This window comes from Physcomitrium patens, chromosome 26 (assembly GCF_059467195.1).
Source record: "Physcomitrium patens ecotype Gransden chromosome 26, ASM5946719v1, whole genome shotgun sequence".
Lineage (NCBI taxonomy): Eukaryota > Viridiplantae > Streptophyta > Bryopsida > Funariales > Funariaceae > Physcomitrium > Physcomitrium patens.
In genome coordinates this window covers 3,425,923-3,557,705 of record NC_143435.1, presented here as the reverse complement: position 1 = coordinate 3,557,705, position 131,783 = coordinate 3,425,923, and the positions used below count along the sequence as shown (strand labels likewise).

The window sequence follows — 131,783 nt, the reverse complement described above, 5'->3', positions numbered from 1 at the left end:
TTTTGCAACGGCGATGGAATGAGTTTGGAGGTTCAAGTTTTCAACCTTTGGATCGATGCATGCCATGCGGGTTTTGGAGTATTGCGAGTGTCGGTCGTGGGTTGGAGTGGTTGTGTCAGGTTTTGTTCGTTGCATTTGTGTCGTGTAATATTACTTCGATAAGTCGTTGTAATTCGTCGTGCGGCTCAAATGGAGATTCTCGCGAAAATGTTGCTGTTGTCAATGCAGTGGAGGTGAGAGAGATTAGGAGTTTGGGTTTCACGGGGGATTTGTGCAGTGGGTGATGTAATGAAGAAGGCGATGGCGTTCGTTGGGCAATCGTTCTGCAGTTCACATCCCTTCCCATTTGCATTCGGAGGATTCATCACGGTTTGTTACCTTCAGGAGGAGTTTTCTATTGGTTTGCTGAAATTGAGATTACGGGTCCATGACCAGGATGAAGTCGTTCCGAGGGCACAGTTGAAGTCTGTTGGTGCGAGGTTGAGGGGGCAGGGGTAGGAACGAGTGTGTGAAGTTGCGGAGTGGAGAGGGCACAGTGTACTCGCAATCTGCAGTGGATGCGATTCCAAATTGGGAACCATGAAGAGGAAGGGTTTCAAAAAATCATTGATCTCGGCAGCTGGCGAGACTCAGTTATTGGGAATTACACCCACTTCGTAATACTATACATTGGTGTAATTCAAGATGCGCAAATTAGCCACAATGCTGTCATCGGCTGGGGTGCGCACGATTCCCCACAAGGAGGTCTTATGTTGTGATTGGGAACATGACGGGCATTTCTTATCATGTTAGCGCAGCCAAGAGTGGGATTGTATCGAACATTGACACAGCTCGCGACTACGCTTGCTTTCGTGCAGTTCCAGCTCGTGAGTGGTGGAAGGAATTGAGAGTTCTATGGAAGTTGGTAAGGCTAGTTTTGAAGGCATTGCCTACAGACGCTGCCGAATCTGAGGGACCCGCTGCTGAAGTTCATTGAGATAATGCTACTCTTTACAAATTTGAGTGTTCTACGCAAGTGTGTAGCCTTGACTCCGTTCCAGGTTCGACGCGGTTTTCATTTTCGAGGTTTTAGGTTTAGTTTCTGACCGCAAGACTAATGTAAACTGGTCAGTTTGTCGCTTGTAGAATGTCGGACGATTGATCTTTCAAAACCCGATCACATTACTATCTTCATCACATAATTTTGAGTTATTTACTGTGTTTTTGATTACACTCAGGAACAGGATGCGAAAATCTGAAACAAGAATTGCTTGCATTCACAATTAGAAGCCATAAATGTGTGGACAGAAGGTAGCACAATGCATTGTATTACATTCTCAATGGTAACTTCGGGAGTTCGTGTGTTGTGTGGTTGAGAATTTCTCCCACATGTACATAATACCAGGAACAGCTCACGATGGTTGAAACCATGCTAAAGTGGTTATGACTAAGGAGTTTGCAATAGGTGGACACATATACAGTGATGAATTTCACATTATAACCAGTGGCTAAAATAGTCACCGCAGCTACGCCAAATTTATCTGGTTACACTCTGACAGAATGAAGAGTTTTTTCTAGCTGTGTCTAATGTAGTATTAGACATCATGAATTCCAGAAGAAAGGAAGTGCGAGGATTTGTAAACTAGACAATAACGTTGAACATTCTCATGTACAACCCAGAGCTTGAGAGTATAATCCCTTGTTGCATTTCCTTTACGTCTGGTAGCCGTTGTATCTTCTTATGCAAAAAGCTAGGCAGCAATGGCTTCAGCTACCGAGGCAAGAGTGGAGGGCGTGATAGTGTTCTCGCCCAAGTACAGGTCCAACAATGCTTCCGCTACATGCGCATCGTCGATGGTGTATGCCACATCTTCAGGCATTTTACCTTCCTCAGATAGGGAAACCTGCATAATGTAAGTAGTCAGCCTCAACCCATGTATTTCATAATAGAGTTTTCTGTATAGATGCGTTCAAGTTCTTTAAGAATGTCCACTTAAATTATTATTATTATTATTATTATTTAAAAAAAAAACAAACAAAACAAAAACAAAAACGTCTGTTCACTAGATTTGAGTTGGTGGGTTAGGTTTACACGAACTAAAGTCGACATGGTATGATGTTCTGAAGGCATTCATGCAGAAACTGCCAGTACCTTGACACTGGAGGGGGTGGCCCAGTGATAGATGATGTTGGTGCCCTTGGGCAAGTTGTGGGGCTGGAAGAATTCAGCAAGCTTCTCCAGTGCCTCTTCCTCCTCCTCCTCGAATAAGTCGTTGTTTACCAGCCGGTCCCTCAAGGAAGATTGCAGGGCGCTACCATAGGGAAGGCCCTTGATCCCCTTGATAATGGAGATTCGCACAGCCTTTTCCACAGGAGCTTGGATAAGTTCTTTGTGGAAGCCACTGTCGTCCTCGACAAGATTGCTGGATGGCGTGCCCTTCCACTTCTGCAGATGCTCGCTGATACTTGGCTCAGCGTAGAAGCCTATGGCGGTGAACCTGATTTCTACGGTCTCAATCTCCATTCCCGTGTTGCCTGCATTGAAGTGGACCTCTCGATCATCAGTATGCATTCAATAAGACCTAAGAAGTAATATTCTAGCACTTAATACGCTATATTCTGCAACGCTTGACATGGCTCATGCTTCTATGAGAAGGATGTCGTCGGAAAGGCAGGATGCAAGTGCTCACCATAACCAATCAAATCAAGCTCGGTGGAACCTGTCGGTGGTGTGAACTTTGTGGCAAAGTCGATGTCTTCAACTTTCACAACTTGGGGACCCATTTCAGCACTGACAATTATACGGTAACAACTGTGCGGATGATCTTCAAGCAATTACTCCTTTCGTTGTTTAAAATGTGCGAACAGAGATGGCTTCTTGGAGATTCACTGGAAACAAACAGAGGAAAATGAGGAACAACCCACGGATTCGTATCAAAGTGTCACAAATGTCTACTTCTCGTCCCCTGGACATGAACCACTCACATCCAATTTCACAACCTCCAACCCTTGCTGCAAAATTAATAGAAATCGAAATTAAGACGGGTCAAGCTCATTATCCTATGAACACCGAACCACAATTACCCCTTTCACCGAAGTTCTAACCCTCTCTCTCTCTCTCTTGCATTCAATCTACAGATCGGAAGTGGCCGCACATCCACACAAGTCCTTCAGAACGGCTACACCAACAAGAGCTATGTCTCACCTGAGAATTAGGAAGCAATCGCGGGCTACAAGGGTTCGGCTTCCACTGGACGTGCCTTTGAGGATGCGCGCACACAGGTCTTATGCGAAAGTGCACCTTGTGCGTCCCGACTCTGACGAACCCTTCAAACCCGAACCCCATCGTCGATGCAACAAAAAATTGACTATTCCAACACAGGTGTGACGATGCAACACTGTTTCGCAGTTCCAAGGTCAAAAAAGCATCTTTGAAAGTCGTCAAAACGGCTGGACTCCTTTCTCCCTCATTCCTGCCCCTACTCGGAGCCCCAGAGAGAAGAGCCCATAAGAAAATCTGGCCAAAGGAGTGATCTCTGCAACGAAGCTCAATTGCAGACCTGGTGGGTCATTCCGTGGTTTCAACGCAACCAGTCAACGAATGTGACCGCCATTGAAACCCTTCTCAACGCTACTACCTCTCCCAAGGTTTTGGCCATGTGGGTCCGGGCTTCTGTGTCCATTTTTCATGAAAATGTATTCTCTCCGGCTGCTGCGAAGTCAATTCAGTGTGCAGGTTCCACCCACGCATGTGAAGTCAATGCGCATCAGTCAACAAAGGGAGCCTTCATTGGGGGGCTCAACACGTGTCATGGATGCATGCCCAGCTCGGTCTGTTCTCTCTCCCTTGGCTTTCAAATCTGCTTTGATCCAGTGTTGCGTGCTTTCAACGCGTCGGAGGCCTAAGCCCTGCACAGCCATTTTCCTTTTATGGTGTTCGAGGCTCTTGCACCGATTCCATCGGGTTGTTTGTTTCTGAAGAAATTCTCTCATAAAAGTGGGATTTGACCGATGATAAGATTTAGTCTAGTGTTTTTGAACTGGTCTGTAGGGATTTGTCAAGTATTTGAATTATGTATGAAGCTTGTTTTATTTTTATGTTTTTATTTATTTTTTACTTTCAGGAATTACTTTTTGGAAGAGTGAGTTTTTAAGTGTTTGTTTTGAAGACAAAAGGTAAGATTTGTAGGATGTAAAAAAGATTCTTCGTTATTCTAATTGATTTAAATATAAGTGTTGGTAGATATTGTGTAATCTTGATGAATTTGATTGACATAAAAGTCAATTGTGGTTAATCTGAATGTAATCTACAGTCTTTAAAGCTCATATTTCATCTAAACATTGTTGCTTTAGATATAGATTTATGATTTGGTTGAAAAAATCGAGACAATAACATAATAAACGATATGTTAACTCAATGGACCATCTCTTTGTATATGAATGTGAAATTTAATTGTTAAAATTATTATTTGTATTAACACTATTTGGATGCAATTATAATCTAAAAACTTGTGAGCCATGGTCTTTTAGAACATTCTCTTTTAAAACATATTATGTCAAAATCTAAGTTATGTTTGACATATACTTAAAGATGAAATTGCTATGGAATAAATATGAATTTAGGAATCTTATCAATTATGTTTAGTGGAATCAATTTTTGTAATTCTGAGCACCTTCTAAACTTATTCCAAACTTTCTAAAAACTGATATTACTATAATAAATCTTGAACAAACTTTAAGGCATTCTCAAATACAAAATCAATTTTTTTTAAAAAATAAAAAATATGTCGTCATTATGAAAAAAACTTCTACAACCTTTTATAGCCACATGCGACCTTCCAAAAATTTATGAACATTTAAAAAAAAAAAAATCATAGTTTTAAAATGTTTTATAATTCCCCAAACTTGCTTTAGAATTTTTGTAATACCCAATGATAGTAATGAAAATAAGGGAACAAAAAAGGGGGCAGAATAAGGAAAACTCCGTGCTTATCAGAACAATTCAAGTGTTGCATTTTGCAACTACAACTACACTAACCAAGACATGGAAGAACTACGTTCTCCAAAAACATACACAAATTTAACATCCACGTATTTACAAACCAAAAACACTACCACTTACTAAAATGATGAACTTTTAGCCTCCAAGATACACCCTAAAATAGACACAAACAACAATCTTTAGATCCCAGAAAGGATATTCACACATCGCAAAAAGCCAAATCTGCACAAAACTTATCCGTGCTTTTTCAGACTAACATGGCTTGAACTACTCACTACCTGGACCAATTCAAAATTTCTGACAAAGGAAGAAAGCAATCCAAATGCTTCTTCAATAAACCTCCCCCTAACATTCTGCAATTTCAAATGTACCGATGAAATATGTTACATACACCACACTGTTCACACTACCAGGTTAAGACCCTGGTACACTCAGTATACAGAACCAGTTAGAAATACCTGTGGCCCAAGCACGCAGAACATGGCAGCTGAACTGTGTTCTGAAAGTTTCCTCTCTCCACCCATTTCAATCTCTACTCCAGTGCTGCACCACCCACAGACGATAAACAAATTAGCAAGTCAGCATTATTTGCAGCATTTCAGACAGATACCACGACTAACGTCGCATCCAGATGGACACCTATTACTGCTATCCGATAAGAGATCGAACTAATCACTCCAAACAACATTCGTTTGCTCATTGCAGATAGAAGCTGGTCGTTGGAAGGATTGGCAAGGAACATTACAAGCTTTTCAACATTCAGCATGTGACAACACCATCATGAAATGGTACCAACCTTCCAAGTTTGCCAGTGACTCGACCTTGGGACTTGGATGAGAATTGCCGTATGTATTGCCCAGATACTCCAAAGGTGGTAGGCCCTATCTTCACAACCGGCAATTCACACAATACCTCTGTCACATCGCTTCATCCCAGTCATTTATTCATGTAACATTACAGATTCATCACCACGATCACGTACTTTTTGTGCTGTTTCAACCTTTCGTCGACTGATCCAACTCAACAACATCCTTTCTATTAGCCACTAGTCAGTACTATTGACCAACGCAAGTGCAATCGATTCGGAACGTAATACGATGACGACTCATGGCACGCTGCACTTACACCTCTAATCGTACTAGAAAGAAGGTCTCCGATATCCATACCTTCACGTCAGCTGAACCACTGTTCTTCTTACCGTGCTTTTGCCAACCAACTGAAACTCCAGCGTCTCCCCCAATAGCTAGTCGTATCTGTACAATTCACCACTTCAATCTTGACTATTCCAACTAAAAGCCATCATGACGCACACATGCATGAAATAAGATGATTATATCAACACACTAAATAGCATCTCAAATTGGAAGGGATAATCAACCAGACTAATGCAAGTAAAATCAGATTGTTCGATAAGACTTGTTTCTGAACAGTATAAATTGTGTGTAAATACTCATGAATTGAAAACGAAAAGAAAGAAGAATAGCACACATACATTGCCAGTGGTATCCTGTGACAATTGACGGGACCAAGCGTTTGATAATGTGAGTGAACCGTCCGAACAAGAGCAAGTCAATCCCAGAGTTCCCGTATATAGAGCCGAAAGTTGTCTGCACGTACCAACCTCGTCAGTACAAACCCGTAGAACACTACCATTAGAATCAAATAGACAGGTATACAAAACGCCGAAGATACATGAACTCACTTAACCACGCGGCTAAGACAGACTTTATCATAAAGAACTAACACCTTGAAGTTTGAACTCGTAAAACTGAGTACTGCCCGATCATAGCAAAAACTTCTGCAGATGAGATCGGTGAAAGCTGACGTCTCAAAACCATCGTCACAGTGCCTCCGCCCGAACCATCACCTAAACCCACATTACCACCTAGCACAAGAGTATCCCTCTTCCATATCTGTGCTTGCACTGGCGTGATCTCCGCCATTCTGCAACAAACGAGTACCAAAAACTCGTCACCGAAATCATGTCTCAAAGCTAAAAATAAACATATAAACAATCACCGTAAGAGCTGAGCGACTTAAAAGGACCTGCAGATATCTTCGTCTTCTTCGAAGTGTGAGAGATCGTGAGTGAATACAAGTGTGCAATTAGAAATAAAAACACAGAACTCCACACAGAGGCAAGCGAAACTTTTGTCACATGCGGTGCCAGCTTCTTCTGTCCGTATGGTATCTCTCGCCTTGTGATGCTGTTGTTGGAAGTGTTCCAGCTCAGCCCTGACTTCTTCATGTTGTCATCTTGGGACCCTACTAGTATTACTTATGTGTACCAGAATCACTTTGTTGTGTTGATGATTGTGTGTACCAGAATCACTTTGTTGTGTTGATGATTGTGTGTACTAGAATCACTTTATGTATTGGTTAGTGTTTTCTAGGACTATTGTTAGCTATCTCGAACATTCTAACATTCTTTTATTCTTGTATGTGGTATAGTTATTTTTAATGATTTTCGAGAATCTTTTACTGTCTTTTGGGAACTTTTACTATTGATTTTAGTTGTGTGGGACCTTCTACAATCTCATAGAAATTTTTACTAAAAAATCTTGTTATTTTAAGATATTTAATATTTATTGTTTTTATTGTTGATTTGTTTAAAACCTAGTTCTTATATTGTAAATAAGAGAGAAAAATTAGAAATATTTTAGGCTCAATAATACAAGTTTTAAAACAAATGAATTGTTGAATTAATTATATATTTGCACCTATTCTTATTTTAGATATAGTATTTTGTTCCTTTCATGCTTGATAATTTTTTGCATCTCAGATGTAACATATGAGACTTCATAATAATCAATATATATATATATATATATATATATATAATAGTTATAAGTTAACTTTGTAAAAAATATTTGTTTACGTTTAATTTTTATTCTTTATATCTAAAAATTGGTTAAAAATGATAATTTAAAGATCTTTTTGTGAATAATTTTGTAATCTTATTTTGTAATCATATTTTGTACTTAATTTGGATGGCTCTTAATAGTTCAAATAAAAAAAATCAACTTTTAGAATTCTCTATCAAACTCAAAATAAGAAGCTAAGCAACAATAATAAAGATTTTATTGTGGTATTTGTCAAGGTAAAAGTTGGATCTATTTTTAATTTTTTTTGTTATGTACATGATCAAAGAATGAAATACTTTAGGAAATTTACAGATAATTTAATAATCTAATTATAGATTTTATCTTTTTTTAGTTTACTAATTAAGATTTAAGGCTTACTTAAGGCTCAACAAGATTTTAGATTTAAGATTTGATAGGGTATTAAATTAAGAATTATTGAGAAGCTTGAAGTTGTTGAAGAAAGGTGTTTATAAACACCTTATTATTATAGATTAAAAAATAAGCTTGGACTATAGAAATTTTTCTTTCACAACTAAATGCTTCATAAATTTTCAAATCAAATTTTATTTAATATATTAAAATTATTTAAACAAATAAGTAAAGATGATTTATATCTTTTTATATTATATTGATTGTAATCCAATATTAACCTATTCAAAATAATGTATTAGTTAGTTTTAAATTAAATACTATTATACTAAAAGTTTAAATATATTTTTTAAAATTTTAATAAATTTTTAATAATTAATACTTTTAAATTTATATAAAATAATATAAAAAAAAATAATTTATTTATGATACTTAAAATATATGATCTTAATTATAAAATATAAAAGTTTTAATAAATTTTATTCTTATGATTTTTAAATGTTAAATTATAATTTAATAAAATTATAAAGATATAATCTATTTATAAATTTTTTTAATGAAATTATTAATTTTTTTTATCTTTATTACAAATTATGAATAATTTAAAATACTTAATTTGTCTTATTAATAATCTTATGAATGAAAAATAAAAGATTTAAATAGATATTTTAAAAATATTATAAATTTGATTTAGATAATTAATTAAGAAAATTTCTTGATAGATGTTTCTATTTTATTGTGTAGCTATTTCATTTTTTATTTCTTAAACATTCTCCTCTTCCCTTACTATATCAATAATATACCATTGCTACAAGTTTATTAAGAAACTAGATACTAATTGTTAATGACATAAATTTCAAAAAAAGAATACTCAATATACTCTTATGTCACTTCAAAAGATTTCAAAGTCACTCAAAGGTGGTAATATATTGAACTAAAATAGCTATTATCAAAGACAAGAAGACTAGAAAGTCTTGAAATAATATTTAAGACTAGATAGATGTTGATAAGAGTGAAAAAGGCTTCACTCTTACCTCCATATATACTTTCTTAATAAGAGCTATGTGGCGATGTTATACAAGACCTCAAATGTGTGTTGAATTTGCTAGACACATGTCTTGTCTTGCAAGGTGAGTTATTTTATTTTATTTTATTTTATTTTATTTTATTTTTATATATATGTATGACACATAATTAGCTTGTTTTATAAGCAACCAACATGTGTGACATGTGGCTAACTTATTGACCAAGTTTCTAGCCTACCAATAAATTACAAATACATATAAATTCAAAGTAGTGTCTATAAAGCTTCTAAGAAGCTTCTTTAGAAGATATTATGAAATTAATCTACTTTTACTTACTTTTACTTAATCATATATGCAATTATTGGAAGAAATATGTATATCTATGATAATAGCTCTTCTTTTAGGAAGAAGTTTGACAAGGAGCAATCATCATATTTTGAAGAAATCTAAGATGCAACAAATTGTATTTGCTACATATTTTGATCTTTGTTATTTTTGAAAATAGTTGATAAGTCCTCTAAGCCATTGATAGTATCTTATATGAGAGTAGAAAGACCACTCTATTATTTCATAGTTGTCAGATTATGTGAAATCTTGCATAAGAATGGATGGAGCACTTGACTATGGAAGGTAAAAGAAATTTGCAACAACAAATCTTAACTAGTTTTGTAGAATTAATATAAATTGTAATTAAAGCTTAATAAATATAATCAAACATTAATCAAGTCCAATTAAATTTTCAAATAAATTATAAAAGAAACACAAAGAAATCCTAAAGAATTTCTAAAGAAATCATAAAAAAATAATAAATAAATTCTAAAGAAAGCTAAATATATATATATATATATAAAATAAAAATAAAATATTTAAAAAAATACAAAAGAAATCTAAAAAAATTGTAAATAAATCTAATAAAAATCCATATGAAATCCTAAAAAAGTCTTTAAAAAATTAAACAGAAATTTTTAAGAAATTCTAAATAAATCTTTAAGAAATCATCAAGAAAATCTTAAAGAAATCCTAAAGAAACCTTAAATCTTAAATCCTAAATCAAGACTAATTAGATCCTAAATTCTAAATCAATTCTAATTAAATTCTAAATCAATTCTAATTAAATTCTAAGTCCTAAATCAATCCTAATAAAATCTTTAATCCTAAATTTATCCTAATTAGATCCTAAATCTTATATCAAATTTTAATCATCTCTTAAATAAATCCTAATTAAAACCTAATCAATTCAAATGAATCCTATGATAGTTTTAAAATCCTAATATCTATTATCTATATTCTTGATCTTGCTTAAAATTTTATATTCATCTCAATTTCTTAATTAATAATAAGCATAGAAAATTTGAAGAGAATTAAATTTACAAAATAGAAAATAAACATTATAATCTACTTGAGTATTAGCCACCCTCCATCTTTGATCCTTATATTAATCTTCTAGCAGCAAAAATTCCTAATTGAACTATTAACTTGTTCTCAAATTTTGTTTAAGTGTTGGAAGTCAAGTCAACTATTAGCTAAAATAAAAAATCACTTCAATTCAATTTGAAAATTATTACAAATCTAAGTTAAGCTTACTAAATCTAAAAATCCAATGTTTAGAGCCTTAATCCACTTGAACTTTTGTAACCTCCAATACAATTTTTTGATTAAGATCAAATTTATAACATACATTTAGTAAAATTATACTCATAATCCTACAAAATTTCACTTATAGATTTTCTAAAAAATTAAAAAAATTATCCAAATTATAAACCCTATTTTATTTTACAAAATCAAAGTCATCTAAAAGTACCTTGACTTTGCAAAGCTCTAAAAAAGTCATTACAAACTCAAATCACTCAAAGCTAATGCTTTAAGAAACCGTATGAAGTCTTCTTTTATATTTCATTTTTTAAGTTATAAAAGATCTTTAGAATTACCTTAGGGGCCCAATTTTATACATTAGAATTTGATTTTGATCCAAGTTAATAACTAATTCTCTTTGGGTATGAATTTTTGATAATTTGAAATAAATTTTACTTTAAAATTTTATTAATTCTCTTTTAAATATATTTATATTAAATTTTTATCTTATTTACTTTGATTTTATTCATTTAAAATTCTATAAATTAATTAAAAATTCTTTCTATAAAAAATAGTATTAAATCTAAATATTTTTTTTACCTCTCTATAATTTATCATTATTTTTCTATTACATCTTTTTAATACGTTATTTTATAATAACATCTTTTTTTATAATATTTTTCATCATATAGTCATATTACTATATGATATTATTGTTATAACCTTTATAATTGTCTTTAAATAAAACATTTAAAACTTTGTCAAGAGTCGTTTCTACCTCTAATAAAATCACCAAATATTGGAAATTTCTTTTGAGGTCATGATATCAAATATATTATATCTTACCAAGTATTCAAAAAAAAATACATGTTATTTGAGGATCTTTATATTTATTATATCATCTAAATTTTTTTGACAATAGTAATGTCTCATCTAATAAGTCTTAAGTTGAATTTGCTCATTGTTGGTTCTCCATCTTCTTAGCACTACAAATATATAAAAGCTATAAACAAGGATAGAAGGTAGAATGCCATCTTTTTTAAATCTTGTTTCTTTTATATCAAAGATTTGTAATTTTCATCCTAATTTTAATGGATGTTATTGATGAAAAGCTTCAACCTTCTTTGTTACATTTCTAAGATTCTTTATTGGCTCCCATATGCATTGACTAATAACATATCTATTTTAATGAATAAGATATTTTAATCTATTTCAGCACTGCCTAAAATGTAAGACTTCTTTTATTTCAAATTCTTGATTATTATTCACTTCTATAGGAGGAGATATCAAGATCATGAACCTCAAAGAACTAAAATATCAATACATTCTTGTGACACTCAAAAATACTAAAAAATCACTCAAAGATGATATAATATTAAATTAAAATGGCTATTGTCAAAGACAAGAAGATTAGAAAGTCTTGAAACAAGACTAAGGACTAGAAAGGCATTGACAAGAATGAAGAAGGTTTTACTCTTACTTCTATATATATTCTTAATTAGAAATTATGTGGTAATATCCTATATGACCTCTAAACTATGTTGACTTTGCAAGACATATATCATAACTTGCAAAACAATATTTTTAAATGTATGCCACAAAATTATCTTATTTCATTAGCTATGAAAACGTGGTTAATTTATTGGCCAAGTTTCTATCCTACCAATTAACTACAAATACATATAAAGTCAGAGTAGCAACTATGAAGCTTTTCTACAAAATATTATGAAATCAATCTACTTTTGCTTACTTTTACTTAATCATATAGATAAATATTATAATAAATATATATATGTCTGTGATATAATCTCTTCTTTTAGAGATGAGTTCAAGAAAGAACAATCATCATATGTTGAAAAAATCCAAGATAGAGCAAATTATATTTGCCACATACTTTGATCTTTTTTTTCTTTGAAGATGGTTGATAGATCTTCTTAGCCATTGATAATGTCTCATACTAAGGAAAAAAGACCATCCTATTATTTTATTGTTGTTGAGGCCTTTATAACTTCTTTCAAATAAAATATTTAAAATATTGTCAAGAGTCATTCCAATCTCTAATAAAATCTCTAAACATTGAGAGCCTGTTCCAAGATTGTGATACCAAACACATTATGTCTTACTATTTATTCAAGGAATGACATGTTGTTCTTGAGGATCTTCATCTCAATTATGTTTTCATGAAGGTTGTGACAATTGTAATGTTTTATTTGATAAGTTAGCAAGTGATAAATCTTGAGTTGAATATGTTGATTTTTGGTTCTCTAATTTTTTAGCATCACAAATGCATAAAAGTATTAAACAAGAATAGAAAGTAGAATGATATCTTTTTTAGATCTTATTTTTTTTATAATAAAGATTTACTATTTTTCATCTTGATTTTGATAGATGTCATTTATAAAAAATCTCAACCTTCTTTGTTGTATTTAAAAGATTCTTTGCTAGCTCCTATATTCATTCATTAATATTATACCTATACTAATAAACAAGATATTTTAATCTATTTTGGCACCACCTTAAATCTAAGACTTCTTCTATCTTGAATTCTTAATCATTGTCTACTTCTATAAGATGAAGTGGCATTTATCTTCTTTTTAAGATATTCAATGTCTTATATGGCTCAAGAAAAAATAGATAAAATACGAGACGGATCTTCATAGATCTCAATAGATATAATTGATAAGCAATAAGATTGACTTATTTATTAATAAAAAAGATCTAAGCTTATAATAGTATAACTTGTCATAAGAATGAATAGTCTTGATATTATGACAAAGTAATCATTTCTTGTCATGTATGTTGAATTGTAGAAGTTTCTTGCAATAAGCATTTGAATTGATCTTTTGTCATTCTTCAGCTCCTTTTAATTGTGCTTTAATTGTCGCATGTAATTTTGACAAATAATTTGCTAAATCTTTTGTTATAGGATTATCAACTTCTAAAAGATCAAAAGTATCAAATTGTGGATGATAACCATAATTGACAAATAAAGGTATTTGTTGAATAAAAGAATATATCAAATTATTATACACAAACTCTATTAATGGTAATAGTATTGTTCAATCATCTTTATAATAATTAATGATATATCTAAAATATTATTTTAAAACTTGATTCACCCATTCCATTTGCACATTAATTTGAGAATGAAAAGCCAGAGAGAGCTTTATATCCATCTTTAAAATATTGAAAAGAGTTTTCTAAAATATTGATATAAATTTAATCTTCCTATCCAACATAATATCTTAGGGCAATCTATGATAACAATAGATATTGTCAAAAAAAAGCTTAGCGGTTTTTTCACTTATGAAAGATTTTGTATATAATACAAAATATGCCATCTTTGTAAAATGATCTACTATCAAAAATATAAAATCATACAAATATAAGATTGGAAGATCTATAATAAAATCTATAGAAAAAAAAGACCATAGTTGTTCTAGAAATGGTAATAGTTGAATAAGCCTATAACATTGAAGAAGAAGAATTTTGGATCTTAAAAAAATTTCGCATGATTGTATAAAGTCTTTGACTACCTTCAACATTTGAGGGCACCAAAAATCTCAACATGTTAGCTTCAAAGTCTTATTGTATCCAAAATTTCCAGTTGTTGAAAAGTCACAACAAGCTTGAAAAATATATAATTGTGCTTTGCCTTTTAGAATGTATGTTTGTCCTTCAAAATATAGTAGATTATTTTTAAACTCTAGAAAGGAAATTTGATAAACCTTATTATTTTTCAAGTCTATACGTGCTCTTAAAATCAAATATCAATAAAAAAATATTCTAATGGACTTGAAGACGATTTAAAATACATGCCAAGATGAAATACTTGAGCTTCTTGTGATCTTTATACAAAATAACTAGACTAAAAATAGTTTCTAGATAATGATGCCATTCTTGAAATGAATCTATAATTACAAGAAGCTCTTTGTTGTGGATCTTGTAGTTAATTTCAACTACTAAAAATTTCTTAGAATAAAAAACAACTCAATAGAGATCATCATCTGCTTCCATTTATGATAAAACAACATCAATAATAAAGTCTAATATATCTATTTCTATGAAGAATGCCTTAAAAAAATTGATACTATATAAAAATGGTGAAAAAATAAATATTATTATTAAGGCTTCAAAAGATGTTTTTGCTTCTTTGCTCTACTCAAGTTTGTCATTACATATCAGATATGTAAAAAAAGTTGCAACTTTAGAAAAGTTCTTGATGAAGATTCAATAATAATTGAAAAATCTCAAAAAATATTACATATCTTTGACTATTTTTAGAACCTTCCAAACTATGATAGTTTGGACCTTCTTAGGATCAATTATTAGTCTTTTGTTGGAAATGATGAACTTTAAAAAATCAACTTGAATAATGTAGAATACATACTTTTTCATCTTTGCATATAATTTGCCATCTCTAAGTATTTGTAACACATGACAAACATAAAATTTATAATTTTCTATGTTTTTAGAATAGATTAAAATGTTATCAAAATAACAAACAATAAAATCATCAAAAAATTCACAAAAGACATCATTCATGATTTATTAAAAAGCAGCTAGTATATTTGAAAGTCCAAAAGATATGACATTATATTTCAAATATCTATACCTAGTTTAAAAAATAATCTTCTACTCATTTCCTTCTTTAATGCTGACTAGATTATATTCTCTTCATAGATCTATTTTTTTTATAGATCTTTGTTTGATTGAGTTAATTAAAAAGTCCTAAAATCAAAGATAGAAGATACCTATTCTTAATAGTAATCTTATTATATCGTTGATAATCTATGCACATCTCATCACAGACATATACATTAACTTCAATAATTACTTATATGATTAGGTAGAAGTAGGTGAATATAGATTAATTTCATAAAGTCTTTTAGTGAAGCTTCCTAAAAGCTTCAGAGATGCAATTTTGACTTTAGATGTGTTTGTATGTCAGAAACTTGGCCAACAAGTTAATTACATGTTGGTAGCTTGTGGGACAAGTTAACTGTGCATAATAGCTTGTAGAACAACCTAATCATGTGGCACATATATAAATAACTTGCCTTGCAAGTTAAAATATGTGGCTAGCAAAGTCAACATATTTTAGAAGTCCTATAGGATATTACCACATAGCTTCTAGTTAAGAGTATACATGGAGGCAAGAGTGAAGCCTTCTTTATTCTTGTCAATTTCATTCTATTTCTTAGTCTTATTTCAAGACTTTCTAATCTTCTTATTTTTGATAATAGCCATTCTAGTTAATATTATATTACCTTTTCAGTGACTTTTTAGTTTTTTTTAGTAACACAAGAGTGTATCGAGGATTCTCTTTCTTTAAGATTTATATCCCTAATAGTTTGACTAGAGTGATAATATATTATTTTTATCTTTTTTTAGAAGTAAATGAATTATCCCACTTCTATTGTTGTGTTTTGAAGGTTGTGGACTATCCACCTTTTAAACATAAAAAATCTTATTTTTTAACATTGATCTTTCTTTAAAGAAAGTGGATTATTCCTCTTTGTGGAAATTTTCATTAGAGGTTGCCGATTACCTTCCTCTAATTTAACTTTTTGAACTTATTTGAGTTAACAAGTCAAGCTCTATTTAAGATTGCATCTTTTTCAATATCTTCATGTATTTACTCAAGTTAGATTCATAGGCCCACTTTTATTACAAAACACTCTTTCTTGATTTTTACATTTAATAGAAAAAGATTCAAAATTCCTTTATGATTTGAATTCATTCCTAGAAGTGTTTATGATGATATTTGGAGAAAGTGATCAAGAATGAGTAGCAGAGACCAAACTCTTATCTTAACGACAAAGATTACAATGAGCCACTATATATGCTATTGAATTCCAAAACCTTGCTTGCAATGTGGATTGGAATGACTAAGCACTCATCAATCAATTTTAATATGGATTAAAAGTTAGTGTCAAAGATTTATTATTAATAATGCCAAAAATAAAATCTTTAGAATAATTTATTGCTCAAGCCATTGAATGTAACAATCGATTATTTGAAAGGTATCAAAAACAAAGATTTGGTTGTAGAAGAATAAGTCAAGTAATGACAACAGCTTCTAAGTTTTTTGAAATATATTCATCAAAGCCAAAACCAATGCAAATTGATATGATACGTTTTAAAACTCTCAGAGAGCAGAAAAAGACTCGACATTATCAAGAGGGTGTGTGTTTATGCTATAGAGAAGTTAAGCATACTGTTCAACATTGTCCAAAGAAACAATGAAATTATAAAATGAAAAACATAATTACCAAAGAAGATAATATCTCAAAAAATGAGTTTTTCCAGCTACAATAGGAAGTGTGTTGCTGGAATCATGTACAATATCTAGTAAAGGTCCTATTCTTTCCTCAAACCCTTCACCTTGTTTTATAATAGATGTGCATTTTGGACCTAAAAATCACAAAATTCTTGTCTTATTAGATTCAAAAGCCTCATCTTATTTTATAGACAAAGATTTTGTCAAAAATAAAAAAATACCTTTAGTCAAAAAAATTAAATCAGTACATGTAAAAGTCATAGATGGTCATTCATTGTCTTTTAGAAATGTTATCCATGAGACTATTCTTTTAGATGTAACAATTAAAGATGAAAAAAAATATAGTATTATTTAATATAATAAGATCTTATTTTAATTTGATTATTTTAGGATTATTGTGGCTAAAAAAATATAATCTTCAAATAGATTGGATTTTTTATAATCTTAACTTTTTTAGTAGTATAATGCAAGATCGAATTAGCAAAGTAGAAGTATAAAGGTCTACTACTTCTAAACCTTTACTGGTAAGTGTAAAAACTTTCATGTATGCAGCAAAAGAAAGATCATCTTTTGCTATATATGTTATGCCCATTTCTAATGGTGAAAAAACTTCAAGTGGTATTCTTAGCCAATATGAAGAATTCCAAGATATTTTTGAAAAAAAAAATGTAGATATTATTCTAGAGCATTGTCTTTATGATTGTTCAATTGATTTATAAGAAAGAGCTCAACCACCATTCAGACCAATGTATAGCTTATCATAGAATGAATTGGCTGCATTAGAGGACTACATTGATGAGAAGTTGGCAAAGAACTTCATATGCCATTTTAAATTTCCAATCGGAGCTCCTATCTTATTTGTGAAGAAGAAAGATAAACCTTTGCAGATGTATATGGATTATTGAAGATTTAATAACATCACCATCAAGAGTAGGTATCTTTTGCCTTTGATTTCAGGACTTCTTGACCAACTCAATCAAACAAAGATCTATACCAAAATAGAACTATGAGGAGCATATAACTTGGTTTGTATAAAAGAAGGAGATGAATGGAAGATTACTATTTGAACTAGGTATAGACATTTTGAATATAATGTCATGCCTTTTGGACTCACAAATGCACTGGCTACTTTTCAACATCTTATGAATGATGTTTTTGTGAATTTCTAGATGATTTTGTTATTCATTATTTAGACAACATTCTAATCTATTCTAAAAATATAAAAAAATATGAACTTCATAGTCATCATGTGTTATAGAAACTTAGAGATGGAAGATTATATGCTAAGTTGAAAAAGTGTGTATTCCACATTATTCAAGTTGACTTTTTAGCATACATCATTTCCAACAAAGGCCTTGTGAGGAATCCCAAAAAGGTCCAAATTATTATAGATTGACAGATTCCAAGAACAATACAAGATGTGCAATGTTTTTTAGGCTTTGCTAATTACTACCAAATCTTCATTAAGAACTTTTCTTAAGTTACAACTCTACTTAAACGTTTGACTTGTAAAAACAAACTTGAGTGGATTGAAGAAACAAAAGCATTAATTGATGCTTTTAAAGAACAAATTCACTTTTGCACCAATCTTATATTGTATCAACTTTTTCAAGGCATTTTTTTATAGAAATAGACACATTAGACTTTGCTATAAGTGTCGTGTTGTTACAAATGGAAACAGATGATAAACTCCACCTAGTAGCTTTTTATTCCAAGAAATTTTCAGCAATTAAAATTAATTATGAGATCTATGACAAAGAGCTCTTTGTAATTGTGGATTCATTTTTAAAATGGCATCATTATCTAAAAAGCACTTCAAGTCTAGTTATCATGTATACGAATTATAAGAATCTCGAGTACTTTATGTCAGTACGTATTTTGAATTGTCGTCAAGCCCGTTGGAACATGTCTTTATTCAGATTCAATTTCAAGATCACTTATAGATCCAAAAAATAATAAGGTCTGTCAGAAACCTTTTCTAGACGTTCTTATCTTATACCAAAAGAAAGAGATGTAACTTTTGATCAACAAAGAATAATATACTTGAAGCCCGAGCCTTTTCATCTTCGAGCAATAAAATCAACATTGACTATTGATTTAATTTTTATCAAGCAAATCCAATTAAGTATGTCCTCTGATCTTCTTGTTTATGATATCAAGAATCTTTCTTCAAATTCTCATGATATTTCAAAGTTCGAGTTCAAGAACAACCTTCTCTATTTTGAAAGATGCCTATATGTTCTAGAAAGAGAAGCACATTACATATTCTTTAAGTTTGTCATGACTTTCCAATAGTAAGATATTTTGGATACAATAAGACTTTAAAGCTTATATCTAGAGATTTTTGGTGGCTACAAATGTAGAAGGCAATAAAAGACTTTGTACAATCATATGATACTTGTTCAAGATCAAAAACTCCTTACCATAGACCTTATAGACTGCTTCAACCGTTATCTATTCTAGAACAACCATAGTCTTCTGTTTCTATGGATTTTATCATGGATCTTTCAGTTTCAGGTTCATATGATTCTATATTCATAATTGTAGATTGTTTCACCAAAATGGCATATTTTGTATAATATACAAAATCTATTTCATGTAAAGAAATAGCTAAGATATGAAACTAATGGTCAAATAAAATGAGTGAATCAAATTTTGGAACAATATTTGAGGTGTTCTATCAACTATCATCAAAATGATTGGACAAATCTTTTGCTATTGGCAGAGTTTGCATATAATACTTTAGTACATTCTTCTACTCAACAAACACCTTTCTTTGTTGATTATGGTTATCATCTACGGCTTGATACTTTTAATTTTTTAAAAGTTGATAATCTTACAACAAAAGATTGAACAAATTATTTGTCAAAGTTACATGCAATAATGAAGATATAATTAAAAGAAGCTCAAGGATGGCAAAAGTTTAATGCGGATGCTTAACGCAAGAAATAACCACAATTCAATATAAGTGACAAGGTATGGTTATGTCATTGCAATATTAAGACTACTCGCCTTTGTGATAAGTTGGACTATCATAGGCTAGGACTTTTTTTTTATTTGTGAACAAATCAATCTTGTTGCTTATCAATTATATCTATTGGAGTCTATGAAGATCCACCCTATATTTCATGTATCCTTTCTTGAGCCGTATAAGACAATGAATATTTTGGAAAGAAGACAAATACCACCTCCTTTTATAGAAGTAAATAATAATCAAGAGTTCAAGGTGGAAGAAGTCTTAGACTTAAGGTGGCACTGAAATAGGTTGAAATATCTTGGTCATTGGCATGGATATGATATTAGTGTACTCACATGGGAGCCATCAAAGCATCTTGTAAATGCAACAAAGAAAATTGAAGCTTTTCATCAACAAAATCTATCAAAATCAAGATGAAGAATAGTAAATCTTTGCTATAAAAGAAATAAGATCAAAGGAAGATAACATACTACCTTCTATCTTTTTTTGTAGCTTGTATGTATTTGTGAAGCTAAAGAGATGGAGAACTAACAACCAGCAGATTCAACTCAAGAGCTTTCATTTGCAAATTTACTAGATGAGACATTGCAATTGTTACAACTTTTAAGACAACAGAATCAAGATGAAGATCTTCAAGGATGACATGTCTTTCTTCAAATAGATGGCAAGATATAATGTGTTTGGTATCACGACCTTAGAAGAGACTTCTATTGTTTGGTGATTTTATTAGAGGTAAGAACAACTCTTGACAATATTCAAAATATTTTATTTGAAAGAAGTTATGAAGGTCTCAACAATGACTAATTAATAGGGTGGTCTTTTTGCCTTGATATGGGACATTATGAATGGTTGAGAGGGCCTATCAACCATCTTCAAAGAGAGCAAAGATCGGAGTATGTGGCAAATACAATTTACTGCATCTTCAACTTCTTCAACATATGAAGACTGCTCCTTGTGGAACTCGTCTCTAAAAGGTAAAAAAATATCACAAACATATATATTTATTTCAATAATTATTTATATGATTAAGTAGAAATAGGTGAATATAGATTAATTTCATAAAATCTTTTAGTGTAGCTTCTTAGAAGCTTCATAGATGTGGTTTTGGCTTTAGATGTGCTTATAGGTCAAAAACTTGGCCAACAAGTTAATCACATGTTGATATCTTATAAAACAAGTTAATTCCACATAATAGCTTGTAGAACAAGCTAACCATGTGGCGCATATATAGATAACTTGCCTTGCAAATTAAGACATGTAGTTAGTAAAATCAACATGTTTTGGAGATCCTACAGGATATTACCATGTAGTTCTTAGTTAAGAGTATATATAGAGGCAAGAGTGAGGCCTTCTTTATTCTTGTTAATGACGTTCTAGTCCTCAGTCTTGTTTCAAGACTTTCTAAACTTCTTGTTTTTGGCAATAGTCATTCTAGTTAATATTACATTATCTTTTGAGTGACTTTTTAATTTTTTTTAGTAACACAAGAATGTATTGAGGATTCTCTTTTTTTGAAATTCATGTCCTTGATACATCCACAGAGATCTAATTTTTTTTTTGAGAAATAAGATAGAAGCTCTTACTAAAGATTTTGAGTGGCATATGAAGTTTTTAGCTAAGTTCTCATTTTTATACTTCTTTAAAGTAGCCAAGTCATTTTTTAATAAGCTCTTTCTTATAGTTCAATTATACAATTATAGGATCAATATTTTAGAAAAATATCTGCATCTTTTTTTTTTCAAAAATATCCTAGAAATCTTAATATTGGCTAAGAATATCACTTGATATCTTTCTACCATCAAAAATGGATGTGGCATATATAACAAAAGATGGCATTTCTTTTGCAACATGCATGAAAGCTCTTGCACGTACTAATAAGAATTTGAATATATTAGCAAATTTTGAATTTACACTACAAAAAAATTTATGATTACAAGAAATTCAATCTATTTGAGAGTTTTATTTTTTTAACCATGATAATTCTAAAATAACTAAATTAGAAGAAGATCTTATTTTATTAAATATTACTATATTATTATGATTTTTAATTGCTACATCTAAAAGAATAATTTTATGAGTAATATCTCCAAAAGATAACAAACGACTATCTATGACTTTTATATGTACGGATTTAGTTTTCTTGAAGAAAGATATTTCTTGTTTTTTGACAAAATCTTCATCTATAAAATAGGTTGAGGCTATTGAATCTAATGATGTAAAGACTTTGTGATTTTTAGGTCTTAAATAGATATCTATTATAAAATAAGGTGACAAATCTAAAGAGAGAATATGACATTTATTAAGTGTTGTATATGATTTGAGCTGCATGATCTTATTTTAGTTGAAAAAACTCATTTTTTGATACATTGTTTTCTTTAGCAATTTTGCTTTTTATTTTGTGATTATATTGCTTCTTTGGAAAATATGGAATAGTGTACTTAGCTTCTCTACAATATAAGTACAAACCCTCATAATGAAGTCAAATCTTTTCTTGCTCTGTGATGGATTTAAAATATACTATATCAATTTGTATTGTTTCAGCTTTGATGAATAAGTTTTTGAAAATTTAAGAACTACCATCATTACTTGTTTTGTTCTTCTCTAGTCAAGTTCTTTTTGCTTGATGCCTTTCAAATAATCAATTTTATATGCAATGGTTTGAGCAATAAATCGTTTCAAAGATTTTACCTTCAATATTATTAATAATAAATCTTTCACATTATCCTTCAACCTATATCAAAATTGATAGATAAGAGCTTTGTCATTCCAATCTACATTGCAAGTAATATTTTAAAATTTAGCAATACATATAGTAGGTATCCATGATCCTTGCAATAAAGATAAGAACTTAGTCTTTGCTTCTTTATTTTAATGACTTACTTCAAATGTAGTTGTAAAAACTTTTAGGAATAAATTCAAATTATAAAGGAGTTGCAAATCCTTTTCTATTAAAGATGCAAATCAAAAGAAAGCACTTCTAGATAGAAGTGTGCCTATGAATCTAACTTGAGTAAATCCATGAAGATATTGGAAGAATGCAACCTTAGATAGAACTTGACTTGTTGTAAAAATCCTTAAAATTTTGATTTCATTCTATCAAAATTATTTGACATACTAATTCGTGTCTCCATCTTACTTGTAGAAGCAAAAATTCATAGATTTGGTTGTAAGTTTGATTTACTTGCTTCTTTCAAGTATACAATTTCTTGTCCTAGGTTTTGAAGTTCTTCTATAGGCATAGGATTAGTATTTCCGTGGTTGGTAATAATAATGCATAAAATTTCTACTCTAATAGTATTAACAAGTTTGTAAAGTTCTAAAACAGTTACAAATCTATACTCACTTCCACTAAGTATAATATCTATGATTTTTACCTTCATTTCAAATAACTTAATAAATCCACAAGTCAAATTAGAAGAAGGTAATCTGCAACCTCTAATATCAAATAAAAATTTCTATAAAGAAAGGTAATTTGTTCTTTCTAAAGAAAAAAAACTCTATATTAAAAACTTAAATAATTTGTTTAAAGGTAGATAATCTGCAACCTTCAAAATACAATAATAAAAGTGGAATAATCTACTCACTTCTAATACAAGACAAAAACAAAAAGTTAGCACTTTTGTCATATTATAAATGACATGAATGAAAAAGAACTAAAATATCAATACACTCTTGTAATACTCAAAAATACTAAATTATCATTCAAAAATGATATAATATTAAACTAAAATGGCTATTGTCAAAGATAAGAAGATTAGAAAGTCTTGACATAAGAATAAGGATTAAAAAGGCATTGACAAGAATAAAGAAGGCTTCACTTTTTCCTCTATACATACTCTTAACTAAGAGCTACATAGGACATCTAAAATATGTTGACTTTACAAGATATGTATTTTAACTCACAAGACAAGTTTTTTATAAGTATACCACATAGTTAGCTTGTTTTGTAAGCTATCAATATGTGGTTAATTTATTGACTAAGTTTCTTTCCTTCCAATCAATTACAAATACATGTAAAATCAAAGCAGCATCTAAAAAGCTTCTATGAAGCTCTTCTATAAAATATAATGAAATAAATCTACTTTTACTTATTTCTACTTAATCATATAAGTAAATATCATAGTAAATATCATAGTAAATATATATGTCCATGACAGAAAGTAACATTTGTCTTTTTTTTAAGATATTTATTATTTCACATGGCTTAAGAAGAGACACGTGGAATACATGATGGATCTTCATTAACTACAATAGGTATAATTAATAAGCAACATGATTGACATGTTCATAAATAAAAAATAGTCTAAGCCTACAATAATCCAATTTGTCAAAAAAAAAAAAAGTAATCTTGATATTATGACAAAGTAATCATACCTTATCATCTACATAAAATTATAGTTTTTCCTTATAATAGGCATCTACATTGATCTTTTTTCATTCGTAAACTTCCTTTAACTATGCCTTTATTATTATATGTAGCTCTAATAAACCATGTTGAATTATATGAAGTCTTGCTCAAGAATGCACGAGGCATATGGCTATGGAGGGTAGAGTAGAAATTAAAATAATAAAATCTTAATTCTAATAGAATACTAAATAAACTCTAATTAAATCTTAACAATACTAAACAAGATTTAATCAAATTCAAAAGAAACCTTAAAGAAATTTTAAAAAAAAAAAAAAAAAAAAAAAAAAAAAAAAAAATCTTAAAGAAAATGAAAGAAAAACTACAATAACCCATAAAAGAATCCTTAATAAGCCTAAAAAAAATATTAAAATAATCACAAATATATCTTAAATAAATCTCAATCAAGTTATAATTTAATCTTGATTGAAACCCCAATAGATTTCAATCTAATTCTAGACAAATTCTAAATCCTAAACCAAATAATAAATCAAATCTTAGACAAAATCTAAATCCTAAATCAAATCCTACATTAAACTTTAAACTCTAAATCAAATCCTAGATCAAATTCTAAACTCTAAATCAAATCCTAAATTAAACCTTAGATAAATTTTCAATCAAATCTTATACAAATCCTAAATCTTAAACCAAATCTTAGATCAAATCCTAGATCCTTAAGTGAATTTTAAATCAAATCTTAAATCCTAAACCAAATTTTAGACAAATTCGAAATCCTAAATCAAACCCTAAACCAAATCCTAATCCTACTAAATTTAATCCTAGTATAATTTTTAACCTCAATATCTTTCAATTGAATTATTAATCTTATTTAAAAATTTAAATAACTTTCAACAACAAAGTTGGTAATAAGCACAAAAAATTTTAAGATAATGGCACTTACCAAATTTAAGAAAAATCCTAAAATCTGCTTGAGTTTGGCCAACCTCCTACTCCAATCGAAATATTAAACTTCCAGTGCCAATATCTCTTTATTAAACCATTCAATTAATCTTAAATTTCACATGAGTATAAAAAATTAAGCCTATTCTTCTTAAACACAAAGTTTACGTCAATCCAACTAGTGGATTGTTGAAGATCTTAGAAACTCTAATTATCTCTAAAAGTCTAATTTCTAAGATTTCAACCTAATTGAAATTCAATAGCCTTCAATTCAATTTTTTGATCTAGCTCAAAATTATAGTATATACTTCAGACAAATATTCTCATAATTTATCAAAATTTGAATTATAGGTCTACTACCAAACTCATAAAATTCTCTAAAATGTAATATCTTTCTTATTTCACAAATTTCATCCAAAACAACTATGACTTTGCAAAGCTCTTGCAAAGTTATTATATACTCAATTCTTTCAAAATCAATATTCAAATAAATGCTATCAAGCCTACTCTCATATACCACTCTCTGATTTGCCAAAAAACCTCCGAGTTGTTGCTTATGCTTAGTTTTGTACATTGGAATCTAATTTTGACCGAGGTTGATAACTGATCTTTTTTGGATATCAAATTTTGCTCTTTTGAATAATTTTTTATTTAAATCAACTCTTAACTTCTTCCTATATATGCTTATATTCTTAATTTTTCTAATCTACCTTATTTTACCTTATTTATGGCCTTATAAAGTAAATAGAAGCTTATTTTGTAAAAAAGTAGCATTTAAAGCTTTAATTTTACTTTCTTTTGGACTATTGTCTATTTTCTAAGTTAATTTGCTATAATATTTGAAGTAAGATATTCTATAATATAATAGATTCTTCATTCTTTTCATCTATTACTTGTATTACATCACAACATCCACCCCTCTTGAATCTGTGCATCTTTTGACATGTGCCAATGATTTTTCAATATGTTGATATAGAGTATATTTCGTCTTGGTGAGATTCTTGATCTTCAATTTTTTCTTCTTCTCCCATCTCAATGTCTTATAATGGATTTTTTTCTTCATCTAAATTAATGTTTTTACTTCTTTGTTTTTCTTTCTTGCTATAGGTATCTTTAATTTTTTATTTTCTTCCCTACTATAGGTATCTTTAATTTTATACTATTAAGTTTTTGTAATAAGTATTTTCCATTTTCATATACTTTTTTGACAATATAAGGCCCAAACCATTTTCTTACAAATTTCTTTACTATGCTATGTTGATTATCTAGACTACTATCATAAATCAACAATCAATCATCATTTTGAATTAATTTTGGATGTAATCAATGCTTTTTGTCAAACCTTTCTTTGTTTTTCTCCCTTGCTTCTTTTAACTTCTTATAGCTACCTCAATATCCTTGGATCTTCTTTCAAGTTGTGAAATTTGTAATGCTAATAATTCTTATCTTCTTAAACCATCTTTCTAAGGTAATACATTCCATGTTGGTACAACCTTCTATATTGGCATCACCAATTTTTTTCCATACATCAATTTTGCTAGCATATATCATATAACCATACTATAAGTTGTGCAATTTTCCTATAATGCAAATGGTAATAATTTAGGCCAATCACCTATCTTTCCTTTGCATGCTTTAATTAATGTTTTAACAATGTATTAAATTATTGTACATAAACTCTACCAATGGTAAAAAAATTGTCTAATGATATTAATGATAGTGGATGGTATATTTCAAATACTACTCTAGAATTTGATTCACTCATTGTATTTGTTCATCAATTTGAGAATGAAAGATCAAAAATTGTATATCCACCTTCAATGTTTTAAAAAAGATTCTTCAAAATCTTGTTACAAATTGTGTCTATCTATCTTTTATAATATCTTTTGACAATCTATGATAGCAATAGATGTTATCAAAGAAAAGCTTAGCTATTTTTTTACCTAAAATAGATTTTATACATGGTATAAAATTTTCTATTTTGGTGAAGTGATCTATGATTACAAATATAGAGTGATGTAAACTTGAACTTAAAAGATCCATAATAAAATCTATAGAAACAAAAGACTATAGTTATTTTAATATAGGCAATGGTTGAAGAAGTCCATCAGATTGATGACCAAGAATTTTTTATCTTGAAAAAAATGTCACATAACTACACAAAGACTTTTGCAGCCTTCTACATTTACTGCCAACAAAAAACTTCAAATATAAGCTCCAAAGACTTATTGTGTACAAAATTTTCTATAACTAAAAAGTTGTGATATGCTTGAAGAACACATAAACATATTTCACCTTCTAAAATATGTAGGCAACCTTCAAAATATAGTTGGTTGTTTTAGAACTCAAACATGGAAGTATCATGAAACTTAGAAGAAGTATTTTTGATATCATAAACAAAAGGATCAAAGGACATACTTGATTGAATTTACTTGATAAAGGTTAAGTTAACATTCAATGTTGATTTTATTGCTTAAAGATGAAATTACACAGGCTTCAAGTTAGCCACTCTTTATTGATCAAAAGTTACATTTCTTTCTTTTGATGCAAGATAAAAATATCTAAAAAGTACATTTGATAAGCCTAAATATTTTTTATATCAATAGGTGATTTTAAAATCAAATCTTGATAATGACATGCTTTGTGAGCCTAAAATCTACCACTCTATGGAATTACTACTACACAATAAGTTCGAGAGGTAGAATGGAAGAACTCCCAATGGTAAGATTGTTAAGTTAATTTAAATGCGGGTGTTTGTAGTTCAATTAAAATTAATGCATTCCAAGCAATGATTATCAATATTAAATTAGATTATTTTTATTTTTTTGTAAAGTTAACTTGAAGGTACTCTTATTTCAACAAATCTCATTGCAATCTAGTGATTCAATCGTGAGAATTGTTCCTTTGAAGTTGAGTGATCCAAACTGCCATGGCGACCACTCCCCTTCACTTTGAAATTTGCTAAAAATCCAAATCGTCTTTAAATCTAGCAACACTTATGCCTTTCAAAGCTCAGCTTATAAATCTCAATTTTCCCAAAATTTCAATTGAATCCAATTATAAGGCACTAAGAAATGCCTTTCCAAACTCAATTAATCCAAACTGCAAAGGCAATCAACTCCCTTGTAGTCAAAATTTCACCAAAAATTCAATTCAACTCCAAACTAAGCAAGCCTTATTTTTTTGGAGAGCCAACAACAAAAGCTATAACTACAAGTAATTATACATTGAAACAAAAAAAATTGATTGACTGATTAGGGAAAATCTAAGGTGCTTGAAACCTTTGGAGTACTTGGGAGGCCAATGGAGTTATCTACCACAATGAAGCATACTTTAAAACCCAATGATTTTCATTCACAACTAAAAATCCATGCACACTTGTCTACAAGTTCACAACGAGATTTAAAAATCTAAATAAAATTAAGATTAGGATTTTTGGCCAAATTTTGACATGGCTTTGTCCTTCACCAAAAGAGGAGAGAAAGGAGGCTTGGAAAACCAAGCCTCTCTTATATAATTTAGTGGAGGCTCGTAGAAGGGTGGCTATATCTCCACTCTTGATTTTTAAGATCTCTTATCTAGATCTACAGCCTTCATTCATCTAAGAGTCAATCTCATTATCAAGGCTGATGGCTCTTGTAAGTGGTCAAGAAAATATTTTTTGATAAATCTAACTTCACCATTGTATTTAAAACACCTTTTTAAGCTAAGATCAACTACTCACATGCCTCAATCCATGCTCAATTATAATTTTTAAGGAAGTTTTTACTTACAAGGATTTTGGCAATTTTTTTGTAAAATTCTTCAAAATGAGAATTTCATTGCTTTACTTGTATTTTGAAGGAGAGGGTGCTGATCTTGTTTTCTTCTTTCCATGAGGTGAATCCAATGCCGCCATCACATTTTAAAGCCTCTATTAATTGAAAAAAACTACTTTACGACTTAGATTTGTTGAAGTTGAAGAAGAAGCTTTAAAACCGTCATTACTAAACTTCACTAAATCTTTTAGGAAGTTCTAATTCTAATTCACTCTAAATCATATGAGATGATTGTAGGTGAACTCATAGACTCACAATCAACCTTTATAGCAATGACTAAAAACCTCTAAATTATTAAAATTAATCAAATTACTATTCTAATTTTCTAATCCTTATCATTTTGGTCTTAATTAACCTAACTCAAGGAATCAGGCTAGGATTTATACCATCAAAGGTTATAATCCGAAAAATTTAATAAAACTAGATTCTACTTATAAAAATCCTAATCTAACATACTCAATTATCATAAAATAAGAAAAAATTTAAAAATGAAATTTTGGATCATAAATCAGAGCTCACATGCTTTAATAAGCCTAACAATAATTTAACACCTACTTTGACTTAAAATACTTAATTTTCTTGTGATATCTATATATGGTAACTAGACTAGAAGTACCTTCTAAATAATGATGCCATTCTTGAAAAAAATCCATAATTGCAAAAAATTCTTTATTGTGGATTTTATAGTTAATCTTTGTTGCTAAAATATTATTACAATAAAAAGCTTTTGGATGGAATTTGTCATGTGCTCCCATTTGTGACAATATCAAATTCAAGACAAAGTCTGATGCATTTGTTTTCATGTAAAATGCCTTGAAAAAATTAATGCAATAAAAGATTAATGTAGAAGTAAATTTCTTCTTCAAAACATTAAACAATGCTTTGACTTCTTAATGTCACTCAAATTTTTCTATAGAACTTAAATGTATAAATATAATTACAACTTGAAATAAATTCTTAATAAAGATCTGGTAGTAATTAATAGAGCTTAAAAAACATTGCACACCTCTTATTATATTTGAAATATTTTAATTCATGATGGTCTAGACCTTCTTTGGATCCATCATTAGTTCTTTGTTGAAAATAATGTATCCTAAGAAGTCAAATTGAGTAATATGGATTACTTACTTTTTTTATCTTAGCATATAATTATGCATTCCTAAGTTTTTATATCACACAACAAGATAATATAGGTACAAATCACCTTAACAATATCAAGTCTTTTTTTTCTCAATAAGAAGTTTAAAATATATTATATTAATTTGCATTGATTTTGACCTTGATAAATAAGTTTTTAAAAGCTTAGAAGTTGTTGTCATTAATTGACTTATTCTTCTTCAGCCAAATCTTAGTTTTTAGTCTCTTTCAAATAGCCAATCATTACATGGAATAGCTTAAGTAATAAATTATTTTAAAAATAATAATTTTGATATTTTTAATAACAAATCTTTGACGTTATCTTTTAATCCATATCAAAATTGATTAATAAGGATTTTATCATTTCAATCCATATTACAAGTAAGGTTTTAGAATTTAATAGTATATATAGTAATTAACCATAATCCTTATTGTAAAGATAAGAGCTTAGTTTCTATTGCTCTTTCTTGATCACTTTTTCAAATGTCACTATAAATACTTTTAAGAATGAATTAAAATCATTAAAGAGTCATTATTATTTTCCATCAAAGATGCAAATTAAGAGAGAGCAATTCCAAAAAAAAGTGCACCTATGAATCCAACTTGAGTAAATCTATTGAAATATTAAAAAAGATGCAAATCTAAATAGAACTTAATTTGTTACAAAAATGCTAATTTTTTTGATCTTGTTCTATCAAACTTCTTAGGCATACTAATCCTTGTCTCTCTTGTGCTTGTAAGAGCAAGATCTCTAAACTTGGTTGTAAGATTGATCTACTTGCTTCCCTCAACTCCACAACTTCTTAGTATAGACTCTAAACTTCTTTGAGAGGTATAAGAATAGTACTTCCATAGTTGGCATTGGTAATGTGTGTAATTTTCATCCTAAAAGCATTAACAAGTTCATAAAGATCTACAATAGTTGAAAATTTATTCTCACTTCTACCAAGTATAGCATCCATGATTTTTTCTTTTATTTCAAATAACTTAATAAATCTACAAGTCAAATTAAAAAAAGATAATGCACAGCATCTAATGTCAAATGGAAATTTCCACAAAAAAGAGTGATTTTTTCTTTTTAAAGAAAAATCAATGCTTAGAAAACTTAATTATTTGTATAAAGGTAAATACTCTACAACCTTCAAAATACAACAATAGAAGTAGGATAATTTACTCACTTCTAAAATAAGATAAAAACAATGAGTTTACACTCTTGTCAAACTGTCAAAGATATGAATCTCAAAAAAAGAATATTCAATATATTCTTATGTCATTTAAAAAGATTTGAAAGCCACTCAAAGATGGTAATATATTAAATTAAATTAGCTATTACCGAAGATAAAAAGATTAGAAAGACTTGAAATAATATTAAAGACTAGAAAGATATTGATAAGAGTGAAAAATACTTCATTCTTGCCTCCATATATACTTTCTAAGTAAGATCTATGTGGTGATGTTCTATAGGATCTCCAATATGTGTTGACTTTGCTAGACACATATCTTGTCTTATAAAATAAGTTTTTTTATATGTACGCCACATAATTAGCTTGTTCTACAAGCTACCAACATGTGTGATATGTGACTAACTTATTGACCAAGTTTCCAACCTACCAATAAACTACAAACATGTATAAAGTCAAAGTAGTGTCTATAAAGCTTTTAAGAAGCTTCTTTAGAAGATATTATGAAATTAATCTATTTTTATTTATTTCTACTCAATCATATAGGTAATTATTGGAAAAAATGTATTTATGTTTGTAACACTAATAGAATTTAAAGTCAAAGTTAAAAACAACGACCCACAACCTCCAACACATGAAATTTAGCAATAAAAAATCTAAATAATGTAAAAAAAAAAAAAAACAAAACAAAACAAAACAAAACAAAAAAAAACATAAAAACTAAAATAAAAACAAAAAAAAAAAAAAAAACAAAACAAAACAAAACAAAACAAAACAAAAAAAAACAAATAAAAAAATAAACAAACAAATAATAAAGGAGTAAGAAGTGTCTACCTAATGGAACTTCTATAAGGATATCTTTATATAATTAATTAATCATTTTATTTAGCTTCCATATTATTGATGTTCTTGTATTGTAGGTTATTTTTTTTTTATTGTTATTTTTTTTATCTCTTAGCCTCATTAATATCCAACTTGTTGAAAAACTTATATTAATGGTATATTTTTGATATAGCATAAGGGAGTAATTACATAATAAAAGAGAGATATATGCCTAATAGCTCTTTTGATTAAAAATACATGTTTTTTAAATAATTTTTTATAAAATAATCTTTCTAATATTTTAAATTATAAATTATAAATTAAAATATTAATTAAAATAATAATAAAATCATAGTAAGTTTTAAAGATGATTTAAAGTTTTTTAGAAGTACCTTCTATATTATTAAAGAAAATCCTAAAAGATAATTTTTATTTGATATAGTATTTTAATTAATAAAATAAAATTTCACAATATCTTTAAAAATGATGATTTTATTATACATCCTTGTGTTACTTAAGTAAATAAAAATAAATAGTCATAATTTAAAACATGTTAGATGAATTATATCTTTTAATAAAAATTTAATAAATCAAGTTTCTTAGATATTTTTTTGGAAATCCTATATAGCTATTCAAAATATTCCATTAAGTTTCTTATTTTTTAAAAGTTGCTATGGAAGCAACCTACAACCTAGAGACTTAAGCTACAAGCCTTACGATCCTTAAGAAGCGTCTACAAGGTCATTTTGATAATTGGTATATATAGAGAGAAGAATAAGATTATTATCTATCTTCTCAATACTTTCATTTTATTTTAGTCTTAATTCAAGACTTTTTAGTTTTTTAAAATTTGGCAAATATTACATTGGTTTCTTTTTCTATCTTCTATCCATATCTTTTTTTTGCTTCTTTTCTCTTATTTAAGTTATGTATAGGTATGTAGTTATTTTAAAATTTTGTTTAGATTCATGTCTTTAAAACATTCTAACAAAAAATTATGATTGTAATGAGAGTATGGTAGGAATATTAAAAAGAAGAGATAGATCAAAAATAAGTTAGAACCATTGTTTGATTCAAAATAATTATAAAAGAACATTCTTGGCCTTGGCCAAATCAACCAAAATTTTAAATAAAAATATAGTTTAACAAATAAAAATTAACATTTACTACTAATTGTACATGAACATTTTATATATAAATTGATTCAAAACAATCAATATTCAATTGTAGAAATTTCAAATAAAGATTACGATTTTTTTTATTACACAATAGATAAAAAAAAAAAGTAAATAAAAAATGAAGTTCATATAAAAATAATTACATTAGATGATTAAAAAATCCTTTTTCTTAAATTTATTTAAAATAAATATATTAATTATTATTTAATAAGAGTTATTGAATAAATAAAGGTTATTTTTTCTTTCATTTTTTTCTTATTTTTTAATAAAAAAAATATAGCAATTATGGTAATCCAATAGATATTTTATTTTTTTATTATTATTTCTTTTTTGAAGTGATGTTGTATATGAAATTACTACCACTTAAGGTTTAAAAGAATTTAAAAAATTAAAACCTTTGCAAAGGTTTTAAGTTGAAAATATTGCTTATAAGCTTTGAAAACTTTATATTCTTTTATTATTTTTAGATAGAAGATGAATTAAATATTTACTTCATATTGTTTTGAATTTTAAGCTCCTATAAACCGAGAAGAATTGATAACAAGTTTGACAAGGTAGAATTTTGAAGGTAATCTAAATTGCTCTAGGAACACCTATGAAGTATCTTAAGAATGTTCTAAAAAATAATTTGAAAATACCAAAACAAGCAGTGAGTTGCGCTGGTAATATAAACTGTTGGTGGACAGGATTTTCGAGTACTGTGGCAGGGTACAATCTTAACCCCTAGGTGCAACTCGTATGTGAACTTGACAAGCAATATAATCACCGCAACATGAAAATATACGTGTTGAATCACGTTACCTTGTGCAGGAAGGAGAGTCACGGGGTTATGGTGCTCTTCGATAAAAACTATGTTTAATGGAGATTTAATGGTGATAAGAACTTGAGGCTGCATGCACTGACATGGTGAATGAACTCAACTTGGCAAATTAGGCAAGAGATGGGAAGAACTAACAATAGTCCTCTACACCCAGCTTATAAATTGGTACCCGAGGTTGGAACTTAATGCACACAATCATAAATGTACTGCAGTAGTTAAGTTACATGGTGTTCCAATCCAGACTTGAAAGAAGAGGTTCATCAGCACAATATGATCTTTACTCAATAAGGAAGCAGGAAATCGACAGTTATTGAATCGAGACACTGCATAGATTTTCATCTCTCTTTCTACCTAGCCAAATCACTCAAATGGCGTCCACATCCACCTTTGTCTCAGTTTGTCGTGTGTCGAGCAATGACATCCTTTCCAGCAAAACTATATACCAAAATTAGTGTTGGGGATAACCTAAGACTACCACTCTTATGTCCCACTGTCTCTTGCAACATTATCTGCACTTGGGCCAGTATCACTTGAATAAACCTCACTGTTCTAAAATGGCGATCCATTCATACCAGGAAATAACTCGGAAATCTTGTTAAAAACGTCCATAACCTGCATATTTTCAGGGAAAGCAATGAACATTATGTTGAAGAGTTCATCGAGACCCCTAACGCCTTCCGGGTTGCAGAGGGCAAGTCACTTTACATGAGTGTAAACTCCGATCAAAGATGTTCCGATGCTATACTAAATGAATTTTCTGATTAGACATAACCATGAAACGACATGAGTCTGTAAAGAAGTATTACCAAGTCTATTGCAAAAGATTGACGCAAATGCACTTTGTTAACCATAGAAAATTTCTACAAACACAAAGATCAGACATGCATACCTCCTTGTCATTCTGATACTTAGTAATATTCAATGGATTTGTTGAGCACTGAAGCCATCAAAAAAAAGAAAAAAAGAGATCGATATTAGAACAAATGAATCGTCGCAAAACACCAAAAATATAAAAATAAAATAAAATACTGAAAATTTGATAGTCTGTTACTACCTCTAATTACTAATCAACAAGGTCATTGATCTATACATTTATGACAGTTCCTCTGACCAGGCTAGAGACACTAATTATATATGGAGCAACACCCAGGACGACTACTATAGTGCAAAAGTTTATATGAGAGTGAAACCACAACTTACATCCATAATAGCAGCCTGGACTTTTGGGTTCTGGAAAGCTACCGCAACTTCTGGGTTTGCCATGATCTTGGCTACAACTTCTTCAGGAGTTAGCCCAATTTGTTCTGTAACACATGGATGAACATGGTTTAACATTGGGAAATGAATTGCATGTACAAAGCAGAATGGTCACAGCATCCCAAAACTCGATGTCGAAGAAAAGACCAAGCCACAACTTGGCTCTGGATCTCAATATATCACGGAGGTGTAATTGAATGTAAATCGAGCCTTCAAAACATACCAAATTGTTGCTTGACCTCGGTGCTGTTCAGGTCGAAGTTGTTCAGCATGTCTGACATGCGATTGTCCCACGCACCATCTCCGCCCATACTATTACTGTACCAGATACGTCCAAGACAATATTGATTCAATTACAATTTGAACTACATCCGTCTTGCCACCGAATGCATCAATAAATACTTACGTAGAACCTTGTTCATTTAACAATCTCTAGCTGCTTAAGAAACTTACAGCATATCTTGCAATTGCTGCCGGTACTGGGGGTTTTGCATCATCCCTGCATATTGTATCCCAGATCAGACTCCAGATAAACCTCTTAATACCACGAAACCATACAATGTTTGAGTCATAAATGTTTCGAACTGTGACCACAAGCTCCACAAGTTTCTTACTTGTACGTTTTGTTCTTATTTATTCGCGTCATCAGGGGAAAGCAGTTACGTTAAACAAACTATGCTATCCAAATAACCTTGACAAACGATAAACTTACATTTGAAAGTAGTCGGGTTCCTCATTTCCTCTGGCAAATACCTGGCAAATAAGAAACGAAGATATATCAGCAACCACAAGCAGCATGTAAAAACTACAATCACCCTAAAGTTTTGCATCATACGTTAAAAACACTGCATGACTTGAGGTGCGAATTAGGAGCAGGATTGCCCTAAACACCAAGATGTCTTGTCAAAATAAATAAGATGAAACTTCCAATCTCAAGAGCACAAGATTGGTTGAGGTCTAAAAAGGTCATACGGGTAAACCATCTTTTGAACTGTTGGATCCTCCATCATCTTCTCCAATTGGTCAACAGTGAAGACCGTCTGTTTTCCTTTTCCAGCAGAATTCCATGCTAGAGACAACAACAAACAACCCAATCATTACGAAATTCTCCCAATAGAAAATGAACTACTCTAAGTAAATAATTTAAACCCTCTTTCCCAATTTAAGGTAAGAAGACGACCTGAAGGGGCAATGAATGAGTATTTTAAGAACCAAAATTCTTTCCCACATTAATTCCACCTAATATAGAAGGAACAATGACTAAGCTACATATACTTTGAGCAAGAGTGGACCCGCGAGGTCCTGGTAATGGAGGACCATGGGACCCTTTGATTCAAGCAGGGCCTAACCCCAAATTAGGTAATGGGAACTCAATACTTCATGAAATGACATGCACGAACATGTGTCCATGAGAGCACGGGCCAAGTTGTGCATTCAAAACAACTTGGCACAAGGTCAGGGAGGGGACGAGGACTATAACCGAAGTCCTCCCTTATACCCACTTTCTATGGTGGTATCCAGAGATTAAAAAATTTATGATTACTGATGCTATGTCTAATTTCAGAATAATGGGAAGAAAGCACATCAGTGCTTGCGCATTCAAATCTAAAATATAAAGTTAAAGAAATCATACGATCGTTAGATGATGGGCCAGCTCCAGCTCCACTGTTGCTTCCACTCTTAGAATCTACCAACTTTCATCCCACCAACGCCTCACATTTCAGAATATTGAGTGTACTCAAAGTCACCATGTATTGATAATTCAAACCATAGGCAAATTAATTAAACTGCTAGATTATGGCATGAATACACTTGTTAAAGAGAATAATTCCGGTTATAAAAGGCTGAAATTCACAATATTCGATCAAATTATTAACAAGGTCATGCTCCAGAATCCTGTTGCTAGGATAATATAAAGAATCCAAAGAAAACAGACAGATTCAACATAAACTCTAGACTCACCTCAGGATCTGCAAAGTAGGGCCTCGTAGGCTCTGATGCTGATGGAGCTTGATCACTGAACCTGGCTGCTGCTGCTTGCTGCTCTCTTTCTAAGATTTCATTTGCATTGACATCTGTAAAAGCTGTAGCAAAAAAAAGAGAGAGACATTGCGTACACGATTCAGAAGAAAGAAACGTGAGGCTCACTCCAAGAACTGGTGAATGAGAATGACATATGAACCATACCCTTCACAAGTAAACTTGATTTCGCAAGATGTACATTTCAGAAGTTTGAGTCATCCTGATTCGGAAGAATGGGTATAGCTGCTAAAATTACCAGTTTTCTTAGCATCAGTAGAAGTTTTTGGTGTCTCGCTTACGACAGAGGGCTGGGAGGATGTCACATTAGTAGGAGACACATCGACCGGAGGTGCCGCAGCTGCAGCACTGACAGGAGAAGGAGAAGGAGAAGCTGCAGTAGGAGGCATAGGGAACGGGAACCCAGCACCTGGTGGAGGCATTGGCATACCAGCAAATGGGTTACCACCTGGTGCTCCAAAAGGATTAGCACCAGGAGAACCGAACGGACTAGCACCAGGGCCCCCAGCGCTCCCGGTCATGGATTTCAACATTTGTTGCATGGCGTATCTCTGCACCACAATCCTATTTATTCTCGATACTCTAATTGATCGTTTCTAACTATGAATACGATTCAAAGAGCAGTAAAATGAGGCCGTTAAGAGCCCTAAACAATACAGGTAAATACATCAAAAGAAATTAGGCTAAAACCAAAGCAATAGAGGCAAAATAAATGTAGTGGAAGCAAATAAGCTATAAGATGAATGATAACAGTAAACTGAGATGATAACTGAGGGGCGTACTACACCTTGACTGCGTTAGCACCCTGCCATACAACACCACCCAATGCATGTCAGTCTAATAACTAGAGACATAACTAGACCAAGTAGTATACATCACTTTCTATTACCTCCCAACTGATGGATTGTTAACCAAGCCATGTGAGGAGGTTCCTGAATGCAAAATCAGAAATTTTAGCAGCAATACTTTTTTTCTAAATGCAAATACATAACTCAATGTGACTTACAAAAGAAAAAAGAGCTGAAAGACCCACTCCCACACCGATCCATAATAGAGGTGATCCACTGCAAGAATCGATTCAGCATTAAGAATCAAACACATATGCCTTGTGAATTTCTAGTGCTGACGTGTTATCCAGTCTACCATGACGCTACCCGCGTAGATGCAAGTACATACTTAGCTCGCGAAAATTTGGAGATACTGTGGAGGAATCATTTGTCCCCCGTACCCTAACCTTCACAACTAATTGCCACATATCACATTCAAAACCAATAAAGTCTCTGCATCTAAAATACTAGTATTTTAAGGATAAACCCATCTGCTTGGGACACGTAAGCAATGAAAAAGAAATTAATGAGCAAGGAAGCAAGAACGCACATGTAAGAATATCCAGACCCTTGCGCTTCAGCGGAGCTTTCAATGTACTCATTCGAGTCGTCCTTGCTTACAACAGTCTCCCGTTGCTCTGTCATTCAACACCACCTTCACTATATTGAAATTCTCGCCATAATTAGGGCAAGAAAACGACGTTGACGAGGAACTGTCACGGCTGCAATTTTCGCACTCATGCTCCAACAGAAGTTCGTTAACCCTAAAGGTACCCGCATTGCAGTAGCTGATTTCATGCCTAAGCTCAACGGAAACGCCTCCACTATCACATTCAATGTTCATTTCCTCAATTGCATGTACACAACAGCAAGTGCAATCCATTCCTATAGCATTGAAGAAAACCAAATGTTCAAATGATAATCTGCACTTATTACTAAAGAAATTTCCAAAATTAGTCACGGAATACTCACGGGCCCATTTGGAAGCTTCAGGAAAATATTTCATTGACTCCAAAACACCTGGAATATACACTGAGAGCCCTCCCGAACCTTGGCTTCCAAACTAACCCCCGGAACACTACCTACAACCAGAAAATGCGCAATCCACATAGGAATTCTCACAGACCTTGAGTAGACTTCCGAGCAGCTACCACAACACTCTTCGACTTCGAAACCTTCTTCTCCAGCCTCCCACACACATTCCCACCTTGTCGCACCTGGACGCCCCTCATAAACCTCTGCGCGGACACTCGGAATCCATGCTGACCTTGCCTATGCCCCGCGCCATCCCTCGCACTGGATACAATAAAACACCCTCGCGGTGAGGATACATCCCCTGCTTGCAAGAGTCGCGACTCCATGGCCATCTCTCAACGGGAGGCTCAAGCTGAAGTTCAGAAACCTCCTATTTCTCCCAATTCTCGCCCGTTCCCAATGCGGCTTGCGGGCGCCGACAGCCCCTTCCTCCCTGCTCTCCTCCTCTCCCGAACTATACAATTCACCGCCTCTACACCAAAATCCAGTAGCGATGGCGATGGCGATGGCGCAGGGAGCATGCGCAACTTCGCTACGTCCAAATAGAACCCTGGCTGGACACAAGACACTAGAAGACGATCTGCGACCGAAGGACGGTGGTTCCTGAGAGGTCACCTGCGTTACCGAACAGCGAATTTTAGTCTCTCCAGCTCATGCGGGTGTTTCAACCGGAGGTCGGAGAGTCATTTCTTTCGTGCCAGACATTATCCGTAAGGTTTAAGGGAAGGAGGTCGGGGAGCGTCGTGAAGAAAAAGGTACTTTCGATTTTCGGATAAAGTAAAAGGAAGAAGGTGATAATGGAATTGAGAGCTGTTTCAGCGGAACTGCGGGATGAAGTGGAATTGGCATCTGTGCAGACTCAGCTGGCATGTTCCGAATGGAATTTGGAATGGAATGTGTTTGCGAGGACACGACGGTCCTGAACTTATTCCGTTACTGCCTAACTGGTCTCTGAATTGAACAATTCGTTTTTCCACAAATTAAATTAATTGTCGAAAAATTAGTTTAAAAAAAAATCCTTTAATTAATTTGAGATTTGATATATGTTTGTATATATATATACATCAAACTTAAATTTCAGTATGATTTCAAATAATTGATTCAAGAGCATCTGAATACATGTTTTGGATTATGAATAATGTATACATTCATATCTAGCATTTATATTGATGGACTTTAAGTTTTTAAGTTTTATGCAAAAAAATTCGTTGTGATTGCTAAGAATATCTTGTTGTACTTTTTAATATACATTTAAAAAAAAATATTTTGTAGCCATAAAGTAAAACTTGGTAAAAGAATAAAAACAAATTTGTAGAATCCTTCGAATTTGCACAGTAAACATGAAAAAAAAAAAAAAAAAAAAAAAAAAAAAAACTGTGAACAACCAATATCAAAATTGAATTTTGAAAATCCCAAAATTAATACAAACAGTTCAATCTCTGCCTATTATTTTCTTCTTCTTCTTCTTCTTCTTCTTCATATTTTTTTTTTTTTTTTTTTTTTTTAATATATTAACAAGTAAGAATTTGAACTGAATAACTAATATGATCCTCATTTATTTGACCATAAAAAGTATGGCTATTTAGTACGATCTTGAGTCAACCAACGAACTTATCATCCATTATTTCATTGGAAGCATTTAAAACTTCGGTTAGAATGCACAAATATGACATTCAAGAGCATTGCACACACACACAAACAAGAAGGTAAAATTTCTCAACTGGAATAGAAGTTGTGACAATATATAACCAAACGCAAACAAATGTTCTCGAGTAGGACTCTAGCTGGAGCTAACAAAAATCTACCTGATAGAAATCATATCACAACAAAATCACAAAACTCTAAAAAAGGAAACGAAGACCAAAACATATTTGTGGAATTTCCATGCTCAATTACACATATTTCCCCTAGAGCTGTACATTAGCTGAATGCGGGAATAGGGGTTCAGCTGTAGAAAGGGTGAAGCGGAAATTGGTTTCAACTGGAATAGAAGTTCTGCGGGGATGAGGTTTTAGCTGGAATGGGGGTACATCGGGAACAGGGGGGCTTCACGGGAATGGGAACTTGGCGGAATTGGGGTCGAAGCGGAAATGGGCGTGCGAACCCACTAACCGATCTCCGCGCCAGGGAGGCATTCTAGGCAGCTACCGACTCCCGAGAGGCTCTTAAGTCCGCCATCGTCATCGACGATCACTTCCGCCTCCTCGATCACACGTCTCGTCACCCTATGGATCAATCAGTGCATGATTTTGATATCGCTTGCAGTGCAAGCCAGCGCATACACTGGCCATGGTACAAAATGCTCCACGCGTGTAGTAATGTCCTTCTTCGACTGCAGATTTTGAACCGTATTCGAGGAAATCGTCGTGGGCGTGACCTTAACCTCTCGGTTTCTGTGTTTGATTAGCTCACGCCTCCGTCACCTTGCAGTCTTTTGCGGTGGATGCGTCAGGAGCAGATGTCGACTTGCTGAGTTCATGAAACGCTGTAAATTGATACCACGCTTTGAGGGATTTGAGTCCGTGCGTCTGTGTCTGAGAAGGTTGTGGAGAAGTGCTGGAACTTGAGGTCTTTTGATTTGCGTTTAGTGCTGGACGACCTCGGGATTGGCCATGGACGGGGAGGACAGTAATGTTGGTGCTGTGAACGTGAAGAAGGATGTGAGTCTGTTGTTTGAGCCGTTGGTGCAGCGACAAGGCCCGGGAGAGGAGACGGAGTTTGAGTGGAGTGCGGTGCTTTTGCCCTTCCTCTTCCCTGCAGTTGGAGGTTTGCTCTTCGGTTACGACATTGGCGCCACCTCGGGAGCAGCCGTGTCCATCGTTTCGCCGGAGTTGAGCGGCACGGATTGGTATAACCTGTCCTCAATTCAGATAGGGTTGGTTGTCAGTGGGTCGCTCTATGGCGCCCTCTTGGGGTCCGTTGTCGCGTTCAACATTGCTGATTTCCTTGGGCGTCGAAAGGAGCTCATGGTTGCGTCGCTACTTTACATCTTCGGGAGCTTGATCACGGGGTTCGCACCGAGCTTTGCGATTTTGGTGATAGGGAGGATAATTTTTGGCCTCGGGATAGGATTGACCATGCATGCGGCGCCCATGTACATCGCCGAAACTTCACCCAGCCAGATTCGGGGAACTCTAATCTCTCTCAAGGAAGCTTTCATAGTATGTGGAATTTTACTAGGGTATTTGGTTGGCAACAACCAAGTTGATGCCGTAGGCGGGTGGAGAGTTATGTACGGTTTTGCTTCTCCAATTGGACTGCTGATGGGCATCGGCATGTGGTGGTTGCCGCCATCTCCGAGATGGCTTCTCCTTCAAGCAGTTCAAGGTAAGGGTAACGAAAGAACACTAAAACAAGACGCAGCCTGCGCGCTTCAAAGGCTCCGAGGGCAATCATGCAGCCTGGAATCGGCGGAAGAGGAATCAGAGAAGCAATGGTCTGCCCTCACAACTGCATGTGAAGGAGAAGATGTGAATGTTTCCTTCAAAGATTTGTTCCAAGGAGTTAACCTAAAAGCTCTGTCAGTTGGAGGAGGGCTCGTCTTCTTTCAGCAATTCACTGGCCAGCCCAGCGTTCTCTACTACGCGGCCACCATTTTGCAGACTGCAGGCTTCTCCGTTGCATCCGATGCCACCAAGCTGGCTGTCTTGTTAGGGATTTTCAAGCTTATCATGACCGCTCTTGCGGTGCTCAACGTCGACAAGCTGGGACGACGTCCTTTACTCCTTGGTGGAGTAACTGGCATCACTTTGAGCCTAGTCACTCTTGCTGCATACTTCTCTTTTCTAAAAGATTATCCATATCTTGCCGTAGGCTCCCTGCTTCTTTACGTTGGCTGCTACCAGATCTCTTTCGGCCCTATCTCCTGGCTCGTGGTGTCTGAGGTCTTCCCGCTTCGCACACGAGGCCGAGCTCTCAGCATGACCACGCTCATAAACTTTGGATCAAATGCTGTGGTCGCATTAGCGTTTGCTCCTCTCCAAGACCTCGTCGGTGAATCCTACACATTTGTGATCTTCGGCATCGTTAGCTTGTTCGCCCTCGTTTTCATTTTTACGAGTGTTCCGGAGACAAAAGGCTTAACTCTAGAGCAGATCACAGCCAAGCTGGAGAGCAAGTAGAAACCGAAAGGATACAACTATGAAAGAGACTTATGATTTTGCTAAAGAGAGGGACCTGTGATTGAAATCTTTGGGGTAAATGTTTTTCATAAGAAGGGATCTCGGTATTATCCTGTACAGTTCAAGAACGACTTCCCAGAATTCTTAACCTGCATATAAATATTAAATTTGAGGCACCTCCAATACACGTTCAACTTGCAAAACAAATATCTAACTTGCAAGACAAGTTTCCTACATGTACGCTGTCTTGTTGTAGTACGAGTATACCATGAAAATATAAAGAAAGGGGACTTTTATTAATATTCACTTACCTCGAATATTGGAAGCAACGACCAATTCCAGTGCCAATATTCAGGGGCCAGTTCAAAGACCCCATCACAGTCGGTCAGGGCATACTTACCAGTAACGAAATGCTCCGTTCGAGTCCAATAGTCGGAGTCAACAGAATCGAAAGGACTAAATCTATGACTAAGCGAGCCTGACACGAAGGACCAATTTGACCCAATTACGGGAACATCCAAGTCTTACTACGGGCCTCTTAGCCAATATGAGACCTAAATTGGTCGGGCGACTCAATGTGGTCCTGATTATGGGGGTTTCGATTCTATTTTAGGCTCTCTTGTTCTGTGTGCTGTTTCAGGGAATGTTGTTTCCAGAAAAAAAACCTTTTAAAAGGCAAAAAATGGAGGAGAAAGCTTTGATGGCGGAGCCAATTTCGGATCTAAGACGGAAGATTGAAGAAATTCAGAGGCTAGGGTTTGAAAGAGGAGAGAATTAAGGTTAAAGGGGAGGATAGGTAAAGAAATGAAAGGGAGAGAATAAGAGTTTTTAAGGGTCCGAGAGCTAGCTTCATGCTTCGGGGAGGATAGAGGGGGGGGGGGGAGAGGGAGAGAAAACTGAGAATTGGGGTTTTTTTTTTTCTTCATAGGGTTTTGGGAAGACTGAGGCAATCGTTGCTAAAAGTCAGTGTTGTACTAGTGAATCGAGGTTTTAATGAAGTGGGTGTGATTACTCTTGACTGTTTTGTGAAATTGAAGTTACGTCTGTGATTGAAGAATTAAAAGGGTGTCTATAGGATTGAGTATGCAGAGTGAATGAAAATTTTTCGGTTAATCTAACAAGACAGTCAGTGGATACAAAGTCGTGAGTAGAAAGCGATATCGGAGATTAGCAGATTGGGTTGTTCAGGGTTCTGTGTAGCATCTAGAGACCTATCGGCTGGGGCGAAAAGGATTTTGGCGAGCAGTCAAAGGACATCCGTATAGATTTATGGTATATTCTTGTAATTGTTTATATTCCAACAATCAAAAACCGATAGACTGCTTGAATATTAGCGAATCTCCATACTACCTTCTATAGCCAAACGCCCGGCGCGTTCTCAAGCAGGAAAGCATGTAATACGACAATGCCACATGGCTAACTTGTACTACAAATTGCCAACATGTGTGATGCATAGCCAACATATTGGCTCAATTCTTAACCTATCAATCAACTACAAACACGTAAAATATTTAATCCATGTCTATGAAGCTTTTAAGAAGCTTCTCTATAAGATATTATCAAATTTATCTCCATTTTTCTTCTACATAATACTTCTTATCTAAGTAATTATATGTGCCTATGATAGCTAAATATTTAATAGCCTATTAATACTAAATATTTTTATAAGTTTTTATTGTAAATTATACAAATCTTAAAAATTAGAGCATCATATGACATTTTTATGTTTTTGTGTCATGCAAATGTAATTAATTTCCAAACTCTTTGAAGGTCAAAAAATCCTCCACTCATTACATCTAAATAATAAATATGTCAAACTTGTAAGAAATTCACTAAATATGAGATAAACAATACTTTGTGAATTTGTGGTTATTAGACGGCTCCAAAGTTTTAAATCACATCATTCACATATTGCATGATAGCAAGCATGTGTGTCTTGTCATTCCAACATTTAAAAATATTTCTAATTCTACTACATAGTTATAGTAGCAATAGATAAATAGTAGATAATGTGGTTATCACTTCCAAGGTTGAATTTGAGATCATGAATATTAATAAATTGTCAAAATACCAACCTCATAATTGTATGGTTAGTCTTGAAGGAGGTCAACTATCTCTTGGACCAATCTACTACTTGTTACATTCCAACTTCTAATATTTTTTTATAATATACTAACAAAAGTTTTAGGTGGATACCTCCCTTCTATTGCTTGGACACCCACATGTGCGATGTTTTCCAGCATACACACAATAATATCATTGTCATATTATCATTATATATTTTATAACCTATAACCCCTAAAATGGTCCAAACAGTTCAAACTAGGTGGGGTATGAAACATGCATATGTACACTTTTAAAGCAAAAAATATCAAAAAAGCATATTGGTCAAAAGTTATTTTTTTAATTGTTGTGTTGTATTACATATTAAATTATATTTGATTTTTTTTTTATAGTACATATTATTAAAATTTATAGATTTAGGAATTATAGGCCATAAAATGTAAAATAATCATACTAATGCATGAATGAAAGGATATTCGGCACATTGGAGGGAGAGGTGTCCACATAATAAAAGGAGGTGTCTACCTGGCAAGTCTCTAAACCAACACACCACAATCTTTAAAACTAAAAAATAATTTAAAAAATAATATAAATATATTTTTAAAGTCTATAAGTAAAGAAAATTGTATAAGCAAGTAATTCTAGCTTGGTGGTGGATAGTCTAAGGCTGGAATTTTAAATTCGTTCAATATTGTAAACTTCATTTTTATTCAAGATAGTATATTCTTCATGAGAATGTAGATGTTAGTATGAGGACAAGATACAAATTCAAAATTTTGATATTGTTGGATACAATAATGAAAGCAACAAAAACCTTATTTTCCACAATTAATGAATTATAAAAAAGAACAAAGCAAAATGAATACTTTTCTCCAAATAAAACTACTATATATATATATATATATATATATATAAAAGAAAAAATATACATTTGTGTACAAAATTGAAGTAATAATGAAGTAACTGAATTCTTGTATGCTAAAGTGCAACAATAAATAAATAAATAAAATAATCTGGATCATCAACTTTAATTTTCATCATTGACTCTCTATTTTCTCTGTGTAGAAAAAAATTTGAAATACTGTAAAAGTCTTCATCATTTATACTAGCTCCAAATGTAGACAAAAACTTGATTGTGGAATAATTTTCATGAAATGGTATTCATTAAATATAAGCACCAAACGTGGATGAAATTTTTACAAAAACACATATGGATGTTTTTTTTGCCTCACAAACTCAAATATTATTTGATGTGTTTATGAATGTATCATTACAATATTACATGAAAATGTGGGATATTATCAAATGAGATTTGTAGATACAAATTTAATTATGAGATTGCAAATACAAAGCAAGCACAAACTCCTTTTGTTGAGAATTGGTTGAAAAGTGGATTGGATGAATCGACGCATGTGGGATAAATAAGGTGATTAGCAAAAGCATGATTTGGACATTGCTACATGTAAGGAGCCAATGGAAAAAAATCAAGTGAATAGGGCGTGCATTTGCATATGTACTAGAAGTTATTTATATGTTTGTTTCACGTGTGGGTGTGAGAGAGATACCAATTGAAACCAACAATCCATCACAATATGTGTAGGGACAAGCACCAAAATTAACAACGCCAAGATATACACATAAACACACGAAGTCCACGTCGATCAGTAGTAGAATAATATTTTGTACTAGTACTTGAAACTGTTTCGAGGTGTCAAAATCAGAGTGGCGCAGCGGAAGCGTGGTGGGCCCATAACCCACAGGTCCGAGGATCGAAACCTCGCTCTGATAGTGCAGAGAACATTGCTTCCGTGATGTTTTTATGGATGCTCTCCACAAGTTTTCGAGACGGACCTTTGACAGCAACTGTCGGTATTACCATGAAAGAGACTTATGATTTTGCCAAAGAGAGGGACCTGTGATTGAAATCTTTGGGGTAAATGTTTTTCATCACAAGGGATCTCGGTATTATCCTGTACAGTTCAAGAACGACTTCCGAGAATTCTTAACCGGCATATAAATATTAAATTTGAGGCACGGCTGTGATTGGAAAATTGAGAAATGGGCCACGCAGAAATGAATCTGAGCAGCATGATCTAAAAGAATGAGGCCGTGCTTCTATTCGCAGATATGACAGCTGGATGGAAAAATTGCAGAAAATCACATTCATCGATTGAGAGGCCACACCGGCTTCATTCACACGATCGTCAAGAATATTATCCAAGGGCCGTCCCAGCACTGCGCAGATTCAGGTGAGACTAAAAAATATCATAAAATCAAATTCAGCGCAGACTCTAGCAAAGAACTTAAAATCGAACAGAAGCAAGCAGCGCAACCGACACCAATCGTATAATCCGTCACAAGTGCTCCTGTACCCAGCACAGAATGATGAAATAGATTGCCAGAAAAATGTGTGCCATTGACACCACAGGTAATTTAGTGCAGAGGACAAATGAAACCATGCAAACAATGGACCACAACGAAAGAGTTGTTGAAACTAAAAGCGCCATAGGCTTTGGGGCGTGCAGTGGTGGAGGGGATGTAAAGGGAGGGAGGGTACGCAGCGGACATCTGGGCGGGGTAGCGTCCGCTTGTAACCCAATCGCGGGGGAAGGAGGGTGAGGATGTGGGGCGCCGGGTAAGGGCCTGCGGAGGCGTGTGGAGGGCCTGCCCACTCCAAGCACGGAGTCGCTAGCGGGATCTCGCCGGAGGGTGGGGTTGCGCGGGCGATAGTGAGGGGGGCACCGCGTCAGGCGGGCAACCGAGCAGCGTTCACTCCCCGCTCTGTGTAGTGGAGGGATAACGGGTCTGAATGTTCTGCGCAGATCACCCTGTCCGGCATGCATCCACATACCATCTTCCGTTTTGTCACCCTTTCATCCTGATTATGTTTGACAAGTGGACAAGAATAATAATTCCTTTTTCTTTTCTTTTTAAGTTTCATATTATTTTGCGGACTATCCACCTATAAACTATCATTTTTTTTTTCTTCCAACATTAATGCTTTCTTTCAAAAAGAGAGTGGATTGCTCTCATCTTTGAAAAATAATTCATTTGATACACAAGCTTGCAAATTATCCTTCTCTTATTTAACTTCTAGATATATTAAATTAATTTATTATATAAATAAAATAAATAGTTATGAATGCTAAACTTTGTGGAAGTGAGAATATATTTGCAACTATTACAAATTTTTATAGACTTGTCAACATTCTTTGGATGAAAATTTCACATATTATCAACCTTAATTATAGAAGTACTATTTCTACACCTATGGAAGAAGTTAACAATAAAGTCCAATGTCTACACTATGAATTTGTGTAGTTTAGAGAAACATAAATGTTAATGTGTCTTCTAATAGAACTATTCCAAAAGGCAAGTCAGATGCCAATGCACCACAATCAAATAAGGTTTTTCTTGACATACTCATAGCAGTTGCTACAAATGTGATTGAAATGAATTCTTTCCTTCCATCACTAGTAGGCCATCTTGGTCAAATCCATACTTCTTCAGTCCAATTATTTGGACCAAAACCAAATAGATAATGGGCTTGTTGATCCACTAAAATATTATAGTTGGTGACATTAGTCACTGCATACTTTAGAAACAAGTGTGAATAAAGTGGACTAGATCCAATGCAAAATATTAATTGCAAAGGTTGCTTGGTATAGCCGGTAGCTTGCTCCATGCTCCCTACTAAAGTGACAATGGTAAAAGGACAAGGTTCCAAGTCTATGGGAGTGAGACCTTGCTTTGTATGGTAGAGGGATAACAGGCTTGAATGTTCTATGCAAATCACCCTACCTGGCATGCATCCACATACCATCTTTTCTTTTGACACAAATAAAGTGAAGATTGTCAAAGAGAAATAAAGTAATGCAACAATTGGCTACAAATTCTAATAAATTTTTTTTAAAAAAAAAATATATATATATATATATATATATAACTAAAAAATTATTTGAAGTACATTAGAAGAAAGAAGAATTGAAACCAACTAAATATTTGATTAGCAAGTAACTTCCAATTGGCTACTTTTAGTGATGTGTTGATTTTTTAAAACGTTCTTAAAGAAATAAAAGCTTTAGATGTAGAAGTAGATGTTCATGTCAAAATATTCCTTTAATCTCATCATGTAATTATTATCTTTTTTCTAAACTTAAAATATTCTCTTTATGATTATCATAATTAAATAGTATAAGTAGGAATAAAAAACTAATGGTCGCTTAAATAAATAACTATATATTCAGAGCATGTGCTTTTATTCTAAAAATAATTTAAAATCATAGAATTAGGTACATTTTGCTTTTATGTATGTTTTATTTGTGAAATTTAAAATTTGATCTTGAATAATGTGGTAATTAAATATTCTTACAACCAAATGTTTTAGTCTAAAAAATTAAAATTTGAAAAAAGACAAAATAATAGTTTGTGAGAATAGAAACTTAAAAATAAAAATCAATGTTTAAAAAATAATGAAAAAAATTTAATACGAAGAAATTTTGCTACAAATAATTTTTATTTACATGTAGGCATGTTTGGTGAAATCTATTCATATACTTAAGAAAATGGTAAGTAATTTCTTATTGGCTAGTACATCAAAATTGATAAGCTCTAAACTAATCCATAGCATATGTTGCAAAGTAAATAAGAAATGTAGTCTTGATTTAATTTACTTAGAAGAAGCTCTAAAAACTTTGTTATTAAATTAAACAATCAAAAAAAATTAATATAAAAAATAATATTTTATATTTTTTTATCACACAAAACATAACTAAAGTTTCAATAAAAAGCTATTATAGCTAGTAGTTTAATTTAACTTTGATTTGTGCCTCAAATCTTTTTTTAAATTTAAAAACTAGAAAAAGAATTAAAAAGGCCTAGGCTAAAATGATAATTTATTAAAAGTTAGAATTGCCGAATTAATTTTAAAATATGAAAACTAATCATGGTAAAAGAATTTAGTTTGAACCATTTTACATCTAGACATCTTAACATCTAGTTTTAAAGTGTAGCTGAAATACTATAAATATAAAATGCAAAGAACTAAGGATTTTTTTAGATTCCATACACAATACAATTTTACAACAATGGAAGCTAAAATAGAATAAAGTCTTTAAATAAAAAATTATTAATCATGATAATATATCATATTCACTTATTCAAAACTCTTACTATTCTCTCATCCAAACATATAGCACCTTGGTAAAAAAACTCTTTGCATTTGCTTGCTAAAGTACACATCTTGAATTCATAACAAGAAGTCTTTATAAGACCCTTAGACTATGCTGCACAATTTTGTGAGCTGCATGCCGTTCATTTTGCAAACTCTTCTAAAGTGCACAAAAATTGTTTTGTCATTGCAGCAAAGAAACTAAGTTTGTTTTACTACAACAATACCCCAAATTAGAATTATAATTGGTGGCTAAACTCTTCTATCAATAGTATGTAGTATTCTACATTGTTGTATTAATGGACAACAACATTAGACTGCAGTACTAATATAGGTGAAAAAATATTAAAATCTATTTTAAACACTAAATTAATATGTTATGTACTAACATAGAAATATGTGTAAAAAAGAAAGATCAATTATTGCAAGTTATATTCTAAATATAAAATACCATCTAAGAAATTTTAAGAAAATAAATAATTTTATATATCTAGATCATTAAAAATATTAATATATAGAATCAATGCCTAATCATATGATTTTTATATGAACAAAAACTTAACAAAATTTTCATCACATAGTTGGATTAACTTTATGAAGAAAAAGAATAAAGAATCAATTAGAATAATTAATAAATTTAAAATGGTTAATACTATTTACTTATGAAATCATAAAAAATAATAAGCTCAAAACATTCTATAGTCTAAGGGCTAATCTATAGTTCAATTCTGAAAAAATCCATGTTTAAATAACTAAAATATAATGGAAAAGCATGAATTAATGCTTGATAAGAGCAAATCAATTATGATATTTTGTATTGCTCATTATGTACTTTTTCCTAAGATTAAAAAAATTGTTACATGTTGTAGGAATACATGCATGCATGTAAAGCATAAAATTAGATTATATTGTTTATTTTATTATATATATATATATATATATATATATATATATAATAACTGCTTAAAAGGATTAAATCTTAGAAGACTCTTTTATGGAAACAAGTGAGTTTTTTCTACTAAATGTCAATTAAGATCTAAACTTTTTAAATAGTTCTGAAATTTAATCTATAGAGATATGCTTAAAGATTAGATGGGTACAAAAAACATCGTATTTATTGAAGAAGAGATATTCAATAGCCTTCAATTAATTTGAGACAAGATCTCTAAAATAGATGTATTATATACATTGTTAACAATAAAGATGACATTATCTTTTCTATATATATATATATATAAAATGCATATACGACACAACTTCTTACATGTAGTTCTTTAAAGGAGGTGATACAAAACCAGTCATGTATTATCAACTTTTACAATATACATATGTTGAAAGTCTACAATTGACTAAAATTTTAAAACAAACATATTCACCATCTTATTATGTGTTTTCTTAACCTCTATTTATGTAATTATAGAGTTCATTAAAAAAAAAAAAGTTATAATAATAAAAATTTCAATGTTATATTCCAAATTGTGAGTTTGATAATACAGTTTATATTATTGATACAAACATCCAAACATGACGAGCCTTACATTCATTCAAGAATTTAGTATTATTTTCTTTCAAAAAACTAATTTCCAACCACTACATCTATGTATTAAATAATAAGTTTGATTTCATCAAAAAATTGTCAATATTGATCAATCAACAAAACATGTATATGAAAGCACATAACAAAAAAAATTTGTATTTCATTTGGATGTGATTTGAATAAATTTACAGATAGCAATCAATAATATAAAATATATTGTACTTTAAAAATTAAAAAATATTAAAACAATTGATTATTAATACATTATTGTTAATAAAGATGTGATGATAGATGCTCCATCATGCATTATGTATTTATAAAAAGATATATATCATCAAATCAATTAAAACTTTTGTAAGTAAATTTAGAATTTTTACTACAATAAATTACAAAAAATCATAATTTTTTTCTTTTCTTATTGTAAGCTAAAATAAACCTCCACAAATTGAAAGTTTATTCTAGTTCACAACAAGTAAATTAAATATGGTAATCTTAGGACTTTTAGTTTTTATGTAAATCTGAATCAAATCACTCTTAAACTCTTAAAATCACTCAAGTGTGAGGTAAAATAAACCTCCATTCATTGGAAGTTTATCCAAACCTACAACAAGTGAATTTACTATGTAAATGTGATAAGTTGTAGCTTTTATTTAATCTAATTTAATTCACTTTTTAACACTCTTTAAATCACACAAATAATCAAGCAAAATCTCTACTACTAACTCACACTTATAATAATAAGGCACTCCAACATTCTATATAATTTAAAAATTATTAATATTAGTATTTTTATTTTTATTTTTTTAATTTTTTACTTTAAAAAAAAATCATTTTTATTTTATTTTATTTTATTTTATTTTAATTTTGAATTCACATTCATCCATCAATAAGAATTTATCTTTAAATAATAATTCATCCATCAATAAGAATTTATCTTTGAATAATAATTCATCCAAGTATAAAAATTTATCTATACAATTTTCATCCATTTTTTATTTTATTTTTATTCAACTTCAATTATTCATCCAAACTAGCCTAATTCAATCTTAATCCTATTTCATCCAAATCTACCTAATTAGCTAGTGTGAACACATTTGCTAGAAATCTCATCAAGTTGGAAGATTTGGTGTTGCCTTGTTGCGAGTTGAACTTAGATCCAATCCTACTACCAAGATGATCAGACTTTACACCTCCATGTTGTAAGGCACTTCAAAGAAAGGAATGCAAATGATGTGGATTGTCGCCTCGATGTTGTAATAGATCAAGGACACAATTGAACATACAACTTAGACTGTGGAGGTTTGCCACCACTTAATGTAAGAATCAAGGCTAAGCAATAATTTTTTTAATTTTTAATTTTTTACGGAATGCTTATGTGCTTGTAGTGTTGGCTAGATTCTATTTTATCTATACCATCTTCCAATATTAATCGCCACTCACTATTATTTACAACAAGTCTTATTGACTCTAGCTCTAATGTGCATGTATTAGCTCAATTGTTGAAGTCAACATAGAGGTTGTTTTGTAGTTCAAAACTACAATATCAAGAACATACTATAAGCTAAGATGGTATTTAGTTTATACTTAGCTCCCTTGATTCAACTCATAAATTTGAAAGAAGTAAGCTTCTTAATCTTAGCCTTGATTTACCTAGGAGATTACTTAGGAGTTCTTGAGTTCACAGAGGCAGCGTCTCATACTTTTTAGTTATTATATGCCTTACCGCTTGTCTTTATTTAGCGCTTAGCCATGTAGCACTATTGAAGAATAAGCATTGACATCTTCTTTGTTGTAATGCTTCAACCTTCAATACTATCTCATTGCAATTATTCACAAGGCTATAACAAAACTAAGGATACTAGGGTAATACCAAGTTCATCAAAGAATGTGTGTCCAACCACCGTAGTCTTTACTATTGATCTTGGTAGTATTGATTGATCAAAAAGGAAGGTCTAGCCTTGAATTGGCCTTAATACCAAGTTAAATCTTTGGTATTTGGCATTGATTTTTTTACACAAAGCGACACATTGCCACCGAACCACAAAAAAAACAACAGAGGTGCAAGAACCTTAGTCACTAATTGTATGGAAGAATACGTCAAATCACTGTAATGTAGCCCAATATCTAAGTTGTGAACCATTGTTGATGCAAGTTTTAGCCTTTACCAACTACCACTAATACTAATGCTTTGGAGTTTGGTGTGGTGTTTCTTTTACAACTATAGATGCAAAATCTTGTTAGTTTCATTGAAAATAGTGGCAATATTTTTGTTATTTTTGTGATCAATGTGGAGATCAAAATCAATACGTAACTATGGTGGTACTGTAGAGGAGTTCAAAGTAGCTATTTTTATTTTCCTCAACTTGTTGTGTGAGTTGTTAGTTTGAAGATGATTGCAAGAATATAGTCGAGCGGTGGAACACCAATGGCTTGCGATCAATTGTGGTACAATTTTTTCTTTTTTTTAAAGAGTACAACGGCATTGTTCCATGATATCTCTTCATTTTGTTGCATCTAGCTGTTAACTTGCTAGCAATTAGGTATATTGAGAGAGTGGAATTTACTCTTTATCACATTGTAGGATAGAAGGACGTGATAATTGTAGTAGATGTTAACATGAGGGTTTTTTTTGTTGTGAAGATCTTAACATCCTAAACTACATTAGTTGAAAGTAGAACTAGTTGCAATTAATGATTAGATAAACAACAATGATAACCTACAACCATCTCGATGCATCATCGATGTGATTCTAAAGTTTGGTCTCATTTTGTTGCTTAATTAAAATATCAACAACAATAAAATTAAAATTCTTGGACCTTCTTTTAATTTTAGATAATATTAAAAGAAAATATTTTATCTTAAAAGTCCATCTTGAGAAATTCTAACATAGATTGCATATCTACTACTAGTAGTATATTTTTCTTATTTACTTAACAAATTTACTATTAACTCACAATACATGTGATTTTAAGTACAATAAGTGTATTTTTTGTACTAAATATACAATTGAGTCAATTTGGTGACTCTTACTTGTCTATCATTAAGTAAATTTATACTTGTTGAAATTAAATCACTAATATGCAAAATTGTTTTACATGTGTTTTAGTATAAAAGTATTTTATAATGTGAAATCTTAAAATTACTCATAATCTACTTACTTTTGGATATATGATCATAAAAGTGTCTAAAATAGATATAAATAATCAATTTATTTGTAAAAATTAAAATACAAAGGCTTATTAATGGCTAGTTTATTTATTTATTTATTTATTTTTCTCTGGTGGACACTAAGAATCAATTAGTGTATGTTTTTTCTATTGATATAAAGCAAGAAATAAAGAAAGAAATAGAAAAATTAAAATATATTAAAAATAAGTATTGAATCTTCCTCGATTGCTTTGTATATCTTTATTAGAAAAAAGTTTTAAAATAATTCATTGCATTGCAAGAGTGATGTTTCAATCCTCAAACTTGTAAGTCATAGGCCTACCACACTTTTGCTATGTAATTTTAATATTGATACTTTAATAAAATTTGGAGTCTATCTATTGAAAAACATTCTATTGTTAATAAATATAAGTTTTGAGTATATATACCTCTCCATATATATATATATATATATATAAATTAAATATATATATTTATATAAAGATGTATTTACATATATGAAGTTCTTAAAAATTGATGATTTTTATATATTATAATAAACTATTGTGTTCAAAATATACTTTTCTTGCATACATATATAGAACAAATAAATTAAGGAATAACCTCTTGTAGATATCCAAATATTCACCTTCTTCAATTGATTTTTAACATAGGCTCTTTATATGTATTTTAATTTTAGAATGTATAATTATTTTTTATAATAATAAAAGTTGTTATTAAAATAGAAACTACTAAATTTATCATAAATTCCATATTAATTATTTTAAATAAGAATATTTATTATAATTTTTGAATAAAATTCAATAAAAAAAATATAATACTAATTTTTGACTTATTAATTTAAATATATAATTATTCTACTTTTATAAAAATAATCTATTAATAATTATATGTAATATTTCTTTTATTTAATTAAGATAAGACAATTTTAGCAAGATATTTGATAAGTCTTGTTGTTCTAAGACAATATGTAACATAAAGTACAAATTTTGACAAACAGATGCTCCAACAATCTTAATAATAATTTAAAGCACATATTAATATAAGAAACTCTATATATTTTTGTGATTAGTGAAATATATGAATATAATAGAAATAAATACTTGCACTATATTCCTATATCAAAGACATGATTTATAAACAATAAAAATCTCAATACATACTTATGTCATCCAAAAGAATAGATATTTACTCAAAAGTTATATAGTATAAAAACTAATATGGCTATTGCTAAAGAAAAGAAGATTAGATACTCTTAAAATAAGACTAAAAATATGAATAGCATTGATAAGACTTTAAAAAGGCTTTACACTTGCCTCCATATATATTATCTAACTAGGAGCTACATGGCAGTGTACTAAAAGACCTCCAATACACGTTCAACTTGCAAAACAAATATCTAACTTGCAAGACAAGTTTCCTACATGTACGCTGTCTTGTTGTAGTACGAGTATACCATGAAAATATAAAGAAAGGGGACTTTTATTAATATTCACTTACCTCGAATATTGGAAGCAACGACCAATTCCAGTGCCAATATTCAGGGGCCAGTTCAAAGACCCCGTCACAGTCGGTCAGGGCATACTTACTAGTAACGAAATGCTCCGTTCGAGTCCAATAGTCGGAGTCAACAGAATCGAAAGGACTAAATCTATGACTAAGCGAGCCTGACACGAAGGACCAATTTGACCCAATTACGGGAACATCCAAGTCTTACTACGGGCTTCTTAGCCAATATGAGACCTAAATTGGTCGGGCGACTCAATGTGGTCCTGATTATGGGGGTTTCGATTCTATTTTAGGCTCTCTTGTTCTGTGTGCTGTTTCAGGGAATGTTGTTTCCAGAAAAAAAACCTTTTAAAAGGCAAAAAATGGAGGAGAAAGCTTTGAAGGCGGAGCCAATTTCGGATCTAAGACGGAAGATTGAAGAAATTCAGAGGCTAGGGTTTGAAAGAGGAGAGAATTAAGGTTAAAGGGGAGGATAGGTAAAGAAATGAAAGGGAGAGAATAAGAGTTTTTAAGGGTCCGAGAGCTAGCTTCATGCTTCGGGGAGGATAGAGGGGGGGGGGGGGGGGGGGGGGAGAGGGGGAGAAAACTGAGAATTGGGGTTTTTTTTTTTCTTCATAGGGTTTTGGGAAGACTGAGGCAATCGTTGCTAAAAGTCAGTGTTGTACTAGTGAATCGAGGTTTTAATGAAGTGGGTGTGATTACTCTTGACTGTTTTGTGAAATTGAAGTTACGTCTGTGATTGAAGAATTAAAAGGGTGTCTATAGGATTGAGTATGCAGAGTGAATGAAAATTTTTCGGTTAATCTAACAAGACAGTCAGTGGATACAAAGTCGTGAGTATAAAGCGATATCGGAGATTAGCAGATTGGGTTGTTCAGGGTTCTGTGTAGCATCTAGAGACCTATCGGCTGGGGCGAAAAGGATTTTGGCGAGCAGTCAAAGGACATCCGTATAGATTTATGATATATTCTTGTAATTGTTTATATTCGAACAGTCAAAAACCGATAGACTGCTTGAATATTAGCGAATCTCCATACTACCTTCTATAGCCAAACGCCCGGCACGTTCTCAGCAGGAAAGCATGTAATACGACAATGCCACATGGCTAACTTGTACTACAAATTGCCAACATGTGTGATGCATAGCCAACATATTGGCTCAATTCTTAACCTATCAATCAACTACAAACACGTAAAATATTTAATCCATGTCTATGAAGCTTTTAAGAAGCTTCTCTATAAGATATTATCAAATTTATCTCCATTTTTCTTCTACATAATACTTCTTATCTAAGTAATTATATGTGCCTATGGTAGCTAAATATTTAATAGCCTATTAATACTAAATATTTTTATAAGTTTTTATTGTAAATTATACAAATCTTAAAAATTAGAGCATCATATGACATTTTTATGTTTTTGTGTCATGCAAATGTAATTAATTTCCAAACTCTTTGAAGGTCAAAAATCCTCCACTCATTACATCTAAATAATAAATATGTCAAACTTGTAAGAAATTCACTAAATATGAGATAAACAATACTTTGTGAATTTGTGGTTATTAGACGGCTCCAAAGTTTTAAATCACATCATTCACATATTGCATGATAGCAAGCATGTGTGTCTTGTCATTCCAACATTTAAAAATATTTCTAATTCTACTACATAGTTATAGTAGCAATAGATAAATAGTAGATAATGTGGTTATCACTTCCAAGGTTGAATTTGAGATCATGAATATTAATAAATTGTCAAAATACCAACCTCATAATTGTATGGTTAGTCTTGAAGGAGGTCAACTATCTCTTGGACCAATCTACTACTTGTTACATTCCAACTTCTAATATTTTTTATAATATACTAACAAAAGTTTTAGGTGGATACCTCCCTTCTATTGCTTGACACCCACATGTGCGATGTTTTCCAAAGATACACACAATAATATCATTGTCATATTATCATTATATATTTTATAACCTATAACCCCTAAAATGGTCCAAACAGCTTCAAACTAGGTGGGGTATGAAACATGCATATGTACACTTTTAAAGCAAAAATATCAAAAAAGCATATTGGTCAAAAGTTATTTTTTTAATTGTTGTGTTGTATTACATATTAAATTATATTTGATTTTTTTTTATAGTACATATTATTAAAATTTATAGATTTAGGAATTATAGGCCATAAAATGTAAAATAATCATACTAATGCATGAATGAAAGGATATTCGGCACATTGGAGGAGAGGTGTCCACATAATAAAAGGAGGTGTCTACCTGGCAAGTCTCTAAACCAACACACCACAATCTTTAAAACTAAAAATAATTTAAAAAATAATATAAATATATTTTTAAAGTCTATAAGTAAAGAAAATTGTATAAGCAAGTAATTCTAGCTTGGTGGTGGATAGTCTAAGGTGGAATTTTAAATTCGTTCAATATTGTAAACTTCATTTTTATTCAAGATAGTATATTCTTCATGAGAATGTAGATGTTAGTATGAGGACAAGATACAAATTCAAAATTTTGATATTGTTGGATACAATAATGAAAGCAACAAAAACCTTATTTTCCACAATTAATGAATTATAAAAAGAACAAAGCAAAATGAATACTTTTCTCCAAATAAAACTACTATATATATATATATATATATATATATATATATATAAAAGAAAAATATACATTTGTGTACAAAATTGAAGTAATAATGAAGTAATCGAATTCTTGTATGCTAAAGTGCAACAATAAATAAATAAATAAAATAATCTAGATCATCAACTTTAATTTTCATCATTGACTCTCTATTTTCTCTCTGTAGAAAAAAATTTGAAATATCGTAAAAGTCTTCATCATTTATACTAGCTCCAAATGTAGACAAAAACTTGATTGTGGAATAATTTTCATGAAATGGTATTCATTAAATATAAGCACCAAACGCGATGAAATTTTTACAAAAACACATATGGATGTTTTTTTTGCCTCACAAACTCAAATATTATTTGATGTGTTTATGAATGTATCATTACAATATTACATGAAAATGTGGGATATTATCAAATGAGATTTGTAGATACAAATTTAATTATGAGATTGCAAATACAAAGCAAGCACAAACTCCTTTTGTTGAGAATTGGTTGAAAAGTGGATTGGATGAATCGACGCATGTGGGATAAATAAGGTGATTAGCAAAAGCATGATTTGGACATTGCTACATGTAAGGAGCCAATGGAAAAAAATCAAGTGAATAGGGCGTGCATTTGCATATGTACTAGAAGTTATTTATATGTTTGTTTCACGTGTGGGTGTGAGAGAGATACCAATTGAAACCAACAATCCATCACAATATGTGTAGGGACAAGCACCAAAATTAACAACGCCAAGATATACACATAAACACACGAAGTCCACGTCGATCAGTAGTAGAATAATATTTTGTACTAGTACTTGAAACTGTTTCGAGGTGTCAAAATCAGAGTGGCGCAGCGGAAGCGTGGTGGGCCCATAACCCACAGGTCCGAGGATCGAAACCTCGCTCTGATAGTGCAGAGAACATTGCTTCCGTGATGTTTTTATGGATGCTCTCCACAAGTTTTCGAGACGGACCTTTGACAGCAACTGTCGGTATTACCATGAAAGAGACTTATGATTTTGCCAAAGAGAGGGACCTGTGATTGAAATCTTTGGGGTAAATGTTTTTCATCACAAGGGATCTCGGTATTATCCTGTACAGTTCAAGAACGACTTCCGAGAATTCTTAACCGGCATATAAATATTAAATTTGAGGCACGGCTGTGATTGGAAAATTGAGAAATGGGCCACGCAGAAATGAATCTGAGCAGCATGATCTAAAAGAATGAGGCCGTGCTTCTATTCGCAGATATGACAGCTGGATGGAAAAATTGCAGAAAATCACATTCATCGATTGAGAGGCCACACCGGCTTCATTCACACGATCGTCAAGAATATTATCCAAGGGCCGTCCCAGCACTGCGCAGATTCAGGTGAGACTAAAAATATCATAAAATCAAATTCAGCGCAGACTCTAGCAAAGAACTTAAAATCGAACAGAAGCAAGCAGCGCAACCGACACCAATCGTATAATCCGTCACAAGTGCTCCTGTACCCAGCACAGAATGATGAAATAGATTGCCAGAAAAATGTGTGCCATTGACACCACAGGTAATTTAGTGCAGAGGACAAATGAAACCATGCAAACAATGGACCACAACGAAAGAGTTGTTGAAACTAAAAGCGCCATAGGCTTTGGGGCGTGCAGTGGTGGAGGGGATGTAAAGGGAGGGAGGGTACGCAGCGGACATCTGGGCGGGGTAGCGTCCGCTTGTAACCCAATCGCGGGGGAAGGAGGGTGAGGATGTGGGGCGCCGGGTAAGGGCCTGCGGAGGCGTGTGGAGGGCCTGCCCACTCCAAGCACGGAGTCGCTAGCGGGATCTCGCCGGAGGGTGGGGTTGCGCGGGCGATAGTGAGGGGGGCACCGCGTCAGGCGGGCAACCGAGCAGCGTTCACTCCCCGCTCTGTGTAGTGGAGGGATAACGGGTCTGAATGTTCTGCGCAGATCACCCTGTCCGGCATGCATCCACATACCATCTTCCGTTTTGTCACCCTTTCATCCTGATTATGTTTGACAAGTGGACAAGAATAATAATTCCTTTTTCTTTTCTTTTTAAGTTTCATATTATTTTGCGGACTATCCACCTATAAACTATCATTTTTTTTTTCTTCCAACATTAATGCTTTCTTTCAAAAGAGAGTGGATTGCTCTCATCTTTGAAAAATAATTCATTTGATACACAAGCTTGCAAATTATCCTTCTCTTATTTAACTTCTAGATATATTAAATTAATTTATTATATAAATAAAATAAATAGTTATGAATGCTAAACTTTGTGGAAGTGAGAATATATTTGCAACTATTACAAATTTTTATAGACTTGTCAACATTCTTTGGATGAAAATTTCACATATTATCAACCTTAATTATAGAAGTACTATTTCTACACCTATGGAAGAAGTTAACAATAAAGTCCAATGTCTACACTATGAATTTGTGTAGTTTAGAGAAACATAAATGTTAATGTGTCTTCTAATAGAACTATTCCAAAAGGCAAGTCGATGCCAATGCACCACAATCAAATAAGGTTTTTCTTGACATACTCATAGCAGCTTGCTACAAATGTGATTGAAATGAATTCTTTCCTTCCATCACTAGTAGGCCATCTTGGTCAAATCCATACTTCTTCGGTCCCAATTATTTGGACCAAAACCAAATAGATAATGGGCTTGTTGATCCACTAAAATATTATAGTTGGTGACATTAGTCACTGCATACTTTAGAAACAAGTGTGAATAAAGTGGACTAGATCCAATGCAAAATATTAATTGCAAAGGTTGCTTGGTATAGCCGGTAGCTTGCTCCATGCTCCCTACTAAAGTGACAATGGTAAAAGGACAAGGTTCCAAGTCTATGGGAGTGAGACCTTGCTTTGTATGGTAGAGGGATAACAGGCTTGAATGTTCTATGCAAATCACCCTACCTGGCATGCATCCACATACCATCTTTTCTTTTGACACAAATAAAGTGAAGATTGTCAAAGAGAAATAAAGTAATGCAACAATTGGCTACAAATTCTAATAAATTTTTTTTAAAAAAAAAATATATATATATATATATATATATATATATAACTAAAAATTATTTGAAGTACATTAGAAGAAAGAAGAATTGAAACCAACTAAATATTTGATTAGCAAGTAACTTCCAATTGGCTACTTTTAGTGATGTGTTGATTTTTTAAAACGTTCTTAAAGAAATAAAAGCTTTAGATGTAGAAGTAGATGTTCATGTCAAAATATTCCTTTAATCTCATCATGTAATTATTATCTTTTTTCTAAACTTAAAATATTCTCTTTATGATTATCATAATTAAATAGTATAAGTAGGAATAAAAAACTAATGGTCGCTTAAATAAATAACTATATATTCAGAGCATGTGCTTTTATTCTAAAAATAATTTAAAATCATAGAATTAGGTACATTTTGCTTTTATGTATGTTTTATTTGTGAAATTTAAAATTTGATCTTGAATAATGTGGTAATTAAATATTCTTACAACCAAATGTTTTAGTCTAAAAATTAAAATTTGAAAAAGACAAAATAATAGTTTGTGAGAATAGAAACTTAAAAATAAAAATCAATGTTTAAAAATAATGAAAAAAATTTAATACGAAGAAATTTTGCTACAAATAATTTTTATTTACATGTAGGCATGTTTGGTGAAATCTATTCATATACTTAAGAAAATGGTAAGTAATTTCTTATTGGCTAGTACATCAAAATTGATAAGCTCTAAACTAATCCATAGCATATGTTGCAAAGTAAATAAGAAATGTAGTCTTGATTTAATTTACTTAGAAGAAGCTCTAAAAACTTTGTTATTAAATTAAACAATCAAAAAAAATTAATATAAAAAATAATATTTTATATTTTTTTATCACACAAAACATAACTAAAGTTTCAATAAAAAGCTATTATAGCTAGTAGTTTAATTTATCTTTGATTTGTGCCTCAAATCTTTTTTTAAATTTAAAAACTAGAAAAAGAATTAAAAAGGCCTAGGCTAAAATGATAATTTATTAAAAGTTAGAATTGCCGAATTAATTTTAAAATATGAAAACTAATCATGGTAAAAGAATTTAGTTTGAACCATTTTACATCTAGACATCTTAACATCTAGTTTTAAAGTGTAGCTGAAATACTATAAATATAAAATGCAAAGAACTAAGGATTTTTTTAGATTCCATACACAATACAATTTTACAACAATGGAAGCTAAAATAGAATAAAGTCTTTAAATAAAAAATTATTAATCATGATAATATATCATATTCACTTATTCAAAACTCTTACTATTCTCTCATCCAAACATATAGCACCTTGGTAAAAAAACTCTTTGCATTTGCTTGCTAAAGTACACATCTTGAATTCATAACAAGAAGTCTTTATAAGACCCTTAGACTATGCTGCACAATTTTGTGAGCTGCATGCCGTTCATTTTGCAAACTCTTCTAAAGTGCACAAAAATTGTTTTGTCATTGCAGCAAAGAAACTAAGTTTGTTTTACTACAACAATACCCCAAATTAGAATTATAATTGGTGGCTAAACTCTTCTATCAATAGTATGTAGTATTCTACATTGTTGTATTAATGGACAACAACATTAGACTGCAGTACTAATATAGGTGAAAAAATATTAAAATCTATTTTAAACACTAAATTAATATGTTATGTACTAACATAGAAATATGTGTAAAAAAGAAAGATCAATTATTGCAAGTTATATTCTAAATATAAAATACCATCTAAGAAATTTTAAGAAAATAAATAATTTTATATATCTAGATCATTAAAAATATTAATATATAGAATCAATGCCTAATCATATGATTTTTATATGAACAAAAACTTAACAAAATTTTCATCACATAGTTGGATTAACTTTATGAAGAAAAAGAATAAAGAATCAATTAGAATAATTAATAAATTTAAAATGGTTAATACTATTTACTTATGAAATCATAAAAATAATAAGCTCAAAACATTCTATAGTCTAAGGGCTAATCTATAGTTCAATTCTGAAAAAATCCATGTTTAAATAACTAAAATATAATGGAAAAGCATGAATTAATGCTTAATAAGAGCAAATCAATTATGATATTTTGTATTGCTCATTATGTACTTTTTCCTAAGATTAAAAAAATTGTTACATGTTGTAGGAATACATGCATGCATGTAAAGCATAAAATTAGATTATATTGTTTATTTTATTATATATATATATATATATATATATATATATATATAATAACTGCTTAAAAGGATTAAATCTTAGAAGACTCTTTTATGGAAACAAGTGAGTTTTTTCTACTAAATGTCAATTAAGATCTAAACTTTTTAAATAGTTCTGAAATTTAATCTATAGAGATATGCTTAAAGATTAGATGGGTACAAAAACATCGTATTTATTGAAGAAGAGATATTCAATAGCCTTCAATTAATTTGAGACAAGATCTCTAAAATAGATGTATTATATACATTGTTAACAATAAAGATGACATTATCTTTTCTATATATATATATATATAAAATGCATATACGACACAACTTCTTACATGTAGTTCTTTAAAGGAGGTGATACAAAACCAGGTCATGTATTATCAACTTTTACAATATACATATGTTGAAAGTCTACAATTGACTAAAATTTTAAAACAAACATATTCACCATCTTATTATGTGTTTTCTTAACCTCTATTTATGTAATTATAGAGTTCATTAAAAAAAAAAAAAAAGTTATAATAATAAAAATTTCAATGTTATATTCCAAATTGTGAGTTTGATAATACAGTTTATATTATTGATACAAACATCCAAACATGACGAGCCTTACATTCATTCAAGAATTTAGTATTATTTTCTTTCAAAAAACTAATTTCCAACCACTACATCTATGTATTAAATAATAAGTTTGATTTCATCAAAAAATTGTCAATATTGATCAATCAACAAAACATGTATATGAAAGCACATAACAAAAAAAATTTGTATTTCATTTGGATGTGATTTGAATAAATTTACAGATAGCAATCAATAATATAAAATATATTGTACTTTAAAAATTAAAAATATTAAAACAATTGATTATTAATACATTATTGTTAATAAAGATGTGATGATAGATGCTCCATCATGCATTATGTATTTATAAAAAGATATATATCATCAAATCAATTAAAACTTTTGTAAGTAAATTTAGAATTTTTACTACAATAAATTACAAAAATCATAATTTTTTTCTTTTCTTATTGTAAGCTAAAATAAACCTCCACAAATTGAAAGTTTATTCTAGTTCACAACAAGTAAATTAAATATGGTAATCTTAGGACTTTTAGTTTTTATGTAAATCTGAATCAAATCACTCTTAAACTCTTAAAATCACTCAAGTGTGAGGTAAAATAAACCTCCATTCATTGGAAGTTTATCCAAACCTACAACAAGTGAATTTACTATGTAAATGTGATAAGTTGTAGCTTTTATTTAATCTAATTTAATTCACTTTTTAACACTCCTTAAATCACACAAATAATCAAGCAAAATCTCTACTACTAACTCACACTTATAATAATAAGGCACTCCAACATTCTATATAATTTAAAAATTATTAATATTAGTATTTTTATTTTTATTTTTTTAATTTTTTACTTTAAAAAAAAATCATTTTTATTTTATTTTATTTTATTTTATTTTAATTTTGAATTCACATTCATCCATCAATAAGAATTTATCTTTAAATAATAATTCATCCATCAATAAGAATTTATCTTTGAATAATAATTCATCCAAGTATAAAAATTTATCTATACAATTTTCATCCATTTTTTATTTTATTTTTATTCAACTTCAATTATTCATCCAAACTAGCCTAATTCAATCTTAATCCTATTTCATCCAAATCTACCTAATTAGCTAGTGTGAACACATTTGCTAGAAATCTCATCAAGTTGGAAGATTTGGTGTTGCCTTGTTGCGAGTTGAACTTAGATCCAATCCTACTACCAAGATGATCGACTTTACACCTCCATGTTGTAAGGCACTTCAAAGAAAGGAATGCAAATGATGTGGATTATCGCCTCGATGTTGTAATAGATCAAGGACACAATTGAACATACAACTTAGATCGCTGGAGGTTTGCCACCACTTAATGTAAGAATCAAGGCTAAGCAATAATTTTTTTAATTTTTAATTTTTTACGGAATGCTTATGTGCTTGTAGTGTTGGCTAGATTCTATTTTATCTATACCATCTTCCAATATTAATCGCCACTCACTATTATTTACAACAAGTCTTATTGACTCTAGCTCTAATGTGCATGTATTAGCTCAATTGTTGAAGTCAACATAGAGGTTGTTTTGTAGTTCAAAACTACAATATCAAGAACATACTATAAGCTAAGATGGTATTTAGTTTATACTTAGCTCCCTTGATTCAACTCATAAATTTGAAAGAAGTAAGCTTCTTAATCTTAGCCTTGATTTACCTAGGAGATTACTTAGGAGTTCTTGAGTTCACAGAGGCAGCGTCTCATACTTTTTAGTTGTTATATGCCTTACCGCTTGTCTTTATTTAGCGCTTAGCCATGTAGCACTATTGAAGAATAAGCATTGACATCTTCTTTGTTGTAATGCTTCAACCTTCAATACTATCTCATTGCAATTATTCACAAGGCTATAACAAAACTAAGGATACTAGGGTAATACCAAGTTCATCAAAGAATGTGTGTCCAACCACCGTAGTCTTTACTATTGATCTTGGTAGTATTGATTGATCAAAAAGGAAGGTCTAGCCTTGAATTGGCCTTAATACCAAGTTAAATCTTTGGTATTTGGCATTGATTTTTTTACACAAAGCGACACATTGCCACCGAACCACAAAAAAAACAACAGAGGTGCAAGAACCTTAGTCACTAATTGTATGGAAGAATACGTCAAATCACTGTAATGTAGCCCAATATCTAAGTTGTGAACCATTGTTGATGCAAGTTTTAGCCTTTACCAACTACCACTAATACTAATGCTTTGGAGTTTGGTGTGGTGTTTCTTTTACAACTATAGATGCAAAATCTTGTTAGTTTCATTGAAAATAGTGGCAATATTTTTGTTATTTTTGTGATCAATGTGGAGATCAAAATCAATACGTAACTATGGTGGTACTGTAGAGGAGTTCAAAGTAGCTATTTTTATTTTCCTCAACTTGTTGTGTGAGTTGTTAGTTTGAAGATGATTGCAAGAATATAGTCGAGCGGTGGAACACCAATGGCTTGCGATCAATTGTGGTACAATTTTTTCTTTTTTTTAAAGAGTACAACGGCATTGTTCCATGATATCTCTTCATTTTGTTGCATCTAGCTGTTAACTTGCTAGCAATTAGGTATATTGAGAGAGTGGAATTTACTCTTTATCACATTGTAGGATAGAAGGACGTGATAATTGTAGTAGATGTTAACATGAGGGTTTTTTTTGTTGTGAAGATCTTAACATCCTAAACTACATTAGTTGAAAGTAGAACTAGTTGCAATTAATGATTAGATAAACAACAATGATAACCTACAACCATCTCGATGCATCATCGATGTGATTCTAAAGTTTGGTCTCATTTTGTTGCTTAATTAAAATATCAACAACAATAAAATTAAAATTCTTGGACCTTCTTTTAATTTTAGATAATATTAAAAGAAAATATTTTATCTTAAAAGTCCATCTTGAGAAATTCTAACATAGATTGCATATCTACTACTAGTAGTATATTTTTCTTATTTACTTAACAAATTTACTATTAACTCACAATACATGTGATTTTAAGTACAATAAGTGTATTTTTTGTACTAAATATACAATTGAGTCAATTTGGTGACTCTTACTTGTCTATCATTAAGTAAATTTATACTTGTTGTGAAATTAAATCACTAATATGCAAAATTGTTTTACATGTGTTTTAGTATAAAAGTATTTTATAATGTGAAATCTTAAAATTACTCATAATCTACTTACTTTTGGATATATGATCATAAAAGTGTCTAAAATAGATATAAATAATCAATTTATTTGTAAAAATTAAAATACAAAGGCTTATTAATGGCTAGTTTATTTATTTATTTATTTATTTTTCTCTGGTGGACACTAAGAATCAATTAGTGTATGTTTTTCTATTGATATAAAGCAAGAAATAAAGAAAGAAATAGAAAAATTAAAATATATTAAAAATAAGTATTGAATCTTCCTCGATTGCTTTGTATATCTTTATTAGAAAAAAGTTTTAAAATAATTCATTGCATTGCAAGAGTGATGTTTCAATCCTCAAACTTGTAAGTCATAGGCCTACCACACTTTTGCTATGTAATTTTAATATTGATACTTTAATAAAATTTGGAGTCTATCTATTGAAAAACATTCTATTGTTAATAAATATAAGTTTTGAGTATATATACCTCTCCATATATATATATATATATATATATATATATATATATATAAAATTAAATATATATATTTATATATAGATGTATTTACGTATATGAAGTTCTTAAAAATTGATGATTTTTATATATTATAATAAACTATTGTGTTCAAAATATACTTTTCTTGCATACATATATAGAACAAATAAATTAAGGAATAACCTCTTGTAGATATCCAAATATTCACCTTCTTCAATTGATTTTTAACATAGGCTCTTTATATGTATTTTAATTTTAGAATGTATAATTATTTTTTATAATAATAAAAGTTGTTATTAAAATAGAAACTACTAAATTCATCATAAATTCCATATTAATTATTTTAAATAAGAATATTTATTATAATTTTTGAATAAAATTCAATAAAAAAAATATAATACTAATTTTTGACTTATTAATTTAAATATATAATTATTCTACTTTTATAAAAATAATCTATTAATAATTATATGTAATATTTCTTTTATTTAATTAAGATAAGACAATTTTAGCAAGATATTTGATAAGTCTTGTTGTTCTAAGACAATATGTAACATAAAGTACAAATTTTGACAAACAGATGCTCCAACAATCTTAATAATAATTTAAAGCACATATTAATATAAGAAACTCTATATATTTTTGTGATTAGTGAAATATATGAATATAATAGAAATAAATACTTGCACTATATTCCTATATCAAAGACATGATTTATAAACAATAAAAATCTCAATACATACTTATGTCATCCAAAAGAATAGATATTTACTCAAAAGTTATATAGTATAAAAACTAATATGGCTATTGCTAAAGAAAAGAAGATTAGATACTCTTAAAATAAGACTAAAAATATGAATAGCATTGATAAGACTTTAAAAAGGCTTTACACTTGCCTCCATATATATTATCTAACTAGGAGCTACATGGCAGTGTACTAAAAGACCTCCAATACACGTTCAACTTGCAAAACAAATATCTAACTTGCAAGACAAGTTTCCTACATGTACGCTGTCTTGTTGTAGTACGAGTATACCATGAAAATATAAAGAAAGGGGACTTTTATTAATATTCACTTACCTCGAATATTGGAAGCAACGACCAATTCCAGTGCCAATATTCAGGGGCCAGTTCAAAGACCCCATCACAGTCGGTCAGGGCATACTTACTAGTAACGAAATGCTCCGTTCGAGTCCAATAGTCGGAGTCAACAGAATCGAAAGGACTAAATCTATGACTAAGCGAGCCTGACACGAAGGACCAATTTGACCCAATTACGGGAACATCCAAGTCTTACTACGGGCCTCTTAGCCAATATGAGACCTAAATTGGTCGGGCGACTCAATGTGGTCCTGATTATGGGGGTTTCGATTCTATTTTAGGCTCTCTTGTTCTCTGTGCTGTTTCAGGGAACGTTGTTTCCAGAAAAAAAAACCTTTTAAAAGGCAAAAAATGGAGGAGAAAGCTTTGATGGCGGAGCCAATTTCGGATCTAAGACGGAAGATTGAAGAAATTCAGAGGCTAGGGTTTGAAAGAGGAGAGAATTAAGGTTAAAGGGGAGGATAGGTAAAGAAATGAAAGGGAGAGAATAAGAGTTTTTAAGGGTCCGAGAGCTAGCTTCATGCTTCGGGGAGGATAGAGGGGGGGGGGAGAAACCGAGAATTGGGGTTTTTTTTTTTTTTTCTTCATAGGGTTTTGGGAAGACTGAGGCAATCGTTGCTAAAATTCAGTGTTGTACTAGTGAATCGAGGTTTTAATGAAGTGGGTGTGATTACTCTTGACTGTTTTGTGAAATTGAAGTTACGTCTGTGATTGAAGAATTAAAAGGGTGTCTATAGGATTGAGTATGCAGAGTGAATGAAAATTTTTCGGTTAATCTAACAAGACAGTCAGTGGATACAAAGTCGTGAGTATAAAGCGATATCGGAGATTAGCAGATTGGGTTGTTCAGGGTTCTGTGTAGCATCTAGAGACCTATCGTTGGGGCGAAAAGGATTTTGGCGAAAGCAAATCAAAGGACATCCGTATAGATTTATGGTATATTCTTGTAATTGTTTATATTCCAACAGTCAAAAACCGATAGACTGCTTGAATATTAGCGAATCTCCATACTACCTTCTATAGCCAAACGCCCGGCGCGTTCTCAAGCAGGAAAGCATGTAATACGACAATGCCACATGGCTAACTTGTACTACAAATTGCCAACATGTGTGATGCATAGCCAACATATTGGCTCAATTCTTAACCTATCAATCAACTACAAACACGTAAAATATTTAATCCATGTCTATGAAGCTTTTAAGAAGCTTCTCTATAAGATATTATCAAATTTATCTCCATTTTTCTTCTACATAATACTTCTTATCTAAGTAATTATATGTGCCTATGATAGCTAAATATTTAATAGCCTATTAATACTAAATATTTTTATAAGTTTTTATTGTAAATTATACAAATCTTAAAAATTAGAGCATCATATGACATTTTTATGTTTTTGTGTCATGCAAATGTAATTAATTTCCAAACTCTTTGAAGGTCAAAAATCCTCCACTCATTACATCTAAATAATAAATATGTCAAACTTGTAAGAAATTCACTAAATATGAGATAAACAATACTTTGTGAATTTGTGGTTATTAGACGGCTCCAAAGTTTTAAATCACATCATTCACATATTGCATGATAGCAAGCATGTGTGTCTTGTCATTCCAACATTTAAAAATATTTCTAATTCTACTACATAGTTATAGTAGCAATAGATAAATAGTAGATAATGTGGTTATCACTTCCAAGGTTGAATTTGAGATCATGAATATTAATAAATTGTCAAAATACCAACCTCATAATTGTATGGTTAGTCTTGAAGGAGGTCAACTATCTCTTGGACCAATCTACTACTTGTTACATTCCAACTTCTAATATTTTTTTATAATATACTAACAAAAGTTTTAGGTGGATACCTCCCTTCTATTGCTTGGACACCCACATGTGCGATGTTTTCCAGCATACACACAATAATATCATTGTCATATTATCATTATATATTTTATAACCTATAACCCCTAAAATGGTCCAAACAGTTCAAACTAGGTGGGGTATGAAACATGCATATGTACACTTTTAAAGCAAAAAATATCAAAAAAGCATATTGGTCAAAAGTTATTTTTTTAATTGTTGTGTTGTATTACATATTAAATTATATTTGATTTTTTTTTTATAGTACATATTATTAAAATTTATAGATTTAGGAATTATAGGCCATAAAATGTAAAATAATCATACTAATGCATGAATGAAAGGATATTCGGCACATTGGAGGGAGAGGTGTCCACATAATAAAAGGAGGTGTCTACCTGGCAAGTCTCTAAACCAACACACCACAATCTTTAAAACTAAAAAATAATTTAAAAAATAATATAAATATATTTTTAAAGTCTATAAGTAAAGAAAATTGTATAAGCAAGTAATTCTAGCTTGGTGGTGGATAGTCTAAGGCTGGAATTTTAAATTCGTTCAATATTGTAAACTTCATTTTTATTCAAGATAGTATATTCTTCATGAGAATGTAGATGTTAGTATGAGGACAAGATACAAATTCAAAATTTTGATATTGTTGGATACAATAATGAAAGCAACAAAAACCTTATTTTCCACAATTAATGAATTATAAAAAAGAACAAAGCAAAATGAATACTTTTCTCCAAATAAAACTACTATATATATATATATATATATATATATATATATATATAAAGAAAAATATACATTTGTGTACAAAATTGAAGTAATAATGAAGTAATCTGAATTCTTGTATGCTAAAGTGCAACAATAAATAAATAAATAAAATAATCTAGATCATCAACTTTAATTTTCATCATTGACTCTCTATTTTCTCTGTGTAGAAAAAAATTTGAAATACTGTAAAAGTCTTCATCATTTATACTAGCTCCAAATGTAGACAAAAACTTGATTGTGGAATAATTTTCATGAAATGGTATTCATTAAATATAAGCACCAAACGTGGATGAAATTTTTACAAAAACACATATGGATGTTTTTTTGCCTCACAAACTCAAATATTATTTGATGTGTTTATGAATGTATCATTACAATATTACATGAAAATGTGGGATATTATCAAATGAGATTTGTAGATACAAATTTAATTATGAGATTGCAAATACAAAGCAAGCACAAACTCCTTTTGTTGAGAATTGGTTGAAAAGTGGATTGGATGAATCGACGCATGTGGGATAAATAAGGTGATTAGCAAAAGCATGATTTGGACATTGCTACATGTAAGGAGCCAATGGAAAAAAATCAAGTGAATAGGGCGTGCATTTGCATATGTACTAGAAGTTATTTATATGTTTGTTTCACGTGTGGGTGTGAGAGAGATACCAATTGAAACCAACAATCCATCACAATATGTGTAGGGACAAGCACCAAAATTAACAACGCCAAGATATACACATAAACACACGAAGTCCACGTCGATCAGTAGTAGAATAATATTTTGTACTAGTACTTGAAACTGTTTCGAGGTGTCAAAATCAGAGTGGCGCAGCGGAAGCGTGGTGGGCCCATAACCCACAGGTCCGAGGATCGAAACCTCGCTCTGATAGTGCAGAGAACATTGCTTCCGTGATGTTTTTATGGATGCTCTCCACAAGTTTTCGAGACGGACCTTTGACAGCAACTGTCGGTATTACCATGAAAGAGACTTATGATTTTGCCAAAGAGAGGGACCTGTGATTGAAATCTTTGGGGTAAATGTTTTTCATCACAAGGGATCTCGGTATTATCCTGTACAGTTCAAGAACGACTTCCGAGAATTCTTAACCGGCATATAAATATTAAATTTGAGGCACGGCTGTGATTGGAAAATTGAGAAATGGGCCACGCAGAAATGAATCTGAGCAGCATGATCTAAAAGAATGAGGCCGTGCTTCTATTCGCAGATATGACAGCTGGATGGAAAAATTGCAGAAAATCACATTCATCGATTGAGAGGCCACACCGGCTTCATTCACACGATCGTCAAGAATATTATCCAAGGGCCGTCCCAGCACTGCGCAGATTCAGGTGAGACTAAAAAATATCATAAAATCAAATTCAGCGCAGACTCTAGCAAAGAACTTAAAATCGAACAGAAGCAAGCAGCGCAACCGACACCAATCGTATAATCCGTCACAAGTGCTCCTGTACCCAGCACAGAATGATGAAATAGATTGCCAGAAAAATGTGTGCCATTGACACCACAGGTAATTTAGTGCAGAGGACAAATGAAACCATGCAAACAATGGACCACAACGAAAGAGTTGTTGAAACTAAAAGCGCCATAGGCTTTGGGGCGTGCAGTGGTGGAGGGGATGTAAAGGGAGGGAGGGTACGCAGCGGACATCTGGGCGGGGTAGCGTCCGCTTGTAACCCAATCGCGGGGGAAGGAGGGTGAGGATGTGGGGCGCCGGGTAAGGGCCTGCGGAGGCGTGTGGAGGGCCTGCCCACTCCAAGCACGGAGTCGCTAGCGGGATCTCGCCGGAGGGTGGGGTTGCGCGGGCGATAGTGAGGGGGGCACCGCGTCAGGCGGGCAACCGAGCAGCGTTCACTCCCCGCTCTGTGTAGTGGAGGGATAACGGGTCTGAATGTTCTGCGCAGATCACCCTGTCCGGCATGCATCCACATACCATCTTCCGTTTTGTCACCCTTTCATCCTGATTATGTTTGACAAGTGGACAAGAATAATAATTCCTTTTTCTTTTCTTTTTAAGTTTCATATTATTTTGCGGACTATCCACCTATAAACTATCATTTTTTTTTTCTTCCAACATTAATGCTTTCTTTCAAAAGAGAGTGGATTGCTCTCATCTTTGAAAAATAATTCATTTGATACACAAGCTTGCAAATTATCCTTCTCTTATTTAACTTCTAGATATATTAAATTAATTTATTATATAAATAAAATAAATAGTTATGAATGCTAAACTTTGTGGAAGTGAGAATATATTTGCAACTATTACAAATTTTTATAGACTTGTCAACATTCTTTGGATGAAAATTTCACATATTATCAACCTTAATTATAGAAGTACTATTTCTACACCTATGGAAGAAGTTAACAATAAAGTCCAATGTCTACACTATGAATTTGTGTAGTTTAGAGAAACATAAATGTTAATGTGTCTTCTAATAGAACTATTCCAAAAGGCAAGTCAGATGCCAATGCACCACAATCAAATAAGGTTTTTCTTGACATACTCATAGCAGTTGCTACAAATGTGATTGAAATGAATTCTTTCCTTCCATCACTAGTAGGCCATCTTGGTCAAATCCATACTTCTTCGATCCAATTATTTGGACCAAAACCAAATAGATAATGGGCTTGTTGATCCACTAAAATATTATAGTTGGTGACATTAGTCACTGCATACTTTAGAAACAAGTGTGAATAAAGTGGACTAGATCCAATGCAAAATATTAATTGCAAAGGTTGCTTGGTATAGCCGGTAGCTTGCTCCATGCTCCCTACTAAAGTGACAATGGTAAAAGGACAAGGTTCCAAGTCTATGGGAGTGAGACCTTGCTTTGTATGGTAGAGGGATAACAGGCTTGAATGTTCTATGCAAATCACCCTACCTGGCATGCATCCACATACCATCTTTTCTTTTGACACAAATAAAGTGAAGATTGTCAAAGAGAAATAAAGTAATGCAACAATTGGCTACAAATTCTAATAAATTTTTTTTAAAAAAAAAATATATATATATATATATATATATAACTAAAAAATTATTTGAAGTACATTAGAAGAAAGAAGAATTGAAACCAACTAAATATTTGATTAGCAAGTAACTTCCAATTGGCTACTTTTAGTGATGTGTTGATTTTTTAAAACGTTCTTAAAGAAATAAAAGCTTTAGATGTAGAAGTAGATGTTCATGTCAAAATATTCCTTTAATCTCATCATGTAATTATTATCTTTTTTCTAAACTTAAAATATTCTCTTTATGATTATCATAATTAAATAGTATAAGTAGGAATAAAAAACTAATGGTCGCTTAAATAAATAACTATATATTCAGAGCATGTGCTTTTATTCTAAAAATAATTTAAAATCATAGAATTAGGTACATTTTGCTTTTATGTATGTTTTATTTGTGAAATTTAAAATTTGATCTTGAATAATGTGGTAATTAAATATTCTTACAACCAAATGTTTTAGTCTAAAAAATTAAAATTTGAAAAAAGACAAAATAATAGTTTGTGAGAATAGAAACTTAAAAATAAAAATCAATGTTTAAAAAATAATGAAAAAAATTTAATACGAAGAAATTTTGCTACAAATAATTTTTATTTACATGTAGGCATGTTTGGTGAAATCTATTCATATACTTAAGAAAATGGTAAGTAATTTCTTATTGGCTAGTACATCAAAATTGATAAGCTCTAAACTAATCCATAGCATATGTTGCAAAGTAAATAAGAAATGTAGTCTTGATTTAATTTACTTAGAAGAAGCTCTAAAAACTTTGTTATTAAATTAAACAATCAAAAAAAATTAATATAAAAAATAATATTTTATATTTTTTTATCACACAAAACATAACTAAAGTTTCAATAAAAAGCTATTATAGCTAGTAGTTTAATTTATCTTTGATTTGTGCCTCAAATCTTTTTTAAATTTAAAAACTAGAAAAAGAATTAAAAAGGCCTAGGCTAAAATGATAATTTATTAAAAGTTAGAATTGCCGAATTAATTTTAAAATATGAAAACTAATCATGGTAAAAGAATTTAGTTTGAACCATTTTACATCTAGACATCTTAACATCTAGTTTTAAAGTGTAGCTGAAATACTATAAATATAAAATGCAAAGAACTAAGGATTTTTTTAGATTCCATACACAATACAATTTTACAACAATGGAAGCTAAAATAGAATAAAGTCTTTAAATAAAAAATTATTAATCATGATAATATATCATATTCACTTATTCAAAACTCTTACTATTCTCTCATCCAAACATATAGCACCTTGGTAAAAAACTCTTTGCATTTGCTTGCTAAAGTACACATCTTGAATTCATAACAAGAAGTCTTTATAAGACCCTTAGACTATGCTTTGCACAATTTTGTGAGCTGCATGCCGTTCATTTTGCAAACTCTTCTAAAGTGCACAAAAATTGTTTTGTCATTGCAGCAAAGAAACTAAGTTTGTTTTACTACAACAATACCCCAAATTAGAATTATAATTGGTGGCTAAACTCTTCTATCAATAGTATGTAGTATTCTACATTGTTGTATTAATGGACAACAACATTAGACTGCAGTACTAATATAGGTGAAAAAATATTAAAATCTATTTTAAACACTAAATTAATATGTTATGTACTAACATAGAAATATGTGTAAAAAAGAAAGATCAATTATTGCAAGTTATATTCTAAATATAAAATACCATCTAAGAAATTTTAAGAAAATAAATAATTTTATATATCTAGATCATTAAAAATATTAATATATAGAATCAATGCCTAATCATATGATTTTTATATGAACAAAAACTTAACAAAATTTTCATCACATAGTTGGATTAACTTTATGAAGAAAAAGAATAAAGAATCAATTAGAATAATTAATAAATTTAAAATGGTTAATACTATTTACTTATGAAATCATAAAAAATAATAAGCTCAAAACATTCTATAGTCTAAGGGCTAATCTATAGTTCAATTCTGAAAAAATCCATGTTTAAATAACTAAAATATAATGGAAAAGCATGAATTAATGCTTAATAAGAGCAAATCAATTATGATATTTTGTATTGCTCATTATGTACTTTTCCTAAGATTAAAAAAATTGTTACATGTTGTAGGAATACATGCATGCATGTAAAGCATAAAATTAGATTATATTGTTTATTTTATTATATATATATATATATATATATATATATATATATAATAACTGCTTAAAAGGATTAAATCTTAGAAGACTCTTTTATGGAAACAAGTGAGTTTTTTCTACTAAATGTCAATTAAGATCTAAACTTTTTAAATAGTTCTGAAATTTAATCTATAGAGATATGCTTAAAGATTAGATGGGTACAAAAAACATCGTATTTATTGAAGAAGAGATATTCAATAGCCTTCAATTAATTTGAGACAAGATCTCTAAAATAGATGTATTATATACATTGTTAACAATAAAGATGACATTATCTTTTCTATATATATATATATATAAAATGCATATACGACACAACTTCTTGCATGTAGTTCTTTAAAGGAGGTGATACAAAACCAGGTCATGTATTATCAACTTTTACAATATACATATGTTGAAAGTCTACAATTGACTAAAATTTTAAAACAAACATATTCACCATCTTATTATGTGTTTTCTTAACCTCTATTTATGTAATTATAGAGTTCATTAAAAAAAAAAAAAGTTATAATAATAAAAATTTCAATGTTATATTCCAAATTGTGAGTTTGATAATACAGTTTATATTATTGATACAAACATCCAAACATGACGAGCCTTACATTCATTCAAGAATTTAGTATTATTTTCTTTCAAAAAACTAATTTCCAACCACTACATCTATGTATTAAATAATAAGTTTGATTTCATCAAAAAATTGTCAATATTGATCAATCAACAAAACATGTATATGAAAGCACATAACAAAAAAAATTTGTATTTCATTTGGATGTGATTTGAATAAATTTACAGATAGCAATCAATAATATAAAATATATTGTACTTTAAAAATTAAAAAATATTAAAACAATTGATTATTAATACATTATTGTTAATAAAGATGTGATGATAGATGCTCCATCATGCATTATGTATTTATAAAAAGATATATATCATCAAATCAATTAAAACTTTTGTAAGTAAATTTAGAATTTTTACTACAATAAATTACAAAAATCATAATTTTTTTCTTTTCTTATTGTAAGCTAAAATAAACCTCCACAAATTGAAAGTTTATTCTAGTTCACAACAAGTAAATTAAATATGGTAATCTTAGGACTTTTAGTTTTTATGTAAATCTGAATCAAATCACTCTTAAACTCTTAAAATCACTCAAGTGTGAGGTAAAATAAACCTCCATTCATTGGAAGTTTATCCAAACCTACAACAAGTGAATTTACTATGTAAATGTGATAAGTTGTAGCTTTTATTTAATCTAATTTAATTCACTTTTTAACACTCCTTTAAATCACACAAATAATCAAGCAAAATCTCTACTACTAACTCACACTTATAATAATAAGGCACTCCAACATTCTATATAATTTAAAAATTATTAATATTAGTATTTTTATTTTTATTTTTTTAATTTTTACTTTAAAAAAATCATTTTTATTTTATTTTATTTTATTTTATTTTAATTTTGAATTCACATTCATCCATCAATAAGAATTTATCTTTAAATAATAATTCATCCATCAATAAGAATTTATCTTTGAATAATAATTCATCCAAGTATAAAAATTTATCTATACAATTTTCATCCATTTTTATTTTATTTTTATTCAACTTCAATTATTCATCCAAACTAGCCTAATTCAATCTTAATCCTATTTCATCCAAATCTACCTAATTAGCTAGTGTGAACACATTTGCTAGAAATCTCATCAAGTTGGAAGATTTGGTGTTGCCTTGTTGCGAGTTGAACTTAGATCCAATCCTACTACCAAGATGATCAGACTTTACACCTCCATGTTGTAAGGCACTTCAAAGAAAGGAATGCAAATGATGTGGATTATCGCCTCGATGTTGTAATAGATCAAGGACACAATTGAACATACAACTTAGACTGTGGAGGTTTGCCACCACTTAATGTAAGAATCAAGGCTAAGCAATAATTTTTTTAATTTTTAATTTTTTACGGAATGCTTATGTGCTTGTAGTGTTGGCTAGATTCTATTTTATCTATACCATCTTCCAATATTAATCGCCACTCACTATTATTTACAACAAGTCTTATTGACTCTAGCTCTAATGTGCATGTATTAGCTCAATTGTTGAAGTCAACATAGAGGTTGTTTTGTAGTTCAAAACTACAATATCAAGAACATACTATAAGCTAAGATGGTATTTAGTTTATACTTAGCTCCCTTGATTCAACTCATAAATTTGAAAGAAGTAAGCTTCTTAATCTTAGCCTTGATTTACCTAGGAGATTACTTAGGAGTTCTTGAGTTCACAGAGGCAACGTCTCATACTTTTTAGTTATTATATGCCTTACCGCTTGTCTTTATTTAGCGCTTAGCCATGTAGCACTATTGAAGAATAAGCATTGACATCTTCTTTGTTGTAATGCTTCAACCTTCAATACTATCTCATTGCAATTATTCACAAGGCTATAACAAAACTAAGGATACTAGGGTAATACCAAGTTCATCAAAGAATGTGTGTCCAACCACCGTAGTCTTTACTATTGATCTTGGTAGTATTGATTGATCAAAAAGGAAGGTCTAGCCTTGAATTGGCCTTAATACCAAGTTAAATCTTTGGTATTTGGCATTGATTTTTTACACAAAGCGACACATTGCCACCGAACCACAAAAAAACAACGGAGGTGCAAGAACCTTAGTCACTAATTGTATGGAAGAATACGTCAAATCACTGTAATGTAGCCCAATATCTAAGTTGTGAACCATTGTTGATGCAAGTTTTAGCCTTTACCAACTACCACTAATACTAATGCTTTGGAGTTTGGTGTGGTGTTTCTTTTACAACTATAGATGCAAAATCTTGTTAGTTTCATTGAAAATAGTGGCAATATTTTTGTTATTTTTGTGATCAATGTGGAGATCAAAATCAATACGTAACTATGGTGGTACTGCTGTAGAGGAGTTCAAAGTAGCTATTTTTATTTTCCTCAACTTGTTGTGTGAGTTGTTAGTTTGAAGATGATTGCAAGAATATAGTCGAGCGGTGGAACACCAATGGCTTGCGATCAATTGTGGTACAATTTTTCTTTTTTTAAAGAATACAACGGCATTGTTCCATGATATCTCTTCATTTTGTTGCATCTAGTTTGTTAACTTGCTAGCAATTAGGTATATTGAGAGAGTGGAATTTACTCTTTATCACATTGTAGGATAGAAGGACGTGATAATTGTAGTAGATGTTAACATGAGGGTTTTTTTGTTGTGAAGATCTTAACATCCTAAACTACATTAGTTGAAAGTAGAACTAGTTGCAATTAATGATTAGATAAACAACAATGATAACCTACAACCATCTCGATGCATCATCGATGTGATTCTAAAGTTTGGTCTCATTTTGTTGCTTAATTAAAATATCAACAACAATAAAATTAAAATTCTTGGACCTTCTTTTAATTTTAGATAATATTAAAAGAAAATATTTTATCTTAAAAGTCCATCTTGAGAAATTCTAACATAGATTGCATATCTACTACTAGTAGTATATTTTTCTTATTTACTTAACAAATTTACTATTAACTCACAATACATGTGATTTTAAGTACAATAAGTGTATTTTTGTACTAAATATACAATTGAGTCAATTTGGTGACTCTTACTTGTCTATCATTAAGTAAATTTATACTTGTTGAAATTAAATCACTAATATGCAAAATTGTTTTACATGTGTTTTAGTATAAAAGTATTTTATAATGTGAAATCTTAAAATTACTCATAATCTACTTACTTTTGGATATATGATCATAAAAGTGTCTAAAATAGATATAAATAATCAATTTATTTGTAAAAATTAAAATACAAAGGCTTATTAATGGCTAGTTTATTTATTTATTTATTTATTTTTCTCTGGTGGACACTAAGAATCAATTAGTGTATGTTTTTCTATTGATATAAAGCAAGAAATAAAGAAAGAAATAGAAAAATTAAAATATATTAAAAATAAGTATTGAATCTTCCTCGATTGCTTTGTATATCTTTATTAGAAAAAAGTTTTAAAATAATTCATTGCATTGCAAGAGTGATGTTTCAATCCTCAAACTTGTAAGTCATAGGCCTACCACACTTTTGCTATGTAATTTTAATATTGATACTTTAATAAAATTTGGAGTCTATCTATTGAAAAACATTCTATTGTTAATAAATATAAGTTTTGAGTATATATACCTCTCCATATATATATATATATATATATATATATATATATAATTAAATATATATATTAATATATAGATGTATTTATGTATATGAAGTTCTTAAAAATTGATGATTTTTATATATTATAATAAACTATTGTGTTCAAAATATACTTTTCTTGCATACATATATAGAACAAATAAATTAAGGAATAACCTCTTGTAGATATCCAAATATTCACCTTCTTCAATTGATTTTTAACATAGGCTCTTTATATGTATTTTAATTTTAGAATGTATAATTATTTTTTATAATAATAAAAGTTGTTATTAAAATAGAAACTACTAAATTCATCATAAATTCCATATTAATTATTTTAAATAAGAATATTTATTATAATTTTTGAATAAAATTCAATAAAAAAAATATAATACTAATTTTTGACTTATTAATTTAAATATATAATTATTCTACTTTTATAAAAATAATCTATTAATAATTATATGTAATATTTCTTTTATTTAATTAAGATAAGACAATTTTAGCAAGATATTTGATAAGTCTTGTTGTTCTAAGACAATATGTAACATAAAGTACAAATTTTGACAAACAGATGCTCCAACAATCTTAATAATAATTTAAAGCACATATTAATATAAGAAACTCTATATATTTTTGTGATTAGTGAAATATATGAATATAATAGAAATAAATACTTGCACTATATTCCTATATCAAAGACATGATTTATAAACAATAAAAATCTCAATACATACTTATGTCATCCAAAAGAATAGATATTTACTCAAAAGTTATATAGTATAAAAACTAATATGGCTATTGCTAAAGAAAAGAAGATTAGATACTCTTAAAATAAGACTAAAAATATGAATAGCATTGATAAGACTTTAAAAAGGCTTTACACTTGCCTCCATATATATTATCTAACTAGGAGCTACATGGCAGTGTACTAAAAGACCTCCAATACACGTTCAACTTGCAAAACAAATATCTAACTTGCAAGACAAGTTTCCTACATGTACTGTTGTCTTGTTGTAGTACGAGTATACCATGAAAATATAAAGAAAGGGGACTTTTATTAATATTCACTTACCTCGAATATTGGAAGCAACGACCAATTCCAGTGCCAATATTCAGGGGCCAGTTCAAAGACCCCGTCACAGTCGGTCAGGGCATACTTACTAGTAACGAAATGCTCCGTTCGAGTCCAATAGTCGGAGTCAACAGAATCGAAAGGACTAAATCTATGACTAAGCGAGCCTGACACGAAGGACCAATTTGACCCAATTACGGGAACATCCAAGTCTTACTACGGGCTTCTTAGCCAATATGAGACCTAAATTGGTCGGGCGACTCAATGTGGTCCTGATTATGGGGGTTTCGATTCTATTTTAGGCTCTCTTGTTCTGTGTGCTGTTTCAGGGAATGTTGTTTCCAGAAAAAAAACCTTTTAAAAGGCAAAAAATGGAGGAGAAAGCTTTGACGGCGGAGCCAATTTCGGATCTAAGACGGAAGATTGAAGAAATTCAGAGGCTAGGGTTTGAAAGAGGAGAGAATTAAGGTTAAAGGGGAGGATAGGTAAAGAAATGAAAGGGAGAGAATAAGAGTTTTTAAGGGTCCGAGAGCTAGCTTCATGCTTCGGGGAGGATAGAGGGGGGGGGAGAAAGCGAGAATTGGGGTTTTTTTTTTTTTCTTCATAGGGTTTTGGGAAGGCGAGGCAATCGTTGCTAAAATTCGGTGTTGTACTAGTGAATCGAGGTTTTAATGAAGTGGGTGTGATTACTCTTGACTTTTTTTGTGAAATTGAAGTTACGTCTGTGATTGAAGAATTAAAAGGGTGTCTATAGGATTGAGTATGCGAGTGAATGAAAATTTTTCGGTTAATCTAACAAGACGATCGGTGGATACAAAGTCGTGAGTATAAAGCGATATCGGAGATTAGCGATTGGGTTGTTCGGGGTTACGTGTAGCATCTAGAGACCTATCGGTTTGGGGCGAAAAGGATTTTGGCGGCGGTCAAAGGACATCCGTATAGATTTATGGTATATTCTTGTAATTGTTTATATTCCAACAATCAAAAACCGATAGATGCTTGAATATTAGCGAATCTCCATACTACCTTCTATAGCCAAACGCCGGCGTTCTCAAGCGAGGAAAGCATGTAATACGACAATGCCACATGGCTAACTTGTACTACAAATTGCCAACATGTGTGATGCATAGCCAACATATTGGCTCAATTCTTAACCTATCAATCAACTACAAACACGTAAAATATTTAATCCATGTCTATGAAGCTTTTAAGAAGCTTCTCTATAAGATATTATCAAATTTATCTCCATTTTTCTTCTACATAATACTTCTTATCTAAGTAATTATATGTGCCTATGATAGCTAAATATTTAATAGCCTATTAATACTAAATATTTTTATAAGTTTTTATTGTAAATTATACAAATCTTAAAAATTAGAGCATCATATGACATTTTATGTTTTTGTGTCATGCAAATGTAATTAATTTCCAAACTCTTTGAAGGTCAAAAAATCCTCCACTCATTACATCTAAATAATAAATATGTCAAACTTGTAAGAAATTCACTAAATATGAGATAAACAATACTTTGTGAATTTGTGGTTATTAGACGGCTCCAAAGTTTTAAATCACATCATTCACATATTGCATGATAGCAAGCATGTGTGTCTTGTCATTCCAACATTTAAAAATATTTCTAATTCTACTACATAGTTATAGTAGCAATAGATAAATAGTAGATAATGTGGTTATCACTTCCAAGGTTGAATTTGAGATCATGAATATTAATAAATTGTCAAAATACCAACCTCATAATTGTATGGTTAGTCTTGAAGGAGGTCAACTATCTCTTGGACCAATCTACTACTTGTTACATTCCAACTTCTAATATTTTTTTATAATATACTAACAAAAGTTTTAGGTGGATACCTCCCTTCTATTGCTTGGACACCCACATGTGCGATGTTTTCCAGCATACACACAATAATATCATTGTCATATTATCATTATATATTTTATAACCTATAACCCCTAAAATGGTCCAAACAGTTCAAACTAGGTGGGGTATGAAACATGCATATGTACACTTTTAAAGCAAAAAATATCAAAAAAGCATATTGGTCAAAAGTTATTTTTTTAATTGTTGTGTTGTATTACATATTAAATTATATTTGATTTTTTTTTTATAGTACATATTATTAAAATTTATAGATTTAGGAATTATAGGCCATAAAATGTAAAATAATCATACTAATGCATGAATGAAAGGATATTCGGCACATTGGAGGAGAGGTGTCCACATAATAAAAGGAGGTGTCTACTGCAAGTCTCTAAACCAACACACCACAATCTTTAAAACTAAAAAATAATTTAAAAAATAATATAAATATATTTTTAAAGTCTATAAGTAAAGAAAATTGTATAAGCAAGTAATTCTAGCTTGGTGGTGGATAGTCTAAGGCTGGAATTTTAAATTCGTTCAATATTGTAAACTTCATTTTTATTCAAGATAGTATATTCTTCATGAGAATGTAGATGTTAGTATGAGGACAAGATACAAATTCAAAATTTTGATATTGTTGGATACAATAATGAAAGCAACAAAAACCTTATTTTCCACAATTAATGAATTATAAAAAAGAACAAAGCAAAATGAATACTTTTCTCCAAATAAAACTACTATATATATATATATATATATATATATATATATATATAAAGAAAAAATATACATTTGTGTACAAAATTGAAGTAATAATGAAGTAACTGAATTCTTGTATGCTAAAGTGCAACAATAAATAAATAAATAAAATAATCTAGATCATCAACTTTAATTTTCATCATTGACTCTCTATTTTCTCTGTGTAGAAAAAAATTTGAAATACTGTAAAAGTCTTCATCATTTATACTAGCTCCAAATGTAGACAAAAACTTGATTGTGGAATAATTTTCATGAAATGGTATTCATTAAATATAAGCACCAAACGTGGATGAAATTTTTACAAAAACACATATGGATGTTTTTTTTGCCTCACAAACTCAAATATTATTTGATGTGTTTATGAATGTATCATTACAATATTACATGAAAATGTGGGATATTATCAAATGAGATTTGTAGATACAAATTTAATTATGAGATTGCAAATACAAAGCAAGCACAAACTCCTTTTGTTGAGAATTGGTTGAAAAGTGGATTGGATGAATCGACGCATGTGGGATAAATAAGGTGATTAGCAAAAGCATGATTTGGACATTGCTACATGTAAGGAGCCAATGGAAAAAAATCAAGTGAATAGGGCGTGCATTTGCATATGTACTAGAAGTTATTTATATGTTTGTTTCACGTGTGGGTGTGAGAGAGATACCAATTGAAACCAACAATCCATCACAATATGTGTAGGGACAAGCACCAAAATTAACAACGCCAAGATATACACATAAACACACGAAGTCCACGTCGATCAGTAGTAGAATAATATTTTGTACTAGTACTTGAAACTGTTTCGAGGTGTCAAAATCAGAGTGGCGCAGCGGAAGCGTGGTGGGCCCATAACCCACAGGTCCGAGGATCGAAACCTCGCTCTGATAGTGCAGAGAACATTGCTTCCGTGATGTTTTTATGGATGCTCTCCACAAGTTTTCGAGACGGACCTTTGACAGCAACTGTCGGTATTACCATGAAAGAGACTTATGATTTTGCCAAAGAGAGGGACCTGTGATTGAAATCTTTGGGGTAAATGTTTTTCATCACAAGGGATCTCGGTATTATCCTGTACAGTTCAAGAACGACTTCCGAGAATTCTTAACCGGCATATAAATATTAAATTTGAGGCACGGCTGTGATTGGAAAATTGAGAAATGGGCCACGCAGAAATGAATCTGAGCAGCATGATCTAAAAGAATGAGGCCGTGCTTCTATTCGCAGATATGACAGCTGGATGGAAAAATTGCAGAAAATCACATTCATCGATTGAGAGGCCACACCGGCTTCATTCACACGATCGTCAAGAATATTATCCAAGGGCCGTCCCAGCACTGCGCAGATTCAGGTGAGACTAAAAAATATCATAAAATCAAATTCAGCGCAGACTCTAGCAAAGAACTTAAAATCGAACAGAAGCAAGCAGCGCAACCGACACCAATCGTATAATCCGTCACAAGTGCTCCTGTACCCAGCACAGAATGATGAAATAGATTGCCAGAAAAATGTGTGCCATTGACACCACAGGTAATTTAGTGCAGAGGACAAATGAAACCATGCAAACAATGGACCACAACGAAAGAGTTGTTGAAACTAAAAGCGCCATAGGCTTTGGGGCGTGCAGTGGTGGAGGGGATGTAAAGGGAGGGAGGGTACGCAGCGGACATCTGGGCGGGGTAGCGTCCGCTTGTAACCCAATCGCGGGGGAAGGAGGGTGAGGATGTGGGGCGCCGGGTAAGGGCCTGCGGAGGCGTGTGGAGGGCCTGCCCACTCCAAGCACGGAGTCGCTAGCGGGATCTCGCCGGAGGGTGGGGTTGCGCGGGCGATAGTGAGGGGGGCACCGCGTCAGGCGGGCAACCGAGCAGCGTTCACTCCCCGCTCTGTGTAGTGGAGGGATAACGGGTCTGAATGTTCTGCGCAGATCACCCTGTCCGGCATGCATCCACATACCATCTTCCGTTTTGTCACCCTTTCATCCTGATTATGTTTGACAAGTGGACAAGAATAATAATTCCTTTTTCTTTTCTTTTTAAGTTTCATATTATTTTGCGGACTATCCACCTATAAACTATCATTTTTTTTTTCTTCCAACATTAATGCTTTCTTTCAAAAGAGAGTGGATTGCTCTCATCTTTGAAAAATAATTCATTTGATACACAAGCTTGCAAATTATCCTTCTCTTATTTAACTTCTAGATATATTAAATTAATTTATTATATAAATAAAATAAATAGTTATGAATGCTAAACTTTGTGGAAGTGAGAATATATTTGCAACTATTACAAATTTTTATAGACTTGTCAACATTCTTTGGATGAAAATTTCACATATTATCAACCTTAATTATAGAAGTACTATTTCTACACCTATGGAAGAAGTTAACAATAAAGTCCAATGTCTACACTATGAATTTGTGTAGTTTAGAGAAACATAAATGTTAATGTGTCTTCTAATAGAACTATTCCAAAAGGCAAGTCAGATGCCAATGCACCACAATCAAATAAGGTTTTTCTTGACATACTCATAGCAGTTGCTACAAATGTGATTGAAATGAATTCTTTCCTTCCATCACTAGTAGGCCATCTTGGTCAAATCCATACTTCTTCGAGTCCAATTATTTGGACCAAAACCAAATAGATAATGGGCTTGTTGATCCACTAAAATATTATAGTTGGTGACATTAGTCACTGCATACTTTAGAAACAAGTGTGAATAAAGTGGACTAGATCCAATGCAAAATATTAATTGCAAAGGTTGCTTGGTATAGCCGGTAGCTTGCTCCATGCTCCCTACTAAAGTGACAATGGTAAAAGGACAAGGTTCCAAGTCTATGGGAGTGAGACCTTGCTTTGTATGGTAGAGGGATAACAGGCTTGAATGTTCTATGCAAATCACCCTACCTGGCATGCATCCACATACCATCTTTTCTTTTGACACAAATAAAGTGAAGATTGTCAAAGAGAAATAAAGTAATGCAACAATTGGCTACAAATTCTAATAAATTTTTTTAAAAAAAAATATATATATATATATATATATATATATATATATAACTAAAAAATTATTTGAAGTACATTAGAAGAAAGAAGAATTGAAACCAACTAAATATTTGATTAGCAAGTAACTTCCAATTGGCTACTTTTAGTGATGTGTTGATTTTTTAAAACGTTCTTAAAGAAATAAAAGCTTTAGATGTAGAAGTAGATGTTCATGTCAAAATATTCCTTTAATCTCATCATGTAATTATTATCTTTTTTCTAAACTTAAAATATTCTCTTTATGATTATCATAATTAAATAGTATAAGTAGGAATAAAAAACTAATGGTCGCTTAAATAAATAACTATATATTCAGAGCATGTGCTTTTATTCTAAAAATAATTTAAAATCATAGAATTAGGTACATTTTGCTTTTATGTATGTTTTATTTGTGAAATTTAAAATTTGATCTTGAATAATGTGGTAATTAAATATTCTTACAACCAAATGTTTTAGTCTAAAAAATTAAAATTTGAAAAAAGACAAAATAATAGTTTGTGAGAATAGAAACTTAAAAATAAAAATCAATGTTTAAAAAATAATGAAAAAAATTTAATACGAAGAAATTTTGCTACAAATAATTTTTATTTACATGTAGGCATGTTTGGTGAAATCTATTCATATACTTAAGAAAATGGTAAGTAATTTCTTATTGGCTAGTACATCAAAATTGATAAGCTCTAAACTAATCCATAGCATATGTTGCAAAGTAAATAAGAAATGTAGTCTTGATTTAATTTACTTAGAAGAAGCTCTAAAAACTTTGTTATTAAATTAAACAATCAAAAAAAATTAATATAAAAAATAATATTTTATATTTTTTTATCACACAAAACATAACTAAAGTTTCAATAAAAAGCTATTATAGCTAGTAGTTTAATTTATCTTTGATTTGTGCCTCAAATCTTTTTTAAATTTAAAAACTAGAAAAAGAATTAAAAAGGCCTAGGCTAAAATGATAATTTATTAAAAGTTAGAATTGCCGAATTAATTTTAAAATATGAAAACTAATCATGGTAAAAGAATTTAGTTTGAACCATTTTACATCTAGACATCTTAACATCTAGTTTTAAAGTGTAGCTGAAATACTATAAATATAAAATGCAAAGAACTAAGGATTTTTTTAGATTCCATACACAATACAATTTTACAACAATGGAAGCTAAAATAGAATAAAGTCTTTAAATAAAAAATTATTAATCATGATAATATATCATATTCACTTATTCAAAACTCTTACTATTCTCTCATCCAAACATATAGCACCTTGGTAAAAAAACTCTTTGCATTTGCTTGCTAAAGTACACATCTTGAATTCATAACAAGAAGTCTTTATAAGACCCTTAGACTATGCTGCACAATTTTGTGAGCTGCATGCCGTTCATTTTGCAAACTCTTCTAAAGTGCACAAAAATTGTTTTGTCATTGCAGCAAAGAAACTAAGTTTGTTTTACTACAACAATACCCCAAATTAGAATTATAATTGGTGGCTAAACTCTTCTATCAATAGTATGTAGTATTCTACATTGTTGTATTAATGGACAACAACATTAGACTGCAGTACTAATATAGGTGAAAAAATATTAAAATCTATTTTAAACACTAAATTAATATGTTATGTACTAACATAGAAATATGTGTAAAAAAGAAAGATCAATTATTGCAAGTTATATTCTAAATATAAAATACCATCTAAGAAATTTTAAGAAAATAAATAATTTTATATATCTAGATCATTAAAAATATTAATATATAGAATCAATGCCTAATCATATGATTTTTATATGAACAAAAACTTAACAAAATTTTCATCACATAGTTGGATTAACTTTATGAAGAAAAAGAATAAAGAATCAATTAGAATAATTAATAAATTTAAAATGGTTAATACTATTTACTTATGAAATCATAAAAAATAATAAGCTCAAAACATTCTATAGTCTAAGGGCTAATCTATAGTTCAATTCTGAAAAAATCCATGTTTAAATAACTAAAATATAATGGAAAAGCATGAATTAATGCTTAATAAGAGCAAATCAATTATGATATTTTGTATTGCTCATTATGTACTTTTTCCTAAGATTAAAAAAATTGTTACATGTTGTAGGAATACATGCATGCATGTAAAGCATAAAATTAGATTATATTGTTTATTTTATTATATATATATATATATATATATATATAATAACTGCTTAAAAGGATTAAATCTTAGAAGACTCTTTTATGGAAACAAGTGAGTTTTTTCTACTAAATGTCAATTAAGATCTAAACTTTTTAAATAGTTCTGAAATTTAATCTATAGAGATATGCTTAAAGATTAGATGGGTACAAAAAACATCGTATTTATTGAAGAAGAGATATTCAATAGCCTTCAATTAATTTGAGACAAGATCTCTAAAATAGATGTATTATATACATTGTTAACAATAAAGATGACATTATCTTTTCTATATATATATATATATAAAATGCATATACGACACAACTTCTTGCATGTAGTTCTTTAAAGGAGGTGATACAAAACCAGTCATGTATTATCAACTTTTACAATATACATATGTTGAAAGTCTACAATTGACTAAAATTTTAAAACAAACATATTCACCATCTTATTATGTGTTTTCTTAACCTCTATTTATGTAATTATAGAGTTCATTAAAAAAAAAAAAGTTATAATAATAAAAATTTCAATGTTATATTCCAAATTGTGAGTTTGATAATACAGTTTATATTATTGATACAAACATCCAAACATGACGAGCCTTACATTCATTCAAGAATTTAGTATTATTTTCTTTCAAAAAACTAATTTCCAACCACTACATCTATGTATTAAATAATAAGTTTGATTTCATCAAAAAATTGTCAATATTGATCAATCAACAAAACATGTATATGAAAGCACATAACAAAAAAAATTTGTATTTCATTTGGATGTGATTTGAATAAATTTACAGATAGCAATCAATAATATAAAATATATTGTACTTTAAAAATTAAAAAATATTAAAACAATTGATTATTAATACATTATTGTTAATAAAGATGTGATGATAGATGCTCCATCATGCATTATGTATTTATAAAAAGATATATATCATCAAATCAATTAAAACTTTTGTAAGTAAATTTAGAATTTTTACTACAATAAATTACAAAAAATCATAATTTTTTTCTTTTCTTATTGTAAGCTAAAATAAACCTCCACAAATTGAAAGTTTATTCTAGTTCACAACAAGTAAATTAAATATGGTAATCTTAGGACTTTTAGTTTTTATGTAAATCTGAATCAAATCACTCTTAAACTCTTAAAATCACTCAAGTGTGAGGTAAAATAAACCTCCATTCATTGGAAGTTTATCCAAACCTACAACAAGTGAATTTACTATGTAAATGTGATAAGTTGTAGCTTTTATTTAATCTAATTTAATTCACTTTTTAACACTCCTTAAATCACACAAATAATCAAGCAAAATCTCTACTACTAACTCACACTTATAATAATAAGGCACTCCAACATTCTATATAATTTAAAAATTATTAATATTAGTATTTTTATTTTTATTTTTTTAATTTTTACTTTAAAAAAATCATTTTTATTTTATTTTATTTTATTTTATTTTAATTTTGAATTCACATTCATCCATCAATAAGAATTTATCTTTAAATAATAATTCATCCATCAATAAGAATTTATCTTTGAATAATAATTCATCCAAGTATAAAAATTTATCTATACAATTTTCATCCATTTTTATTTTATTTTTATTCAACTTCAATTATTCATCCAAACTAGCCTAATTCAATCTTAATCCTATTTCATCCAAATCTACCTAATTAGCTAGTGTGAACACATTTGCTAGAAATCTCATCAAGTTGGAAGATTTGGTGTTGCCTTGTTGCGAGTTGAACTTAGATCCAATCCTACTACCAAGATGATCAGACTTTACACCTCCATGTTGTAAGGCACTTCAAAGAAAGGAATGCAAATGATGTGGATTATCGCCTCGATGTTGTAATAGATCAAGGACACAATTGAACATACAACTTAGATGTGGAGGTTTGCCACCACTTAATGTAAGAATCAAGGCTAAGCAATAATTTTTTTAATTTTTAATTTTTACGGAATGCTTATGTGCTTGTAGTGTTGGCTAGATTCTATTTTATCTATACCATCTTCCAATATTAATCGCCACTCACTATTATTTACAACAAGTCTTATTGACTCTAGCTCTAATGTGCATGTATTAGCTCAATTGTTGAAGTCAACATAGAGGTTGTTTTGTAGTTCAAAACTACAATATCAAGAACATACTATAAGCTAAGATGGTATTTAGTTTATACTTAGCTCCCTTGATTCAACTCATAAATTTGAAAGAAGTAAGCTTCTTAATCTTAGCCTTGATTTACCTAGGAGATTACTTAGGAGTTCTTGAGTTCACAGAGGCAACGTCTCATACTTTTTAGTTATTATATGCCTTACCGCTTGTCTTTATTTAGCGCTTAGCCATGTAGCACTATTGAAGAATAAGCATTGACATCTTCTTTGTTGTAATGCTTCAACCTTCAATACTATCTCATTGCAATTATTCACAAGGCTATAACAAAACTAAGGATACTAGGGTAATACCAAGTTCATCAAAGAATGTGTGTCCAACCACCGTAGTCTTTACTATTGATCTTGGTAGTATTGATTGATCAAAAAGGAAGGTCTAGCCTTGAATTGGCCTTAATACCAAGTTAAATCTTTGGTATTTGGCATTGATTTTTTTACACAAAGCGACACATTGCCACCGAACCACAAAAAAACAACGGAGGTGCAAGAACCTTAGTCACTAATTGTATGGAAGAATACGTCAAATCACTGTAATGTAGCCCAATATCTAAGTTGTGAACCATTGTTGATGCAAGTTTTAGCCTTTACCAACTACCACTAATACTAATGCTTTGGAGTTTGGTGTGGTGTTTCTTTTACAACTATAGATGCAAAATCTTGTTAGTTTCATTGAAAATAGTGGCAATATTTTTGTTATTTTTGTGATCAATGTGGAGATCAAAATCAATACGTAACTATGGTGGTACTTGTAGAGGAGTTCAAAGTAGCTATTTTTATTTTCCTCAACTTGTTGTGTGAGTTGTTAGTTTGAAGATGATTGCAAGAATATAGTCGAGCGGTGGAACACCAATGGCTTGCGATCAATTGTGGTACAATTTTTTCTTTTTTTTAAAGAGTACAACGGCATTGTTCCATGATATCTCTTCATTTTGTTGCATCTAGCTGTTAACTTGCTAGCAATTAGGTATATTGAGAGAGTGGAATTTACTCTTTATCACATTGTAGGATAGAAGGACGTGATAATTGTAGTAGATGTTAACATGAGGGTTTTTTTTGTTGTGAAGATCTTAACATCCTAAACTACATTAGTTGAAAGTAGAACTAGTTGCAATTAATGATTAGATAAACAACAATGATAACCTACAACCATCTCGATGCATCATCGATGTGATTCTAAAGTTTGGTCTCATTTTGTTGCTTAATTAAAATATCAACAACAATAAAATTAAAATTCTTGGACCTTCTTTTAATTTTAGATAATATTAAAAGAAAATATTTTATCTTAAAAGTCCATCTTGAGAAATTCTAACATAGATTGCATATCTACTACTAGTAGTATATTTTTCTTATTTACTTAACAAATTTACTATTAACTCACAATACATGTGATTTTAAGTACAATAAGTGTATTTTTGTACTAAATATACAATTGAGTCAATTTGGTGACTCTTACTTGTCTATCATTAAGTAAATTTATACTTGTTGAAATTAAATCACTAATATGCAAAATTGTTTTACATGTGTTTTAGTATAAAAGTATTTTATAATGTGAAATCTTAAAATTACTCATAATCTACTTACTTTTGGATATATGATCATAAAAGTGTCTAAAATAGATATAAATAATCAATTTATTTGTAAAAATTAAAATACAAAGGCTTATTAATGGCTAGTTTATTTATTTATTTATTTATTTTTCTCTGGTGGACACTAAGAATCAATTAGTGTATGTTTTTCTATTGATATAAAGCAAGAAATAAAGAAAGAAATAGAAAAATTAAAATATATTAAAAATAAGTATTGAATCTTCCTCGATTGCTTTGTATATCTTTATTAGAAAAAAGTTTTAAAATAATTCATTGCATTGCAAGAGTGATGTTTCAATCCTCAAACTTGTAAGTCATAGGCCTACCACACTTTTGCTATGTAATTTTAATATTGATACTTTAATAAAATTTGGAGTCTATCTATTGAAAAACATTCTATTGTTAATAAATATAAGTTTTGAGTATATATACCTCTCCATATATATATATATATATATATATATATATATATATAAAATTAAATATATATATTAATATATAGATGTATTTATGTATATGAAGTTCTTAAAAATTGATGATTTTTATATATTATAATAAACTATTGTGTTCAAAATATACTTTTCTTGCATACATATATAGAACAAATAAATTAAGGAATAACCTCTTGTAGATATCCAAATATTCACCTTCTTCAATTGATTTTTAACATAGGCTCTTTATATGTATTTTAATTTTAGAATGTATAATTATTTTTATAATAATAAAAGTTTTATTAAAATAGAAACTACTAAATTCATCATAAATTCCATATTAATTATTTTAAATAAGAATATTTATTATAATTTTTGAATAAAATTCAATAAAAAAAATATAATACTAATTTTTGACTTATTAATTTAAATATATAATTATTCTACTTTTATAAAAATAATCTATTAATAATTATATGTAATATTTCTTTTATTTAATTAAGATAAGACAATTTTAGCAAGATATTTGATAAGTCTTGTTGTTCTAAGACAATATGTAACATAAAGTACAAATTTTGACAAACAGATGCTCCAACAATCTTAATAATAATTTAAAGCACATATTAATATAAGAAACTCTATATATTTTTGTGATTAGTGAAATATATGAATATAATAGAAATAAATACTTGCACTATATTCCTATATCAAAGACATGATTTATAAACAATAAAAATCTCAATACATACTTATGTCATCCAAAAGAATAGATATTTACTCAAAAGTTATATAGTATAAAAACTAATATGGCTATTGCTAAAGAAAAGAAGATTAGATACTCTTAAAATAAGACTAAAAATATGAATAGCATTGATAAGACTTTAAAAAGGCTTTACACTTGCCTCCATATATATTATCTAACTAGGAGCTACATGGCAGTGTACTAAAAGACCTCCAATACACGTTCAACTTGCAAAACAAATATCTAACTTGCAAGACAAGTTTCCTACATGTACGCTGTCTTGTTGTAGTACGAGTATACCATGAAAATATAAAGAAAGGGGACTTTTATTAATATTCACTTACCTCGAATATTGGAAGCAACGACCAATTCCAGTGCCAATATTCAGGGGCCAGTTCAAAGACCCCATCACAGTCGGTCAGGGCATACTTACCAGTAACGAAATGCTCCGTTCGAGTCCAATAGTCGGAGTCAACAGAATCGAAAGGACTAAATCTATGACTAAGCGAGCCTGACACGAAGGACCAATTTGACCCAATTACGGGAACATCCAAGTCTTACTACGGGCCTCTTAGCCAATATGAGACCTAAATTGGTCGGGCGACTCAATGTGGTCCTGATTATGGGGGTTTCGATTCTATTTTAGGCTCTCTTGTTCTCTGTGCTGTTTCAGGGAACGTTGTTTCTAGAAAAAAAACCTTTTAAAAGGCAAAAAATGGAGGAGAAAGCTTTGACGGCGGAGCCAATTTCGGATCTAAGACGGAAGATTGAAGAAATTCAGAGGCTAGGGTTTGAAAGAGGAGAGAATTAAGGTTAAAGGGGAGGATAGGTAAAGAAATGAAAGGGAGAGAATAAGAGTTTTTAAGGGTCCGAGAGCTAGCTTCATGCTTCGGGGAGGATAGAGGGGGGGGGGGGGGGGGAGAAAACTGAGAATTGGGGTTTTTTTTTTTCTTCATAGGGTTTTGGGAAGACTGAGGCAATCGTTGCTAAAATTCAGTGTTGTACTAGTGAATCGAGGTTTTAATGAAGTGGGTGTGATTACTCTTGACTGTTTTGTGAAATTGAAGTTACGTCTGTGATTGAAGAATTAAAAGGGTGTCTATAGGATTGAGTATGCAGAGTGAATGAAAATTTTTCGGTTAATCTAACAAGACAGTCAGTGGATACAAAGTCGTGAGTATAAAGCGATATCGGAGATTAGCAGATTGGGTTGTTCAGGGTTCTGTGTAGCATCTAGAGACCTATCGGCTGGGGCGAAAAGGATTTTGGCGAGCAGTCAAAGGACATCCGTATAGATTTATGGTATATTCTTGTAATTGTTTATATTCCAACAATCAAAAACCGATAGACTGCTTGAATATTAGCGAATCTCCATACTACCTTCTATAGCCAAACGCCCGGCGCGTTCTCAAGCAGGAAAGCATGTAATACGACAATGCCACATGGCTAACTTGTACTACAAATTGCCAACATGTGTGATGCATAGCCAACATATTGGCTCAATTCTTAACCTATCAATCAACTACAAACACGTAAAATATTTAATCCATGTCTATGAAGCTTTTAAGAAGCTTCTCTATAAGATATTATCAAATTTATCTCCATTTTTCTTCTACATAATACTTCTTATCTAAGTAATTATATGTGCCTATGATAGCTAAATATTTAATAGCCTATTAATACTAAATATTTTTATAAGTTTTTATTGTAAATTATACAAATCTTAAAAATTAGAGCATCATATGACATTTTTATGTTTTTGTGTCATGCAAATGTAATTAATTTCCAAACTCTTTGAAGGTCAAAAAATCCTCCACTCATTACATCTAAATAATAAATATGTCAAACTTGTAAGAAATTCACTAAATATGAGATAAACAATACTTTGTGAATTTGTGGTTATTAGACGGCTCCAAAGTTTTAAATCACATCATTCACATATTGCATGATAGCAAGCATGTGTGTCTTGTCATTCCAACATTTAAAAATATTTCTAATTCTACTACATAGTTATAGTAGCAATAGATAAATAGTAGATAATGTGGTTATCACTTCCAAGGTTGAATTTGAGATCATGAATATTAATAAATTGTCAAAATACCAACCTCATAATTGTATGGTTAGTCTTGAAGGAGGTCAACTATCTCTTGGACCAATCTACTACTTGTTACATTCCAACTTCTAATATTTTTTATAATATACTAACAAAAGTTTTAGGTGGATACCTCCCTTCTATTGCTTGGACACCCACATGTGCGATGTTTTCCAATACATACACACAATAATATCATTGTCATATTATCATTATATATTTTATAACCTATAACCCCTAAAATGGTCCAAAGCAGTTCAAACTAGGTGGGGTATGAAACATGCATATGTACACTTTTAAAGCAAAAAATATCAAAAAAGCATATTGGTCAAAAGTTATTTTTTTAATTGTTGTGTTGTATTACATATTAAATTATATTTGATTTTTTTTTTATAGTACATATTATTAAAATTTATAGATTTAGGAATTATAGGCCATAAAATGTAAAATAATCATACTAATGCATGAATGAAAGGATATTCGGCACATTGGAGGGAGAGGTGTCCACATAATAAAAGGAGGTGTCTACCTGGCAAGTCTCTAAACCAACACACCACAATCTTTAAAACTAAAAAATAATTTAAAAAATAATATAAATATATTTTTAAAGTCTATAAGTAAAGGAAATTGTATAAGCAAGTAATTCTAGCTTGGTGGTGGATAGTCTAAGGCTGGAATTTTAAATTCGTTCAATATTGTAAACTTCATTTTTATTCAAGATAGTATATTCTTCATGAGAATGTAGATGTTAGTATGAGGACAAGATACAAATTCAAAATTTTGATATTGTTGGATACAATAATGAAAGCAACAAAAACCTTATTTTCCACAATTAATGAATTATAAAAAAGAACAAAGCAAAATGAATACTTTTCTCCAAATAAAACTACTATATATATATATATATATATATATATATAAAGAAAAAATATACATTTGTGTACAAAATTGAAGTAATAATGAAGTAACTGAATTCTTGTATGCTAAAGTGCAACAATAAATAAATAAATAAAATAATCTAGATCATCAACTTTAATTTTCATCATTGACTCTCTATTTTCTCTGTGTAGAAAAAAATTTGAAATACTGTAAAAGTCTTCATCATTTATACTAGCTCCAAATGTAGACAAAAACTTGATTGTGGAATAATTTTCATGAAATGGTATTCATTAAATATAAGCACCAAACGTGGATGAAATTTTTACAAAAACACATATGGATGTTTTTGCCTCACAAACTCAAATATTATTTGATGTGTTTATGAATGTATCATTACAATATTACATGAAAATGTGGGATATTATCAAATGAGATTTGTAGATACAAATTTAATTATGAGATTGCAAATACAAAGCAAGCACAAACTCCTTTTGTTGAGAATTGGTTGAAAAGTGGATTGGATGAATCGACGCATGTGGGATAAATAAGGTGATTAGCAAAAGCATGATTTGGACATTGCTACATGTAAGGAGCCAATGGAAAAAAATCAAGTGAATAGGGCGTGCATTTGCATATGTACTAGAAGTTATTTATATGTTTGTTTCACGTGTGGGTGTGAGAGAGATACCAATTGAAACCAACAATCCATCACAATATGTGTAGGGACAAGCACCAAAATTAACAACGCCAAGATATACACATAAACACACGAAGTCCACGTCGATCAGTAGTAGAATAATATTTTGTACTAGTACTTGAAACTGTTTCGAGGTGTCAAAATCAGAGTGGCGCAGCGGAAGCGTGGTGGGCCCATAACCCACAGGTCCGAGGATCGAAACCTCGCTCTGATAGTGCAGAGAACATTGCTTCCGTGATGTTTTTATGGATGCTCTCCACAAGTTTTCGAGACGGACCTTTGACAGCAACTGTCGGTATTACCATGAAAGAGACTTATGATTTTGCCAAAGAGAGGGACCTGTGATTGAAATCTTTGGGGTAAATGTTTTTCATCACAAGGGATCTCGGTATTATCCTGTACAGTTCAAGAACGACTTCCGAGAATTCTTAACCGGCATATAAATATTAAATTTGAGGCACGGCTGTGATTGGAAAATTGAGAAATGGGCCACGCAGAAATGAATCTGAGCAGCATGATCTAAAAGAATGAGGCCGTGCTTCTATTCGCAGATATGACAGCTGGATGGAAAAATTGCAGAAAATCACATTCATCGATTGAGAGGCCACACCGGCTTCATTCACACGATCGTCAAGAATATTATCCAAGGGCCGTCCCAGCACTGCGCAGATTCAGGTGAGACTAAAAAATATCATAAAATCAAATTCAGCGCAGACTCTAGCAAAGAACTTAAAATCGAACAGAAGCAAGCAGCGCAACCGACACCAATCGTATAATCCGTCACAAGTGCTCCTGTACCCAGCACAGAATGATGAAATAGATTGCCAGAAAAATGTGTGCCATTGACACCACAGGTAATTTAGTGCAGAGGACAAATGAAACCATGCAAACAATGGACCACAACGAAAGAGTTGTTGAAACTAAAAGCGCCATAGGCTTTGGGGCGTGCAGTGGTGGAGGGGATGTAAAGGGAGGGAGGGTACGCAGCGGACATCTGGGCGGGGTAGCGTCCGCTTGTAACCCAATCGCGGGGGAAGGAGGGTGAGGATGTGGGGCGCCGGGTAAGGGCCTGCGGAGGCGTGTGGAGGGCCTGCCCACTCCAAGCACGGAGTCGCTAGCGGGATCTCGCCGGAGGGTGGGGTTGCGCGGGCGATAGTGAGGGGGGCACCGCGTCAGGCGGGCAACCGAGCAGCGTTCACTCCCCGCTCTGTGTAGTGGAGGGATAACGGGTCTGAATGTTCTGCGCAGATCACCCTGTCCGGCATGCATCCACATACCATCTTCCGTTTTGTCACCCTTTCATCCTGATTATGTTTGACAAGTGGACAAGAATAATAATTCCTTTTTCTTTTCTTTTTAAGTTTCATATTATTTTGCGGACTATCCACCTATAAACTATCATTTTTTTTTTCTTCCAACATTAATGCTTTCTTTCAAAAGAGAGTGGATTGCTCTCATCTTTGAAAAATAATTCATTTGATACACAAGCTTGCAAATTATCCTTCTCTTATTTAACTTCTAGATATATTAAATTAATTTATTATATAAATAAAATAAATAGTTATGAATGCTAAACTTTGTGGAAGTGAGAATATATTTGCAACTATTACAAATTTTTATAGACTTGTCAACATTCTTTGGATGAAAATTTCACATATTATCAACCTTAATTATAGAAGTACTATTTCTACACCTATGGAAGAAGTTAACAATAAAGTCCAATGTCTACACTATGAATTTGTGTAGTTTAGAGAAACATAAATGTTAATGTGTCTTCTAATAGAACTATTCCAAAAGGCAAGTCAGATGCCAATGCACCACAATCAAATAAGGTTTTTCTTGACATACTCATAGCAGTTGCTACAAATGTGATTGAAATGAATTCTTTCCTTCCATCACTAGTAGGCCATCTTGGTCAAATCCATACTTCTTCAGTCCAATTATTTGGACCAAAACCAAATAGATAATGGGCTTGTTGATCCACTAAAATATTATAGTTGGTGACATTAGTCACTGCATACTTTAGAAACAAGTGTGAATAAAGTGGACTAGATCCAATGCAAAATATTAATTGCAAAGGTTGCTTGGTATAGCCGGTAGCTTGCTCCATGCTCCCTACTAAAGTGACAATGGTAAAAGGACAAGGTTCCAAGTCTATGGGAGTGAGACCTTGCTTTGTATGGTAGAGGGATAACAGGCTTGAATGTTCTATGCAAATCACCCTACCTGGCATGCATCCACATACCATCTTTTCTTTTGACACAAATAAAGTGAAGATTGTCAAAGAGAAATAAAGTAATGCAACAATTGGCTACAAATTCTAATAAATTTTTTTTAAAAAATATATATATATATATATATATATATATATAACTAAAAAATTATTTGAAGTACATTAGAAGAAAGAAGAATTGAAACCAACTAAATATTTGATTAGCAAGTAACTTCCAATTGGCTACTTTTAGTGATGTGTTGATTTTTTAAAACGTTCTTAAAGAAATAAAAGCTTTAGATGTAGAAGTAGATGTTCATGTCAAAATATTCCTTTAATCTCATCATGTAATTATTATCTTTTTTCTAAACTTAAAATATTCTCTTTATGATTATCATAATTAAATAGTATAAGTAGGAATAAAAAACTAATGGTCGCTTAAATAAATAACTATATATTCAGAGCATGTGCTTTTATTCTAAAAATAATTTAAAATCATAGAATTAGGTACATTTTGCTTTTATGTATGTTTTATTTGTGAAATTTAAAATTTGATCTTGAATAATGTGGTAATTAAATATTCTTACAACCAAATGTTTTAGTCTAAAAAATTAAAATTTGAAAAAGACAAAATAATAGTTTGTGAGAATAGAAACTTAAAAATAAAAATCAATGTTTAAAAAATAATGAAAAAAATTTAATACGAAGAAATTTTGCTACAAATAATTTTTATTTACATGTAGGCATGTTTGGTGAAATCTATTCATATACTTAAGAAAATGGTAAGTAATTTCTTATTGGCTAGTACATCAAAATTGATAAGCTCTAAACTAATCCATAGCATATGTTGCAAAGTAAATAAGAAATGTAGTCTTGATTTAATTTACTTAGAAGAAGCTCTAAAAACTTTGTTATTAAATTAAACAATCAAAAAAAATTAATATAAAAAATAATATTTTATATTTTTTATCACACAAAACATAACTAAAGTTTCAATAAAAAGCTATTATAGCTAGTAGTTTAATTTATCTTTGATTTGTGCCTCAAATCTTTTTTAAATTTAAAAACTAGAAAAAGAATTAAAAAGGCCTAGGCTAAAATGATAATTTATTAAAAGTTAGAATTGCCGAATTAATTTTAAAATATGAAAACTAATCATGGTAAAAGAATTTAGTTTGAACCATTTTACATCTAGACATCTTAACATCTAGTTTTAAAGTGTAGCTGAAATACTATAAATATAAAATGCAAAGAACTAAGGATTTTTTTAGATTCCATACACAATACAATTTTACAACAATGGAAGCTAAAATAGAATAAAGTCTTTAAATAAAAAATTATTAATCATGATAATATATCATATTCACTTATTCAAAACTCTTACTATTCTCTCATCCAAACATATAGCACCTTGGTAAAAAAACTCTTTGCATTTGCTTGCTAAAGTACACATCTTGAATTCATAACAAGAAGTCTTTATAAGACCCTTAGACTATGCTGCACAATTTTGTGAGCTGCATGCCGTTCATTTTGCAAACTCTTCTAAAGTGCACAAAAATTGTTTTGTCATTGCAGCAAAGAAACTAAGTTTGTTTTACTACAACAATACCCCAAATTAGAATTATAATTGGTGGCTAAACTCTTCTATCAATAGTATGTAGTATTCTACATTGTTGTATTAATGGACAACAACATTAGACTGCAGTACTAATATAGGTGAAAAAATATTAAAATCTATTTTAAACACTAAATTAATATGTTATGTACTAACATAGAAATATGTGTAAAAAAGAAAGATCAATTATTGCAAGTTATATTCTAAATATAAAATACCATCTAAGAAATTTTAAGAAAATAAATAATTTTATATATCTAGATCATTAAAAATATTAATATATAGAATCAATGCCTAATCATATGATTTTTATATGAACAAAAACTTAACAAAATTTTCATCACATAGTTGGATTAACTTTATGAAGAAAAAGAATAAAGAATCAATTAGAATAATTAATAAATTTAAAATGGTTAATACTATTTACTTATGAAATCATAAAAAATAATAAGCTCAAAACATTCTATAGTCTAAGGGCTAATCTATAGTTCAATTCTGAAAAAATCCATGTTTAAATAACTAAAATATAATGGAAAAGCATGAATTAATGCTTAATAAGAGCAAATCAATTATGATATTTTGTATTGCTCATTATGTACTTTTCCTAAGATTAAAAAAATTGTTACATGTTGTAGGAATACATGCATGCATGTAAAGCATAAAATTAGATTATATTGTTTATTTTATTATATATATATATATATATATATATATATATAATAACTGCTTAAAAGGATTAAATCTTAGAAGACTCTTTTATGGAAACAAGTGAGTTTTTTCTACTAAATGTCAATTAAGATCTAAACTTTTTAAATAGTTCTGAAATTTAATCTATAGAGATATGCTTAAAGATTAGATGGGTACAAAAAACATCGTATTTATTGAAGAAGAGATATTCAATAGCCTTCAATTAATTTGAGACAAGATCTCTAAAATAGATGTATTATATACATTGTTAACAATAAAGATGACATTATCTTTTCTATATATATATATATATAAAATGCATATACGACACAACTTCTTGCATGTAGTTCTTTAAAGGAGGTGATACAAAACCAGGTCATGTATTATCAACTTTTACAATATACATATGTTGAAAGTCTACAATTGACTAAAATTTTAAAACAAACATATTCACCATCTTATTATGTGTTTTCTTAACCTCTATTTATGTAATTATAGAGTTCATTAAAAAAAAAAAAGTTATAATAATAAAAATTTCAATGTTATATTCCAAATTGTGAGTTTGATAATACAGTTTATATTATTGATACAAACATCCAAACATGACGAGCCTTACATTCATTCAAGAATTTAGTATTATTTTCTTTCAAAAAACTAATTTCCAACCACTACATCTATGTATTAAATAATAAGTTTGATTTCATCAAAAAATTGTCAATATTGATCAATCAACAAAACATGTATATGAAAGCACATAACAAAAAAAATTTGTATTTCATTTGGATGTGATTTGAATAAATTTACAGATAGCAATCAATAATATAAAATATATTGTACTTTAAAAATTAAAAAATATTAAAACAATTGATTATTAATACATTATTGTTAATAAAGATGTGATGATAGATGCTCCATCATGCATTATGTATTTATAAAAAGATATATATCATCAAATCAATTAAAACTTTTGTAAGTAAATTTAGAATTTTTACTACAATAAATTACAAAAATCATAATTTTTTTCTTTTCTTATTGTAAGCTAAAATAAACCTCCACAAATTGAAAGTTTATTCTAGTTCACAACAAGTAAATTAAATATGGTAATCTTAGGACTTTTAGTTTTTATGTAAATCTGAATCAAATCACTCTTAAACTCTTAAAATCACTCAAGTGTGAGGTAAAATAAACCTCCATTCATTGGAAGTTTATCCAAACCTACAACAAGTGAATTTACTATGTAAATGTGATAAGTTGTAGCTTTTATTTAATCTAATTTAATTCACTTTTTAACACTCCTTAAATCACACAAATAATCAAGCAAAATCTCTACTACTAACTCACACTTATAATAATAAGGCACTCCAACATTCTATATAATTTAAAAATTATTAATATTAGTATTTTTATTTTTATTTTTTTAATTTTTACTTTAAAAAAATCATTTTTATTTTATTTTATTTTATTTTATTTTAATTTTGAATTCACATTCATCCATCAATAAGAATTTATCTTTAAATAATAATTCATCCATCAATAAGAATTTATCTTTGAATAATAATTCATCCAAGTATAAAAATTTATCTATACAATTTTCATCCATTTTTCATTTTATTTTTATTCAACTTCAATTATTCATCCAAACTAGCCTAATTCAATCTTAATCCTATTTCATCCAAATCTACCTAATTAGCTAGTGTGAACACATTTGCTAGAAATCTCATCAAGTTGGAAGATTTGGTGTTGCCTTGTTGCGAGTTGAACTTAGATCCAATCCTACTACCAAGATGATCAGACTTTACACCTCCATGTTGTAAGGCACTTCAAAGAAAGGAATGCAAATGATGTGGATTATCGCCTCGATGTTGTAATAGATCAAGGACACAATTGAACATACAACTTAGACTGTGGAGGTTTGCCACCACTTAATGTAAGAATCAAGGCTAAGCAATAATTTTTTTAATTTTTAATTTTTTACGGAATGCTTATGTGCTTGTAGTGTTGGCTAGATTCTATTTTATCTATACCATCTTCCAATATTAATCGCCACTCACTATTATTTACAACAAGTCTTATTGACTCTAGCTCTAATGTGCATGTATTAGCTCAATTGTTGAAGTCAACATAGAGGTTGTTTTGTAGTTCAAAACTACAATATCAAGAACATACTATAAGCTAAGATGGTATTTAGTTTATACTTAGCTCCCTTGATTCAACTCATAAATTTGAAAGAAGTAAGCTTCTTAATCTTAGCCTTGATTTACCTAGGAGATTACTTAGGAGTTCTTGAGTTCACAGAGGCAACGTCTCATACTTTTTAGTTATTATATGCCTTACCGCTTGTCTTTATTTAGCGCTTAGCCATGTAGCACTATTGAAGAATAAGCATTGACATCTTCTTTGTTGTAATGCTTCAACCTTCAATACTATCTCATTGCAATTATTCACAAGGCTATAACAAAACTAAGGATACTAGGGTAATACCAAGTTCATCAAAGAATGTGTGTCCAACCACCGTAGTCTTTACTATTGATCTTGGTAGTATTGATTGATCAAAAGGAAGGTCTAGCCTTGAATTGGCCTTAATACCAAGTTAAATCTTTGGTATTTGGCATTGATTTTTTACACAAAGCGACACATTGCCACCGAACCACAAAAAAACAACGAGGTGCAAGAACCTTAGTCGCTAATTGTATGGAAGAATACGTCAAATCACTGTAATGTAGCCCAATATCTAAGTTGTGAACCATTGTTGATGCAAGTTTTAGCCTTTACCAACTACCACTAATACTAATGCTTTGGAGTTTGGTGTGGTGTTTCTTTTACAACTATAGATGCAAAATCTTGTTAGTTTCATTGAAAATAGTGGCAATATTTTTGTTATTTTTGTGATCAATGTGGAGATCAAAATCAATACGTAACTATGGTGGTACTGTAGAGGAGTTCAAAGTAGCTATTTTTATTTTCCTCAACTTGTTGTGTGAGTTGTTAGTTTGAAGATGATTGCAAGAATATAGTCGAGCGGTGGAACACCAATGGCTTGCGATCAATTGTGGTACAATTTTTTCTTTTGTTTAAAGAATACAACGGCATTGTTCCATGATATCTCTTCATTTTGTTGCATCTAGCTTGTTAACTTGCTAGCAATTAGGTATATTGAGAGAGTGGAATTTACTCTTTATCACATTGTAGGATAGAAGGACGTGATAATTGTAGTAGATGTTAACATGAGGGTTTTTTTTGTTGTGAAGATCTTAACATCCTAAACTACATTAGTTGAAAGTAGAACTAGTTGCAATTAATGATTAGATAAACAACAATGATAACCTACAACCATCTCGATGCATCATCGATGTGATTCTAAAGTTTGGTCTCATTTTGTTGCTTAATTAAAATATCAACAACAATAAAATTAAAATTCTTGGACCTTCTTTTAATTTTAGATAATATTAAAAGAAAATATTTTATCTTAAAAGTCCATCTTGAGAAATTCTAACATAGATTGCATATCTACTACTAGTAGTATATTTTTCTTATTTACTTAACAAATTTACTATTAACTCACAATACATGTGATTTTAAGTACAATAAGTGTATTTTTGTACTAAATATACAATTGAGTCAATTTGGTGACTCTTACTTGTCTATCATTAAGTAAATTTATACTTGTTGAAATTAAATCACTAATATGCAAAATTGTTTTACATGTGTTTTAGTATAAAAGTATTTTATAATGTGAAATCTTAAAATTACTCATAATCTACTTACTTTTGGATATATGATCATAAAAGTGTCTAAAATAGATATAAATAATCAATTTATTTGTAAAAATTAAAATACAAAGGCTTATTAATGGCTAGTTTATTTATTTATTTATTTATTTTTCTCTGGTGGACACTAAGAATCAATTAGTGTATGTTTTTTCTATTGATATAAAGCAAGAAATAAAGAAAGAAATAGAAAAATTAAAATATATTAAAAATAAGTATTGAATCTTCCTCGATTGCTTTGTATATCTTTATTAGAAAAAAGTTTTAAAATAATTCATTGCATTGCAAGAGTGATGTTTCAATCCTCAAACTTGTAAGTCATAGGCCTACCACACTTTTGCTATGTAATTTTAATATTGATACTTTAATAAAATTTGGAGTCTATCTATTGAAAAACATTCTATTGTTAATAAATATAAGTTTTGAGTATATATACCTCTCCATATATATATATATATATATATATATATATATATATAAAATTAAATATATATATTAATATATAGATGTATTTATGTATATGAAGTTCTTAAAAATTGATGATTTTTATATATTATAATAAACTATTGTGTTCAAAATATACTTTTCTTGCATACATATATAGAACAAATAAATTAAGGAATAACCTCTTGTAGATATCCAAATATTCACCTTCTTCAATTGATTTTTAACATAGGCTCTTTATATGTATTTTAATTTTAGAATGTATAATTATTTTTATAATAATAAAAGTTTTTATTAAAATAGAAACTACTAAATTCATCATAAATTCCATATTAATTATTTTAAATAAGAATATTTATTATAATTTTTGAATAAAATTCAATAAAAAAAATATAATACTAATTTTTGACTTATTAATTTAAATATATAATTATTCTACTTTTATAAAAATAATCTATTAATAATTATATGTAATATTTCTTTTATTTAATTAAGATAAGACAATTTTAGCAAGATATTTGATAAGTCTTGTTGTTCTAAGACAATATGTAACATAAAGTACAAATTTTGACAAACAGATGCTCCAACAATCTTAATAATAATTTAAAGCACATATTAATATAAGAAACTCTATATATTTTTGTGATTAGTGAAATATATGAATATAATAGAAATAAATACTTGCACTATATTCCTATATCAAAGACATGATTTATAAACAATAAAAATCTCAATACATACTTATGTCATCCAAAAGAATAGATATTTACTCAAAAGTTATATAGTATAAAAACTAATATGGCTATTGCTAAAGAAAAGAAGATTAGATACTCTTAAAATAAGACTAAAAATATGAATAGCATTGATAAGACTTTAAAAGGCTTTACACTTGCCTCCATATATATTATCTAACTGGAGCTACATGGCGGTGTACTAAAAGACCTCCAATACACGTTCAACTTGCAAAACAAATATCTAACTTGCAAGACAAGTTTCCTACATGTACTGTTGTCTTGTTGTAGTACGAGTATACCATGAAAATATAAAGAAAGGGGACTTTTATTAATATTCACTTACCTCGAATATTGGAAGCAACGACCAATTCCAGTGCCAATATTCAGGGGCCAGTTCAAAGACCCCGTCACAGTCGGTCAGGGCATACTTACTAGTAACGAAATGCTCCGTTCGAGTCCAATAGTCGGAGTCAACAGAATCGAAAGGACTAAATCTATGACTAAGCGAGCCTGACACGAAGGACCAATTTGACCCAATTACGGGAACATCCAAGTCTTACTACGGGCTTCTTAGCCAATATGAGACCTAAATTGGTCGGGCGACTCAATGTGGTCCTGATTATGGGGTTTCGATTCTATTTTAGGCTCTCTTGTTCTGTCTTTGTTTCGAGGGAACGTTGTTTAGAAAAAAACCTTTTAAAAGGCAAAAATGGAGGAGAAAGCTTTGATGGCGGAGCCAATTTCGGATCTAAGACGGAAGATTGAAGAAATTCGAGAGGCTAGGGTTTGAAAGAGGAGAGAATTAAGGTTAAAGGGAGGATAGGTAAAGAAATGAAAGGGAGAGAATAAGAGTTTTTAAGGGTCCGAGAGCTAGCTTCATGCTTCGGGGAGGATAGAGGGGGGGGGAGAAACTGAGAATTGGGGTTTTTTTTTTTCTTCATAGGGTTTTGGGAAGACTGAGGCAATCGTTGCTAAAATTCAGTGTTGTACTAGTGAATCGAGGTTTTAATGAAGTGGGTGTGATTACTCTTGACTGTTTTGTGAAATTGAAGTTACGTCTGTGATTGAAGAATTAAAAGGGTGTCTATAGGATTGAGTATGCAGAGTGAATGAAAATTTTTCGGTTAATCTAACAAGACAGTCAGTGGATACAAAGTCGTGAGTATAAAGCGATATCGGAGATTAGCAGATTGGGTTGTTCAGGGTTCTGTGTAGCATCTAGAGACCTATCGGCTGGGGCGAAAAGGATTTTGGCGAGCAGATCAAAGGACATCCGTATAGATTTATGATATATTCTTGTAATTGTTTATATTCCAACAATCAAAAACCGATAGACTGCTTGAATATTAGCGAATCTCCATACTACCTTCTATAGCCAAACGCCCGCCGCGTTCTCAAGCAGGAAAGCATGTAATACGACAATGCCACATGGCTAACTTGTACTACAAATTGCCAACATGTGTGATGCATAGCCAACATATTGGCTCAATTCTTAACCTATCAATCAACTACAAACACGTAAAATATTTAATCCATGTCTATGAAGCTTTTAAGAAGCTTCTCTATAAGATATTATCAAATTTATCTCCATTTTTCTTCTACATAATACTTCTTATCTAAGTAATTATATGTGCCTATGATAGCTAAATATTTAATAGCCTATTAATACTAAATATTTTTATAAGTTTTTATTGTAAATTATACAAATCTTAAAAATTAGAGCATCATATGACATTTTTATGTTTTTGTGTCATGCAAATGTAATTAATTTCCAAACTCTTTGAAGGTCAAAAAATCCTCCACTCATTACATCTAAATAATAAATATGTCAAACTTGTAAGAAATTCACTAAATATGAGATAAACAATACTTTGTGAATTTGTGGTTATTAGACGGCTCCAAAGTTTTAAATCACATCATTCACATATTGCATGATAGCAAGCATGTGTGTCTTGTCATTCCAACATTTAAAAATATTTCTAATTCTACTACATAGTTATAGTAGCAATAGATAAATAGTAGATAATGTGGTTATCACTTCCAAGGTTGAATTTGAGATCATGAATATTAATAAATTGTCAAAATACCAACCTCATAATTGTATGGTTAGTCTTGAAGGAGGTCAACTATCTCTTGGACCAATCTACTACTTGTTACATTCCAACTTCTAATATTTTTTATAATATACTAACAAAAGTTTTAGGTGGATACCTCCCTTCTATTGCTTGGACACCCACATGTGCGATGTTTTCCAGCATACACACAATAATATCATTGTCATATTATCATTATATATTTTATAACCTATAACCCCTAAAATGGTCCAAACAGTTCAAACTAGGTGGGGTATGAAACATGCATATGTACACTTTTAAAGCAAAAAATATCAAAAAAGCATATTGGTCAAAAGTTATTTTTTTAATTGTTGTGTTGTATTACATATTAAATTATATTTGATTTTTTTTTTATAGTACATATTATTAAAATTTATAGATTTAGGAATTATAGGCCATAAAATGTAAAATAATCATACTAATGCATGAATGAAAGGATATTCGGCACATTGGAGGGAGAGGTGTCCACATAATAAAAGGAGGTGTCTACCTGGCAAGTCTCTAAACCAACACACCACAATCTTTAAAACTAAAAAATAATTTAAAAAATAATATAAATATATTTTTAAAGTCTATAAGTAAAGGAAATTGTATAAGCAAGTAATTCTAGCTTGGTGGTGGATAGTCTAAGGCTGGAATTTTAAATTCGTTCAATATTGTAAACTTCATTTTTATTCAAGATAGTATATTCTTCATGAGAATGTAGATGTTAGTATGAGGACAAGATACAAATTCAAAATTTTGATATTGTTGGATACAATAATGAAAGCAACAAAAACCTTATTTTCCACAATTAATGAATTATAAAAAAGAACAAAGCAAAATGAATACTTTTCTCCAAATAAAACTACTATATATATATATATATATATATATATATATATATAAAGAAAAAATATACATTTGTGTACAAAATTGAAGTAATAATGAAGTAACTGAATTCTTGTATGCTAAAGTGCAACAATAAATAAATAAATAAAATAATCTAGATCATCAACTTTAATTTTCATCATTGACTCTCTATTTTCTCTGTGTAGAAAAAAATTTGAAATACTGTAAAAGTCTTCATCATTTATACTAGCTCCAAATGTAGACAAAAACTTGATTGTGGAATAATTTTCATGAAATGGTATTCATTAAATATAAGCACCAAACGTGGATGAAATTTTTACAAAAACACATATGGATGTTTTTTTTGCCTCACAAACTCAAATATTATTTGATGTGTTTATGAATGTATCATTACAATATTACATGAAAATGTGGGATATTATCAAATGAGATTTGTAGATACAAATTTAATTATGAGATTGCAAATACAAAGCAAGCACAAACTCCTTTTGTTGAGAATTGGTTGAAAAGTGGATTGGATGAATCGACGCATGTGGGATAAATAAGGTGATTAGCAAAAGCATGATTTGGACATTGCTACATGTAAGGAGCCAATGGAAAAAAATCAAGTGAATAGGGCGTGCATTTGCATATGTACTAGAAGTTATTTATATGTTTGTTTCACGTGTGGGTGTGAGAGAGATACCAATTGAAACCAACAATCCATCACAATATGTGTAGGGACAAGCACCAAAATTAACAACGCCAAGATATACACATAAACACACGAAGTCCACGTCGATCAGTAGTAGAATAATATTTTGTACTAGTACTTGAAACTGTTTCGAGGTGTCAAAATCAGAGTGGCGCAGCGGAAGCGTGGTGGGCCCATAACCCACAGGTCCGAGGATCGAAACCTCGCTCTGATAGTGCAGAGAACATTGCTTCCGTGATGTTTTTATGGATGCTCTCCACAAGTTTTCGAGACGGACCTTTGACAGCAACTGTCGGTATTACCATGAAAGAGACTTATGATTTTGCCAAAGAGAGGGACCTGTGATTGAAATCTTTGGGGTAAATGTTTTTCATCACAAGGGATCTCGGTATTATCCTGTACAGTTCAAGAACGACTTCCGAGAATTCTTAACCGGCATATAAATATTAAATTTGAGGCACGGCTGTGATTGGAAAATTGAGAAATGGGCCACGCAGAAATGAATCTGAGCAGCATGATCTAAAAGAATGAGGCCGTGCTTCTATTCGCAGATATGACAGCTGGATGGAAAAATTGCAGAAAATCACATTCATCGATTGAGAGGCCACACCGGCTTCATTCACACGATCGTCAAGAATATTATCCAAGGGCCGTCCCAGCACTGCGCAGATTCAGGTGAGACTAAAAAATATCATAAAATCAAATTCAGCGCAGACTCTAGCAAAGAACTTAAAATCGAACAGAAGCAAGCAGCGCAACCGACACCAATCGTATAATCCGTCACAAGTGCTCCTGTACCCAGCACAGAATGATGAAATAGATTGCCAGAAAAATGTGTGCCATTGACACCACAGGTAATTTAGTGCAGAGGACAAATGAAACCATGCAAACAATGGACCACAACGAAAGAGTTGTTGAAACTAAAAGCGCCATAGGCTTTGGGGCGTGCAGTGGTGGAGGGGATGTAAAGGGAGGGAGGGTACGCAGCGGACATCTGGGCGGGGTAGCGTCCGCTTGTAACCCAATCGCGGGGGAAGGAGGGTGAGGATGTGGGGCGCCGGGTAAGGGCCTGCGGAGGCGTGTGGAGGGCCTGCCCACTCCAAGCACGGAGTCGCTAGCGGGATCTCGCCGGAGGGTGGGGTTGCGCGGGCGATAGTGAGGGGGGCACCGCGTCAGGCGGGCAACCGAGCAGCGTTCACTCCCCGCTCTGTGTAGTGGAGGGATAACGGGTCTGAATGTTCTGCGCAGATCACCCTGTCCGGCATGCATCCACATACCATCTTCCGTTTTGTCACCCTTTCATCCTGATTATGTTTGACAAGTGGACAAGAATAATAATTCCTTTTTCTTTTCTTTTTAAGTTTCATATTATTTTGCGGACTATCCACCTATAAACTATCATTTTTTTTTTCTTCCAACATTAATGCTTTCTTTCAAAAAGAGAGTGGATTGCTCTCATCTTTGAAAAATAATTCATTTGATACACAAGCTTGCAAATTATCCTTCTCTTATTTAACTTCTAGATATATTAAATTAATTTATTATATAAATAAAATAAATAGTTATGAATGCTAAACTTTGTGGAAGTGAGAATATATTTGCAACTATTACAAATTTTTATAGACTTGTCAACATTCTTTGGATGAAAATTTCACATATTATCAACCTTAATTATAGAAGTACTATTTCTACACCTATGGAAGAAGTTAACAATAAAGTCCAATGTCTACACTATGAATTTGTGTAGTTTAGAGAAACATAAATGTTAATGTGTCTTCTAATAGAACTATTCCAAAAGGCAAGTCAGATGCCAATGCACCACAATCAAATAAGGTTTTTCTTGACATACTCATAGCAGTTGCTACAAATGTGATTGAAATGAATTCTTTCCTTCCATCACTAGTAGGCCATCTTGGTCAAATCCATACTTCTTCAGTCCAATTATTTGGACCAAAACCAAATAGATAATGGGCTTGTTGATCCACTAAAATATTATAGTTGGTGACATTAGTCACTGCATACTTTAGAAACAAGTGTGAATAAAGTGGACTAGATCCAATGCAAAATATTAATTGCAAAGGTTGCTTGGTATAGCCGGTAGCTTGCTCCATGCTCCCTACTAAAGTGACAATGGTAAAAGGACAAGGTTCCAAGTCTATGGGAGTGAGACCTTGCTTTGTATGGTAGAGGGATAACAGGCTTGAATGTTCTATGCAAATCACCCTACCTCGGCATGCATCCACATACCATCTTTTCTTTTGACACAAATAAAGTGAAGATTGTCAAAGAGAAATAAAGTAATGCAACAATTGGCTACAAATTCTAATAAATTTTTTTAAAAATATATATATATATATATATATATATATATATACTAAAAATTATTTGAAGTACATTAGAAGAAAGAAGAATTGAAACCAACTAAATATTTGATTAGCAAGTAACTTCCAATTGGCTACTTTTAGTGATGTGTTGATTTTTTAAAACGTTCTTAAAGAAATAAAAGCTTTAGATGTAGAAGTAGATGTTCATGTCAAAATATTCCTTTAATCTCATCATGTAATTATTATCTTTTTTCTAAACTTAAAATATTCTCTTTATGATTATCATAATTAAATAGTATAAGTAGGAATAAAAAACTAATGGTCGCTTAAATAAATAACTATATATTCAGAGCATGTGCTTTTATTCTAAAAATAATTTAAAATCATAGAATTAGGTACATTTTGCTTTTATGTATGTTTTATTTGTGAAATTTAAAATTTGATCTTGAATAATGTGGTAATTAAATATTCTTACAACCAAATGTTTTAGTCTAAAAAATTAAAATTTGAAAAAGACAAAATAATAGTTTGTGAGAATAGAAACTTAAAAATAAAAATCAATGTTTAAAAATAATGAAAAAAATTTAATACGAAGAAATTTTGCTACAAATAATTTTTATTTACATGTAGGCATGTTTGGTGAAATCTATTCATATACTTAAGAAAATGGTAAGTAATTTCTTATTGGCTAGTACATCAAAATTGATAAGCTCTAAACTAATCCATAGCATATGTTGCAAAGTAAATAAGAAATGTAGTCTTGATTTAATTTACTTAGAAGAAGCTCTAAAAACTTTGTTATTAAATTAAACAATCAAAAAAAATTAATATAAAAAATAATATTTTATATTTTTTTATCACACAAAACATAACTAAAGTTTCAATAAAAAGCTATTATAGCTAGTAGTTTAATTTATCTTTGATTTGTGCCTCAAATCTTTTTTAAATTTAAAAACTAGAAAAAGAATTAAAAAGGCCTAGGCTAAAATGATAATTTATTAAAAGTTAGAATTGCCGAATTAATTTTAAAATATGAAAACTAATCATGGTAAAAGAATTTAGTTTGAACCATTTTACATCTAGACATCTTAACATCTAGTTTTAAAGTGTAGCTGAAATACTATAAATATAAAATGCAAAGAACTAAGGATTTTTTTAGATTCCATACACAATACAATTTTACAACAATGGAAGCTAAAATAGAATAAAGTCTTTAAATAAAAAATTATTAATCATGATAATATATCATATTCACTTATTCAAAACTCTTACTATTCTCTCATCCAAACATATAGCACCTTGGTAAAAAACTCTTTGCATTTGCTTGCTAAAGTACACATCTTGAATTCATAACAAGAAGTCTTTATAAGACCCTTAGACTATGCTGCACAATTTTGTGAGCTGCATGCCGTTCATTTTGCAAACTCTTCTAAAGTGCACAAAAATTGTTTTGTCATTGCAGCAAAGAAACTAAGTTTGTTTTACTACAACAATACCCCAAATTAGAATTATAATTGGTGGCTAAACTCTTCTATCAATAGTATGTAGTATTCTACATTGTTGTATTAATGGACAACAACATTAGACTGCAGTACTAATATAGGTGAAAAAATATTAAAATCTATTTTAAACACTAAATTAATATGTTATGTACTAACATAGAAATATGTGTAAAAAAGAAAGATCAATTATTGCAAGTTATATTCTAAATATAAAATACCATCTAAGAAATTTTAAGAAAATAAATAATTTTATATATCTAGATCATTAAAAATATTAATATATAGAATCAATGCCTAATCATATGATTTTTATATGAACAAAAACTTAACAAAATTTTCATCACATAGTTGGATTAACTTTATGAAGAAAAAGAATAAAGAATCAATTAGAATAATTAATAAATTTAAAATGGTTAATACTATTTACTTATGAAATCATAAAAAATAATAAGCTCAAAACATTCTATAGTCTAAGGGCTAATCTATAGTTCAATTCTGAAAAAATCCATGTTTAAATAACTAAAATATAATGGAAAAGCATGAATTAATGCTTAATAAGAGCAAATCAATTATGATATTTTGTATTGCTCATTATGTACTTTTTCCTAAGATTAAAAAAATTGTTACATGTTGTAGGAATACATGCATGCATGTAAAGCATAAAATTAGATTATATTGTTTATTTTATTATATATATATATATATATATATATATATATAATAACTGCTTAAAAGGATTAAATCTTAGAAGACTCTTTTATGGAAACAAGTGAGTTTTTTCTACTAAATGTCAATTAAGATCTAAACTTTTTAAATAGTTCTGAAATTTAATCTATAGAGATATGCTTAAAGATTAGATGGGTACAAAAAACATCGTATTTATTGAAGAAGAGATATTCAATAGCCTTCAATTAATTTGAGACAAGATCTCTAAAATAGATGTATTATATACATTGTTAACAATAAAGATGACATTATCTTTTCTATATATATATATATATAAAATGCATATACGACACAACTTCTTGCATGTAGTTCTTTAAAGGAGGTGATACAAAACCAGTCATGTATTATCAACTTTTACAATATACATATGTTGAAAGTCTACAATTGACTAAAATTTTAAAACAAACATATTCACCATCTTATTATGTGTTTTCTTAACCTCTATTTATGTAATTATAGAGTTCATTAAAAAAAAAAAAAGTTATAATAATAAAAATTTCAATGTTATATTCCAAATTGTGAGTTTGATAATACAGTTTATATTATTGATACAAACATCCAAACATGACGAGCCTTACATTCATTCAAGAATTTAGTATTATTTTCTTTCAAAAAACTAATTTCCAACCACTACATCTATGTATTAAATAATAAGTTTGATTTCATCAAAAATTGTCAATATTGATCAATCAACAAAACATGTATATGAAAGCACATAACAAAAAAATTTGTATTTCATTTGGATGTGATTTGAATAAATTTACAGATAGCAATCAATAATATAAAATATATTGTACTTTAAAAATTAAAAATATTAAAACAATTGATTATTAATACATTATTGTTAATAAAGATGTGATGATAGATGCTCCATCATGCATTATGTATTTATAAAAAGATATATATCATCAAATCAATTAAAACTTTTGTAAGTAAATTTAGAATTTTTACTACAATAAATTACAAAAATCATAATTTTTTTCTTTTCTTATTGTAAGCTAAAATAAACCTCCACAAATTGAAAGTTTATTCTAGTTCACAACAAGTAAATTAAATATGGTAATCTTAGGACTTTTAGTTTTTATGTAAATCTGAATCAAATCACTCTTAAACTCTTAAAATCACTCAAGTGTGAGGTAAAATAAACCTCCATTCATTGGAAGTTTATCCAAACCTACAACAAGTGAATTTACTATGTAAATGTGATAAGTTGTAGCTTTTATTTAATCTAATTTAATTCACTTTTTAACACTCCTTAAATCACACAAATAATCAAGCAAAATCTCTACTACTAACTCACACTTATAATAATAAGGCACTCCAACATTCTATATAATTTAAAAATTATTAATATTAGTATTTTTATTTTTATTTTTTTAATTTTTTACTTTAAAAAAAAATCATTTTTATTTTATTTTATTTTATTTTATTTTAATTTTGAATTCACATTCATCCATCAATAAGAATTTATCTTTAAATAATAATTCATCCATCAATAAGAATTTATCTTTGAATAATAATTCATCCAAGTATAAAAATTTATCTATACAATTTTCATCCATTTTTTATTTTATTTTTATTCAACTTCAATTATTCATCCAAACTAGCCTAATTCAATCTTAATCCTATTTCATCCAAATCTACCTAATTAGCTAGTGTGAACACATTTGCTAGAAATCTCATCAAGTTGGAAGATTTGGTGTTGCCTTGTTGCGAGTTGAACTTAGATCCAATCCTACTACCAAGATGATCAGACTTTACACCTCCATGTTGTAAGGCACTTCAAAGAAAGGAATGCAAATGATGTGGATTATCGCCTCGATGTTGTAATAGATCAAGGACACAATTGAACATACAACTTAGACTGTGGAGGTTTGCCACCACTTAATGTAAGAATCAAGGCTAAGCAATAATTTTTTTAATTTTTAATTTTTTACGGAATGCTTATGTGCTTGTAGTGTTGGCTAGATTCTATTTTATCTATACCATCTTCCAATATTAATCGCCACTCACTATTATTTACAACAAGTCTTATTGACTCTAGCTCTAATGTGCATGTATTAGCTCAATTGTTGAAGTCAACATAGAGGTTGTTTTGTAGTTCAAAACTACAATATCAAGAACATACTATAAGCTAAGATGGTATTTAGTTTATACTTAGCTCCCTTGATTCAACTCATAAATTTGAAAGAAGTAAGCTTCTTAATCTTAGCCTTGATTTACCTAGGAGATTACTTAGGAGTTCTTGAGTTCACAGAGGCAACGTCTCATACTTTTTAGTTATTATATGCCTTACCGCTTGTCTTTATTTAGCGCTTAGCCATGTAGCACTATTGAAGAATAAGCATTGACATCTTCTTTGTTGTAATGCTTCAACCTTCAATACTATCTCATTGCAATTATTCACAAGGCTATAACAAAACTAAGGATACTAGGGTAATACCAAGTTCATCAAAGAATGTGTGTCCAACCACCGTAGTCTTTACTATTGATCTTGGTAGTATTGATTGATCAAAAAGGAAGGTCTAGCCTTGAATTGGCCTTAATACCAAGTTAAATCTTTGGTATTTGGCATTGATTTTTTACACAAAGCGACACATTGCCACCGAACCACAAAAAAAACAACAGAGGTGCAAGAACCTTAGTCACTAATTGTATGGAAGAATACGTCAAATCACTGTAATGTAGCCCAATATCTAAGTTGTGAACCATTGTTGATGCAAGTTTTAGCCTTTACCAACTACCACTAATACTAATGCTTTGGAGTTTGGTGTGGTGTTTCTTTTACAACTATAGATGCAAAATCTTGTTAGTTTCATTGAAAATAGTGGCAATATTTTTGTTATTTTTGTGATCAATGTGGAGATCAAAATCAATACGTAACTATGGTGGTACTGTAGAGGAGTTCAAAGTAGCTATTTTTATTTTCCTCAACTTGTTGTGTGAGTTGTTAGTTTGAAGATGATTGCAAGAATATAGTCGAGCGGTGGAACACCAATGGCTTGCGATCAATTGTGGTACAATTTTTTCTTTTTTTTAAAGAATACAACGGCATTGTTCCATGATATCTCTTCATTTTGTTGCATCTAGCTGTTAACTTGCTAGCAATTAGGTATATTGAGAGAGTGGAATTTACTCTTTATCACATTGTAGGATAGAAGGACGTGATAATTGTAGTAGATGTTAACATGAGGGTTTTTTGTTGTGAAGATCTTAACATCCTAAACTACATTAGTTGAAAGTAGAACTAGTTGCAATTAATGATTAGATAAACAACAATGATAACCTACAACCATCTCGATGCATCATCGATGTGATTCTAAAGTTTGGTCTCATTTTGTTGCTTAATTAAAATATCAACAACAATAAAATTAAAATTCTTGGACCTTCTTTTAATTTTAGATAATATTAAAAGAAAATATTTTATCTTAAAAGTCCATCTTGAGAAATTCTAACATAGATTGCATATCTACTACTAGTAGTATATTTTTCTTATTTACTTAACAAATTTACTATTAACTCACAATACATGTGATTTTAAGTACAATAAGTGTATTTTTTGTACTAAATATACAATTGAGTCAATTTGGTGACTCTTACTTGTCTATCATTAAGTAAATTTATACTTGTTGAAATTAAATCACTAATATGCAAAATTGTTTTACATGTGTTTTAGTATAAAAGTATTTTATAATGTGAAATCTTAAAATTACTCATAATCTACTTACTTTTGGATATATGATCATAAAAGTGTCTAAAATAGATATAAATAATCAATTTATTTGTAAAAATTAAAATACAAAGGCTTATTAATGGCTAGTTTATTTATTTATTTATTTATTTTTCTCTGGTGGACACTAAGAATCAATTAGTGTATGTTTTTTCTATTGATATAAAGCAAGAAATAAAGAAAGAAATAGAAAAATTAAAATATATTAAAAATAAGTATTGAATCTTCCTCGATTGCTTTGTATATCTTTATTAGAAAAAAGTTTTAAAATAATTCATTGCATTGCAAGAGTGATGTTTCAATCCTCAAACTTGTAAGTCATAGGCCTACCACACTTTTGCTATGTAATTTTAATATTGATACTTTAATAAAATTTGGAGTCTATCTATTGAAAAACATTCTATTGTTAATAAATATAAGTTTTGAGTATATATACCTCTCCATATATATATATATATATATATATATATATATATATAAAATTAAATATATATATTAATATATAGATGTATTTATGTATATGAAGTTCTTAAAAATTGATGATTTTTATATATTATAATAAACTATTGTGTTCAAAATATACTTTTCTTGCATACATATATAGAACAAATAAATTAAGGAATAACCTCTTGTAGATATCCAAATATTCACCTTCTTCAATTGATTTTTAACATAGGCTCTTTATATGTATTTTAATTTTAGAATGTATAATTATTTTTTATAATAATAAAAGTTTTTATTAAAATAGAAACTACTAAATTCATCATAAATTCCATATTAATTATTTTAAATAAGAATATTTATTATAATTTTTGAATAAAATTCAATAAAAAAAATATAATACTAATTTTTGACTTATTAATTTAAATATATAATTATTCTACTTTTATAAAAATAATCTATTAATAATTATATGTAATATTTCTTTTATTTAATTAAGATAAGACAATTTTAGCAAGATATTTGATAAGTCTTGTTGTTCTAAGACAATATGTAACATAAAGTACAAATTTTGACAAACAGATGCTCCAACAATCTTAATAATAATTTAAAGCACATATTAATATAAGAAACTCTATATATTTTTGTGATTAGTGAAATATATGAATATAATAGAAATAAATACTTGCACTATATTCCTATATCAAAGACATGATTTATAAACAATAAAAATCTCAATACATACTTATGTCATCCAAAAGAATAGATATTTACTCAAAAGTTATATAGTATAAAAACTAATATGGCTATTGCTAAAGAAAAGAAGATTAGATACTCTTAAAATAAGACTAAAAATATGAATAGCATTGATAAGACTTTAAAAGGCTTTACACTTGCCTCCATATATATTATCTAACTAGGAGCTACATGGCAAAGTGTACTAAAAGACCTCCAATACACGTTCAACTTGCAAAACAAATATCTAACTTGCAAGACAAGTTTCCTACATGTACGCCGTCTTGTTGTAGTACGAAAGTATACCATGAAAATATAAAGAAAGGGGACTTTTATTAATATTCACTTACCTCGAATATTGGAAGCAACGACCAATTCCAGGTGCCAATATTCGGGGCCGGGCTCAAAGACCCCATCACATCGGTCGGGCATACTTACTAAGTAACGAAATGCTCCGCTCGAGTCCAATAGTCGAGTCAACGAATCGAAAGGACTAAATCTATGACTAAGCGAGCCTGACACGAAGGACCAATTTGACCCAATTACGGGAACATCCAAGTCTTACTACGGGCCTCTTAGCCAATATGAGACCTAAATTGGTCGGGCGACTCAATGTGGTCCTGATTATGGGGGTTTCGATTCTATTTTAGGCTCTCTTGTTCTCTGTGCTGTTTCAGGGAACGTTGTTTCTAGAAAAAAAACCTTTTAAAAGGCAAAAAATGGAGGAGAAAGCTTTGACGGCGGAGCCAATTTCGGATCTAAGACGGAAGATTGAAGAAATTCAGAGGCTAGGGTTTGAAAGAGGAGAGAATTAAGGTTAAAGGGGAGGATAGGTAAAGAAATGAAAGGGAGAGAATAAGAGTTTTTAAGGGTCCGAGAGCTAGCTTCATGCTTCGGGGAGGATAGAGGGGGAGGGAGAGAAAACTGAGAATTGGGGTTTTTTTTTTTTCTTCATAGGGTTTTGGGAAGACTGAGGCAATCGTTGCTAAAATTCAGTGTTGTACTAGTGAATCGAGGTTTTAATGAAGTGGGTGTGATTACTCTTGACTGTTTTGTGAAATTGAAGTTACGTCTGTGATTGAAGAATTAAAAGGGTGTCTATAGGATTGAGTATGCAGAGTGAATGAAAATTTTTCGGTTAATCTAACAAGACAGTCAGTGGATACAAAGTCGTGAGTATAAAGCGATATCGGAGATTAGCAGATTGGGTTGTTCAGGGTTCTGTGTAGCATCTAGAGACCTATCGGCTGGGGCGAAAAGGATTTTGGCGAGCAGTCAAAGGACATCCGTATAGATTTATGATATATTCTTGTAATTGTTTATATTCGAACAGTCAAAAACCGATAGACTGCTTGAATATTAGCGAATCTCCATACTACCTTCTATAGCCAAACGCCCGGCGCGTTCTCAAGCAGGAAAGCATGTAATACGACAATGCCACATGGCTAACTTGTACTACAAATTGCCAACATGTGTGATGCATAGCCAACATATTGGCTCAATTCTTAACCTATCAATCAACTACAAACACGTAAAATATTTAATCCATGTCTATGAAGCTTTTAAGAAGCTTCTCTATAAGATATTATCAAATTTATCTCCATTTTTCTTCTACATAATACTTCTTATCTAAGTAATTATATGTGCCTATGATAGCTAAATATTTAATAGCCTATTAATACTAAATATTTTTATAAGTTTTTATTGTAAATTATACAAATCTTAAAAATTAGAGCATCATATGACATTTTTATGTTTTTGTGTCATGCAAATGTAATTAATTTCCAAACTCTTTGAAGGTCAAAAATCCTCCACTCATTACATCTAAATAATAAATATGTCAAACTTGTAAGAAATTCACTAAATATGAGATAAACAATACTTTGTGAATTTGTGGTTATTAGACGGCTCCAAAGTTTTAAATCACATCATTCACATATTGCATGATAGCAAGCATGTGTGTCTTGTCATTCCAACATTTAAAAATATTTCTAATTCTACTACATAGTTATAGTAGCAATAGATAAATAGTAGATAATGTGGTTATCACTTCCAAGGTTGAATTTGAGATCATGAATATTAATAAATTGTCAAAATACCAACCTCATAATTGTATGGTTAGTCTTGAAGGAGGTCAACTATCTCTTGGACCAATCTACTACTTGTTACATTCCAACTTCTAATATTTTTTATAATATACTAACAAAAGTTTTAGGTGGATACCTCCCTTCTATTGCTTGGACACCCACATGTGCGATGTTTTCCAAAGATACACACAATAATATCATTGTCATATTATCATTATATATTTTATAACCTATAACCCCTAAAATGGTCCAAACAGTTCAAACTAGGTGGGGTATGAAACATGCATATGTACACTTTTAAAGCAAAAAATATCAAAAAAGCATATTGGTCAAAAGTTATTTTTTTAATTGTTGTGTTGTATTACATATTAAATTATATTTGATTTTTTTTTTATAGTACATATTATTAAAATTTATAGATTTAGGAATTATAGGCCATAAAATGTAAAATAATCATACTAATGCATGAATGAAAGGATATTCGGCACATTGGAGGAGAGGTGTCCACATAATAAAAGGAGGTGTCTACTGGCAAGTCTCTAAACCAACACACCACAATCTTTAAAACTAAAAAATAATTTAAAAAATAATATAAATATATTTTTAAAGTCTATAAGTAAAGGAAATTGTATAAGCAAGTAATTCTAGCTTGGTGGTGGATAGTCTAAGGCTGGAATTTTAAATTCGTTCAATATTGTAAACTTCATTTTTATTCAAGATAGTATATTCTTCATGAGAATGTAGATGTTAGTATGAGGACAAGATACAAATTCAAAATTTTGATATTGTTGGATACAATAATGAAAGCAACAAAACCTTATTTTCCACAATTAATGAATTATAAAAAGAACAAAGCAAAATGAATACTTTCTCCAATAAACTACTATATATATATATATATATATATATATATATATAAAGAAAAAATATACATTTGTGTACAAAATTGAAGTAATAATGAAGTAACTGAATTCTTGTATGCTAAAGTGCAACAATAAATAAATAAATAAAATAATCTAGATCATCAACTTTAATTTTCATCATTGACTCTCTATTTTCTCTGTGTAGAAAAAAATTTGAAATACTGTAAAAGTCTTCATCATTTATACTAGCTCCAAATGTAGACAAAAACTTGATTGTGGAATAATTTTCATGAAATGGTATTCATTAAATATAAGCACCAAACGTGGGATGAAATTTTTACAAAAACACATATGGATGTTTTTTTTGCCTCACAAACTCAAATATTATTTGATGTGTTTATGAATGTATCATTACAATATTACATGAAAATGTGGGATATTATCAAATGAGATTTGTAGATACAAATTTAATTATGAGATTGCAAATACAAAGCAAGCACAAACTCCTTTTGTTGAGAATTGGTTGAAAAGTGGATTGGATGAATCGACGCATGTGGGATAAATAAGGTGATTAGCAAAAGCATGATTTGGACATTGCTACATGTAAGGAGCCAATGGAAAAAAATCAAGTGAATAGGGCGTGCATTTGCATATGTACTAGAAGTTATTTATATGTTTGTTTCACGTGTGGGTGTGAGAGAGATACCAATTGAAACCAACAATCCATCACAATATGTGTAGGGACAAGCACCAAAATTAACAACGCCAAGATATACACATAAACACACGAAGTCCACGTCGATCAGTAGTAGAATAATATTTTGTACTAGTACTTGAAACTGTTTCGAGGTGTCAAAATCAGAGTGGCGCAGCGGAAGCGTGGTGGGCCCATAACCCACAGGTCCGAGGATCGAAACCTCGCTCTGATAGTGCAGAGAACATTGCTTCCGTGATGTTTTTATGGATGCTCTCCACAAGTTTTCGAGACGGACCTTTGACAGCAACTGTCGGTATTACCATGAAAGAGACTTATGATTTTGCCAAAGAGAGGGACCTGTGATTGAAATCTTTGGGGTAAATGTTTTTCATCACAAGGGATCTCGGTATTATCCTGTACAGTTCAAGAACGACTTCCGAGAATTCTTAACCGGCATATAAATATTAAATTTGAGGCACGGCTGTGATTGGAAAATTGAGAAATGGGCCACGCAGAAATGAATCTGAGCAGCATGATCTAAAAGAATGAGGCCGTGCTTCTATTCGCAGATATGACAGCTGGATGGAAAAATTGCAGAAAATCACATTCATCGATTGAGAGGCCACACCGGCTTCATTCACACGATCGTCAAGAATATTATCCAAGGGCCGTCCCAGCACTGCGCAGATTCAGGTGAGACTAAAAAATATCATAAAATCAAATTCAGCGCAGACTCTAGCAAAGAACTTAAAATCGAACAGAAGCAAGCAGCGCAACCGACACCAATCGTATAATCCGTCACAAGTGCTCCTGTACCCAGCACAGAATGATGAAATAGATTGCCAGAAAAATGTGTGCCATTGACACCACAGGTAATTTAGTGCAGAGGACAAATGAAACCATGCAAACAATGGACCACAACGAAAGAGTTGTTGAAACTAAAAGCGCCATAGGCTTTGGGGCGTGCAGTGGTGGAGGGGATGTAAAGGGAGGGAGGGTACGCAGCGGACATCTGGGCGGGGTAGCGTCCGCTTGTAACCCAATCGCGGGGGAAGGAGGGTGAGGATGTGGGGCGCCGGGTAAGGGCCTGCGGAGGCGTGTGGAGGGCCTGCCCACTCCAAGCACGGAGTCGCTAGCGGGATCTCGCCGGAGGGTGGGGTTGCGCGGGCGATAGTGAGGGGGGCACCGCGTCAGGCGGGCAACCGAGCAGCGTTCACTCCCCGCTCTGTGTAGTGGAGGGATAACGGGTCTGAATGTTCTGCGCAGATCACCCTGTCCGGCATGCATCCACATACCATCTTCCGTTTTGTCACCCTTTCATCCTGATTATGTTTGACAAGTGGACAAGAATAATAATTCCTTTTTCTTTTCTTTTTAAGTTTCATATTATTTTGCGGACTATCCACCTATAAACTATCATTTTTTTTTTCTTCCAACATTAATGCTTTCTTTCAAAAAGAGAGTGGATTGCTCTCATCTTTGAAAAATAATTCATTTGATACACAAGCTTGCAAATTATCCTTCTCTTATTTAACTTCTAGATATATTAAATTAATTTATTATATAAATAAAATAAATAGTTATGAATGCTAAACTTTGTGGAAGTGAGAATATATTTGCAACTATTACAAATTTTTATAGACTTGTCAACATTCTTTGGATGAAAATTTCACATATTATCAACCTTAATTATAGAAGTACTATTTCTACACCTATGGAAGAAGTTAACAATAAAGTCCAATGTCTACACTATGAATTTGTGTAGTTTAGAGAAACATAAATGTTAATGTGTCTTCTAATAGAACTATTCCAAAAGGCAAGTCAGATGCCAATGCACCACAATCAAATAAGGTTTTTCTTGACATACTCATAGCAGTTGCTACAAATGTGATTGAAATGAATTCTTTCCTTCCATCACTAGTAGGCCATCTTGGTCAAATCCATACTTCTTCAGTCCAATTATTTGGACCAAAACCAAATAGATAATGGGCTTGTTGATCCACTAAAATATTATAGTTGGTGACATTAGTCACTGCATACTTTAGAAACAAGTGTGAATAAAGTGGACTAGATCCAATGCAAAATATTAATTGCAAAGGTTGCTTGGTATAGCCGGTAGCTTGCTCCATGCTCCCTACTAAAGTGACAATGGTAAAAGGACAAGGTTCCAAGTCTATGGGAGTGAGACCTTGCTTTGTATGGTAGAGGGATAACAGGCTTGAATGTTCTATGCAAATCACCCTACCTGGCATGCATCCACATACCATCTTTTCTTTTGACACAAATAAAGTGAAGATTGTCAAAGAGAAATAAAGTAATGCAACAATTGGCTACAAATTCTAATAAATTTTTTTTAAAAAATATATATATATATATATATATATATATATAACTAAAAAATTATTTGAAGTACATTAGAAGAAAGAAGAATTGAAACCAACTAAATATTTGATTAGCAAGTAACTTCCAATTGGCTACTTTTAGTGATGTGTTGATTTTTTAAAACGTTCTTAAAGAAATAAAAGCTTTAGATGTAGAAGTAGATGTTCATGTCAAAATATTCCTTTAATCTCATCATGTAATTATTATCTTTTTTCTAAACTTAAAATATTCTCTTTATGATTATCATAATTAAATAGTATAAGTAGGAATAAAAAACTAATGGTCGCTTAAATAAATAACTATATATTCAGAGCATGTGCTTTTATTCTAAAAATAATTTAAAATCATAGAATTAGGTACATTTTGCTTTTATGTATGTTTTATTTGTGAAATTTAAAATTTGATCTTGAATAATGTGGTAATTAAATATTCTTACAACCAAATGTTTTAGTCTAAAAAATTAAAATTTGAAAAAAGACAAAATAATAGTTTGTGAGAATAGAAACTTAAAAATAAAAATCAATGTTTAAAAAATAATGAAAAAAATTTAATACGAAGAAATTTTGCTACAAATAATTTTTATTTACATGTAGGCATGTTTGGTGAAATCTATTCATATACTTAAGAAAATGGTAAGTAATTTCTTATTGGCTAGTACATCAAAATTGATAAGCTCTAAACTAATCCATAGCATATGTTGCAAAGTAAATAAGAAATGTAGTCTTGATTTAATTTACTTAGAAGAAGCTCTAAAAACTTTGTTATTAAATTAAACAATCAAAAAAAATTAATATAAAAAATAATATTTTATATTTTTTTATCACACAAAACATAACTAAAGTTTCAATAAAAAGCTATTATAGCTAGTAGTTTAATTTATCTTTGATTTGTGCCTCAAATCTTTTTTTAAATTTAAAAACTAGAAAAAGAATTAAAAAGGCCTAGGCTAAAATGATAATTTATTAAAAGTTAGAATTGCCGAATTAATTTTAAAATATGAAAACTAATCATGGTAAAAGAATTTAGTTTGAACCATTTTACATCTAGACATCTTAACATCTAGTTTTAAAGTGTAGCTGAAATACTATAAATATAAAATGCAAAGAACTAAGGATTTTTTTAGATTCCATACACAATACAATTTTACAACAATGGAAGCTAAAATAGAATAAAGTCTTTAAATAAAAAATTATTAATCATGATAATATATCATATTCACTTATTCAAAACTCTTACTATTCTCTCATCCAAACATATAGCACCTTGGTAAAAAAACTCTTTGCATTTGCTTGCTAAAGTACACATCTTGAATTCATAACAAGAAGTCTTTATAAGACCCTTAGACTATGCTGCACAATTTTGTGAGCTGCATGCCGTTCATTTTGCAAACTCTTCTAAAGTGCACAAAAATTGTTTTGTCATTGCAGCAAAGAAACTAAGTTTGTTTTACTACAACAATACCCCAAATTAGAATTATAATTGGTGGCTAAACTCTTCTATCAATAGTATGTAGTATTCTACATTGTTGTATTAATGGACAACAACATTAGACTGCAGTACTAATATAGGTGAAAAAATATTAAAATCTATTTTAAACACTAAATTAATATGTTATGTACTAACATAGAAATATGTGTAAAAAAGAAAGATCAATTATTGCAAGTTATATTCTAAATATAAAATACCATCTAAGAAATTTTAAGAAAATAAATAATTTTATATATCTAGATCATTAAAAATATTAATATATAGAATCAATGCCTAATCATATGATTTTTATATGAACAAAAACTTAACAAAATTTTCATCACATAGTTGGATTAACTTTATGAAGAAAAATAATAAAGAATCAATTAGAATAATTAATAAATTTAAAATGGTTAATACTATTTACTTATGAAATCATAAAAAATAATAAGCTCAAAACATTCTATAGTCTAAGGGCTAATCTATAGTTCAATTCTGAAAAAATCCATGTTTAAATAACTAAAATATAATGGAAAAGCATGAATTAATGCTTGATAAGAGCAAATCAATTATGATATTTTGTATTGCTCATTATGTACTTTTTCCTAAGATTAAAAAAATTGTTACATGTTGTAGGAATACATGCATGCATGTAAAGCATAAAATTAGATTATATTGTTTATTTTATTATATATATATATATATATATATATAATAACTGCTTAAAAGGATTAAATCTTAGAAGACTCTTTTATGGAAACAAGTGAGTTTTTTCTACTAAATGTCAATTAAGATCTAAACTTTTTAAATAGTTCTGAAATTTAATCTATAGAGATATGCTTAAAGATTAGATGGGTACAAAAAACATCGTATTTATTGAAGAAGAGATATTCAATAGCCTTCAATTAATTTGAGACAAGATCTCTAAAATAGATGTATTATATACATTGTTAACAATAAAGATGACATTATCTTTTCTATATATATATATATATAAAATGCATATACGACACAACTTCTTGCATGTAGTTCTTTAAAGGAGGTGATACAAAACCAGTCATGTATTATCAACTTTTACAATATACATATGTTGAAAGTCTACAATTGACTAAAATTTTAAAACAAACATATTCACCATCTTATTATGTGTTTTCTTAACCTCTATTTATGTAATTATAGAGTTCATTAAAAAAAAAAAAGTTATAATAATAAAAATTTCAATGTTATATTCCAAATTGTGAGTTTGATAATACAGTTTATATTATTGATACAAACATCCAAACATGACGAGCCTTACATTCATTCAAGAATTTAGTATTATTTTCTTTCAAAAAACTAATTTCCAACCACTACATCTATGTATTAAATAATAAGTTTGATTTCATCAAAAAATTGTCAATATTGATCAATCAACAAAACATGTATATGAAAGCACATAACAAAAAAAATTTGTATTTCATTTGGATGTGATTTGAATAAATTTACAGATAGCAATCAATAATATAAAATATATTGTACTTTAAAAATTAAAAAATATTAAAACAATTGATTATTAATACATTATTGTTAATAAAGATGTGATGATAGATGCTCCATCATGCATTATGTATTTATAAAAAGATATATATCATCAAATCAATTAAAACTTTTGTAAGTAAATTTAGAATTTTTACTACAATAAATTACAAAAAATCATAATTTTTTTCTTTTCTTATTGTAAGCTAAAATAAACCTCCACAAATTGAAAGTTTATTCTAGTTCACAACAAGTAAATTAAATATGGTAATCTTAGGACTTTTAGTTTTTATGTAAATCTGAATCAAATCACTCTTAAACTCTTAAAATCACTCAAGTGTGAGGTAAAATAAACCTCCATTCATTGGAAGTTTATCCAAACCTACAACAAGTGAATTTAC

General features: G+C 30.4%; 4 protein-coding genes and 14 non-coding genes across 18 annotated transcripts; 15 read left to right on the top strand and 3 right to left on the bottom strand.

Moving 5' to 3' along the window:
- Positions 1-1,278: 1,278 nt before the first annotated feature.
- LOC112277939 (chalcone isomerase-like protein 2) lies at positions 1,279-3,225 on the bottom strand. Its single transcript, XM_024510816.3, has 4 exons — positions 3,185-3,225; positions 2,670-2,868; positions 2,132-2,514; positions 1,279-1,883 (listed from the first exon to the last, which is right to left on the bottom strand). Exons 2-4 carry the CDS (start codon positions 2,761-2,763, stop codon positions 1,731-1,733), a joined length of 630 nt encoding a protein of 209 aa, XP_024366584.1. The 5' UTR covers positions 2,764-2,868; positions 3,185-3,225; the 3' UTR covers positions 1,279-1,730.
- Positions 3,226-4,951: 1,726 nt separating this feature from the next.
- On the bottom strand, positions 4,952-7,092 carry LOC112277940 (chaperone protein dnaJ 13). The gene is made up of 7 exons (XM_024510817.3): positions 7,028-7,092; positions 6,728-6,925; positions 6,474-6,588; positions 6,148-6,234; positions 5,778-5,866; positions 5,440-5,524; positions 4,952-5,203 (listed from the first exon to the last, which is right to left on the bottom strand). The coding sequence occupies exons 2-7, from the start codon at positions 6,922-6,924 to the stop codon at positions 5,117-5,119; spliced, it is 660 nt and encodes a 219-aa protein (XP_024366585.1). The 5' UTR covers position 6,925; positions 7,028-7,092; the 3' UTR covers positions 4,952-5,116.
- Positions 7,093-34,588: 27,496 nt separating this feature from the next.
- On the bottom strand, positions 34,589-40,025 carry LOC112278149 (protein TIC 40, chloroplastic). The gene is made up of 14 exons (XM_024511289.3): positions 39,583-40,025; positions 39,007-39,094; positions 38,636-38,693; positions 38,417-38,434; positions 37,868-38,180; positions 37,552-37,673; positions 37,223-37,283; positions 36,562-36,658; positions 36,302-36,342; positions 36,043-36,088; positions 35,813-35,907; positions 35,533-35,636; positions 35,222-35,269; positions 34,589-34,944 (listed from the first exon to the last, which is right to left on the bottom strand). The coding sequence occupies exons 1-14, from the start codon at positions 39,821-39,823 to the stop codon at positions 34,882-34,884; spliced, it is 1,395 nt and encodes a 464-aa protein (XP_024367057.1). The 5' UTR covers positions 39,824-40,025; the 3' UTR covers positions 34,589-34,881.
- A 1,634-nt stretch (positions 40,026-41,659) lies between these two features.
- Positions 41,660-43,795, top strand: LOC112278171 (D-xylose-proton symporter-like 3, chloroplastic). The gene has a single exon (XM_024511345.3). It carries the CDS (start codon positions 42,104-42,106, stop codon positions 43,610-43,612), a length of 1,509 nt encoding a protein of 502 aa, XP_024367113.1. The 5' UTR covers positions 41,660-42,103; the 3' UTR covers positions 43,613-43,795.
- A 3,597-nt stretch (positions 43,796-47,392) lies between these two features.
- Positions 47,393-47,464, top strand: TRNAM-CAU (transfer RNA methionine (anticodon CAU)). The gene has a single exon. It is a non-coding gene; the product is annotated as a tRNA-Met (tRNA).
- A 779-nt stretch (positions 47,465-48,243) lies between these two features.
- Positions 48,244-48,534, top strand: LOC149986196 (signal recognition particle RNA). The gene has a single exon (XR_016501364.1).
- Positions 48,535-60,528: 11,994 nt separating this feature from the next.
- On the top strand, positions 60,529-60,600 carry TRNAM-CAU (transfer RNA methionine (anticodon CAU)). The gene has a single exon. It is a non-coding gene; the product is annotated as a tRNA-Met (tRNA).
- Positions 60,601-61,378: 778 nt separating this feature from the next.
- LOC149986195 (signal recognition particle RNA) lies at positions 61,379-61,669 on the top strand. The gene has a single exon (XR_016501363.1).
- Positions 61,670-73,680: 12,011 nt separating this feature from the next.
- Positions 73,681-73,752, top strand: TRNAM-CAU (transfer RNA methionine (anticodon CAU)). Its single transcript has one exon. It is a non-coding gene; the product is annotated as a tRNA-Met (tRNA).
- Positions 73,753-74,531: 779 nt separating this feature from the next.
- LOC149986193 (signal recognition particle RNA) lies at positions 74,532-74,822 on the top strand. Its single transcript, XR_016501362.1, has one exon.
- Positions 74,823-86,805: 11,983 nt separating this feature from the next.
- Positions 86,806-86,877, top strand: TRNAM-CAU (transfer RNA methionine (anticodon CAU)). Its single transcript has one exon. It is a non-coding gene; the product is annotated as a tRNA-Met (tRNA).
- Positions 86,878-87,656: 779 nt separating this feature from the next.
- Positions 87,657-87,947, top strand: LOC149986191 (signal recognition particle RNA). The gene has a single exon (XR_016501361.1).
- An 11,989-nt stretch (positions 87,948-99,936) lies between these two features.
- On the top strand, positions 99,937-100,008 carry TRNAM-CAU (transfer RNA methionine (anticodon CAU)). The gene has a single exon. It is a non-coding gene; the product is annotated as a tRNA-Met (tRNA).
- Positions 100,009-100,787: 779 nt separating this feature from the next.
- LOC149986189 (signal recognition particle RNA) lies at positions 100,788-101,078 on the top strand. Its single transcript, XR_016501360.1, has one exon.
- Positions 101,079-113,055: 11,977 nt separating this feature from the next.
- TRNAM-CAU (transfer RNA methionine (anticodon CAU)) lies at positions 113,056-113,127 on the top strand. Its single transcript has one exon. It is a non-coding gene; the product is annotated as a tRNA-Met (tRNA).
- A 779-nt stretch (positions 113,128-113,906) lies between these two features.
- On the top strand, positions 113,907-114,197 carry LOC149986188 (signal recognition particle RNA). Its single transcript, XR_016501359.1, has one exon.
- An 11,981-nt stretch (positions 114,198-126,178) lies between these two features.
- Positions 126,179-126,250, top strand: TRNAM-CAU (transfer RNA methionine (anticodon CAU)). The gene has a single exon. It is a non-coding gene; the product is annotated as a tRNA-Met (tRNA).
- A 779-nt stretch (positions 126,251-127,029) lies between these two features.
- On the top strand, positions 127,030-127,320 carry LOC149986187 (signal recognition particle RNA). Its single transcript, XR_016501358.1, has one exon.
- Positions 127,321-131,783: the final 4,463 nt, after the last annotated feature.

What these genes read in the sequence shown, in the direction of transcription:
- LOC112277939 (XM_024510816.3), bottom strand. Translation starts at nt 2,763, where the DNA reads ATGGGTCCCCAAGTTGTGAAAGTTGAAGACATCGACTTTGCCACAAAG. An exon ending in GCTTGATTTGATTGGTTATG is followed by an intron (nt 2,515 to 2,669) that starts GTGAGCACTTGC and finishes ACTTCAATGCAG; the next exon opens with GCAACACGGGAATGGAGATT. An exon ending in CCACCCCCTCCAGTGTCAAG is followed by an intron (nt 1,884 to 2,131) that starts GTACTGGCAGTT and finishes TACATTATGCAG; the next exon opens with GTTTCCCTATCTGAGGAAGG.
- LOC112277940 (XM_024510817.3), bottom strand. Translation starts at nt 6,924, where the DNA reads ATGGCGGAGATCACGCCAGTGCAAGCACAGATATGGAAGAGGGATACT. An exon ending in CACAGGATACCACTGGCAAT is followed by an intron (nt 6,235 to 6,473) that starts GTATGTGTGCTA and finishes TGAATTGTACAG; the next exon opens with ATACGACTAGCTATTGGGGG. An exon ending in TCTGCGTGCTTGGGCCACAG is followed by an intron (nt 5,204 to 5,439) that starts GTATTTCTAACT and finishes AGTTTTGTGCAG; the next exon opens with ATTTGGCTTTTTGCGATGTG.
- LOC112278149 (XM_024511289.3), bottom strand. Translation starts at nt 39,823, where the DNA reads ATGGCCATGGAGTCGCGACTCTTGCAAGCAGGGGATGTATCCTCACCG. An exon ending in TACTGATGCTAAGAAAACTG is followed by an intron (nt 37,674 to 37,867) that starts GTAATTTTAGCA and finishes TTTTTGCTACAG; the next exon opens with CTTTTACAGATGTCAATGCA. An exon ending in CGAGGTCAAGCAACAATTTG is followed by an intron (nt 35,637 to 35,812) that starts GTATGTTTTGAA and finishes CATGTGTTACAG; the next exon opens with AACAAATTGGGCTAACTCCT.
- LOC112278171 (XM_024511345.3), top strand. Translation starts at nt 42,104, where the DNA reads ATGGACGGGGAGGACAGTAATGTTGGTGCTGTGAACGTGAAGAAGGAT.